Raw genomic sequence first — 144,179 nt, forward strand, 5'->3', positions numbered from 1 at the left:
TGGCTCTGAGACTGAAGCCTAATGTGAAGAGCTAGATAGGGTGGGGTGGGTGGGGGCAAAGGCTAATAAACCTTTTTAAGGAGCTTGGGTTTTTCCCTAAGAACAAATATCAGTCAATCAAAGATTTTAAGTGTGTATATAGGAGGAGTGATGGGGGTGTCCAAATGAGATTGATAGCTTAGAAAGATTGTTCCAGGTGGAATTTAGAGAAGGGCTGGAGGAGAGCCAGCGTGGGGACTTGTGCAGTCTGGCATTGGGCGTATTAGGTGAGTGGAGAGGGAGACGGGGAATGAGATGTTGATTGGAGAAGACTCTGTGGAAAGTGCCAGAGAGAAGGACATAGTGTAAGATGATTCCTAGCTCTCTGGCTTGAGCAAACAGGAAGGGCCATTTGATGAGACAAGGAATACTGCAAAAGAAATAGATTCTCCAAATGGCCAGGAAGGGTAAATATCTTCACTTTGGACACATTGAATCAGAGGCGTCTAAGATGTGCTAGTAGATATCCCTCATAGGCAGCTAAATAGATGAGCCTGGAATTCTGAAGAGACATCTAGTCCAGAGGTACAAGGTAGGAATGATAAGTCTGGTGAGAGTAAATCGATATCTTGGGAGTGGTCGATATCTCATAGAATGTGGGGTGAGAAGAGAAGAATGGCTAAGAAGGAGCCCCGTGGAACCCATCATTTAAGAAATTGTTAGAGACGGCAGAAGCCAGGAATTGAGCCTGGCCAGGGATTCAGTAAGAAAACCAGAGGGCTGGTGCTGCAGCCAGTGAGAAACGCCTCTCCTTTCTATTGCAAGTGCAATAGAATCAAATATAGCTGATGAAGGACTGTGGTTTCTTTTGAATTTAGTAGTATGTGGCTTGTCAAGGTGTATCCTAGTAGAGTGACAGAAGTCACAAGAGAGTGAGTTCACAAGAGAGTGGGAGGTGAGGAAGTTGGAAGTAGGGAGTACATAAAATTAAAATGCTTGCTGTTAAATGGAATTTTGGGGGTAAGGTAGGGAATGGAGGGAAAAGTATGGTTAAGTGATGTTTGTATGCATTTATTTATTTATCTACTTATTTGCATAGGGAGTGGTTTGGAATGCATATATGCTCATAGAAATTATCCTATAAAGGAAAAAAATAAAAGGCTGAAGGATCGAGAGAAGGGATAGTCAGCAATTCAGTCCCTAAAAAGGCAGCTAGAGATGGTGATGATGATGATGATGATGCAGCTAGAGATGGTGATGATGATGACGATGATGATGATGATGATGATATTAATGAATTATTATGTCCTTCTTTGTGCTGGTACCATTTGAAGAGCATTATCTCATATCATTATTACACAGCCTCTCTGAGAGGGGAGCTATTACTGTTATCCTATTTTTTTTTAAATGTAGAAATAGTGACAGCTGGGTACTAAGAAGAACCAACACTAGACAGAGTGGGGAACTAGGATTTGCACCCCAACTGTCTAGCATGAGCCTTGCACTATTATCCATGGTAACTTATTGTGGGATCCACAGCCTAGCTGGAGACTGGAATCAGAGGTATTCCCTTTTGATACTGTAACTGTTAGAAGGTAGACAGGACAGGTATGGATACAGGTAAGTGATGGCTTGATTAATTTTATTAACTTCCTAGGAATGCCATAATACATTGTGGCTCAAAAATAACAGAAATGTATTTTCTCAGAGAATTTGAGTCCAGAAGTCCAAAATCAAAATCAAGGTGTAGGCAGGGTCTCACTCTCCCTGAATAGGTTCTTTGGTTTGGGGCTATAAACCTTCAGTCTTTGTGCACATGTCTGTTCTCTGTTTCTCAAGTCTCCTTCTGCCTTTCTTGTATAAGGACACCTGACATTCAATTTCAGGGCCACCTTAAATCCGTAGGCCCATCTTTAGATCCTTGAAAAAATTACATTTGAAAAGATACTTTTTCCAGCTCTTAAGGATTAGAACTTTGTTGGGGCCCATTATTCAACCCACTATAGTTAGGAGACGGAGGAAGTTTCTGTCTAGTGGAGTCTATATATTTTTTTTGAAAGAAGAATTTGAGTGATTTTCTGAGAGTGAGCCCAGATGTAGAGGGATCAAATGTATGAAGAAAATGAAGAAATCTTGAAGTAATCACTGTTGAAATTCGGAGCGTCAGCTGACTAGGAAACATAGTTTGTGGATTAATGTGGAGAACCTAAATGAAGACTGTAATCATGAGTTTATAGTTGTGTGATTTTCTGTACAGCGATCAGCAGCTTGGGTACAAACACAGAGAAAGCTGAAGGTTGAAGGTCGTGGAGCCCAGGAGTTTCAGGACATTGGCAACTGATTTTCCTATGGAAGGCCATAGAAGTGAAGCTCAGTGACCATGAAAGTCAAGTCAGGAGGACTAATGCATAGCCAAATAGAGTCAAAACAGTGGGAGTCAAAACTTAGTGAGCTCTAAGTTACAGAATATTTGATTACATTATTTTAAACAAAAAAAAAATCTGGATTCATGGTTGCAGTAGAGGCAAAGGTAAGTTTAATGGAGTTGAAAAAGTTGAAGAAAAGAGAAAGCAGGATTATGGACAGGCCACCCATGTAGATGCAGAGTCATACAGAAAAATGGCCGGGTCTCGAGCTGGAGAAAGCTGCTAATGGTGTGCAGTCATGTGCGCATATGTATGGAGAGAGAGAGAGAGAGAGAGAGAGAGAGAGAGAGAGAGAAAGAGAGAGACACAGACACTTATATGATTTATTATAAGGAATTGGCTCATGTGATTATGGAAGCTAAGAAATCCAGACCCAAGAAAGCCAGTGGTATAGTTCTGGTCTGAGCCTAACACCTTGAGAACTAGAAGAGCTGATGGTATAAGTTCTAGACCAAATATGAATCTGAAGATGAGAGCAGACCACTGTCCCAGCTTGAAAGGTGGTCAGGCAGAGAGAAAGAATTCTTTCTTATTTAGCTCTTTTTCCATTCAGGTTTCCAACACAGTGAGGAAGGCAATGTGCTTTACTGAATCTACTGATTGGAATGTTTTTTTTCTCTTCCAGAAGTATCCTCATGGACACACCCAGAAGTGATATATAGCCTAATATCTGGGCACCTTGTTCTTGAGACAAGTTGAAACCAAAAGTTAACCATCACTTGCATTTCCATTACACATATGGTCCTGACATATTAATATCATCTCTGTAAAATGAAAGGGTGAACCATATTATTTCTGAAAGTCTTCCTGATTTTCACTATTTATTTACTTATTGCTTGTAATACCTAGGATTGAACCCAGGGGTGCTTAACCAATGAGCCACATCCCCAGCCATTTTTATTTTTTATTTTGAGACAGGATCTCACTAGGTTGCTTAGGGTGTCACTAAGTTGCTGAGGATGGCCTTGAACTTGTGATCCTCCTGCCTTAGCCTTCTGAGTTGCTGGGATTATAGACACCATGTCCAGCACCAGTAGAGCAACTTTTAACAGCAGATGGGAAGAATGCTACTTTTGCTCGAAATAGACATGTTGTAAAGGTGGGTTGCATATGTTTTGTAAAGTAGGTGTGCTTCAGATAAATAGGCAGTACTTGTTGGAGGTAGATGGTGGGGATGAGGTGACGTTTGGCGTGTCTCTCTAGCTTTGGGTTAAGAATGAAGAGTGTGAGTAAATCAGTGAGTGGAGTCTTGATTTAAACACTTCTGGTTGGAAGAGTCAGTAGAGGGCAGTTGATGGGATGAAGGTCTTTTCAGATTTGCACATTACAACTTCTTGGATTTGCACACTATGTTTTTACTCTGTTTGGAGTGCTCCTCTTCTATTTCCTCATTAGTGACTTCAAACATCCTCTGGGTAGCCTTTCTTGACTTAATCCACCCACCCCATCTAGATCAGGAATCCACCAATCCACCCCTCAGATCCTCTACCGTGTCACGAATGCTCCATGCTGCGTTTACTTGACTTTTATTTCTGTCTCATCAACATTGTGGTTGGCTCAGAAGAAGCAACAAAATCATTTAGAAGAAAATCATCATTTTATTGTGAGTTCATGATACATTTGTTATCATCTTGCTCTTATTACCATATCTAGCAGTTGTTTTATTTCAGGCAGTATCCCAAGAAATGGAGACCTCATGATACAAAGTCTGGACACTCTTGAGGCATGTATTCTGGTGGGAGAGACGGGATGAAAAGGAAAGCAACGGAATAAATAAACGAATAAATGAAGTGGTAGCAAGTGGTTTGTTATGGAGGGAACAGAGGCAATTGCAATGGAGACAGCTTTGTTGGGATAGACAGGAAGTTGCTTTTGGCTGTTGATATGGGAGGGAAACAAGGAGGTGAATGCTATAGTAGAGGCAACAGCAGCACTAAGAGCCTGAGTTAAAGTGGGTGGAGCAGGAGAGCTGGGGATGATGGGAACAGAGGAGACAGAGAGGCAGGAGTGAGATATGCAAAGGCAATTGCCCTACAGTTAGGACCCTGGAAGAGAAGACCTGGGAAAACAGTATGGAGGCATTGCAGGAATACCATGAGTGAGGGAAATACTACTGTCTTGGGAAATCTAATAGCAGTAAGGAAAGAAGAATGTGCATTAGAGATAAATTTTAAAGATACAAACTGATCAGATTCACTGATGATTTGGATATGGGTAATGAAGAGAAAAAAAGAAACATGAATGTTTCACTGCATTCCCAGTAACTGATTTGGAGAAGTTTGGAAGAGGGAGGGAAAAATCAGGCTTGAGAAAAAGTTCAGAGTTCCATTTGTATTTGGGATGTGTGTAAGTGATTCAAGAGAAGTTTCCAGATGGACATTTGGATATGCATTTCAGATTTAGCTCAGAGGCTTCAGATATAAACAAAAGAGATCTCCAAAGATTATGCATAAATCTCTGGGATTGATGGATCATTTAGGAAAAGAATGTAGAGAGGAGGGCTCAGAGCCACCTCTTTGGGTCTCCGATATTTGGCCTCTAGGTAAAGGAAGAGAAGCAATTAATGAGAACTGAAGAGAATCATCCAGTAGAAAGGAGCTTTGGGAAGAAAAAAGGTTTCAAATAAGAGAAAGTTATAAGAAAGGCTTAGAAAGATGAAGATAGAGAATTTTACATGGCATGGAAGACAGTAGGTGCTTTGGCAAGCAATTTCAGGGAGTGGTGGGGTCTGCAGTCAGATGACGGTATGATAAAGGTGAGAGAACCGGAAGTGGACACAGAGTGTGTGAAGGACCCTTCCAAGAAGTGTGCTGATAAGTGAGAATGCAGAAATGGACCTGTGGTTTTGCAGATCTGTGAGTCAGCGGAGGATTGTTGCTGTTGTTATATTCTTCGTGGCAATAGCAGATTATGCTGTGGCGCGTGAAGATAATTCAGGAAAGGCATGATGTAAGAGCTGCCATCCTCTAGAACTTAAGAAAAGGGAAAGTCCAGAATAAGAGGCGGAGGATGAGCTTTGGGTGGGAAAGTTTCCCTTTCCTTTTTGTCACAGAAGGAGAAAGCAAAAGTTGAGTGAGTACAAGTAGGTTAGTTTGCAGGTCAGAAGCTGTGGGGCTTTATATCAAGGCCTTCTATATTCTCACTGAAACCCAAGGAGGAATCATTAGTTCGGGGGGGTGAACCAGCTATGGGATCCACTCTTCTTCTGATGAGAAGGAAACCAGTTTTTCTGATTACCAAGGTCGTCAATACCTACGTTTTTGCTAGTGCTCCTTGAATTTTTTTACTCCTATTTGGCATGCATGGATTTCTATTCTGTGCTTTTTCCTTTCTGAAAAGGAAAGGAAAGTAGTTTGTTGTGGTAGTCAATAGTTTTTTGATGAGGTTCAAAATGCTTCATCGTTTTTGTGGCAGTAAATATCTCAAATCATGCTTTTAGGACAAGAGCAGGTCAGAAGAGTTGAGGCTGTCAGGTGGGAAAGGTTGATGGTTCTAGTTTATAGAGGGGCCTTCAAAAGGCTGTTGAGGAGATGGATAGAGGAGAAGCAGAGCATTTTTTAAAAGCAGTATGTAGATGACTAATGGGAAAGTTTAAGTTCTGTCATGGCTTTCGATATAAAACACTCATTTCCATGTTCCAAAAACCTTAAATAAAATTTATGTTACTAGTTGTCTTGGTCTATTTGGGCTGCCGTAAACAAAATACTGTAGGCTGAGTGGCTTATGAAGAACAGAAACCTCCTGGTCCTAGAGGTTAGGACGTCCAAGGTCAAGGCAGATTCCGTGTTTAGTGTGTTCTCACTTCCTGGCTCATAGATGGTACGTTCTTGCTCTATCTTCAGGTAGCAGAAGTGGGAACAACTCTTAACTCTCTCTTTTATAGGAGCCCTGGTCCCATTAGGGATCCCAATTGGGAATGAGTCATGAGTTACTGTTCTGCTCAGCTTTATGAGGGGTACACTTTGTTGTTTTCCAAAATGATTCTGTATATTTTTATTACTGCAAATACCAGAGATTTTGCCTTCCCCAAAGCTCCTGTCTCCAAACACCACCACTCTGGGGGTTAGGGTTTCCGCATTTGAATTCAGGAGGGCATCAACATTCAGACCACAGCATTAGTTGAGGCCAACCCTGGTGATGCTACTTGACTCAGGGGAAGTCAGAGCAGATACTAACCAAGGGGCCCCATACACATTCGCTTTACATTTTTTTTTTCAATTGTGAAATAAATTATAAAGACCCAGGGGTTTATGCAATGCATATGAACAGTTTAAAAAATATAATTACAACCACAAAAATGAGCACTCTGGGTCCTACAACCAGCTTAAAATGAGAACATTTTCCATTCCTTTGAAGACTCTTGAGTGAAGCTCCTCAATGGCACATGCTTCTCAGTCCCCAGGGTTAACCAGTAGCTTTCTTCATGAGTTTTATCTTACACACACACACACACACACACACACACACACACACACACATATATATCTCCCAAATAATATGACACTTCATTTTGCTTTTTATTTTATCTTTTGTGGTACTGGGGATAGAACTCAGGGGTGCTCTACCACTGAAATACACCCCCATCCCCTTTTTTGGTTTATTTTGAGATAGGGTCTCACGAAGTTATCCAGGCTGGCCTATGAAACTTGTGATCCTCCTGCCTCAACTTCTCAAATAGCTGGGATTACAGGCATGCACCACCATGCCCAGCTAATTTTGCTTGTTTTTTTAACTTTAAATAAAGGAAGATATAGTCTTGCATGAGTTGTTTCTGCTCCCTTCACCATTACATTTTTAAGACTTACGTGTGTTCTTAGGTGCACCCCGGTTTATGTTCATTGATGTATAGTGATCCAAGGTAGGAGATTACCACAATTTATTAATGCATTCTGCCTTTGATCAACCAGTGGTTTGTTTTCAGGAATTTTTTTTTTCTATTATGAACAATGCTGCTGGAATACATTCGTATCTCCTAGAGCAAATAATTTCAGGTTATATACCTGGGAATAGGATTGCTGAGTCATAGATTATATTTCTGTTCTGCTTCACCAGGTATGTTTTATTGCTTTCCAAAGTGATTCTGCCAATTTTGGGTTTTATTTTCATTACTGATAATGCCAGAGACTTCACAGACGGGAGCTGTTCCCCAGCAGCTCCTGCAGAGAGAGACAGTGAAATTTTAGAAGTGCATTTTCCTTTTTGTGTTTTGTTTTGGTTTTCCTTCTTCCCTGACTCTCATTTTCAGATAGGAAATATTTCTTGTCACATGAATGTGTTCAGAAAGCTTCAAGGAAACTGATAATGTCAAAAGAATAGAAAATTCAAAGTTAGAGGCAGAAAAGAAGGGTTTATTCCCTGGCACCCATTATTTTTTTTTTATTGTGAGGGTCTGGAATACCCATCAAGGAATGGAGGGGAAGGGGTTCACTTGCAAAATTCTTAGCCTCAGAGTTGAAATGCTTTTTTGTGGTCAGGGATTCCCATAGTCACAGTGGGACTGACTGTGAGAACTGCATGTTTTCTACTCTTTTGTTCAAAAGGATGCGGAAAGAAGGATGTAATTCTGCCTGAAAATCTGGTGTCTTGACAATCAGGTTGGTCTTGCCTTTCTGTTTGCCAAAACAAGGGATCTGGAACCTCTACTCCTTTCTGTCTCTCCTCTTTCCCTCTAGAGGGTCAGCCATGGTCCATTTCCATTAGAGAATGAGTCTCTAATGCGCTCACAAGACCCCTGGAAAAGTAGATCTTGTTCCAACATTAGAAACAAACCAACTGAGGTTCAGAGAGGTTCAGAGCAACACAGCTTCTGGGTTACAGATTTGAGACCAAAGCCTTGTCTGTCTGATTCCATCTTTGTCTCCCCTGTGGATCGCTCCCTGACCCCTCCGTTCTTTGTATTGTGGTATATAACCATGTGATCTTGAACAAGGGTTTTATTCTGTCTGAGCTTTTGGAAGATAACAATTTCCATATTTTTTCCCCACTTTTCCTTTTTATTCTCTCTCTCTTTTTTTTTTTACTGGTGCATTATAGTGACACATCATCATGGAATTCATTATGCCATATTAATACATGTACATAACAGTTTGATCCATCTCATTCCCCATTACCTTCCAGTTCACATAGTTTTAGTAAATATTTATTAAACAATAAAAATCACTGTATGGATTTCTTAAGTCCTAGTAGGAACAACACTGTGAGCCTACAGAGGTCTTTCCCCTTGATGCTCTTATTGTTTTGCTATTTGTCTCCTCAATCTATCTCTTAGCCCCTGGTTAAGTCTGACTGTTATTGTTCTGTACCCAGTATGTGTCTGCAATTAGGTGGGTCTTGGCCATAAAACTTGCTCCAGTATATTGTTTATCTGTTACTTTGCTTTCACCTGTTTGGCTGGCAGACGGCATATTTCCTCTCATAATGGTCAGAATTTTTAGTGGAGGCTTTCGCCGTGCACGCTGTTACCGCATGCTATGGCTCTGATATTTGTCCCCGAGATGCAGTCAGGCTTGGCGGCACAACCAGCATGCCAATACCCTGTTTCCCCCAGGGAGGCTGCTATCACTGCCTCCCAGGCTGTTTACCTCTCCAGTCACACTTCACTCTGCTAACAGGGGATTCAGAAGCAGAGGGAAGGTGTTGTTCCGATGTGGGAAAACAGTGAAACCAGTGTCTAACTTGGGGTGGCTTGGGAGGATCCATCGCCACCACCAAAGATGCATCCAGAAGATCAATTTTTCAGACCTTTGTCCTGCATGACTTCTTGTTATTTCACATGCCGTGGGTACCTTACCTGATTCCATTTTCCCCTGCACTGAGGAGACAGGTGTGCTGACTCTCAGTAGAGCACTGATACCCAGAGAATGGAAAGGCCATGGTCTGAGGAATTCTTTGTGGACCCCAATACTTTACTCTCAAATAGCAACTAGAACAAAAGGAAATGCCTAACTTTTTGGTGGTGTCATGCCAGATGAAGAAACATGTTAGGGCCTTGGGCTCCAGTTTTTTCTTCTTCTTCTTTTTTTTTTTGTTTAATTGGTTGCACTCCTGTTAGTAAACTGGACAGAAATTTTCAAGAATAATAAAGATTACTGAGGATGGCCATAAGAGACCAGAGGTAAGGGTCACAGTCTAGAAGAGGGCTGGCAGACTTTTTCCATAAAGGTCCTACAAGATTGCTGGGCCCTCTGTCTCTGCAGACTATTATTCTTTGTTTGATTTGCAATCCTTTAAAAATGCAAAAAAAAAAAAAACCATTCTCAGCTCAGATCCTTGCAGAACTAGGCCACAGGCTAGATTTGGCTTATAGTTTCCAGTTCCATAATCTCATCCTTGATTTTACAGCAACAAAATATCATAGGAAAAAAAAAAAAACCCTTAATATGGTAAGTTTTGAGAGGAAGCAATGAGCAAGCATGAATAATTAGGAAAGAATTTCTGGAGGACAAAATGAGCTAAGAAAAGGAGAGGAAGGACAGAGACTATGAGATAGTTGTTGGGAGAAACTGGGGACAGGAAAAAGAGGCAGATATGATATGGGCCGAGAGCTGCACAGTATCTTGAACAAAGAGAAATCTGGGAAAATGAAGCAAACAAGTTAGCTTTCCTCCTAAGCAGAGCTAGTGATAAGTCCTCCCCAGCCCTGCCGTGGAGCAGAGCAGATTCATATGGGATTTGAGAGGCAATTTATTCCAGTCTTTGGACTCATAAGGACAGTCCCCTTTAAGCCCACATGGCAGGTGGTAGACCTTCCCTTGCCTTGTTTCACCTTTCAGTGCTGTGGCTTAGGGCTTGTTCCATCTGTTTCCATCATTGAAAATAAAAGGGAGGGCAAGGGCCAAAGCTACCTGGTTGCAGGTTGGCAATTGTGGGTGGCAAGGACAGTAGCCACAGCTGTGGGACACTTCCTGTGAGCTGGGAAGTATATGCAATAAGATGAGCCGTGCAACTTCAATTAACATGCCATCTTTTCTCCCACAGATAACCGACCTTCACAAAACAGGCAAGACGAAAATCTGAACATGGACTGGGAGGTACTAGACCTCAAAAGGAAAAGAAGGAAAAGAATCTCAAACATGAAACCAGGTTAGAGAACAGATAAATAGGCTGCTTTTTAACTGGAAGATATTTGGAAAACAGAGACTTCTAAATTTCTTCACCCCGCAAGTCCCAAGTTCTCAATTCTGTGACTATTTCAAGGAAATTATCACAGGTGCATTAAAATAATTGGGAATTAGAATCTCGAGTTCACTGTAAAATTTATAATCATTACTATTATCCTAAATATGATGGCTAACATGATTCTATAATTTATTATCATTAATATTATCATACATAGTTTCACTAATCTTTCATCTATTTTCTCAAAGGAGAAGAACTCTAAAATTGTAAATATTTATTTCAAAGTTATCATAAGTGGTATGTTTGTTGCTCAATTTAAGTTTCTTTTCTTTTTTTTTTTTTTTTTTGGTACTGGGGATTGAACTCAAGGGCATTGGAGCACTGAGCCACACCTCCAGTCCTATTTTTTTTTTTTTTTTCATTTAGAGACAAGGTCTCACTGAGTTGCTTAGCACCTCGCTTTTGCTGAGGCTGGTTTTGAACTTGTGATCCTCCTGCCTCAACCTCCTGAGCCCCTGGGGCACCATCATGCCTGGCTCAATTTAAGTTTTTTAGGTGTTCCATAAACGTGGCAATGTAACATATGGGTTAAAAAATACTAGATATCCCAAGAAGGGCCCCATTCCCCTCCGAATTAGGAGAGAGCACTAGATTAGGAGTCAGTGTATCTTGGCTGTGTTCTCTAGTCTCTTCCTTACTAGCCTTGGGCTTTTGGGAAAGTAATTTAGCTCCTCAAGTCTCAGTTTCCTCATGAGGAAAACAGATGGTCCACTATCCCTGTTTCGTAATGGTGTTTTTATCTGTAAGTGACTATTAAGGGGCTTTGTAAACTATAAATCACTGTGATAATGACAGAGGCTTTATTTGTGTTAGCATTTCCTTGGTGGGTCTACCTCACCTGTTCATGGCAGGTAGCTAGCTCTTTGCTGTGATCTGAGGAGTGCCCGAAGGATCAGCCGCCTGTCAGATTTCTTCTAAGTTGGACTGTGATTAAATGACTAACCCATTGGTGTGGGGTCCAGAGTTTTAAAGGTCCTCAGGTAATTAAATAAGGAACACAAACATGCAGATGTTATTGAAGACACGGCTCAACTCAGCTGTGGACATCCTAACTCTTTACCAGCTGGATTCCTAGGAATGTCCTGAGCAAATGGGTCAAAATTGCCACCAAATACAGGGCTTGAGGAGCCTGGGGTGACCATGAGAACATGTGAGGGGAGCAAGCCATAAGAAAGAGTCATTCTGTGAATGACTTCACCGTTTTGACTTAGGCTGGTCTGTTCTGAACGGATCCAAGGAATGGCAGCCTGTGCATCTTGACCTCTGAATTCCTTCCCAATGCCATTTTTTTCCCCCTAAAGCAAGTGGCTCTCAGGATAGTATCCTGACTAATTTTCTTAGAGTTCTTGTGCATAGACAGCTAACTTTATACAACAAGTCGTGTTTCCCTTTGAAGAAACAACAACCACTTGTTCCGGCCTCCCCAGTTTGTAGTTGGGACCTGACACCTGGCAGAGTGGATGTGACGGGTCTCTTAAGGGCCCCAGTGGTTACAAAGCAAAATGTACAATGTGCTTTCTCCACTTTGTTTTTCTTTTGTTGACTGTCTGGATATTGATGCCAAGGCTAATGCTGGCAATCGAATCTTGAAGACAGAACGGCCATCTGAGTGGAAGGAAATTGCATTTGAGTCACTGCTTGGAGTGAAGCCACCAGACCAGGAATGGTTACATCTGACTGGTATGTGAACAAAATTTTATTTTTTGTTTTAGTGCTTCGCCACTGGGATTTTTGAGTTTTCTGGAACAGCAGTGAGTGTCACTTGGGTTAATACAGTGACTGATGTTTGCAGATTTTCTTCTGGCTGTTTTCTGTTCCCTACTAACTCGGGTCTGCTTAGCCTTTTTTCTTGAGGTGTCACCCTCATCCTTTATCCTCTCTCCCCACGTTCTTTTTATTCTCTTTCAGATCGCATCTTCAAATGAATAATAAAAATCAACAAAAAGCAAAGAAAATAGAGGGATGATGACAATTTTATTATCATTTTTTTCCTTCTTCATTTGACTGCATGGTAGTAGCTCAAGAGCCTGGCAGAAGTCCAGGACAGATGTTTGAAGGTCCTTGGCTGAAACTTGTGTGCTGGATATAAAAAAGGTTTAAACACTAAAGACAGTAAGTTTTAATGGCATGAGTTTTAAATTGAGAGCCAAGAGGAGAGGTTTCTCAATACTTCACTTCCATGAAATTAGTTTCGTTTTCATTTGTTACTCTCCAGTTGGCAGAATGCCCTTGAAATGTGGACTCTGTTAACAGAGCACCCTGCAGTCATTACCTGGTTGAAGAAAATTGGCAGAGGGAGCTGAGAGAGTTGTTTCTACCTCAGTCCAAGCTGTGGGGCTGGAACCCAGATTGAGATGCGGGGATAGGAGGGAAAATAGAGCCCTAGAGTTGAAGGAGAGGTAAAGTAAGTTAAATTTCCAAAATAAGTAAGCAAGCAAAAACCTAGAAAACAGCAATAAAAGTAGTAGGTGCTTACAAAAGTATACTGAATGGATATCTGAGATCTCATAATTTTCCCATTTCTAGAGATTGTGTGCACAGGTACACTGACAAGATGCTCCATTGAGCTTGTACAGTGGCCACCGTGTGTTATTGGAGAAGTGGTATTGGGAAAGACTATGGCTTCTTAACGACAAAATTGCTCCACACTCATTTAGGTTAAGTGACCCAACTGGCTTGAGGACTCCCTCAGTAGTTTCTAGAGGCAATATAAAACCTCAGTTGTCTTGCATAATCCTTTATCTTTCCACAGACAGAGTCCTGGCTCCATGATGTAATGGATTCTAATTGAGAATCTTGGATTTGAGTCCTGACTTTGCAACTTACTATCTCTAAAGATTTTGGGTAAGTAAAAAAACCAAAACAAAACAAAACAAAAACCCTTTTTCCTGCCTCAGTTTTCCCATTTGTAAAGTGAAAACAGGCAGAGGATCTACCACATAAAATTTCCAGAGGGATTTCAGGACTAGCCAGAGGGATTACAATAGTACCTACTGGAAATGTCACCTGTCCTTGCTGGTTTTTCTTTTATGGGGTACATACATTTCCTTTTGTTTGAGCTTTTGCTTAAATGGAAATGTCCTCTGACATTTAAATGTGGCACCACCCTTTAGTGGCGTATCATCTTTTCTTTCTTTTTTTTTTTTTAACTTTTGGTACCAGAATTGAACCCAGGGGTGCTCTATCACTGAGTCACATCCACAGCATCCCCCCACCCTGCTTTTTAAAATTTGAAATAGGGTCTCACTAAGTTGCCCAGGCTGGCCTTGAATTTGGGATTCTCCTGCCTCAGTCACCTGAGTTACTGGAATTATAGACATGCACCATTGCACCCAGCTTGGCAGATTTTCTGACCCATGTCTTCCTTGCTTAGGGATGCAAAGTGACAAGAGAATAATGTCGGATGCTGTTGGTCACTGTGGCAAGGGAAAGGAAGGTGCTAGAAAACACACCACAAGTCTGCTCAAGTTTCACAGGCCCAAGCAAGTTACGTCACCATTGCCAAATTTAGGAAATAGCTTTCTCTTCTGCTCTTGCCCAAGGGTAAAGTACACTTTCTCCCTTTACTGATTTTGTGATTCGCTTTGTCCAATGCAGTGTGGGTGGAAGTGTCAGCATGCTGGTCCCCAGAAGAGGTTTTAACAGACATCTTATACCTTCAGTCTCTCTTTGCACTCTTCTGCTCTCCAGTAAGAAAAGAGCAGACTCCTGGGAGCCATTGCTTCTTTTTTCAGAGTTGTGGTTTGAGAGACATGCAATGTCTGATGCAGAGCCACAGCTAAGCCATCAAAGTCACAGACCTGTGAGCAAGAAATGTTTGTTTTTATGAGACACTAAGATTTTGGATTGTTTGTCACTGAAGCAAAAGCTGACTAATTCACTCATCATATACTTAGAAAGAAATAAAACAAGTCAGAACAGGATATGGGTGAATAGTCCAAATGACTACCACATTGCTTTATTTTCCTGTTTCAAAATTTTAATCAACACATAATGTCTATGTCTATCTATGGAATATAGTATAAAAATTTGATACAAGTATATGTTGTGTGTAATGATCATATCAGGTTAATTAGCATTTCCATCTCCTCAAACATTTATCATTTCTACAGTGTCTTTTTTTTTTTTTTTGTGGTGCTGGGGATTGAACCCAGAGGCACTTTACCACTGAGCTATATCCCCAGCCTCTTTAATTTTTTTTATTTTGAGATAGGGTCTCAAAAAGTGGCCCAGGCTGGCCTCGAACTTGCCATCCTCCTGTGACATCCTCCTGCCTCAGTCTCCCGAGTCACTGGAATTATAAGAGTGCACCATCATGCCTGGATGCACAATGTCATTTAAAGAAAGAACTGTTGTACTGAAAAGATTGCCAACTAAATAAATGTGGAAGGGATAGTACCAGTAGAAACTGCCGTTTTGTCATCCTGAAATAATTGATTACAGGCAGAATCATCAATGAATTTTGGAATCATTAGATGAAAGGTTGTTATGAATTATAATGTTTGGAGGAGGCCTAACACCCTACAGATTATTGGCTCTTTTACAAGAGTGAATTTTCCTTTGATATAGAGAACTGTCATCAAGCCATGCCAAAGTGACAGTGGATGGCTTGATTTGTCTGCTTGCTGATCTAATGCCATATAAAGCAACAGCACTGCCTTGGGTCTCCCTTACCTAAAATGTTACATCTTTGTTTAATCAAGACCTTAGTTTTGCTGGGCGTGGTGGTGCATGCCTGTAATCTCATTCACTTAGGAGGCTGAGGCGGGAGGATCCCAAGTTCAAGGCCAGCCTGGGCAACTCAGTAAGACTCTGTCTCAAAATGAAAAACAAAAAAGTCTGGGGATGCATCTTAATGGTAGGGCACATCTGGATTCAATTCCCCATACCACACACACACAAAAGATCTTAATTCAGATTCCCAATTACAGTAGACACAGGTACATGTTAAATAATACCATGAGAAACAGTAAGTCAGGAATATGGTTGTTTTTCATAAGGCTGCTATTCAAGACTCTATATTATGCCCAAGTAATTGTGATCCAAGAGCAATATTTGGTTTGTTCCATTGTATTAAAAATTAACAAAAGATGCAAACAATTAAATGCAGTGCGTGATTCTTGATTGGATTCTAGTTTGAAAGAGCCAATCAGGAAAGGATTTGTTGCTTGATTTGGGATGTGTAGCCTGGACATTGGATGATATCAATGTATATTTGATATTTCTGGGTTTGATAAAGATATCAAAGCTAAAATGATTGTTCCTAGTCTAGGAAATGCTTGCTCACATATTTTGTGTTAAATATGATATGTAACCCAGTTTCAAATGGTTCAGAAATAAATTTATACAGAGATACAAACACATACACATCATATTTGCAATTAAAGCAAAAATGTTCACCTTTTTTAATCTAAGGGAAGGATATATGTGTTCATGATTTCTTGAAATTTAAGTCTGAAATTTTTTATAATAAGAAAGTTTGAAACAAAAATGAAGGAAGACATTGAATGAGGTGGGGGGATGGTACACATATAATATTCCAACCTGTGCTGAAAATGTCGTTCTAGCAAGGATGAACATGACCTCAATTTGTTTTCCTTCTTCTGAGCTGTTTTATTTCAGGGGTCTGAGTCTGAATTGTTGCTCTTGACCATCCTTCATAATTTTTCCCTTATACAAAGAACAATCCTTTGATTTAGGGAAAGAGATCATTAATCACACTTTATTTTACCGGGTCCACCTGCAAAATCTGCATCCGACCAGATAGTTTAATGGTTCTCAGTTTTAGAAACAGATGTTATCTATATGCAAAGTGTGTTTTTGAACTTGACCTGTTATATTTCCTATATTTCTACCTCTTCTGCCTTAGTGGGTGTTTCTTCTCTTCGCTAAGAAGGGTTGACTGAAGGTGACTTTTCTTAGAGCTCATCTTTTCTGGATGCCTCCCAGATCTTTATCTGATCTTCTCTTACCTTTACCCTTTCTGTAATTTCCAGTGACTCTTCAACCTGATACACATACTTTCTCTAATGTGTCTATGCACACATAAACATGCATTTATGTCACCTTCACTTAAAAAGTAACTTCTTTATCTGACACCCACTCAACCTTCCAAGATGTGTTGGCTTACCTGTGTTCTTCCCTTGACAGCTAAATTTCTCTTAACTACAGTCTATGCAAATTATTGCCATTTTTCTGGCCACTTGCTCATTATTCTAATTTATTCCTGAAATGACTGTCACGAAAGTCCCCCAAAAAGTAACTTTAAAGTCAAATCCAATTTCTATTTTTTTTTAAATTCATCTATCTCTTTCTCTTTCTGCATTTTTAAAAGAACTTTCCATACTTCTTCCTTTTTAAATTTTCTCCCTGCAGCATCCAGGGAACTTTTTACAGTTTCATAAAGTGTACTTAATACCTTTGAGTCTGTTTTTGTTGTTATTATTTTTTGTGTGTGTGTGTGTTTTGCTACTGAGATTGAACCCAGAGATCTCAACCACTGAGCCATGTCCCCAACCCTTTTTTACATTTTATGTTGAGACAGAGTCTCATTGAGTTGCTTAGGGCCTTGCTGAGTTGCTGAGGCTGGCTTTGAACTTGAGATCCGAGGTCCTATTGCCTCAGCTTCCCCGGCCACTGGGATTACAAGTGTTTGCCACTGCACTTGGCTAATACCTTTCAGTCTGGAAGACTTGAGGTTTTTAGGCCTTCTCTAAGCAGAACTGGTCACTTTATTGGTTTTATTGAACCCTTTCCTACCAAACCCAAGGCCATTGTGGTTCTATTAACCCAGGCTTCTACCTTCTCCCAGGCTCAATTTCCCTCCTCCATTTTAAACCCTTTATGCTCATGTATTTTTCCATTCTAGTGGCTGATACTTGGACTTAGCATAGTCTCTCATACTGACCATCTGTTTGGGATGTTTTCTTAGCTTTAACTCGAATTCCCATTATGCAGTTGTTATTCCCCCTTACCCATAAAGATATTTTCCAAGACCCCTGATTGTATGCCTGAAATTTCAAATAATACTGAACCCTCAATAAACTACACTTTTTTTGTTTTCCTATATTTGCACAGCTACGATAAAGTTTAATTTATGAATTAGGCATGGTAATAGATTAACCATAATAACTGTTCTGCTTTGGATATGAGGTGTCCCCCAAAAGCTCCTATGTTGATGCAGGAATATTCAGAGGTGAAAGGATTGGACTGGGAAAGCTATGACCTGATCAGTCCATCCGACTTTGAATGAACTGGGTGGTAACTGTAGGCAGGTGGAGTGTTCCTGGGGAAGGTGGGTCACTGGGGATGTGCCCTGGAAGGGTGCATCTTCCCTCTGGTTGCTTTTCACTTCTCTTTCTCTCTGCCTCCTGGATGCCATGAGATGAGCACTTCCCTCTGCCATCCCCTTCTTCATGAAGTTCTGCCTCACCTGGGGCCCAGAGCAATGAACTCAGCCACCCATGAACTCAGACCTCTGAAACGGTGAGCCCTAAGTCAATTTTTTTCTCCTTTCAGTTGTTCTTATCAGGCATTTTGGTCACAGTGCTGCAAAGCTAACAAAGACAATAGCTAGTCATAAAATAAAATAGTCATAACAATACATTGAAATCAGGGTTATGGGAATATGTTCTCTTTCTCAGGATTTCTACTTGTACTGTACTTGCCCATCTTCTGGGGGTAGATACAAGTTAATGGTTGACTGAAGGTGCCTGAAACCAGGAGAGCAAGGCTTCAAATAAGGGGACCACTGCATTCTCTTTTTTTCCACTACTCTGAAACTCCTTTGAAACATGGAATTATTGTTTTAGTCAGTTCTTTTTTTTTTAATTACTGGAACCAAAGACCTGACAAGAACCAAACAGAGGAACAAAAGTTTATTTAGCTCATGGTTTCAGAGGTTCAGTTCATAGTCAGATGGCTCCATAGCTCTGGACCCGAGGTGAGGCACAGCGTCATGGTGGAAGGGCATGGAGGAGGAAAGCAGCTCAGGACATAGTAATCAGCAGAGGCACAACATACAAACCCCAAAGGTGAGCCCCCAGGGACCCACATCCTCCAGCCACACTCTACGTGCCCAGTTGATCCACATCATTGGATTAAACCACTGATTAGGTTGAAACTCTCATAATCTAATCACATCACCTCTGAACATTTTGCATTGTCTCACACATGAGTATTTTTTGGGGACACCTCATATCTAAAACATAACAGATACAAAATTTAAAAAAAAGAGCTTTTGGCTTTCACTTCCCTATACCCTCTTTGGCCAAGATCTCGAGTTATTAGAAAAATTGTTCAGGCTTATGTGAAAAAGGAAACAGAAAGCAATGAACTTCGTTGGGGTGGAGTCTTTAAATCCCGTAACAACTGGGCCCTTTCCCAGTGTTTGGCGCTCAGTTGAATAAGTGCTGTCGAGCTTCCAAGCAAAAGTAGCCAATGGCACTTCTTCCTTGTAATTTATCAAAACCTCTCCTCAGGTCCCGCCATTAATGAGTGAGTGATGAGCTCTATCCGAGGTATGGTTCTACTGGGTAAGATGCCTACTCATCTCTGAAACTCTGACTTAAGGACCCAGCTGCTGTGCAAAGAGATTGCAGAGAGGTAAGGCCCGAGGGAAGTTTTCTAGAAAAAGCTCTGGGTAGCTCTAGTTGCTAATCAGAAGTAGTAGGTATGGATTTCCGTGGTGGAAAGACTATTGACTATATCCCAGAAAAGAGAAAGCTGTAGCCAGTCTGATTCTAAACTTCAGTTGATTGAAGGAACAGAAGTCATCTTTTATTTTACTGCAACTGAGATCTTAACAAAAGAAAATGCATTTGGCTGCGGTAGGAATGAAAATACATTGTTCAGGGGGTTGACCCAGACCGAGTCTAAAAGGAATTCTGATGTTCTGGGTGTGTTGGTCTGCAGGTGTCTTATTGATAGGACTTTATATTTAGAAGAGGGCTTTTGACTTCTGGCTGAAGGAGAGAGAAACTTAGGAGCTGGAGAGCTGTTCCTAGATGAAAGATAAGAATAATGGCATGACAAAACATCTATGATATAACATTAGGTTAAAAACATCAGAGTACAAAACTCTATTGTACAGTATTCTTGTAGTTTAAAAAAAACCTAGTAGGTAAAATTTCATTCCAAAACTTAGATATGACTTTTGCATTTTTTTCTATTACATATTTTAATTTATATTTCCTTCAATTGATTATGTCAGAAAATATATTTCAGTTCATTCAACATTGGACTCCACTATTCCTGTAGCCATAGCTAAATTTCCTAAGGTTAAGAGAACAAATTAGATTCTTAGCTGAATGTTCCATGAAGTTTGTTGAGATATCTTTTCTATACCTATTGAATATATTAAAAATATTTTTTAAGTATTCCGTTTGTCAGAGTCGATAATTGTGTTGTTCAACTTCACTATGTTTTTTTCTACATTTTTTTTAGCTGCTTGAATCATAAGTTATTGAAATAAGTGTTCTATAGTCTCTTCACTATCATAGCAGATTTGTCAATTTGTTCATGGAGGTCCATCTATTTTTATTTATTTCTGTTGATTCTATTTAATGAGGTGCATACATGTTTAGAATTGTTATTTTGCTTTGGTGACTTTAACATTTAATCATTGTATAGCAACTCTGTCCTTAATGATGCTATTTGTCTTAAAGTCTTCTCTGACTAATATTAATATAGCTGTGCTAGCTGTTTGCAGTTATCATCTGACTGATATAATATATCTTCACATTTTTTTTTCCTTTTCAGCTCATCAGTATTTTTATGCTTTAGGTCTATCTTTCATAAATAGCACAAAAACTGCAATGTGTTTTAATGCAGTCTGTCTGTTTTAACTTGTGAGTTTAGTTTACATGTACTGGGATAATTGATACATTTGGATTATGTGTTACTATCTTATTTATTTTCATATTATATTTATTTTTCTATGTTTGCTTTCCTCTTTTGAAAATATATTGGTAGTAATCTTTTTAAATGATTTTTATTGGTGCATTATAATTATATATAATAGTAGGATTCATTGTGACATATTCATACTTGCATTAACATACTATACATGTATAATTTATATATATGTAAATACACACACATATAGAGATATATCTTATGTCATGAATTTTGTGGGGACATGTTATTTTCTTAAAGCCAGAAAATTGCTTCCAGGTGTAGCACTTTTTAAGTAAATTTTTAGGAGCAAGTTTTCCATTTCCAAATGAGGAACACGCATTATATATATATTTTTTTCCATTTCAGAGATAGAGATAGGGTTTATGTAGAAGTAGGATCATGGTCTTAGTCTGAGCAAAGTTGATCAAGGTAATAGATTACTCTTAATCAAGTAGCTTCTCACAGTCTGGCAATAGGTTGACTAGTGCTCTAAGATATTCTTTACATATAACAAAACTAACCACTTCAGACTGAACAATTCTGTGGTAGTTAGAACATTCACAGTGTTGTAGAAGGACCACCTGTATCTAGCTCCCAAACACAGCAAGGTCTCTTTTGCTTTATTCTGTAATGCATCTTATTAGGCCCTGTGCCAGGTTGTTTTGGCCTCTTCAAAAAAGGAGAATTCTCTACCTAGCCAGCATATTCCAGAGAGATCTGGGCTGTCCTTGGCCTCATTTCCTGCCTACTTTTCTATTAGAATGATCATCAGTCCAACCTGACATTGAAGAGCAGAGTAACATGCCCAGTTGTACCTGATCTCACTGTGGTGACTGTTGTGAGCTTGTGTTTAAGGAGTGTGACTTTGTTGCTAACTGGGCTGAGCCTTGTCCTGCTGCTTATTGTAGATGCTAACTACCAGATTACAAGAGAACCATCCCCAGTGAGAGTTGCTGTCAAAATTCTACCTGCCTCTCTCACTGCCGGAACACTTTATGGTGAGGACCTCTGGTTCCCTAGGTGGGAAACTGAGTGTGACCCCAAGGGTCCGTCACCCTCCCAACCCCCAACTCTTCTCAATGCTTTCTAGATGCTATAATTTCTGAACCTGTGTGAAAAGAAAGAGCAATGTGAACAGATGTTGCTTTCTCCAGGGAAAAAGCAATATTTATCTGTTGAAGGGCTTTACCAGAGTATTCTGCTTGGTACAGGCTCCATTTCTTTAATCTGGAGGGGCAGGAATTGGGGGAGAGACATGGTGTCCTTTTAACTTTTTGATTTTACGTGAACAGGTTTGAGGCAGCAAAGTTGATCAAGGTAACAGATTACTCTTAATCAAGCAGCTTCTCACGGTCTGGCAGTAGGTTGACTATTGCTCTAAGATATACTTTACATTTATCTTTGCCATCCTAGATAATTCGCTTCAAAGTTGGAAACAGCTGCATCTGAAGTTAGTAGCTGGGCTACATTAAAAACTAAGGAAATATGCATAGTTTTAAAAATGGCACTTTTGAGTACAACAGAGTTGGTAAATAGTAAGGGCACAGTGAGAAGGACTAATCGAACAAAGAATTTAAACCTTTTGTGCACAAATAGTGCTTCTAATATAAACATAAGCATATGGCTATACACCCAAGTTTGGTGGCAGCTCAGATTCTTGATCTCACAGTAAGATGCCATAGAATAGCTCCTGAGATAGAGATAGGGTTTGTGTAAAAGTAGGTTCATGGTCTTAGTCTGAGCCACCTGCTCAGAGATCAGAGAAGAGGCTGAAGGGAGGGTCCCAGGCTCTATGTTGACCTTTGTCCTAGAAGCTGGTCAGTGTCAGTTAGGTTCCATGGCTTAGCAAAGTTACCTGCCCTCTTGGACAAGTGCCTGAAGCACTCTCCTCTTCATACTCCTACATAACAATTTTCCCCACCCCATGGACAATTTAGAGTAGTAGATCTCAGTGCATTTCTTGAGTCTTTGGAGATCTGTTTGAAGCAAGTTGGTAAAACATTAAGGAAACTATCAGTTCAAATGACCTAAATTCAATTCCAGACTCCATCATTTTGTCTTAGTTATTTTCCCTGTCTTTCTTTTCTCATTGATATTATCACCACTTAACCTCTCTTTTTATTTGTTTTTCCCACTAGATTCTAAGTCCCATTCAAGCATGGCGTTTATTTGCCCTTTCTGAACTGTATCTCAGTGCTTCGTAAGGAATCTAGCAAGTTGTCTTTATTATTTATTGAATTAGGACTCTTTACTTTTAATTTTTCTATCATAAATAGAAAAAAGAAAAAAATAGAATATATTAGATATAAATATTAAATAGAAAAAATAATATAATATTAAATATATTTGATATAATATTAAATAGAAAAAAATTAACATTTCACATTTTCTTTATACTTAACTGTAATGTGAACATCTTCTCTGTTTCACAAGCTATATCCCTTGAGTGCAATTATTATGTCAAAATTATAACTATTCATTACGACTTGACATGACATATGAATTGCTTTCCAGGATGTCCTGCAAGTTATCAGAATCCCCAGCGATCCATTTGTTGTTTTTAACTTGGCTAAAACAATGACTAACATAATTTAATTAATTTCAATGTCTTTGGTAATGTTTCCTGATGGCATTATCTGTGCCTCATCTAATGTACTCTTATTCTGTCATGGAGGAGGAGCAGTGTTGCTTTGATTTCTCTGCACTTGCTTACTTTTAGAAGCATTAGGTAGTATGGATTTTTTTTTTTTTTTAAAGAGAGACAGAGAGAGAGAGAGAGAGAGAGAGAGAGAGAGAGAATTTTTAAAAAAATATTTATTCTTCAGTTTTCGGTGGACACAACATCTTCATTCTATTTTCTATGTGGTGCTGAGGATTGAACCCAGTGCCCCGCGCATGCCAGGCGAGTGCGTCACCGCTTGAGCCACATCCCCAGCCTAAAAGCAGCCAAATATCTTTCATGCCTAAAAGATATTTGGCTGCTAAAGAAAAGTACTTTGTGGGAATCTGGTTAAAGGGACAACCATCAAACAAAGTGGGTACTTACTTATGCATGACACTTTGTTGCTTTTCTGCATTGTCTTTCATGTATCTCATCTTTCTTCTGAAGTCAAGGGAGGAGATGGCTCAATCCTCAGGAGGAAGAACTTTTGTTGGTATTTCTTTTCACCATAAAAAGCATAACTTTCTGCAGCTTCCTAACCGATTCCAGAGGATGTAACACTCTACAGAAAGAAAAGGTATAAGGAGCTTCCTAGAGATGGGAGGAACCTGATTGACAACTAGAGTTCAAAGGCAAAGCTGTTCTTCCTGCTAGTGTGGGCGAGTGTGTCAGGGAGGAGAGGCGGGTTGGGGAGAACCAAGGATGAAGGGGGCCCGTGGCAGTTATGACTTGTATTCACTGGACAGTAACAGACTTGAGTGAACAGGAAGCAACAGCAAAAGCATTGGCTTAAACAGTCATTCGATCTAATGTTTCATTTTTTCTTACATGTAAAACACCCAGGCTTAGTACAATAGCTTTGCAAATTTTTTCAGATCTGGAATAGATACATCTATCTACTCAGTAATACTTGGTGTGTGCTTTACAGCCCAGGACCGTAAATGGCTCTCTCAATGCCATTCTCACCTTCTCTTCAAGGCAGTAGAAGTAGATATGCAAAAATGTAGATGAAGGATGACTTTTGTGCCTCCACCCCACCTTTCACAAAGTTTCCTGTAAGACCCACCCTGCCAACTTGCTTGGTTAGTACTGTGTTACGTGGTATTTACTATTTATCAGAAAGCATGGGGAATATAGGAACTGCTTTGTTTTATCTTTCTCTCTTTGTGTTTGCTTGTAAACTGGGAACATTGAGACCATATGGGAGGTTTTAGAAAAAGAAAGTGAAGATTAATAGGAGTTGTATTTGGTGACACTGAGGTGCCACGGAATCCAGATCAGAAGTTTGTCAGCCATGTGGTCCTCATGGACCACACTGGGTAAGTGTAAGGGAGAGGTAAGGAAAGGGTCAGAATGAACATTAAAATGCAAGGGAGTTGGGAGTGATGAGACATTCTGGGAATAAACAGTAATGGTGAATACACAGAATTGTGAATATATCATGCTTAGTGCTGCCAATGGCTAAAATAATATTATGTGGTATATAAATTTTATGTGATATCTATTTTACCTCAATTAAAGATCCATGGTCACTCTCCCTATTCCTCTTCTGAAGAACTGAAGGATAATCTCTTTTTGGATGTTGCTACTGGTTCATCCCTCCTTGATTTCACGAGCCAGCAAGTTGACCAAATGTGTCATATGTGGTCGGTTCCACCCATATGTTGAGTAAACCTGCCATCTGTTTGGAAGGAAAAGTAGAGGCTTTTGGAATCCAGATTGGAGGAACTATCAAGTATTTAATAACTTTAAAAAAAAAAAATCTAAACTCTACCCACTTTCACCCACACAGCACACTGCTTTCTTGCATATAACCCTTTCTTAAGGATTTTTCTGTCTGACCACTTGACAGTTTCTGAATGCAGATTGACTAGGTGTGACTTCTCGTTTGCTTCAGAGTTAAAGCCGGAAGCCAGAGAAGGTCTTACTCTTACTCTTCTGCAACCACAGCAGGTTCTCTATGGTTCCTTGATGTCTTGGGTGTGCCGCTGCTTGGAGTTTTCATGTAAGTTGTTTTGTATTTCTGTAATGCTCTTTCCAGATACCTACCTAATCAGATCCTTGACATCTTTGCTTAAACGTTACCTTCTCAATGAAGCACAGTCTGACTACCTAATTTAAGTCAAGTCATCCACTTCCCCCTACATCCTAATCTCCCTTGTTTCAGTAATCTCCTTGGCCATATATATTTGTTGAATGAATGAGTGTAAGAACTAGTGAAAATTTTCATGATATTTGACCCACTTCCTCAAAGACTTTCCAAGTGCCTGGCTAGGTATAAAGAGCTGAAATGTTAATAGCCTATAGTAATTTTACTAGTTTATCCTTCAAGTGAGTGGATATCTTTTGCATTTTTATTTTCTAAAGGAGTATCTGAAATGTTATAGCATAGGATTTCAATATTTTATTATAAGACCATGTATTAGATTTTCAGTGCTGTAGTCAAAATACCCGAAAAGAGCAGCTTTAGAGAAGGAAACGTTTATTGCAGCTCATGGTTTCGGAGGTTCAGTCCATGGTTAGTGATGCCATTGCTCTGGGTCTCAGATGAGGCAGAGCATCACAGTGAAAGGGCATAGTGGGGGAAAGCCGGGAACAGAGAGCGCGTTCCCAAGGAGCCAGGGTAGAATATGAACCTCAAGATTACACCCCCAGGGACTTCCTCCAGCCATTCATTCCTCACCTGCCCTAGTTACCACCCAATTCGTTTATTCAAATTAATTATCCATTAAATGGATCCGTCTACCAATGAGGTTCCAGTTCTCAAAATCTAATCATTGCACCTCCTGCATTAACACAAGAGCTTTTGGGGGATATCTCATATCCAAACAATAGCAGAACAATTTGGAGGAAATTTAGATTGATATAAAGATGGAATAATTTGACTTAAATTATAAAATCCCACAGAAACAACAGCATGTTTTATCTGGGAGGAAAGCTATTCCTACAGTGCTTCTAAAAGTAGAAGGCATTGACATTGGCAGAGTGCTATGTAGTTTGCAGAGCTCTCTCTGTCCTACTACCTTATTTAATCCTCCTGATAGCACCTTCTGTTATTCCTATTTAATTGGTGGAGTGACAGAGCCCAGCCCCAAGATACTGATGACCTTCAGTGGCAGAACAACTTCACACTTCTGGCTCAGTGCCGCATCTTTATTAATGCTCCTTTCTAAATTAAATTGGGGGTACTTCTTCATTAGCAGTACCTTTGGACTCTTGTAAGAAGTATGGACATGACAGAGAGCTTTTTTGACCCACAGAATGTGAGAAGATGTCATTGGAGTCCTAATATACGAGGGCCACCCTGGGAGCAAGGTTTAGGTATTTTTCATTCAGATCCAAGAGGATGTTTGGTACGAACCTTCCATAAAAAAGAGAAGGGGTTTTGTTTTTGGTACTGGGGTTTGAGCCCAGAGGTGCTTGACCACTGAGCTACATCCCCAGCCCTGCCCCTCGGCCCTATATTTTATTTAGAGAGAGGTCTCACTAAGTTGCTGAGTCTGGCTTTGAACTCATGATTCTCCTGCCTCAGCCTCCATAACTGCTGGGATTATAGGCCTAAGCCACCACACCCAGACTCAAAAGTTCTTTCTTTCTGACATATCATTTTCTCATCTAGCATCTTGCTGTCCCCTCACCATGACAACTATAAACAGAATAATATAATAGTAGCATATAATGAGTGCACTAGGTTCTATGGATTATTCTTTAATTATATGCATTACTCATAATTCACTTATACCTCACATTAATTCTATGGAGTAGATACTATTGGACATTTTTTAAAAAAATAACAGGCCAAGAAAATATATTTCAGCTTATTTCATAGCTAGAAATTGGTTGAGATTGTGAACCCATGTAGTCCATGCTCTGGAAAAGTACTATTCAACAGAAATATATTGTGAGCACACATGCAATTGTGAATTTTCTAGTCGATACATTAAAAAAGTAAAAACAAACAAAGTCAATTTAAAATGTTGGATTACACTCTGTACCTAAAATGTTATCACTTCAACATGCAATCACCACAAATTTATTAATAATGCATTTTACATTTTTTTTGTGCTAAATCTTCAAAACATGTTGTATATTTTAGTCTCAATTCTGATGATGAAATTTAATCAGAAATACTTAATCTGTGTTTACATTTCACAAAATTTACAGCTAAAGATGTAGGTTTATATATTCATCATTTCAATCATATTAATTTTCCGGTAAATGAACTATGTGTTTTAATTTTGAATTAAATACAATGTCATATTCAACCCTTCAGCTGCACATTCAGTTCTACATGAGAGCCATGACTGGCTATGGCCACAGTCGTGGGCAGTGTGGCCGTGGAGTCCCTGTGGAGTCCATGCCTGTAAGGTGCTGTATTGCTCCAGTTGTTCTTGTCACTGTGGCTCTGCCTTGGTTGCCCTATGCTGGAATAGTCTCTTTCTATCTTCTCCTCATGGGCTTTTCAGATCACCTGACAGGCAGACAATAATATTGGCACTTCATCCTCCCAACGCAGCATTAACATTTAAATACCGGGACCCACATGTATACTAACCCCTGCTTGGAGAAAGGTGAAAATCTCTGCAAAACAAAACAGGTAGGGTTTCCCCTTAGCTCTGTTTAAAAAAAAAAAAAAAAAATTCAAGATGAGAAAAGAGCTATATGTTTCCAATCCTTGGGGGGAAATAGTAGCCAGAACAGATTTTATGCCAGCCCTCATTGCTTAATGAGGTTCCAAAATAGCTTCTGCAATTATTTTTGAAATCCTCTCACATCCTCCTTTTGTTGGTGTGGGCGAATCTGGGAGAGAGAATGATTTGTAAGAAATTGAAAGGAGAAAACTACACCTACAATTTCTTTTAATGCTTCAAATCTGTTCTGTAGAGAGGCTATTGAAGAGCAAATGAGAAGAGAGGCGAGATCTGTGAGGCAGCTGAAGAGGGGAAGGTTCTGGAGAGAGTTGTTCTTCTCTTGCAGAAGAGCTGCCAGAGCTGTAGAAAGCTCTCTGCCCAGAGGGTCAAGGAGCACGTTCTAGCCAGGGAATCTGGGACTTCCTGCTAATCCAAGCAGACACCAGACAGGTGTGGTTGTGGTCCCACACTCAGTTCAAGCAGGTGACCTGAAAAAAAAGAAAGAAGCTGCCTCTAGAATCAGGCACCGAGTGGCATGATGGGTCTGTAGTCTCTATGAGGAAAAACAACAGTCAGGCAGGTCTGTGACAACCTGTGGGGAGTGTTCCAAATTGTGCATCATGGTGTGAGTCAGAGTCTTGCTCCTGGGGATTTTTAATCTACCTTGCCTTTTACTACTAGAACATTTTGTCCACCTGGTGCTATAGCTACTTTCAGGATTTTTTTTTTTTTAATGTGAACAATAAAATTTGAACATTTTGCTCTGACTGTATCCTACCTGCTTCTCCATCTCTCCCTCCAGTTCTGTTCCCCAGTTGTCTCTGCCCTTTTTCTCCTGCCTCATTGAGATCTGCAGTTTGACTTTTCCATTTTCTTGGTGTACCTTAGCCCAACCTGCCTTCACTGCTTTACTGTTGCACTTGGATTCCATGGTCCAGAACTTCAACGACCCTTCCCTGCATCTTGAATTCCGCAGTTCAGCCATCCTTCTGTTGCAGGACTTTGACTCTCTGCCTGTTTTGAACCTTCTCCAGGGTTACTGAGCACTGATGGGGAAAATCACAAATCCATGAAGCTCCTGTCGTTATATATTTATGATTCCCGAACTCAGCTGAGTTCTGACTTGTAAGCCAGCTGAAGCAGTCTCTCTCTCTGTCACCTATTCTTTTCCTCCGTAGCACTCACCTTAACCACAAATCATCTTGAGACAGCATGCTTATTGTCCTCCTCTGTTGAGGCTTTATGAAGAAGAGCCTGTGGGAGTCTCTTGCTTATATCATTCTTCTGTATTTCCTGGACGTGGTACATGGCAGGTGGTACCTTGTAAGTGCTCAGAAGATGTTTAATAGACAAACAAGTCTCAGGTTAGACGACTGATACTGAGTCAGGGCTCACTGCCTGACTCACATGAAAGCCAATACTATGACACTGGGTTTTTGCCAAAATAAAGAGATTTATTAAAGGTTTACCTCTAGTTAGAATGGCAAACATCAAGAATACATATAATAAATGTTGGTGAGGATGTTGGGGGAAAAGAACATTTAAGCAGTGTTTGAGGAATTGTAAATTAGTATAACCACTGTGGAGATCAGTATGGAAGTTCTTTTAAAGACTAGGAATGGAACCAATATATGACCCAATTATACTGTTATGGGCCGGCTATACGGGCAATGACCAAACAGACTCCATTTTACCCTGAGACTCCATATCATGTAAGAAATGCTTCTCCTGTGGGAAAGCCCCACCTCTGTACGCATTAATAGTTACCTAGCACAACATACTTGGCAACACAAATGAGCGATTCTTATATAATGTGAAATTGTTCTCTTTGGTTTCCATTTTTCTTGGGCAATGTACCTTGTCAGAGACTGATTGTGTAGACATTAGTAACCATTCTCTAACGTGTACTGAACTAGGGTCATTTTGACCCACTTTCCTTCTGCTTGCTTGCTGCTGTGCCAACCTGGAAAATCCCGTGGGAAATACCAAGGTGCCTACTGCATTGTCTTGCTAACTGCCCAATTTAGCTTCTGTACCGGCTTGCTTGCAGCTGTGTCAGACCAGATACGGTTTTTGCCTTTAAATATCCTAAAATGCTCAGGCTGAGGCTGTTCCTTGCAGAGACAGTTATGGGTCCTGTGGGGGCCAGTCTCCAGCCAGCCACGTAAATAAAGACTCTTCAATTTGGATGAACTGGGATTTGATGTATTTTCTGAGCGACCTGCCCCACAACAATACCATTCCTCAGTATTTATCTAAAAGAACTAAAGTCATCATACCATAGTGATATATGCATAGCAATGTTTATAGCAGCACAATTCCAGTAACCAAGTTATGGAAACGGCTCAGGTGCCTGGCACAGACGAATGGATAAAGAAATTGTGGTATTTATATACAATGGAGTTTCATTCAGCCATGGAAAAGAATGAAATCATGTTGTTTGCTGTTTAATGGATGGAATGGGGAAACATCATGTTAAGTGAAATAAGCCAGATTCAGAAAGTCAAGGATTGTATGTTTTCTCTCAGATGTGGAAGCAAGAGATAAAAAGGGAAAAATATGACATTTCATAAAAATAAAATAGAGGAGAAGAAGAGAATGAGGGGAGGGAGGAGGAGAAAGGGAAGGTACTAGGGAATGAAATAAACTAAATTATGTGATTTGCTTATATGAATATATCACAATGAATCACACTTTTTTGTATAATTGTTAGGCAGTGATTATGAAAAGGTCTACTCACAAGGAGATAGGAGACATGCTCCAATCTGTCTTCCCACTTGACTAATGGCAAAGGAATTTAAGCTCCCAGGGTAAGAGTAAATAGAAGGCTCATTGAATGTAACCGGGAGTCTGGGTATAATAGTCCACACCCGGTGTGCCTGTGCAGGCAGAACTTGTGAGTGATTCTGGTTTGTCTTGCAACTCCTGACAGCAACCCTCACCTCTAATCTTATTCCTCGAGGTCCTGTTCTCATCCCCCAGGTTCTCCACCTCAGGAACTTTTGGTTCCACCAGGCACTCAAGGTCATTTTAGATCAGGGCCTAGAGTTCTATGCCTACATTCTGAAAACGGCTTGCGCAACTTTTGCAACAGGGAAGTTGCTGTTTTATGTCTTGGTTTCAATATCACTAAGAAATTTTCCCCGATCCCCCTCTCCCTCTTGAGTCTGCATTAGAGGTTTTTTCTCTTAGCCTCCTGTGTTTCTGCATCAAATCATATTCACACTGCTGTGGTTGGGATGAGCGTTATCCCAGAAATGCATGTATGAAGGGCTTGGTCACCAGCCTGTGGCACTGTTGCAAAGTGGAGGAACCTTTAAGGGCTGGGGCCGTGGAAGTAGAAGGAAGTTGGGTCACTAGGGGGTGTGCCCTTGTAGGTGATATTGCTACCACTGCTTCTTCCTCCCTCTTTTACTCCTAGCCGCCATGAAGCCAACAGGCTCACCCTACCACATGTTCCTGCTATGATATAATTTGCTGCCACAGGCCCAAATCAGTGGACTGAAACCTGCAAAACCGTGAGCCAAAATAAAACTTTCCATCTTATAATGTGATCATCTCAGACATTTTGTTACAGTAATAGAAAGCTAATGTGCATGCCATGCTCTCGTTGCCTGTTTATTTACTTTGGTCTTCCTCTAGATCAGCAATAACCGAGAGAAATTTCTACACAGTTAGAGCTATCCCTTCTCTGTACCGTCCAGTAAAGGAGTAACTAGGAACTTATAGCTGTCAATCACTGGAAATGTGGATTGTAGAAATGAGGAAAATTTTTCATTTTCATTTAATTTTAATGAGTTTGACATTCAAATAGTCACATGAGGTCAGTAGTTACTGTATTGAAAAGCACACGATTCTCACAATTTTTAAGTTCTATGATAGAAGGGACTGTGTCTGTACAGTTTAACATGTTATTCCTCAAGGCCAGGACTATGCCTGGCATTTGATAGACATTCAATATGAAGAAGGGTGGGCATATAATTGGTAGATTGTATGCCTCTTAGAGGTTGATCTTTTCTGTGTTAAGATGAAGGTTCAATGTGAGAGAATTCTGCTTCAGAAGGACTTGGATACCTGTGCTGATGAGTTTAAGAGATTTAAATTATTATTTTGGAGGGTGTGAAAGGTCTTAACTATGAGCTAGCAATAGATGATCGGCTTAAGGTAGCTGAAATTGCTTATTCTGCTTCAAGTATGAACTATACCATAGAGATTTTTTTAAAAAAAAAGTATTTTCATAAATTGTCTGAAAAATCTACAAAATGAGAAAAATGATGATGATCCCTGCTGAGAATAAAACACTACTTCAGAATGGAGTGGATATTTCTATTTCTCCTTTGTTGTAGCGCCTGCAATCCTTGAGTGAGAAAGTTGATTTGCCAAAACAATGCCATATGCATGTTTGACTATGTCACAATGAATCCCATTTTTATGTTAGTTTATAATGCATCAATTAAAAAATAAGTAGAAGGGAAACCAGTAGATGAAAGAGGTTAGGGGGAGGGAGAAGGGTAAAAAAAAAGTGTTGAAACTCAGGAATGAATGGATATAATGGATTATCTCCTTTGATATAAGGAGAGTAACTAAGAACAGAGTAGGGGCGAAGAGCAGGAGAAGAAGATTAACATTAAACAGGGATGAGAGGTGGGAGGGAAAGGGAGAGAGAAGGGAAATTGCATGGAAATGGAAGGAGACCCTCAGGGTTATACAAAATTACATACAAGAGGAAGTGAGGGGAAAGGGAAAAATAATACAAGGGGGAGAAATGAATGACAGTAGAGGGGGTAGAGAGAGAAGAGGGGAGGGAGGGGAGGGGAGGGGGGATAGTAGAGGATAGGAAAGGCAGCAGAATACAACAGACACTAGTATGGCAATATGTAAATCAATGGATGTGTAACTGATGTGATTCTGCAATCTGTATACGGGGTAAAAATGGGAGTTCATAACCCACTTGAATCAAAGTGTGAAATATGATATATCAAGAACTATGTAATGTTTTGAACAACCAACAATAAAAATTAAAAAAAAAATGAATGGAGCACTTATGGGCTCTTATGAGCATATCTCTACAAACCCCACCATTATCTTTAATTATAATGCACTAATAAAAAACATAAGAATAAAAAAAAGAAAGTTGGTTTGCCAATTTAGTAATGTGAGCTAACTTACACTTGTAGTTTATGCCAAACAACAAGCATTATCTAAGTGTTCTATACACATTAACTTATGTGGTTCTTCTCAACAACTTTGTGATTTGGATACTAATATCTCCATCTGAAAGATAAAGAAACTTAAATACAGAAGGAAAGTGCCTTGCCACAGTTACTTAGCTAAGTGGAGAAATGAGGATTTGAACCCAAGCATTCTGGTTCCAAGTTCATGTTTATTTGTATTGTCTCTTGTGTGAACTATTTCTATATGCCCATCAAAACTCTAAACTGGTTTGCTGTGGTTGTCCAGTTGTATGTCTATTTGTGGTGGGTGTTTTCTGAAGATGATGGTTTTGAGATGCAGACCAGGAGGTCAGGTGATTGGAATGAATAAGGAGTGGAATGAAGTAGCTATGGCCCAGTGGAAAAGAATTCTCTGTGGAATTAGAAGCCTTTACTTTCTGACTTAATGAAATTTGAGGAGATATCACTTGCCTAATTTGGTTATTAAAATGACATAAAGTATGTATGCAAAAGGACTTTATAAAATATAAAGGGCTTCATTCTAAGTGAGGGTGGGTGTCTGCCTTACACTGTAGTATATTGGAACAGTGGCCATTAAAGACTGTCACACCTTAGAGGCTTCCCATTGATAGTATAGTGGTTTGCCTGAGATTGAGGAAGAATTTCTGACTTTTCTGTCTCCTGAAGTTTTAGGGATTCATCTTGTAGGATGAAAAGAGAAGCCTAAAGACTTCCTACTTCTCCTATCTCCATCTTCTTTCTGACACTCCAAGATTTTCTGCGCCTCTGAGTTGTTTCAGTCTGAGGGCTGAGGGTTACCCAGATCAGAAGCAGGTGATAGATTTAAGGTTGAAATTTTTCTTTTTTTTTTTGGTCACTGAAGGGCCAAATCAGTCTCTGCCTAGCTTACCTGTCCCAATGCCCTAGAAATGAACATTTCCTCCAAGCCTCAACTACTTCTGCTTGAATGACTACTAACACTGTGCATAGTCCCAGCTCCTCGGTTGGCTTCAGTTCTGACTCTGTGTGGACAAGCCATGGTGTGTCCGAGATCAGTACTCTCTGCTCTTGTTGTGATCATACCATGTGGAAGAGCTAACGGGCCAGAGGATTACAAAATATTTAGAGGCAGTCTTGTAAAGGAATGAATTTAAAATGTGTCCTAAAGCTGGAAAAAGGAGGCTGTGGGAAAATAGCCTCAAAATCCATAGAAACTTTTGAAGTGGAAATAACTAACCATTCACGTATGAAATCTTAGATTATTATTTCCCTGGCAAAAGTGGCATGGCTGGCATTCCTTAAACTTGCCAGTGTGCAAGGTGATATTCACATGTTATCCTGTTTCTCCTCACAGCATTCCTGCAAGGTAGGCAATCTGTCTTTATTTTACAGACAAGAGTCAGAGTGGCCAAGTCATGTGCCCAAGGCCAAGTAGCTAGTGAATGTAAGAACCAAGAATTAAAGATGTATAGAAATTTTAAAGTTCCTGCTCTTGCTACTATACCAAGTTGCCCTCTTGAAGCACACATGAGAAGTCTTGGGCAATCAATTAAGGAGAATCTTTTGAGCGTGTGGTAACAACGTGGATGGATCAGAGTTAGGTAAATGGTTTCTAGCAAAGTTTATGTTGTTTCAGGAACCAATAACCTTCCTTTTGGTAATGGAGCCTTCCTAGAGCCCAGACCTATTCTACTGAAACACTTTACAATTGAAATAAACCAAATTATGTTATTGGGCTTGGAGTAACTGGGAGAGTTTATAAAAATGCACACGTGTGATGTGATGTCTCCTATTTTATTGTGATTTAATACATGAGATGCTGATCCAATTCCATACTCTGTAATTTCTTTTCAGTTTGTTTTCCTCTTCTCGCCATCATAGAACTGACATAAAAATGAACATCTATAGTCACCTGCATGAGCACTGAATGGCGGCCCAGCTGCTTTCTTTTCCCACGTTCTTCCTGGGGAATTCTTGATAGGATGCAATGCACAGTATGCCAATTAAGTCATTAAAACTTCAAATGCTACTGTCCATAGCAGATTTCCTGGCATCCATTATGATATTTTAAGGGTAAGTTTTTCCACTTCCAGGCAAGCTTGGTGCCTTAAAGATCTCAAGTTATACAAGCTTTCTCTATTTATCACAGTAATCGAGGTACCTTTCAAAATAGGCTACGAAGGACAGAGGCAAAAAAAGTAGTGCAGACTATGGTAGTGAGTATCCTAGAGCACCAGCCAGAGAACAAGAGGTATCAGAGGAATGTCACACATAAGCAGAGGCCCTGGAGACTGGGATGGCAGACACTGGAGGAAGGTCCTGAGTGCTCCCACACAGTTTCCGTCTCCTGAGACCTCCATACCACCGAGAAGTCACAGCTTTTCATAAAGTGCCTCAAAACAGAGCTCATGCAACCAAATCAGTAATTGATTGGAGTTGACACTTTTAACAATACTATTCTCTACTTGGGCTCTATTTTTTTCCTGACTTGGGGAACCAACTGAATTATTTTATAAATCTGTTAGGATACAGAGAAAAAAAGAGGGGGTGGATTTAAAAGTTTTCTTCCTTTTTATTTAGGTTGACTAAATAAATTATGGAAGCTGATAGAACATGCATTATAAAAATAACCACTCTTCCCATAATTATATGTATATATCTTTTATATATATATAGTGCTTTATTATATATTCATATATTTATTTAAATATTTATTTTTTAGTTGTAGTTGGACACAATACCTTTATTTTTATTTATTTTTATGTGGTGCTGAGGATCGAACCCAGGGCCTCAAAAGTGCCAGGTGAGTGCTCTACAGCTGAGACACAACCCCAGCCCATATATATTTATTTTTTATTGGTACAATATAATTTACATGATGGTGGTATTCATTATGATGTGTTTGTACATGCACATAACATAATTTTATCAGTCTTATTCCTGAGAAACTTTCTCTTTTCTGCTCCCTCCCCTGATCCATTTGCTTTATTAATTTCCTTTCTATTATTATCATCATCATTTTTGTTATTATTTAAATTAGTGCACTATAATGATTTATATAAACAGAAATCATTGTAGTATATTTGTACATGGACATAGCATAATTTGATAGCTTTCATTCCCTGGCACTTCTCCACAATTATATTAACTCAAACAGCAGTAAAAATCATCTGAAAAGATTTTTACACTTTGGATGGTGGGATGATTAGTGTTGTTGTCTTTTTTTTTTTACTTTGACTACATTTTCTGATTTTTTTCACTAATGATTTCCATTGCTTTTATAACAACAATGACAAAAATAAATGACATTAATAAAAGAAATACCAGAATAATTTTTGAGACTTCATTTTTTTACCTTTTATGCTAGCATAAGTAACCCAGAACAAGAATAACTCACTGCAGGGCTGGAGCTATAACTCAGTGGCAGAGTATTTGCCTAGCACACCTAAGGCACTGGGTTGGATCCTTAGCACTGGATTAAAAATAAATAAAATAAAAGCATACTGTCCATATACTACTACAAAATTTGTTTTAAAAAGAATAACTAGCTTCAAATATATTAAGAGATGCAGAGAATAATGTAAAAATATTCCTCAGTCTTGGAAAATCGATTTTAAAACTGGAAACCTTCAAGACAGTGGCAAAAGTGCTGAACGGTGTGCCAAATTACCAATATTTAAAAAAATCCTCCTTCACAGAGAACATTTGACTTCCTAAATTTGTTGAAAACCACACGGCTACACAAAATAATACCACCGATGAGTACCTTTGTAAGATGTGGAGCTGTGGCAGCCTGTCAAGCAGATATGTACTGCCCACCTATTTTATGAAATAGAATCGTGCCAGTACTTTAGAAGCTTGGAGAGCCCGCCCACCTCATTTTCTTTCCACCCCGCTCAAGGGCCTACTCAATTTTCTGGGCTATCACTCTGCTATTAAGTTTTGTGTCAATAAACCACATGTTATTTAATTTCTTACACATTTTATACTTTAGAGAATTGAATCAGATCCTGTATGTTCTTCTGTAAGTGGCTGAGATTCATGGGTATTTTTATGTCTAGTTCATTTTTCGCAGTTGTATTACATACCGCTACATGAACAAACCATTAATTATTTGCCCATTTTACAGTTTGTCTCTCTTGGCTTTAACAATCAATGCTGTTAAAAATTTCCCCAGGGGATTCCCAGCTCTGGGGTCCCTTCTTCTCTTCAGAGAAGTCTATCTGTATCTCTGTCTCTTTTACAATAAACCTACTTCCTGCTTGCTTAAAAAAAAAAAAAAAGAAAAATTTTCCCCAGGAATGAAAGTGCTATGTATCTTCAAAATCAACAGAGAATGCCACATTTTTATTTCAAACCAGTTGCATCTCTCTGTACTACTAGCAGTGAGTAAGATTTAGTGGAACTTGTAGTAAATAGTAATCCAATTTCCTCACAGAATTCAGTGTGTTCTACATCACTCCATCACCCTTAGGAAATTCAGATGCCATTTAACATGATATAAAGGGGAGGAGGAATTAAGGGAGCATGCTAGACCTAGTAAAATTGTATATACCATTACTAATATTTTCTTCCTCTAGTAGGTATCATGAAATTTTGTGTGCATCTCCGTGTGTTAATCTCCCTTTACTATTTATTCATGCAGAAGCTAATTGGCATGTGGTTAAGATTTCAGGCTCTTGAGTCAAATTATCAGAGTTCAGTTCCCCACTCCTGTTTTTATATCTTAGTAACCTATTCCCTTTGCACCTGGGTTTCTCTGTCTGAACATGGGTACACAATTTTTATAGGATTTCTGTTGGGTCTGGAGAACACTGGGGATTTGGGGATTTGTCTTCTTACCCGCAGGTTCCTGACACAGGGCTGCCTGTGTGTCTCTAACCTCTTCACTCACTATGTTCTCTCCTTTCCAAAGATATTCACTCCAGCCTGCTTCAGTCTGATGATGTGAGGCTGGGCAGAGGTGGGGAGACAGTCTCTATTCTGTGTAATTGTGGCTGAGTTGTGGGGGTTGAGTGCCTCAATTACTATCTGCTATTGGAAACTCTTGATGCTCTATAGTCATGAAGTTTAGGTCATCTTGTACATAGTATGTGGTCACTTAACTGTTTTCAGATAATGCAATAATTTTTTGTGACATTTTTGATGGTTGGTCTCATAGTTTTGCATGCTCAAATAATATCTGTATATTTTACCATTAAAATTGTGTTAGTAAATCTAATCATTTTTTTAAACATTTTTTTTTGAGAGAGAGAGAATTTTAATATTTATTTTTTTAGTTTTCGGCGGACACAACATCTTTGTTTGTATGTGGTGCTGAGGATCTAACCTGGGCTGCACGCATGCCAGGCGAGCGCGCTACCGCTTGAACCACATCCCCAGCCCTAATCATATGTTTTAATCTGATGTTTAAATAGTCATATCTCTGTTTCTTCCCCCTTTTTATATGCTCTTTTTAGATGTACATGACTGTAGAGTGTATTTTGACATATTATACATACATGGAGTATAACTTCACATTCTTGTGGTTGTACAAGATGTGGAGTTACACTAGCTGTGTTTTGTCAATATTGTGTCTGATTCATTCTACTGTCTTTCTTATTCCCATTCCCTCTCCCTTCCCTTCATTCCCTTCATTGTCTAATCCAATGAACTTCTACATTCCATCCCCCCTTATTGTGGTTTATCATCTGCATATCAGAGAGAGCATTTGGCCTTTGGATTTTAGGGATTGGCTTATTTCACTTAGCATGTTAACCTCTAGTTCCATCCAATTACCAGCAAATTCCATAATTTCATTTTTCTTTATGGTTGAGTAATCATATATCTCTATTTTATGGCAAATACAAAAAAGTAGAATTTCTAGATTATAATAATTCACTTTCTTTTTCCAATAATTTTTAATTCATTGTAAGATTATTGATCTAGCAGGGCATGGTGGTGCACGCCGGTAATTCCACCTACTTGGGTGGCTAAGGCAGGAGTATTGCAAGTTTATTTAAGCTGGACAATTTAGCGATACCTGGTCTCAAAATTTTTTTAAAAAGCAGGAAGATGGGATGGAGCTCAGTGGTAGAACACCCCCAGGTTCAATTCCCAGTACCCCACACCAAAAACACTGACTAATCTAAGCATTTATTCTAATCATTTCCTTTCTTAATTAGAATACTAGAAATATGGCTGTCTGAGGGGATGTGTGTCCTTATATCAGCATTGTGTATTGGCTTCCTGTGGCCCTGATACATCACATAAGCCCAGGGGTGACATTCATCCTCTATTCTATGGGCCCTTGAAGCCTGCTTCATGCCAGAACATTTTTCTACATGATATCAGTTTCAATGTCCATGTCCTAAAGTGAGCCTTTTCAATGGAGAGGGGACAAAGGGACCTCCTTTGCTTTGACAATTACCGTCATTTTGATGAACACATGTGCAGGTACCCATGTGCAGGTACACACGTACTCCCTCTTCTTTCTCCATTCCTCTCACCATTTTAGCACTTCCTTTACACTTCACCCACCTGAGTTCCTCTCCCAATAAAAGGGCAGCCAGAGAGGCAGACCCTGAGCTGATTGCCTTGGTCCATTGTAGTTGAGATGTCTCTCAATACAGAGATGACGAGTGCCTTTGTAATGATTGTAGTATAGAAGTATATAATTTTATTCATCATCATTAGTTACATGCTTTCTGTCCTTAAGAATTATAGGACAGGGTCTGTTCAGGTCTTTTGCCCACTCCTTGATTGGGTTCTTTGGTTCTTTGGTGTAAAGCTTTTTGAGTTCTTTGTATATCCTGGAAATTAACACCTTCTCTTGAGGAGCCGATGGTAAAGATTTTCTCCCATTCTGTAGGCTCTCTCTTCGTACTCTTGATTGTTTCTTTTTCTGTGAAGAAGCTTTTTAGTTTGATGCCATCACGTTTATTGATTTTTTTTTTTTGTTTTATTTCTTGTGCTTTAGGAGTCTTATTCAGGAAGTCAGTTCTTTGTCAATATGTTGAAGTGCTGTACCTACCTTTTCTTGTCGGTTTCCTAAATCTTTAATCCACTTAGAGTTGATTTTTGTGCAGGGTGAGAGAGGGGTTAACTTTCATTCAACTACATATGGACTTTGTTGAAGAAGCTATCTTTTCTCCAGTGTGTGTTTTCAGTGCCTTTGTCTAGTGTGAGATAACTGTGTTCATATGAGTTTGTCTCTGTGTCTTCTATTCTGTTCCATTTGTCTTCTTGCCTGTTTTGGTGGCAGTACCACACTGTTTTGTTACTATAACTCTGTAGTATAACTTAACATCTGCTATTGTGATGCCTTCTGTTTCCTGTTTCTTGCTAAGGACTGTTTTAGGTATTTGGGGCCTCTTATTTTTCCAAATTAATTCCATGACTGTTTTTTCTATTTCTGTGAAGTACATCATGGGAAGTTTGATGGGAACTGCGTTGAATCTGAAATTGTTTTTGGTAGTATGTCAATTTTGAAAATATTACTTCTGCCTATCTAAGAACATGGGAGGTCTTTCCATATTCTAAGGTCTTTTTCAATTTCTTTCCTTCGTGTTCTGTGGTTTTCACTGTAGAGATCCTTTGCCTCTGATGTTAAATTGATTCCTAAGAAATAGGAATGATCAACAAATATATGAAAAAATGTGCAACATCTCTAGCAATTAGGGTAATGCAAATTGAAACTGCACCGAGATTCCATCTTACTTGAGTCAGAATGGAAATTATTAAGAATATAAATAACAAAAAATCTTGGTGAGGATGTGAGGAATAGGGAATGTTCATACATTGTTGGCGGGACTACAAATTGGTGCAACCCCTCTGGAAAGCAGTATGGAGATTCCTCAGAAAACTTGGAATGGAACCACCATTTGACCCAGCTATCTCACTCCTTGGTATATAACCCCCAAATTTAAAAGCACCATGCTACAGTACCTCACTCTTTTGTTACTGTAACTCTGTAGCATAGAGATATACACTTAACACAGCGCATCAGTGTTTATAGCAGCAAAATTCACAATAGCTAAGCTATGGAACCAACCTAGGTGCCCATCAACAGATGAATGGATAAAGAAATTTTTATATGTATATACAATATAATATTACTCAGCCACAAAGAAGAATGACTATATAACATTTGCTAGTAAATGAACGGATTTGGAAACATGAGATAAACCAATCCTAAAAAACAAAAGTTAGAATATCTTGGCTGATATGTGAAATCTAAACCACAATAAAGGAGAGTGTAAGAGGAAGAAGAGAAGTTCATTAGATTAAATAAAGGGGAACAAAAGGAAGGGAGAGGGGATAGGAATAGGAAAGACAGTAGAATAAATCTAACATAATTTTCATAAGTGAATCCCCACGGTAACCATCCACAAAAATGGGGTCCTAATTAGAATGATATATATTTCATGCTTGGGTAATTTTATCATATTGTGTAATTTTATCATATAACTTAGAAGAGCCCATTAATATAAACAAACAGAAAGGCAGAGCCCACCACAGCATCCCGTGACAAAGGGCCCTTGTGCACTGACCACTCAGTTTTCAGTGGTCCTAAAGCCACACATACTATGAAGGTATTAACAGACTGAAGGAAAGCCTTTTGTCCTCTGTCCCTGTGACATCAAGAACAGCTGAATATAGAGAATCTGACCTTTATCTCACCAGTCTGTTTTCTGTTTATTTAATTAACCTTGTTAAGTAATTTTTTCTTTTAAAACTCTACTGGTGTATATTAATCATGTAGAATAATGGGTTTCACTGTGGCATATTTGTACCTGCACATAACATAATTTCATCAATCTCACTACCCAGTACCTCCCTTTAATTAACTTTTAAAGTTACTTTTATTATGCTTACATCCATACAAACCAAGTTTTGTGAATCTCATGTGGAGACTGAGCTTTCTCGTTTAAGGATTCTGACTTATAGCCTGTACCTTTGTTCCAATGTTTCCATTCCAAGAAGAGACTGAAAGGGAAGGAAGGTCAATAGGAATTTACTTGGGAAAAGGGATCCCAGAGGAAGTATTGGTGCTGAAGGCAAGGAAGTGGTTTTAGTCAGTCTCTGAGACTGAGGTACTTCATGCTCATGTGGTGAAACAGAGTGAGTTTTCTCAGTGAAAGTTTTGAGCATCGCTTTAAGAGAGGCTCACTGCAAAGAGAAACCAAAAAGTTATGTCCTAATGGTTTCCTAGAGTTGAATCTTGACTTTCATAACGTTTGATGCTGGCTCTCACAGACAGATCTGTCTCTAGTCACCATAACTAGGTGAGCAGTTCAAGATAAAGCAAAACACAAAAGTAACCTTCAAATGTGACATTGTAGCAAAGATAGCAAAAGTTTTCACTAGGAAGATTCCAAGTGAAGTTTGGACTCTGTCTGAAGTGATCATACAGAGGAACTGATCAAGCCTCTATACTTAGAGATTAAAAACAAACTTGAAACTGAAGGGCAAGGCATTTAAGTAACACGATGACAATCAGCAATGACAAAATTATGAAATTGTGAAGAAAATATAAACTCCTGGTGGCATATGAGAAGGACTGATTCATAGATTTATTAATCATATATTTTTACCTTCTGGTGTGTGTCTGAACTTTATATTCGTGTACCTTCTGGTGTATATCTTTTTTTTAATTCCAAAAAATTTGTTATATATGACAGCAGAATGCATCACAATTCATATACACATATAAAGCACATTTTTTTTCGTATCTCTGGTTGTATACAAAATGTATTCACACCATTTGTGTCTTCATACATGTACTTAGGGTGATGATGTCCACCTCATTCCACCATTTTTTTTACCCCTTTCTCCTTCCCTTCTCATTCCTCTCCTCTGCCCTATCTAGAATTCCTCTAATCTTCCCATGCTCCGCCTCCCAACACCACTATGAATCAGCCTCTTAATATCAGAGAAAACATTTGGCATTTGTTTTTTTCTGATTGGCTAACTTCACTTAGCATCATATTCTCCAACTCCATCCATTTACCTGCAAATGCCATGATTTTATTCTCTTTTATTGCTGAGTAATATTCCATTGTGTATATATACCACATTTTCTTTACCCACTCATCTACTGAAAAGCATCTAGGTTGGTTCCACAGTTTAGCTACTGTGAATTTTGATGCAATAAACATTGATGTGGCTGTGTCCCTGTAGTATGCTATTTTTAAGTCCTTTGGGTATTTCCTGAAATCAATTGAAGAATATTGGTATTAGTTCTTCTTTAAAGGTCTTGTAGAACTTGTATCCATCTGGTCCTGGGCTTTTCTTGGTTGGTAGGCTTCTGATGGTGTCTTCTATTTTATCTCTTGAAATTGATCTGTTTAAATTGTGTATATCATCCTGATTCTATTCAGGCAAATCATATGACTCTAGAAATTTGTCATTGCCTTTGATATTTTCTATTTTATTGGGGCACAAGTTTTCAAAATAATTTCTAGTTATCTTCTGTATTTCTGTAGTATCTGTTGTGATATTTCCTTTTTCATCACATATGTTACCAATTTGAGTTTTTTCTCTCCTTTTCTTCAATAGCATGGCTAAGGGTCTGTCAATTTTTCAGAGAACCAAGGTTTTGTTTTGTCAATTTTTTCACTTGTTTCTTTTGTTTCAATTTTATTAATTTCAGCTCTGATTTTAATTATTTCCTGTCTTCTGCTGCTTTGGGTGTTGATTTGTTCTTCTTTTACTAGGGCTTTGAGATGTAATGTTAAGTCATTTATTTGTTGACTTTTTCTTCTTTTAAGGAATGAATTTCATGCAATGAACTTTCTTCTTAGTACTGCCTTCCTAGTGTTGCAGAGATTTTGGTACATTGTATCTGTTCTCATTCATCTCTAAGGATATTTTAATCTCCTCCTTGAAGTCTTTTGAAATCCATTGTTCATTCAGTAGCATATTATTTAGTCTCCAGGGCTTGGAGTATCTTTTATTTTTTATTTTATCTTTGATTTCTAATTTCATTCCATTATGATCTGATAGAATGCAAGGTAATATCTCTATTTTTTTTTATATTTGCTGAGAGTTTCTTTGCTGCATAGTATATTGTCTATTTTAGAGAAGGATCCATGTGCTGCTGAGAAGAAAGTGTATTTGTTCATTGAAGGATAAATTATTCTATATATGTCAGTTAAGTCTAAGTTATTGATTGTATTATTGAGTTCTTGATTGTATAATTGAGTTCTATAGTTTCTTTGTTCAGCTTTTGTTTGGAAGATCTCTCCAGTGGTGAAAGAGGTGTATTAAAGTCACCCAGAATTATTGTGTTGTGGTCTATTTGACTCTTGAACTTGAGAAAAGTTTGTTTGATGAATGTAGACAGTCTATTGTTTGGGGCATATAAATTTATTATTGTTATGTCTTGTTGATGAATGGTTCCCTTAAGCAGTATGAAATATCCTTCTTTATCCCTTTTGATTAACTTTGGCTTGAAGTCTACTTTACTTGATATGAGGATAAAAACCCCTGCTTGCTTCCACATCCATGTGAGTGCTATGATTTTTCCCAACCTTTCACCTTCAGTCTGTGGATGTCTTTTCCTATGAGTCTTTTTGAGGAAGCATATTGTTGGATCTTCTTCTTCTTCTTTTTTAATCCAATCTGCCAGTCTAAGTCTTTTGATTGGTGAGTTTAGGCTATTAACATTCAGGGTTATCAATGAGACATACTTTGTATTCCCAGCCATTTTGTTTATTTTTGGTATTTAACTTGACTTGATTTCTCCTTTGATTAGTTTTCCCTTTAGTGAAATACCTCCCTTTGCTGATTTTCATTGTTGTTTTTCAATTTCTCTTCATGGAATATTTTGCTGAGGATGTTCTGTAGTGCAGGCTTTCAAGTTGTAAATTCTTTTAACTTTTGTTTATCATGGAAGGTTTTTATTTCATCATCAAATCTAAAGCTTAATTTTGCTGGATATATGGTTGGCATCCATTTTCTTTCAGAGCTTGGTATATATTGTTCCAGGATCTTCTAGTTTTAAGGGTCTGGATTGAAAAATCTACATAATCTAATTAGTTTTCTCCTTTATGTAATCTGATTCCTTTCTCTCGTGGCTATCAATATTCTCTCCTTATTCTTTATGATGGGCATTTTCATTATAATGTGCCTTGGTGTGGATCTGTTGTGATTTTGTACATTTGGCATCCTGTAAGTATCTTGAATTTGGTTTTTCAATTTGTTCTTCATGTTTGGAAAATTTCTGATATTATTTCATTGAATAGACTGTTCATTCCTTTGGTTTGGAACTCTATGCCTTACTCTGTCCCAAAATAACCCTTAAATTTGGTCTTTTATGCTATAATATATTTTTTGAATGTTCAGCTCATGGTTTCTTACCATTTTCACTGTGTGGTCTACATCTTTTTCAAGATTATATATTTTATCTTCATTGTCTGAGGTCCTGTCTTCCAATGGTCTAATCTGTTGGTGATGCTTTCAATTGAACTTTAAATTTGGTTTATTGTTTCTTTCATTTCAAGGATTTCTGTTTTTTTATTTTTTTAAAGAACCTCCATCTCCGTATTGAAGTAATCTTTTGCTTCCTGTATTTGTTTATGTAGCTCTTTGTCAAAATGGTCTTTTGCTGCCTGTATTTGCTCCTTTAATTCACAGAACATTTTAATTATGGACATCCTGAACTCCTTCTCTGTCATTTCTTCTGCTGTGCTGGCCATGGATTCTAATAATGTGGTATCTTGATTTGTTTGGGGCACTTTCTTCCCTTGTCTTTTCATGTTGCTTGTGTGTCTTCTCTTCTAGCTCTGGGGATCCAAGGCATTACCTTTTGTTTTAGCCCCTGTAGAGTTCCAATACCTTTGAGGTGAAGGAGAATGTTAGCAGATCCCAGTATAAACAATATACACCCTAAAAACCAATGTTTGTTATTAAGACTTTTCCAGTTTGATCACAATGTACAGAAATGGTGAACTGAATTATTATCTACAATATACTCAGTAGGTTTGTAAAAGAGTTTACAGTTTCTGATGGTGGACAAAGAACCAGGCATCAGGAGTAGGATGATACGGTGATGAGGTAGGAGGTGAGGATATGGTGTTAGTATATCTTAGGAAATGTGAAAGAGAAATCTAAAGAGGAAGATTAGCAGGAGAAGAGGAGGAAGTAATTTGGGGTAGACAAGTAAGTGGGAAGACAGTAGAGTACATAAAACAAACACACATATATATTAAGAAAAGTAAAAAAGGTTAAAATAGTAGAAATTGGTGGAAAAAAAGAGAAAAGGAAAACAAATAAACAACCAAAAGAATATATAACACAACCATAATATACTATTCAGACATCCCAGTCCTCAAAATCCTAATTCATGCAAAGTACTTAGTTTCATGTACATTGGGGATATGAGGGTGAGAGGATAGAAAGGGAGAAAAAAAAATGAAACCTTGAAGGAAGAAACAGGGATAGTTTCAGTTGGAGATCAGTATCTTTCCTGCTTCCCTTCTCATCCACTAGGTGGGGTTGTCTGTTGTTAGGTGGTATCTCCACCTTCAGGATGGTGAAGGTAACCAGGGTGTCACTGTGCTGGGTTAGTGTCTACTGGGGAGAGGGGGGAGTTAGAAACTGGGTACCTGGCCAGCCAGAGTCCCAAATTTTGAGTTGTCCCCATTGAAGTTGGTGATAAAGGTGGCCCAAGATGGAAGTTCTTGCTTTCAGTGATGGGGTGTTGGTTTGGGTAATTGGGAGCCAGGCGATAGCATTGGATGATGAATTCAGAGTCGAGCTCTGTGTCTTCAGTATATGGCTTTCAGATGACTTCAGAGCCTGTGTGAAGGCCACTGCGTATAGGGAACTGTTTCCCTTCTTGCAGAGTCCCAAGGTGGCAGCGATCGGGGGAGCCCCATGTTGGTGGATTGGGATCCACATGGGAGTGGCAGCCAGAGTTTTTGTATGTGGGAAGCTACCCGGTGTCCTGCATTGGAGCAGTGTCTCTGATTTCTGCTAGAGTGGGTGGCCGAAAGTTCTGCATGGGTGCTGATGGTCCCACTGGGGTACCTGGTAGTCCTGTGTGGGCGAGTAGTTGGGAGACCTACTCTTGACTCTGGAGTCTGGAGCGTGATTCCTGCATGGAAGCAGGAATGTCGCTTGCAGAGAAGCAGTATTCTCACTACTTGAGTCCCAGGCATAGAGCTACACAGAATGCTGCCTCCCTCTGGCCCGCCATCTTGGATCTCCTTCTGGTGTATATCTTTATACTGCATTTTTGCACTTTAGTTAAATGACAGTATTTATGAATATGGTTGAATATTATCTTAGGTGGAGTTCCCAAGAAACAGAACTGAGATTTGCCTGCAGGTTTCTTGGAGGGTGCACTCAGGAACCGTCCAATAGAGAGAGGGGAAACTGGGCTGGGCAGAAGGAGAAGTTAAACTACATTGCACTTATAATGGGGGATATAGCCAATCCCCCAGGTACTAGAGAGCTTGGATGCCTCCAATTCTCCCTTATTAAGGCAAGAAGGCTGTGACCTTGAATGTCACCAAAGGGCAATCCTTGAATTCAGGCTGCCTCCAGGGAGGGGTGTAACAATATGCCAGGAGCTTCTTCAGCATAGGGCATCTCTGGGAGACAAACTCTGCTCTCTTGGCTGCCTGTACTCCTGCACACTGGAGGAAGCCATGCTTTGGTTGTGAGCTCAGGGATCTGGATGGTGACAGTCCAGCTACTGTAAGTAAATAGTTTAGTGTAAGTAAAAGCCAATGGAGTTGGTAGGGCACAGATGAAAGACCAGTGAGTTATGGAAAACCTAGAAGGATAAATTCATCATAGGAAATCATAGGTATATATATATATTTTTTTTTATTTTCATGCTTCGGGGGCTCAGGGATCATGTCCTTGAGTGGCCTGGTATATTTTTGTTTGGACTGGTATATAATTTAAAGAACTAAGCAGAGTGATCTTGTGTTTTATTTTCATTCTGCTAGCCTGAGAATAAATTGATGAAATTTGGAGAAGTACTTGTAAAGGAAGAATCCAATAGTGAGGCCCAGCAGGGAAGACTGGATGTGGTGGGGTTGTACAAACCATCCAACAGAGGGGCCTCTTTGAGCAAGGCCTATAATGTGTATCCATCCATCTCTTGTGCCTCTATGGGCTGATCCACTGAGTTTTCATCCTTTTGGTTACAGAGTTGTGCTTTTTCATTTGGCCACTAGGGGGCAATGTTTAAGAGTGTGCTCTGACTTCAGAAGGCTAAGGTGCAAACACTATTTCTTCCACTTGTTAGTTGTATGATCTTGGGCCTTTCACATAACATAGGTAAGCCTCTATTTGATTGTCTATATAATGAAGATAGTAACTGTGCTTACTATGGAAGTTTGCTAGGAATATTAAATTGAAATAATGCTTCTTTAACCCCTAAGTCAGTGGCTCAAAGGAAGGAAGATGCATGTAGTCAGGTGCATGATGGACTAAGATGAAATGTGAGACTAGAGATGTATGTACCAAATGTATGAAAGTTGTTTTAAGCCATCAATATTTAGGGAAAAAAGCTGTCATTTATAGTTGGAAACCACAGTTTCATTGATATTGAACCCTGGAACAGGAGCATCTTTCACCATTGTGGAAGTGCATAATTTGATATTTAATTGGGAAAACTGAAGCTATAGGTCATGACCTTGATGTCGTGAACCAACAAATGTCAAGCCCAACTGACTGATGAGGCTTCTAGTATCTGGAACTCCTTCATCCTATGGCTCTGAGGCATGCTTATTGATAAAGCATCAGGGTTAGTATTCAGGAAGATGATGGATCCAGGTGTCAGCGACACAGCTTTTATGTTTCACATATGAACACACCTTCCATTCGCCAGAGCCAGCTTATCACCCCTGGACCTCACTTAACCTGAGAACATCAGAATAATCCTGTGCCTCTTTATTCTTCTTCTCCCTCTTTCTGCTCATCTGATTTCCAAGTTGGGATGGCTATCCTGACTTATCACCAGTTGCTTTAATTCTTTTCATCATTTTATAATTTCCTCTTATCTACTTTGGTAAATAAGAAAAAAAAAGAGAGGTAAGAGTAAACTAGAAATTTTCTAATTATACAGAAAACATTTGGGGTCAAAAGACCTCTTTGACACTCCCTGCAAAAAACCTACCCCACTGTGCTACTTCTCACCATTAAATTAAAAATTAGACTTGCCAGAATGGAAGAAAAGCCTAGAGTTGCCTTTTATTAACATGCAAATAGCATGATAGATTATTATCATTAAAAGTTCATTAATAAATGATTAATATAAATGTTGAGATATAAATTAAAAAAGAAAACCTGTTCTTGTCATCAGATACCCTTTTGCAGGTCAACATAAGGAGGGTTCCTTCAGCCAGGCTTCCCATTGATATTTGAAGGTTAACTGAGTCTTGGGTGTGATGGATCATTTTAATTTTACTATAAACTCGCCTGCCTGCCATCATCTCTGCCATCACCCCTGAATCAGGCTTGTCACTTGTATTATCAATATGAGTGACATTGAGCAGACATGGTCAAGCAAGAGGGAAGAATTGCAGGCTATGAAGCCAGGTCATTTTTAGAGCTGTGGTTCTATTAACAGTACAAGGGAAGTCTAGTTGAGAAGGTGCTTCGAATCCTCTGACAATCGGTGATTTAGGATGTGTTGACTGAACTCTTCATTATACATCTGGATAGAAATGCAGAGCACGTAGTTTTGAATGCACATCTTGAGTTTTAGGGTTTGGGTTGAGATTGAGTCTTGGTGATTTGAGTTTGGAACACATATTTAACAAACATGCATTTAGGTCTTATATATTTCAGTTTCTGATGATTATTTTCTTTCATTCATAAACATGAGACAGTTTCTGCCCCTGTGATGTTTGCATTTAAAAAAAGGGGGGGGGCAGAGATGACACTAAACCATGTCGTGAAGCGACATGATAATGATGATAGTAATAATAATGGGCCATTGGTGCTGAGTGCTTTCCATCTTTCAATTACTTTGTTTAGTGTTTTAAGTGCAAAAAACCTTTTCGTTTTCATAACACCCCCATGGATTAGGTGCTATCAGGGTCTATTAGGAACTCTCAAGGAATAGATACTTCAGCAGATTAAGGGACTTGCATAAAGCCACACAAATCGACGGAGCAGGTATTTCAGCTTCTATGGTATGGAGTCAGATCTGTGCACTTCCTTGCTTTATGTTGCCGAGACAGGCAGCTCTTCGTATCCTGGGAATAAACAGTAGGAACACTAAACCCAGGATCATGCAGAGAGGGTTTAAAACGACTTTGAAGAAAGTGAAATGTAAAGGGAGACCTGGATGTGAATAGTAATGACCCAAAGGAAGGGGGAAGATGAAATGAATGGCAAGATCTTTGGGGGGCAGGTGTAGCTTGGAGTGTGGGAAAGGCCTGAGCATAGAGGGCAGATGAGATCACAGCAGGAGACCAGAGACCAACACACAGCCCGGGCGGGTCACCCACCCACGTTCCAGAGGTGGGAAGAGGAGGCTCTGACGATGTAGGCAATGACATGACTCAGAAGCTGGGGAGACGTGAAGATGCGCCCCCAGGCCTGCACTTTGAACTCCGCCTTGGTGCCTTTACATCGACTTCTTGTTTCAGAACATCATGGCCCCATATGAGCAGAGCAAACCAGACGAAAAAGTCTCGGAATGAGGGGTAAAATCTGGAGGACGTGAATAATGAATGATCTGCAGCATGATTCCTGGATCTGAGATAGAACTGACAAAACCTCTGAACTTTATCTCCTCCCCCCCAGCTTTACTGAGAAATAACTGAGGAAGAAAAACTGTGTATATTTACAGGGTATATGATGCTTTCATATAGTACCTCTTATAAATGATGGCTGGAATCAAGCTGATTTACTTATATGGCTCACATAGTTTTCCTTTTGCTGTGTGCACGGTGAGAACACTGGGGATCTGTTCTCTGAGCAGCTTTGGCGTCTACACTACATTATTGATCCCCATCCTCTTTGAAGTACACGTCTGCCTTGCCTTCCAACATGCCACCAGCTCTTGCCTCTTTCCTCTAGTGCTCTGACCTTGCTCTCTAAGTCTCCCTTTTCCTCTTTCTCCTCTCCCCCACTCCTGACGGTCTGAACTCTGCATGGCTCCTCGGCCGCCTTCTTACCACTCCACCTGCCCCCTCCGACTGTCTCATCCTATTCACAGCATCAGTTGCCATCTGTATTCTGACGCCGAACACGTTATTGTCTGGAGCTCTGACCTTTCATCTAAGCTCCAGGCTCATATATTCAATTAAACATCTCCATTTACATATCTCATGAGTCCCTCAAACTCAGCACTTCCCACACTCACTCACAATCTTCTCACCTACTCTGACCTCCTCCTACTCCTCCTCCTCCAGTGTCCCCAGTCTCTGTAATGATACCATCAGTCCCCTACTTTCCTGGCCCAGAAATCTAAGAGTAGTTGAATCCTCATCTGTTTTGATTGGGTTTTTAGTGCACATATGTCAGATTTGAGGCTTTCCAGCATCTTTTAAATAATTTGCATGCAATGATCTTTACCTCCCAAACTAGAAGTATAATCTCAGTTTCTCTTGCAGGATGGATGGATGCAGGTGATTTGGTTTTACCCTGTCTGATGCTCCAAGTAAGGCTTCAATTGGAAGTCCTTAGCATGATATCCAGGCACCCGTGGAACTTCCATCTTGCCGATAGAGCTGGCTTTAGAAGAGTTTGTGCTCTTGGCAATAGTGGCAATGGAAAAGTAAGAGTCCTGACACAGTTGGCATTAGTGCTGCAGATACAGTGATTGCATTGCAATCAGGTCTTGTCATCCTGTGTTTGGTGGCCCAAGCAGTGAACTTAAATCATTCAGAAGAGTTTTGCTGTGTGGTGCGTGATATGTGTTAGTGGGTAGGGGAGGAGGTGTGGGGCACATGGTGGTATAAATGTGTGTGGGAGGAGGTGGAGGGCACATGGTGTATGTGGTGAGGGAAGAGGTATGGGGAGCATAGTGGTGTAAGTGTGTGAGGGAGGAGGTGTGAAGAACATGGTGTATGTGGGTGAGGAAGGAGGTATGGGGTACCTGGTGTATGTGGTGTGGGAGGTCGTGGAGGGCACATGGTGGTGTATGTAGTGTGGGAGGAGGTGTGGGGCACATTGTGGTGTTATGTAGTGAGCAAGCAGGTATGGGGCACATGATGGTATATGTGATCTGGAGGAAATGGGAACATGGTGGTATATGTGGTGAGGGAATAGGTGTGTGGAGCATAGTGGTGTAAGTGTGTGAGAGAGGAGGTGTGAAGAACATGGTATAACTGGGTGAGGGAGGAGGCGTGGGGAACATGGTGTATGTAGGTGAGGAAGGAGGTGTGGGGCACCTGGTGTATGTAGTAGGGGAGGAGGTGTGGGGCACATGGTGGTGTTATGTGGTGAGCAAGCAGGTATGGGGCACATGGTAGTGTATGTGGTCAGGAGGAAATGGGAACATGGTGGTGTATGTGGTGTGGGAGGAGGTGTGGGGCACATGGTGGTGTATGTGGTAGGGGAGGAGATGTGAGGAACATGGTGTAAGTGGTGTAGGAGGAGATGTGGGGAACGTGGTGTGTGTGGTCAGGAGGGAGTGGGAACATAGTGGTGTGTGTGGGAGGGGAGGAGGTGTGGGGAACGTGGTATGTGTGGGAGGGGAGGAGGTGTGGGGAACATGGTGTGTGTGGGAGGGGAGGAGGTGTGGGGAACGTGGTGTGTGTGGTAGAGGAGGAGGTGTGGAACACATGGTTTTGTATGTGGTGGGCAAGGAGGTGTGGGGATCACAGTGATAGACTTCTATGAGTTTGGGCTGGTCTTTTGTTTTATTTAGCCTTTCCAGTGATCTCTGAGTTCTTATTTTTAATAAAGTCTCTTTCTCCTTAAATTAGGAGGAGTATATTTTGTTATTTGCAGTAAGAATCTTCACCAATTCCAGAGATTTCAGATAATTGATTTCTGGTAGAAAGTCTGTGTTTTGAGCTGTGCACCTGTGCAGGGAAGGAAGTGGTGAGCAAGAACTAGAAATGGGAGGGGCTGGAGGAGTTCAGGGACTGTTCTTCTAGACTTTGATTATTTGATGTATTTGTACTCCTAAAAAAACAGTTTCTGTATAGTGAACCTATAAATATTCTAAGAAGGCAGGGCAGAGCAATGGAAAAATAAATGTATATCTTAACCGAAAACAGTAGGGTTAAAATTCTAATTAGACCATAAGTCATGGAAAAAGTGCCTTGAGATTTCTAAGTCCCAGCACATACATTATGTATTTGTTTACTTATTTATGCAGTACTGGGGTGCTGCTGTATCATTGAACTACATCCCCATCCCTTTTAATTTTTTATTTTATGACAGGGTCTTGCTCAGTTGCTTAGGTTGGTCTCAAATTTGTGACCCTTCTGCTTCAGCCTCCCACATTGCTGGGAACACAGGCATGTGCCACCATGTCTGGCAAGAACCCTCACTTATGAGGCACGAGTAATATATTGCATAGAGTAGCTGTGAGGTTACATGAAATAACCTGTGGAAGGGACCTAGCCCTTAGTGGCTGAGTGATAAAGGTCAGTTCTTTGTGCTACAGGCAATCGGGGACTGTAGAAAACGGTCCAAGTGTTGAATACACGGGTGTGATCTGTGAGATATGACTTCTCCATTACATTGGCCTAATAATCCACATTTTATATTCTCGCTTAATAAAAATCTAATTCTAAAAGGACCAGTCCAAGTACTTTTTGTTCCCTAATGGATCCTTCTCAATTTCATTTGGCTGGAAGTATTTAATTCCACCTCTGAAATATTATTTTGTATGTCACATTTGGAATTGATGGCACAGTACATAGATCCCTAGGATGAAAGAGTAGAAAGGTATTTCAGTGAGCATCAAGCAGAGCCTCTGAAGTTTTAAGTCTAATCTTTATCTTTGGCAAGTTGATACATTACTATAGATTAAAATTCAGACAGTATTAAGAAGGACAATAAAGAGTAGCTCTCTGCCCCACTCCCAAATCTCACTCACCAGCAGTACCTACTTTTAAAAGTCTTTTCTAATATTATGATCTAGTCCTTTGCTTTTCAATTTTAGTTATTATCTATTGATTTTCCTCAATAGAAGATCAACAATTTTTTTGGTTGTAGATGGGCACAATACCTTTATTTTGTTTATTTACTTTTTTATGTGGTGCTGAGGATCGACCCCAGTGCCTCACACGTTAGGTGAGCATGCTCTACCACTGAGCCACAACCCCAGCCCCTGAACTTGTGTTTTCTTACACCTATAATTTCTTATGTTGCAAGACATTTGCGTCTCCTAAGTATATGTGATTCTCCCTTCCTGTTTCTCCAGTATATTCATTTCAAAATCTCTGGTTAAATCAATATCTGGTGTTTTACATTTCTATAACCACACAAATATAACTCACAGTTACGCCCTGTACGATGTTTACATTTTCTCACACACATACAGCACACATTTTTTCCCCCTTTGGAAATATTCTTTCTTGAGATTTATGTCCTCCTATTTAAATTTGGACAGATTGCTCACTATTCTTGTACAAGTCAAAGTTCAGGGGCTTCTCAGCACTCTCATTGTGAGGTATTATGGACAAATGTTTGTGTTTTCCTAAAGCTCACGTTGAAATTCTAAACACCTGTGTGATGGTATCAGGAAGTGAGGCCTCTGGGACCTAGGTAGATTACATCCTAATAAATAGGACTCCAGAACACCCACTTCATGTGACAATGCAGCCGGAACAGGACCATCTATGAACCAGGATTCAAGTTTGCACCAGATACTGAATCTACTCACACCTTGGTTTTAGACTTCTCCGCCTCTAGAACTGTGAGACATAAATGTCTGTGTTTGAAGACCCCTGGTATTTTTGTTATGGAGGCTCAAATGGACTAAGACATGGAGATATCTGAAAAATTTTGTTGCTTCCTTACATTTACAGGTAATTAATTGCCAGCTAGGTATCCAACACCAGCCTGAATTTTGTTTTCCCTCAAATACTAAAATAATTGTTCCACTTTCACTTCTTCCAGTGCTGTCTGTGTCAAGAAGGCTAATGCCATCTGTAATCCTAATCTTTAAATGGGATGTCTTCTTCCTAAGGAATATTTTAGGATCTTCAGTCTCTTTGGTATTTTGTAATTTAAAGGATTTGCCTGGAACAGAAGAAAGATCTAAAATCAATCATCCCTAGAATGATTCTATCTGTGATTCTAAAAGAAGAACAAATTAAATTCGTAGTAAGTAGAAAGAAAGAAATAGTGCAAACCACAGCTGAGATCAATGACATTGAAAACAGAGAATCAGTAGAGTAAGTCAATTGAAACCAAAAGCTAATTCTTTGAAAAGATCAACAAAATTGATAAACCAACCCAGACTAGCTAAAAAGAAAAGACAGAAAACAGATAACTAATATCTGAGACATAAAAGAAGAGATATCACTACAGATTCCATAGACACTGAAAGGCTAATATGATCACAAATCCATGTCCTCAAATTTGATAACCTAGATGAAATGGACCAGTTCCTTCCAAAACACAGCCTGCCAAAACTCACAAAAGAAGAAATAAAGAATCCTACTAGATCTTTATTTATTGAAGAATTTGAATCAGTAATTAATAACCTTTTATAACGTAAAGCACCAGGTTCACACAGGTTCACTGGTGGCTCTGCCAAACACTGATGCAAGAAATTATACAAAGTTTCTATAGTCTCTTTCAGAAGTTAGAAGCAAAGAGAATACTAAGTTATCTTATGAAGGTAGAATTATCTCATATCCCTACCAAACAAAGACTTTATATGGAAAGAAAATCACAGGCCACTGTCTCTCGTGAATATACATGCAAAATTCCTCAGCAAAATATTAGCCAGTTGAATCTAGCAACATATAAAAACAATTATAAATCACGACCAAGTGAGAATTGCCCTTATATGCAAGGCTGTTCAACATTAGAAAATCAGTTAATGTAATCTCTTATATCAACAGGTTAAAGAAGAAAGATCCAGAATTCATCTATGAAAGGGAGGGGGCATATGAATAAAGGGATTAGCAAGGATGGTGGAATGTGATGGACATCATTATCCAAAGTACATGTATGAAGTCACGAATTGGGTGTCAACATACTTTATGTACAGAGATATGAAAAATTGTGGTATATATGTGTAATAAGAACAGTAATGCAAAAACAAAAACAAAGTACATGTATAAAGACATGAATTGATGTGAACATACTTTACATACAAAGATATGAAAAATTGTGCTCTATATGTGTAATAAGAATTGTAATGCATTCTGCTGTCGTATTTAAAAAATAAAATCAATTATAAAAAAGAAGAAAGATCACATGATCATGTTAATAAATGCAGAAAAACATTTGACAAAGGCCAATACCCAATCATGAGAATGTGGCAAATTAGGGATAGGGGAGTCTTCTCAACTTGATCAAAATTGTCTACAAAAAATCCTACAGCTAACATCATAATGGTGAAAAACTCAAAGCTTTCCTGCTGATATCAAGAACAAGGCAAGACCTCTCTTACTACTTCTTTTGAACATATATTGGAAGTCCTAGCTAAGGAAAGGAAGGAAATTATGCAAGAAAATGGAATAAAAGGAGTATAGATTAGATAGGAAGAAATAAACTGCCTTTGCACATGATATGGTCATCTTGGAAGAAAATCTGAAATAACTAAAGAACTGGAACCAGTAAGTGATTATAACAGTAAGTACACAAGATTAATATACAAAAAGATATAGGATTCATATACAAAAATCAATTGCTTTTCTATACATAAGCAATAAATGGAATTTAAAATTGAAAAAAAGACAGTATCATTTGAATTAGCACCATCAAAAATGAAGTACTTAGGTATAAATCTATCCATGTCATATATATATCTATATCTATATATATATAGATATATCTATATATATCTATCTCTCTCTCTCTCTCTCTCTCTCTCTCTCTCTCTATATATATATATATATATATATATATATATATATATATAGTATTTTGTAATTTAAAGGATTTGCCTGGAACAGAAGAAAGATCTAAAATCAATCATCCCTAGAATGATTCTATCTATGATTCTAAAAGACCCAAGTTAAATTTGTAGTAAGTAGAAGGAAAAAAATAGTGCACATCACACACAAACACACACACACACACACTGTGTGTGTATGTATATAGATGAGTAAAACAGCAGAACTCTGAAAAAATGAAAATAAATCGAAGAAGAACTAACTAGAGGGAGATATATTCCATGTTAATGGTGAGAAAGATTCGATATTTTCAAGATGTTGCATCTTCCGACTTCATATATACATGCAATGCAATCAAAATCCCCGAGAGTTACTTTGTGAATATTCACAAATGGACTTTAAATTTTATACAGAGAAGCAAGAGAGCTAGAAGAACCAACACTACTGGAGAAAAATGACCAGTTGTAGGAGCTGATGCTCCCCAACTTAAAGCTACAGTAGTCAAGATAGTGTGATGGTGGCAAAAGAATAGATGAAGAAATCAGTTAGACCCACATCAAACCAAATTAATCGATCTTTAACAAAGGAACAAAAGTAATACAATGGATGAAATCTACTCTTTTCAGCAAGTGATACTGGACACTGGGTATCCACATGCATTAAATAATAATAATTTAAATAGACTTTCTATCCTCCACTAAAAAATAATGCAAAATAGATTATAATCTAAGCATAAAGTATAAAACTCTTAGATGATAACATAGAAGAAAAATGAGATGACATTCAGTATGACTAGCTCTATCTATCTATCTATCTATCTATCTATCTATCTATCTATCTATCTATCACTCATCTCTCTATTTTCCAGTACTGGGATTAAACCCAGGGGCACTTTTACCACTGAACTACATTCCCAGCCCTTTTTATTTTTCACTTTTGAGGCAGGGTCTTGCTAAGTTGTCCATATTGGCCTCAAACTGTGATCCTCCTGCCTCAGCCTCTATGGGGGCTGGGATTTTTAGATATATTTTTATACACAGCCTCCTGAGTGGCTGCATTTTTAGTGGCAATGACTCTTTAGATATACTGCATGGACTTGAGCCATGAAAGGAAAAACTGATAAGCTGGACTTCATGAAAATTAAAAACTTCTGCTCTGCAAATAACTATCAAGAAAATGAGAAGCTACAGACTGAAAGAAAATATCTGAAAGAACCACATATGATAAGTACCCTGAATATGCAGAAAACTCTTAAAATTCAACAAAAAGAAAAGTAAGACCACTATTAAGGAAGAGGCCAAACACTTTAAGAGACTCTTCACCAAAGAAGGTAGACAAATGACAAATATATATGTGGGGAAAAAAATGGTCCACATCAACATTATCAGGACCTGCAAATTAAAGCCACAATGAGATGCCAGTGCATATCCATCTGCCCAAGTTTGGAACACTGACAACACCAAATGAACTGCAAGGATATGGAACAACAGGAACTCTATTTTGCTGCTAGTGGAAATGCAATATGGTAGACACTTTGGAAGACCATCCTGTGGTTTCTTATAGAATTAAACATACTTTTACTTTATGATATTGGAATAACACTCCTTGGTATTTACACAAAGGAACTGAAAACTTAGGTTTATATAAAAATCAGCACAAGGCTATTTATGGCAGCTTTATTCATAATAGTCAAACTTGGAAGACTTTATCCTTCAGTAAGAGAATGGATAAACAAACTGTAGTGCATCCAAATGATAGAATATTATTCAGCACTCAAAACGAATGAGACATTAAAGCATAAACAGACATGGAGAAAACTTAAATGCATATTACTAAGTGAAAAAGCCAGCCTAAAAAGCCTGCTTGATGTGTGATGCCAACTCCAGTACATTCCGGAAAAGGCGAAATGATGGAGATAGAAAAAAGATCAGTGGTTGCCAGAGGTCGGTGGGTGGTGGGGGCAAGCATGAGTAGGCAGAGCACTGTTTATGTTTTGCTGAGGTGGAAGCTTAAGTGTAATTCATTTTTTTTCAGACCTATAGAATGCACAACACCAAGTGAACCCTAAGGTGAACTGTGGACTTTGGGCAGTACTGATGTACTCATGGAGGTTCATCAGTGGTAAAAACAGTGTAGGTTCATCAGTGGTGGCCAATGTGACAGGGATGTTGAGGTTACAGGAGGCTCTGCATGTGTGGGGAAGGGGGACCATGGGAAATCTGGACTTTGGGCTCAGTTTTTCTGTGAACCTAGAGTTGATTTTAAAAATAAAGGTCTGGGGCTGGGGCTATAGCTCAGTTGGTAGAGTGCTTGCCTTGCATGCACAAGGCCCTGGGTTCAATCCCCAGCACCCCAATAAATAAATAAATTCTGTTAAAAACTTAAGGAATAAAGTTATGTGCTTTTCCTTGTGCTATGCCATTGTTTATTAAATGAGATATTATTTCCTAGATAACTTTCTTTTCTCCATTCTCTCGGTTTACCCTTCCCCGAGCACTTGTTAGCTAGTTATCATTCATTCTAGCATAAGCCTTTATTGTCTGCCTTTTCTTTTCTTTTTTCCCATTCCAATTGTCTTCCAGTTTTCACTTTTATGGAGATCTTCAACTTTATCTACTACCACTCTATTAACTATGATTTTTTTTCTGCTATCACATTCATAAAGTAAATCTCTAAAAATCTCTTTTATTACTGTTTCATTTTCACATTTATCAGCCTACTTTTTTGGTTCATTGATGCAATGCCTTTTCTTATTTCTGTGATGACTGTGTTGTATTCGACCCTGCACTTTGTGCCTATTTCTTTTAAGTTCTTTCTCCCTCAGCCACCTTTTAAATAAGAGGCTTTTCTGAATGTGATTGTCTGTTTGCTCATATTTAACACACACACACACACACACACACACAAATTGGAGTTCTTGGTGTGTGAATCAGATTTATTTATCAATTAGTTTTATTATAGCATTAGCAGGACAGTGTTTGACTGTTTGTCTTGAGGACCCAAAATGTCAGTAACCATGGTGTTTCTCTCTCTTGGGCCAGTCATGGTGGGTGGTGGGGTGGGGCGTTTGAGGCTTCTGGTTACTCCCACCTGCCTGTTAGCATTCTGGGAGTCAGTGAGAAGAGGGCTTGGGGATCCCATTTTTTTTCCTGTATAGACTTTTACTTGAGCATGTTGCCTGTGCTCCACACTTCTGTGCCTTGTGTCCCCCACTGGGTATCTCTGATTACAAAACTGGAGGACAAAGACTTATCTTGCTGCCCAGGATGCCACAGTGCACCTGATCCTCACAAAGACCTTTAATAACCGTGCTTTCTTACACTTATTTAGCCCACTTTTATGGAAACTACTGTGTCTCTTTGGGGTTGTGTGGTATGAGCACAATTTTTGTTGGGTTCTCCCAATGGGGGGCCTTTTCTTGTTCACTAAGTTGGTCATGCTGAATCCATCCATTTTCCATCTTCTAGAAATGCATGGATCGCTCTCCTCACTGCTGTCCTTGTTGGTACGTTGTAGTTTTATGAGATCCACGCATTCGTTCAACACATATTGTTTAGGGACCTTCTCTGTGCCTGGCATTGTGTCAGGTGAAGTGGGTGCAGGGAGAAATTCCTGCCCTCAGGGGGCTTACATTTTTGGAGCAGGGAGTCAGAGGATAGATAAGTCAAATAGACAGTGTGTCAGATAATGGTCAATGCCACATGTCGGGGAAAGTCATGTAGGGAGGGGGCAGACAACATGCTGGTCACAGTGACCTCAGTGATAAGGGGCTTCTTCTGGCAGAAGCTTGGTGATGAGGCTTGCAGCAAGAGATGAAAGAGGCCCTGCAGCTCTTGACTGATCACTGGTGTGGTTAGATGCTCTTCCTGAGCTCTCAAGAGCATCTGCAGCATGGTTTAGTAGAACTGCTTTCATAATGTGTCATTGTCATTATTAAATTATGTGTCTCTTCCCCTGACTTGACACAGCCACTCAGCAGCTGGAACCCTGTCTTCCTTTTATATCCCAGAACCTAATACATCGTAGGAAGTGTTCAGAATGTCATTGTTGATTCAATGAATAAGAGATGAGATCCTCATTCAACAGTCAAGCCCCAGTGTTCCGGCAGAGCTGACTCACACGGGACCCTTTCTTAGACATCTGTCACTCCAGCGCTTTCCTCCAAGCCACAAAAGCCTCTCATTCCAGCCGGGCTCCTCCACCTCTCCCATACTCTTCCTCATCTGTCCTTTTAAAAACAGTTTTAAAAAGATACCCACCCACCTTCTTTTCTCAGTCTCCAATACAAGTCTTCACCTCCCAGCTTGGGTAAAACTGTTGTGATAAAATATTACTGTATTTCTATCACTTTAGTAATTTTGAACGATCGTTCTTTGCACAGCTGTCGTAAGTTCTTGACTTACTTGTATGGGATCACCCTATTCTGACAGTCGCCCTTTAATGGGCTCATTTTACACTTGAGGATGTGGGCACTTTGGAAGGTTGTGATATGCTGGCTATCACACAGTTACCCAATGACAGCGCCAGGATCTGTTTCTGGCTATACAGCTGTCAGCTGTAGCAGCAAGTCAACACAGTGGGGAATCCTTGAGGCATTCAGAATCACTGACATGGGGAAGGTAGGCGTTGTTCCTTCCAAGCAGATGTCAAGTGCAGGAAATGCGGGGTGGGCTTCCTTTGTTTTATAAGGTACGTCTCAAGAGCGATCATTTTTAAGGTTTCATTTGCGTAAGCAATTTCCCTTTTGTTTGACACCCCCATCTTTCCTCCTCTCCTAGATCATTCTCATCAACGTGAAGCAGTCTGTGATTCCTCCCATGTTAGAAAAACAAGGAAACAGACCAAAAAAAAAAAAAAAAAAAAAATCCAACAACCTTCTCCATCTTATGCCTCCCTCCATTACATTTCTCTAGCTCTTTTACAGCAAAAGAGTAGGGTTTTACTTTCTTTCTTCCTTTTCTCTCCATCTACTTGAATTGAACTTTTTTTCCCTTATCATTTGCCATCAAATCTAGCATTGATGCTGGTCACCATGGCACACTCTTGGAAGCTAAGGAAGGAGGATTGCAAATTCAAAGTCAACCTCGGCAACTTACCGAGGTCTTAAGCAACTTAATAGGATCCTGTCCCCTCCCCCCACAAAAAAGAAAAGAAAAGATAGAAAGAAAAAGAAAGAAAAGAAAAAAAAGGCTAGGGATATGGCTCAGTGGTTAAGCGCCCCTGGGTTCAGTCCCTGGTACCAATAAAAACAAAACAAAATGAAACAAATAAAACAACAACAAAAAACTAGTAATGTCACTGTCATTGGTGACCCCCACATTGCTAATTCTATGTCCTTTCTGCAGTCTTTATCTTACCTAGCATCTCAGAAACATTCAATATATTTGATCTCTTTCTCCTCCTTAACACCACTTTTCCTTGTTTTCTATGTTTTTCACTAACCACTTTCTAAGGCTGGCCAACCTTCTTCCCCATGGGATAGATATTGGAATGCCCAGAAGGTTAGCTTGGGCTTCTTGTTTCTCTCTGCATTTCCTACTTTGGTGGAAGTCACTGATCCTTATGGCTTAACTACTACTACTTTTATGTAAATGACTCTCAAATTTCCATCTCTGGACTAGCACTCTCTCCTGAACTATATCTGAGTACCCGAAGTCCCCTGGAAACCCTAAGTGGTGTCTCCAACTTCACATGTCCAAATTCAAATTTCTTTTGTTTCTTCTAACATATCCCAAATCTTCCCTTAGACATCCTTCCACTTCTCAGTATCAGTAGCAGCAACTTGATATTACTCAGTCCAAGAATCAAAGTGTTTTTCTTACCTCTTTTTTATTTTCAGGACTCCACATCTGATCTATCAGTTAATCCTATTGGCTATAACATATATGAAAAAAAAAAAAAAAAAAAAATATATATATATATATATATATATATATATATATATATATATATATATATATATATATATATTATTACAGGTGTATTATCACTCTCCTTACAGGTGCCTCCTAACTGGCCCTCTCACCTCCACCATGTTGCCATTTAGGCACAAAGAATGATGTATAAAAAATGAAGCATATCTTGCACTTCTCAGCTCAGAATCCTCTTGTTTCAATCAAGTTAGAGCAGATTGCGTTGCAGATGATTTACGGACACAAGGTCTGTCCTTCCTCTCCGACTTCATCTCCATCTACTCTTCCTTTCTGACCATCCTCTCCAGCCACGTTGATACCTCCAACTTCCTTGAATGTGGGGGCTCCCCCATGTTTTAGGACCCTTGCACTTTGGGTCTTCTCTTCCTGGAAACCTCTTGGTTCCAACAGGTGCTTACCCACCTCCTCACAAACCTCTGTTTAAACTTTATGTTTTCATTTTCTGGTCTCTATCTTCTCTGATCACTCTAGTTTTTACTTCTTTTCAATTTGTATTTTCATTAATGCACATGAATTATACAGAGTAATGGGCTTCGTTGTGGCATTTCTGAACGTACATATAACACGCCCCGTTGCCCTCCTCTATCCTCCCCTCTCCTGATTTTCTTCCTCTTTTCTAATAGGCTTTCTTTTACTTTCACGTTGCTTTTTTTTTCCCTCCATAGCTTGTACACAAGAGAAAAACATGTGATAACTTGTCTTTCTGAGTTTGCCTTATTGTGTTTAACATGATGATCTCCAGTTCCATCCATTTTCCTGCAGATGACACAATATCACTCTTTTTGACTGAATAATGCTCCACTGGGTATATATACTCATGTTCTTTGTTCTTAGAGCCTCGGCTGATTCCATAACATGTCTATGGTGAGTTGTGCTGTCATAAGCATGGGTATGCAGATACGCTGACTCGGTATGCTGACTAATTCCTTTGGGTGTATATAGAGGAATGGGTAGTGGAATCATATGGTAGTTCCATTCTTAGTTTTTTGAGGATCCTCTGCACTAATTTCCACCATGGTTGTCCTAATTCATATCTCTGCCAACAGTGTATGAGAGTTCCTTTCTCCCTCATCTTCTCCAGTATTTATTGATTTTTTTTTTTTTTTTTGTATTCTTAATGACAGTCTTACTGACTAGGACCAGATGGAATCTCAATGCAGTTTAATTTGCATTTCCCTAATGGTAAAGATGTTGAATTTTTTTTTCATAAATTTAGTGGTCATTTGTATTTATTTTTGAAGTACTTTATCAGTACCTTTGCCCATTTATTGGTTAAGTTATTTGCTTGAATGTTTTGAGTACTTTATATATTTTCAATATGAGTCCTGTCAGAAGAATAGTTGGAAAATATTTTCTTCTATTCCGTTGGCTCTCTCTTCACTCTTTTGGTTTTTTGGTGTGCAAAACTTTTTCATTTGATGCAATTAAATTTGTTGATTCTTGCTATTATAACCTGAATCTATTTGGGAAGTCCTATTTGGGAAGTTTTTGCCTGTGTCTGTATCTTGAAATACTTCCCGAAGTCCTCTTCTATCGGTTTCAAAGTTTCAGGTCTTACATTTAGGCCTTTGATCCATTTTCAGTTGAGTTTTGTACAGAGTGAGAGATGGGGACCTAATTTCAATCTTATACATATGGATATCTAGTTTTTCCAGTACCATTTGCTAACATATGTTTTTGGTAACTTGTCAAGAATCACATGGCCATGACTATGTGGGTTTATTTCTATATCTTCTATTCTATTCTATTGGTCTGTGTTGTTTTTTTTTTTAATACAATTACTATGCTGGCTTTGTTACTGTGGCTCTGTGGTATGTTTTGAAAATCACTGTGATGATATTTCTAGCATTCTCTTTTTGTTCATGATTCCTTTGGCTAATCGAGGCCTTTTTTTTTGCTCCCATATAAATTTCTGATTCTGTGAAGAATGTCATTGGCTGAGCACTGTGATGCTCACCTGTATCCTCACAGCTCAGGAGGCTGAGGTAGAAGAATCTTGAGTTCAGAGCCAGTCTCAGCAAAAGCGAGGTGCTAAGCAACTCAGTGAGACCCTGTCTCTAAATAAAATACAAAATAAGGCTGGGGATGTAGCTCAGTGGTAGAGTGGCCCTGAGTTCCCCTGAGTTCAATCCCCGGTACCATCTTCACCCCCAAAATGTCATTACTAGTTTGGTAGATATTGCCTTGAATCTGTAGATTGCTTTGAGTGGTGTGGCCATTAACAGTGTTAATTATTTCAATCTATGGACATGGAAACTCTTTCAATTTTCTAGTGTCTTCAATTTCTTTTTTTTCAATATTTTATAATTTTCATTGTAGAGGTCTTTCACCTCCTGAGTTAAGTTTATTTCTAGGTATATTTTTTGATGCTGTTGTGAATGAGATTGCTTTTTTGATTTCTTTCGTAGTGAGTACGTTACTGGTGTATAGAAAAGCAGCTAAGTTTTGTTATTCTGGTTATGTATGTTTTCTTTTTATTGGTTCTTTTGGTTACCCATAATATTAAGATTTATTTTGACAAAATTATAAAAGCATGGGATATAACTTATTCTAATTCGGTGCCTGGTACTTCCCCTCTTCCCTTCCTTCTCTACTGATCTTTCTGATGTTTACTTATAGATTTGTTTAAATTAGTGTATTGCTTCTGATTTTTGAACATTGAGTTTTGTATGCTTTTTTCTTACCAAACTTGTTTATTAGTTTTCAGAGTATTTGGGTGGAGTGTTCAGAGTCTTCTAAGCATGGAATCCTCTCATCAGTCAACAAAGATAATGACTTTCGCTTTCCCTTTCCTATTTGTATCATTTTTCTTTCTTTCTATTACCTAATTACTGTGGCTAGAATTCCTAACGAATTAGAGTGGTAAGAGTGGATACTCTTTTCTTGTTCCTGATCTTAGAGGAGATGCTTTCACTATGATGTTGATTATGGTTTTGTCATAGGTAGCCTTTGTTATGTTGAGAAATGATTCTTCTATACCTAATTTATTCAGGGTTTTTATCATGAAGGGATGGTGGATTTTATCAAAGACTTTCTGTATCTTTCAAGATGGTAATGTGGTTTTTATCCTTCGTTGGGTTTACGTGATATATTTTATTTATGATTTGCACATGTTGAGCAAGCCTCACATCCTTAGAATGAAACCACCTTGATATGGTGAATAATTATCTTCATATACTGTTGAATTATATTTGCAAGTATTTTATGGAGACTATTTGCAAATATTGGAATATTGTCTAATTTTTTTTTTCTGTTGTTGTGTTCTTCTCAGGTTTTGATTGCAGGGTAATACAAGATTCATAGACTGAGTTTGGAAGAGTTTCTTCCCTTTCCATTTTGTGGAATAGTTTGAGAAACATTGGTGTTAGCTCTCTTTTAAAAGTCTCCTGAAATTCAGCAGAGAATCCACCAGTCTTGGCTTTTCTTTGTTGGGAGGCTTTTTATTACTGTTTCAGTCTCATTACATGTTATTGCTTTATTTATGTTTTGATATTCTATTGGTTTAATTTTGGTAGATAATATGAGCCTAGAAATTTATCAATATCTTCTACATTTTCCAATTTATTGGCATGCAGTTTTTTTTTAATATTCCCTGTTGATTCTTTGAATTTCAAGGGTATCTATTGTAATGTATTCTTTTGCACATCTAATTTTATTTATTTCGTCATCTCTTTCTTTAGTTTGGCTAGTTTAGCTAAGCATTTGTCAATTTTGTTTAATCTTTTCAAAGAAAAAAAAATCTCTGTTTCTTCAATCCTCAGTAGCATTTTTTAAGTCTCCAATGCATTTATTTCTGTTCTCATCTTTATGATTTATTTCCTTCTACTGATTTGGGGTTTGGCTGGTTCTTGTTTTCTTTAGACTGTGAGGTGGATCATTTGTTATTTATTTGAGATTTCTCTCTCTCTCTGATGTAAACACTCATTGTTATAAATTTACCTCAGTACTGCTTTTGCTGTAGCTCACAGGATCTAGTATTTTTTTTTCCATTTTTCTTTGTTTTTAGGAATTTTAAAATCCCTCACTCCTGAATTTTTCAATGACCCACTGTTTATTCAAAAAGTGTATGATTTGATCTCCCTGTGCTTATATAATTTACATAATTCCTGCAGTTTCTTTTGCTATTAATTTCCAATTTCATTCTATTGTGGTGAGATAATATACAATAAATTATTTTGTGATTTCCTCTCTGATATATTTTGGAAAAAGTTCCCTGTGCTGGGGAAAATAATAGGTATTCCAGAGTCACTGAATAAAATAACCTATAGATATCTGTTACCTCTGTTTAATATATAGTGTAAACTTACTCTGATATTTCTTTGTTGATTTTTTTTTTTTTTTTTGGTGTGGATAATCTAATGAGAGCAGGGTGTTGAAGTCACACTCTTATTGTATTGGAGTCTGTCTCTCCTTTTATGTCCAGTGGTGTTTGTTTTATAAAATTGAGTGTTCCAATGTTCAGTGCTTTTGTATTTGTAATCATTATAATTTCTCGAAGCATTAGTCACTCATAATAAATAGTTATCATCTTTGTCTATTATAATTAATTTGTCCTAAAGTCTAATTTTGAATATATGCATAACTAATCCTGCTTGCATTTGGATTCCATTGGTTGGAATATAATTATTCATCATTGCACTTTCAGTCTATGTGTTTTTGCAGGTGAGGTGAGTTTCCTGTTGGCAGATAGTGTTGGGTATTATTTTGAAATGCATTCATGCCTGAGTTATTTTATTTATATAATTATCTCCAGTTCCATCCATGTGTTACAAGTGGCAGGTTGTCATTTATTTTATAGTAGAATAATATCCCATTGTGTATATGGGATATTATTCTATAATATTTTCTTTATCTGTTTATCAGTTGTTATACTTAGGTTGTTCCCATTTATTGGATATTGTGAATAGAGCTGCAGTTAACATAATAATGCAGATGTTGACATGCAGACCTCATTTCCTCTGAACATACATACCCAACACTGGGATCACTGAATCACTTTAACTTTTGAGGTACCTCCATACTGTTTTCCATAATGGCAATACTAATTTATGGTCCCACCAACAGTGTGCAAGAGTTCCCTTCTTTGCATGTCTATGCTAGCACTTTTTTACCTTCAGTGTTTTTTAAAATAGTTATTATTATTGGAGTGAGGGGATAGTTTACTGTGGCTTTGATTTGCATTTCCCTGATGATTGGTAATGTTGAACATTTTTTTCCATATACCTGTTGGCTATTTGTATGTTTTTTTAAATGTCTATTTTGGTCTTTCATCTGTCGGCACATCATGATTTATTTTTGCTATTGATTTCTTTTTACATATTCTGGATATTAACTCCTTTTCAGATGTGTAGTTTGCAAATATTTCCTCCCATTCTGCAGGTTGTCTCTTTACTCTGTTGTCTCCTTAGATGAGCAGAAGCTGTATCAGTTTTGTGTAATCCCATTTATAATTCTCACCTCTTTCCTGTCTGTTGGGCCATTCTAATGTCCTAAAGTGTATCCCCTATGTTTTTCTTCTACTAGTTTCATAGTTTTAAGTCCTACATTTAAGTCTATAGTCTATTTGCAGGTGATTTTTTTTTTACATATAGTGAGAAATACAGGTCTAGTTTATTTTTCTGCAGGTCGATATCCAGTTTTCCCAGCATACTATATTGAAGACTGCCCTTTGTCCACGGCACGTTCTTAATACCATTGTAGAAAATCAATTGGTATACACGCATGGGTTCACTTCTAGGCTCTGTGTTTTGCTCCACTGCTCTATGTCAGTTTTTATGCCAATACTTGGCTATTTTGACTATTGCAACTTTGTACTATGCATTGAAATTCAAATCATTTGGTGCCCTGCTTTGTTCTGTTTGTTTAATGCTGCTTTGTCTATTCAGAGTTTTTTTTGTGTGTGTGTTTCCACATGAATTTTAGGATTTTTTCCCCTAATTCCATGAAGAATGTCTTAGTAAGGAATTGCACCAAATCAGTAGATCACTTTGGGTGGTATATTCTTTACAACATCAATTCTTCCAATCCTTAATTATGGAGTGTCTTTTTACTGTGTGTGTGTGTGTGTGTGTGTCCTCTTCGATTTCTTTTATCTTTTTTTTTTTTCTGATTTTCATTGTAAAGAGCTTCCATTTCTTCGGTTATTCTTTTTTTCTAACTATTGTAAATAGAATTGTTTCCTCAATGTCTATTCCAGATGACCTGCCATAGCATACAATAATGCTAGTGTTGTTTGCATTTTGATTTTGTATCCTGCAGCTTTACTGAACTCATTTATTAGTTCCAAAAGTCTTCTGGTGGAGTCTTCAGGATTTTTATAAAAAGATCATGTCCTCTTCCAACAGTGATAGTTTGACTTTCTCTTTTCCAATTTGGACGCAGTTTATTTATTTGTTTTTCTTGCCTGATTGTTCTGACTAGACTTCTAGAACTAGGTTGAGTAGAAGTGGTGAATTAGGGCATCCTTGTCTTGTTCCATATCTTAGAAAGATAATGTTCCTCATTGAGCTGTTTATTGCAAAAGGTCTTTTTTATATTGATTACATTCCTTCTATTCTTAATTTGTCCAGAAATTTTATCATGACGTGTTAATTGAATTTCATCAAATACCTTTTCTACATTTATTGAGATCATTGTTTTGTCATATATGGGGTCTGAAATGTTGTATTATATTTTTGACTTTTATATATTGAACCATTCTTGCATCTTTGGGATGAATCCCACCTGATCATGGTGAATTATCTTTTTAATGTTATGTTGGACACAGTTTGTTAGTATTTTGCTGAAGATTTTTATTTATCGTGGATATTGGCTCATAAATTTATTTCTCTCTCTCTCTCCATTTCTCTCTCTCTCTCTCTCTCTTTCTCTCTCTCTCTCTCTCTCTCTTTCATTATGCCCTTGTCTGCTTTGGGTATAAGGATAATGCTGGCATCAAGAATGAGTTTGGAAGAATTCTCCCCTCTTCAGTTTTTTAGAAGAATTGGTATAAATAAAGACTTCGGTTCCTGGTCTTTTGTTGATAAAAAACTTTTTATTCCTGATACAGTCTCATTCATTGTTGGTCTGTGCAGGTTTTCTGCTTCTGCATGATTCATTCTTGGTAAGGTTTATTTTTCCAGGAATTTATCTATTTCTTATAGGTCATCAAATTTGTAGTCATATAGTTTTTTGCAGTTATCTCTAATGATGTTTTATATTTATGTGGTATCAGTTATAATGCCTCCTTTTTTCATCTGATTTTATTATTTGAGTTTTATCTTTCTTTTTTCCTAGTCTAGATAAGAGTCTGTCTATTTTGTTTATCCCTCTGAAGAAACAGCTCTTTATTTCTTTGCTTTGTAAAATCTCTATTTCATTAATTTTGGCTCTCAGCTTTATTACTTCTTTTATTCTACCAATTTAATTTTTTTAAAGATAATTCCTTGCAGGTACAGTATGTTTACTGGAGATCTTACTGCTTTTTTGAAGTGAGTGTTGATTGCGGTGACCTTCCCTCTTAGTACTTCTTTTGCTGTCTCTCACAGGTTTGACATACTGTGTTTCCATTTTTATCTGTTTAAAGAAATCTTTTAACTTTTTTTTTCCATTTCTTCCTCAATCCATTGGTTGTACAAGAGTGAGTCGTTTAATTTACATGCATTTTTGTGGTTTCCAAAGGTTCTCTTGTTACTGATTTCTGGTTTTATTACACCGTGGTCAGAAAAATAATTATATAATTTTAAATTTCTCAAATTTTGAGACTTGTTTTTTGGCCTATTATGTGGCCTGTCTTAGAGAATGTTTCACGTGCTCCGAAGAAGAATATGTGTCCAAAAGTTGTTGGATGGAATGCTTCCTTAGGTCCGTATGGTCTAGAATACAATTTAACCTTTTGGTTTCTTTGTTGATTTTTCTGTCTGGATGATCTCTCCATTGCTGAATGTAGGTGGTTAAAGTCCTTTACTATGTTTGTATTGGAGTCTGTCTATTAATATTTGCTTATATGTGTGAATGTTCTGACATTGAGTGCTTATATATTTAGAATTGTTCTTTCCTTTTACTGAATTTACCCTTTTATCACTAGATAATGGTCCATCTTGTCTCTTGGATTTAAAGTCTTACTTTATCTGATATAACTGTGACTACTCCTATTTTCTTCTGGGTTTTATTTCCATTCAACATTTATTCCATTCCTTTACTTTCAGTCTATGCATGTCCTCAGAAGTTTCTTTCTTTCTTTTTTAAAAATTTATTCATTTATTAATTCCAATCAGTTATACAGTGGAAAGAAAGAGACAGTGGAAAGCTCTTTGACTCATTGTACACAGTTGGAGCAGAATTTTTCACTTCTCTGGTTGTGCATGAACTAGAGTCACACCATTCGTGCAGTCATACATGTAATGACGTCCGTCTCATTCCACCATCTTTCCTACCCCTTTGCCCCCTCCAAAGTTCCTCCACTTGTCCCATGCCCCGCCCCTCCCGCCATTATGGTCAGCATCCACACGTCAGAGAAAATATTCAGCCTTTGTATTTTTGGAATTGGCTTACTTTACTTAGCACAATATTCTCCAACTCCACCCATTTATCTTCAAATGCCATGATTTTATTCTCTTTTAATGCTGAGTAATATTCCATTGAGTATATATGCCACAGTTTTTTTTTATCCATTCATCTATTGAAGGGAATCTAGGGTGCTTCTACAGTCTAGCAATTGTGAATTGTGCTGCTGTAAACACTGAAGTGGTTGTGTTATTGTAGTGTGCTGTAGTGTGCTGTTTTTAAGTCTTTAGAGTATAGACTGAGAAGTGGGACAGTGGGGTCAAATGGTGTTTTCATCCCAAGTTTCCTAAGGCATCTCCATACTGCTTTCCAGATTGGTTGCAGCAGTTTGCAGTCTCACCAGCAATGTGAGGGTGCCTTTTCCCCTACATCCTCGCCAACACTTATTGTTGTTTGTATTCTTGATAGCTGCCATTCTGACTGGGGTGAGATGAAATCTTAGAGTGATTCTGATTTGCATTTCTCTAGTTACTAGAGATGTTGAACATTTTTTCATTGTTGATTGATTGTATATCATCCTCTGAGAAGTGACTGTTCAGCTCCTTAGCCCATTTATTGATTGGGTTGTTAGTTTTATTGATGTTAAGTTTTTTGAGTTCTTTATATATCGTGGAGATGAGTGCTCTGACGTGCATGTGGCAAAAATTTGCTCCCAAAATGTGGGCTCTCTCTTCACCTCATTGTTTCTTTCTTTTGCTGAGAAGAAGCTTTTTTGTTTGAATCCATCCCATTTATTGATTCTTGATTTTATTTCTTGTGCCTTTAGGAGTCTTGTTAAGAAAGTTGGGGCCTAATCTGATGTGATGAAGATTAGGGCCTACTTTTTCTTCTATTAGGCACAGAACCTCTGGTCTAATTCCTAGGTCCTTGATCCACTTTGAGTAGAGTTTTGTGCATGGTGAGAGATAGGGGTTTAATTTCATTTTGCTGCATATGAATTTCCAGTTTTTCTAGCACCATTTGTTGAAGAGGCTATCTTTTCTCCAATGTATATTTTTGGCACCTTTGTCTAGTGTGAGATAACTGTATTTATGTGGGTTTGTCTCTGTGTCTTCTCTTCTGTACCATTGTTCTACATGTCTATTTTGGTGCCAATACCATGCTGTTTTTGTTACTATAGCTTTGTAGTATACCTTAAGGTCTGGAATAGTGATGCCTTCACTCTTCTTGTTAAAGATTGCTTTGGCTACTCTGGGTCTCTTATTTTTCCAAATAAATTTCATAATTTCTTTTTCTATTTCAGTAAGGAATGATGTTGGGGTTTTAATGGAAATCACATTGAATCTGTATAGCGCTTTGGGTGGCAAGGTCATTTTGACAATATTAATTCTGCCTATCCAAGAGCATGGGAGATCTTTCCATCTTCTAAGCTCTTCTGTAATTTATTTCTTTAGTGTTCTGTAGTTTTCATTGTAGAGGTCTTTCACCTTTCTTGTTAGATTGATGCCAAGTATTTTATTTATTTATTTATTTATTTATTTATTTATTTATTTATTTTTGAGACTTGTGAATGGGATAATTTTCCTAATTTCTCTTTCATGGGATTCATCACTGATATATAGAAATGCATTTAACTTATGTGTATTGGTTTTATATCCTGCTACTTTGCTGAATTCATTTATTAGTTCTAGAAGTTTTCCTGTGGAATTTTTTTGAATCCTCTAATATAGAATCATGTAGTTGGTAAATAATGATAGTTTTAGTTCTTCTTTTCCTATTTCTATCCCTTTAATTTCTTTCATCTGTCTAATTGCTCTGGCTAGCATTTCAAGGACTATATGAATAGAAGTGGAGTGGTGAGAGAGGGCATCCCTGTTTTGTTCCCAATTTTAGAGGGAATGCTCCCAATTTTTCTCCATTTAGGATGATGTTGGCCTTAGGTTTAGCATAGATAGTTTTTATAATGTCAAGGTATGTTCTTACTATCCCTAGTTTTTCTAGTGTTTTGAACATGAAAAGAGTGCTGTATTTTGTTAAATGCTTTCTCTGCATCAATTGATTATAATCATTATACATATGATTCTTTAAGTCTATTGATGTGATGGATTACATTTATTGATTTATGTATATTGAACCAAACTTGCATCTAAAATAAAATCACTTGATTATGGTGTACTGCCTTTTAAATATCTTTTTATATGCAATTTGCCAAAATTTTATTGAGAATTTTCGCATCTATGTTCATCAGGTATATTGGTTTGAAAGTTTTTTTCTTTGATGTGTCTTCTTCTGGTTTTGGTATCAGGTTGTTACTAGCCTCATAAAATGAGTTTGGAAATGTTTCCTCCTTTTCTACTTCATGGAATACTTTGAGGAATATTGGTATTAATTCTTTATAGGTCTTGTAGAACTCCATTGAGTATCCATCTGGTCCTGGACTTTTCTTGGTTGGCAGGCTTCTGAAGGTGTTTTCTGTTTCCCTGCTTGAAATTGATCTGTTCAAGGTGTGTATATCCTTCTGGTTCAGTTTGGGTAGTTCATATGCCTCTAGAAATTTGTTGGTGTTTTCGAGGTTTTCATGTGCTACTGAGAAAAAAGTGTATTCATTTGTTGATGGATGGAATATTCTATATCTGTCTGTTAAGTCTAAATTATTGATTGTTTTATTGAGTTCTGTAATTTCTTTGTTTAGTTTTTGTTTGGGAGATCTTTCCAGTGGTGAGAGAGGTATATTAAAGTCACCCAGTATTATTATGGGATGGTCTGTTTGATCTTGTAGTTGAGAAGGGTTTGTTTGATATACATAGATGCTCCATTGTTTGGGGCATCGGTATTTATGATTGTTATGTCTTGTTGATATATTTTCCCTTAAGTAGAATGCAATGACCTTATTCATCCCTTTTCACTAACTTTGGTTTGAAGTCCACTTTAACTGATAGAGGATGGAAACCCTTGCTTGTTTGTGTGGTCCATGTGAGTGAAGGTTTCACCTTCACTCTGTGGATGCCTTTTCCTGTGAGATGAGGCTCTTGAAGGCAGCATATTGATGGTCACTTTTTTTAATCCAATCTGCCAGTCTATGTCTTTTGATTGATGAGTTTAGGCCATTGACATTCAGAGTTATTATTGAGACATGGTTTGTATTCCTGCTCATTTTTGTTTATTTTTGGTTTTTAACTTGACTTGGTTTTTCCTTTGATTGGCCATTCCTTTAGTGTAATTCTTCCCTATTCAGATTTTCATTGTTGTTTTTCATTCCTCCTCGTGGTATATTTTGCCAAGAATGGTCTGCAGTGCAGGCTTTCTAGTTGTGAATTCTGTTAAATTTTGTTTATCATGGAAGGTTTTTATTTCATCATCAACTCTGAAACTTAATTTTGCTGGATATAAGATTGTTGGTTGGCATCCATTATCTTTCAGAGCTTGGTATATGTGTTACAGGGTCTCCTAATTTTGAGTGTCTGGGTTGAAAAATCTGCTGAGATCCAAATTGATCTTCCTTATATATTATCTGATTCCTGTCTCTTGAAGCCTTTAAAATTCTATCCTTATTCTGTATGCTAGGCATTTTCATTATGATGTGCCTTGGTGTAGATCTGTTGTAATTTTGTACATTTGGTGTCCTATAAGCCTCTTGAATTTAATTTTCCAATTCATTTTCATGTTTGGGAAATTTTCTGATATTATCTCATTGAAGAGATTGTGCATTTCTTTGGTTTGAATCTCTGTGCCTTCCTCTTTCCAAATAAATCTTATATTTGGTCTTTTGATGTTATCCTGTAATTTTTGGATGTTCAGTTCATGGTTTCTTACCATCTTCACTGTGTGGCCAACTTTATTTTCAAGATTGTGTATTTTGTCTTCATTGTGTATGGTTCTGTCTTCCAAGTGATCTAGCCTATTGGTGATGCTTTCTATTGAGTTTTTTATTTGGTTTATTGTTTCCTTCATTTCAAGGATTTCTGGTTGTTTTTTTTTTCTTTTCAGAATCCCTATCTCTTTCTTGAAGTGATCTTTTGCTACCTGTATTTGCTTTCTTATCTGTTTGTTGGTGTGATCAATGGTTGAATGAATTTGCTCCCTTATCTCTTTGTTGGAGAGATCAATTTTTGCCTGTATTTTCTCATTTAGGCCATTCTTTAATTTGCAGGTCATTTTAATTATGTATATTCTGAACTCCTCTGACATTTCACCTACTGCCCTCCAATGGATTCTATTGTCGTAGTGTCTCAGTCTGTTTGGGGGCTCTTTCCTTCCTTGTTTTTTCATGTTATGTATGTGTCTTCCCCTCTTGCAGTGCAGATCTGAGGTATTGCAGCTTCTACCCTATAATCTTGTAGTGTCCCTTCAGGTTACCAATACCTCACCTTCAAGGGGGATATCAATGTTTACAGCACCTAATGCAACCAATAAGTAGCCATAAATCAATTAGCTTCTATTTTGACATTTACAGTTTTGTGGCTATAAACAGAAATGGTGAGTTCAGTTATCTTCTACCCTATAGCCAGTAGGTTTGCATAAGGGTTTACAGTTTTTAATGGTGGGCAGGGGGCCAGGGTAGGCTGTGATGTTTATGAGGTAGGATGTGGGAACATAGAGGTATTAGATCATAGGATCAGTGAAAGGGTAATCAAAAGAATTTGGCTATTAGCAGAAGAAAAAAGAGAGAGAGGCTACCCCATGCAAGGCTCCCTCTTGCCTCTATAACAGGAGGTGTCTGTTAGAACAACTGGTAAACATACCTCTGGTGCAACTGGGCCCACAGGGACCTTGGTGATGGCTTTTCCAGGCTCTGATTGTTGTCCCTAGATGGAAGCAGTCATGTCCCTTGTTGGTGGCAGCAGCAGCATCAAGCCAGGCCCCACTCTGTGTCCCAAGGTGGAAACTGCCCCAGCTAAAGATGGTGGAGGCAGCAGCTGGGTATCCTCAGATGGCAGTGGAGGTGTCCCAAGTTGGAGGCAACCACTTTCAGAGATGGGGCTGGAAGAATGGGCTGTAGATGGCATTGGGTGGCCTGTTCAGCGATGCTGCAGTGTGGTGTGTGGTGCTGCAAGGGGCAGCTGCCTCCTGGCCCTGTCTGATGTCCCACAGTGGAGATTACCATGTGGGGAGGGCCATGGCAGGGGTTGCGATGTCCCAAAATGGAGGCGGCTTAGGTGGAGCCAGACATTGGTGAGTAGGGAACCACAGCGTCTGTTCCTCTCGGGCAGCAGGTGGTGTGATATTCCTCTTGGGTGGTGTGATATTCCTCTTGGGTGGTGGGCAGCACTCATGTGGGTCAGGCCTCTCCTCCGAGGTTTCTTGTGAGCAAGATATGGTTAGGTCTTCATTTTTTATCCATTCATTCATTTCATATCTTCTAATTGAAGAATTTAATTCATTTAAGGAAATTATTGGCAGATAAGTTCTTAATGTATGCATTTTCTACCTTGTTTTCCGGGGATTTTTTTTTTTTTTTTTAGCCCCTTTTATTTCTTTCTCATTCTCTTATGGTCTCATTTTTTGGTTTACTCTACTAGTGTGTTTTGATTACTTGTGTATTATTTTGTGTTTATTATAGATCTTTGCTGTGTGGTTTTCATGAGAGTTACAAAAACATCTTTTGATTAGGACAAACTTTTAAAATGATAGCAGTATTACATGATCATAAAGATAAGAAAAATTTAAGAGAGAAAATATACTAATTAAAAAGTCAGCAAAGACATTCCATTTCTCCACACATTTTTGATATTTTGGTATTTTTTATCTATTTTCCTTATCTCTTAAAAATAATGCAGTTGTTATTTTTAATTTTCTTTTTGTTCTTCAGACTACATATGAATGGCTTATACACCATGTTTGTAATATTAGAACATCGTATAATTACTCTTACCAGTGAGTTTTATACCTTGCTAAGGAGAGTGATGGCCAGCATCTCTTTGGGGGGGGGGGGTTCTTCTTGCCCAAGAGGATGTAAGCCACCCTAAAACTTAAAGTCTTAAATAATTAATAAATAACAAAACACAAATATTCAGAAATATATTTACAAAAGCAAAACCCCTGATAGATCTAGTCCACATGGGTGCTAGAACTAGACAAAGACAAGATGGCTCTGGTGATTTATTTAAGGGGATACATCAAAAGCAGGGAAAAGGTTTCAAGGGCAGAGTCTTGCTTCATGATGTCTTGCAGTCAGCAGGTTGATTGACATCTTGGCAGGTCACACCCATCTCAGGTGCTTTGTGGGCCATGGCAGAGTGGGACAGAAATTCACACTGTTCCTGGGCAATTGACCAGAGAAAATATCCACTGGTCATCCCTAGACACCAGATGTTTCTATCCACTAGGCTTCCATGTGTGTTGACCCATGTGCAACATGACCCATGGACAGCTCCAGACACCTTGCTCCATTTTCTTCTTATTCATGAGTCTCTCTCTCTCTCTCTCTCTCTCTCTCTCTCTCTCTCTCTCTCTCTAATTGAAGAGCCCCCTTTATCTTTTCTTATAGGGGAAGTCTGGTGAAAATCTATTTTCTCAGTTTTTGTTAGGGAGTACCTTTGTTTCTTCTTAATTTCTAAAGGATGTCTTGGCTGGGTGCAGTATTATCCGTTGATAATTTGTCCTTCTGTACTGTGAAAGTCTCTTGCCACTCTCCTGGTCTATAAGGTCTCTGTTTACAGGTAAATTAGGGAGACTCTTATTTTTATGTGTTTCTTTTCTCTTGCTGCCCTGGCTCCTTTGCCTTTAGACTTTGTTAGCTTGATTACTGTATGTGTTGCTATGGACTTGGTTGAGTTAAATTTGACAGGCCATCTTTGATCTTCTGGTTCCTAGGTATTTGTTTTCTTCTCTTGCCTCCTATGATTTCTTTGAATCTTTCCTACTTCAGTGGCATTCTCAAGTTCCCTTTGAAGCCCAATAACCCAAATATTAACTTTCTTAAAGTCTCTATAAGCTTTCTTCATTTCTCCTCATTCTTTTTTCCTTGTCTTCCAACTCTGTATTTTCAAATAGCTTGTCTTTGAGCTTACTGTTTCTTTCTTGTGTTTGGTCTATTCAGTTACTGATGCCTTCTGTTGTGTTTTTTTATTGTGTTTAGAGTATTTTTCAGCTCAAGGATTTGTTTGGTTTTTAAAATTACTTCCATCTTTCTGTTAAGTTTCTATGTAATATTATCAAATTATTTCTCTGAGCTCTCTTGAAGCTGATTGAGTTTCCTTAAAATAGCTGTTTTAAATTTTCCATACTAAAGTTTGCCCATACTGGTACTGGTTACATTCTGGTCAGTGTATTCCAGTTTATTTTGAATATTGAGTGAGGTCATAGTTTACTGAAAAGGTTTCTGATGGTTGTTGGTATGTGATGTTGTCTAAACATTGAAAGAATAGGTGTTCTGGTCTTCCCAACCTGGCTTTGTTTGTGCCTGTCTTTATAGAAATTCTAATTGCTTGTTTTCTTTGAGCCTATAGTCCCTTCCACTATTTTAACACTTTATTGCATCGAGGCTTGCCAGGAATCAGCTATTAATGTGCTATATAACTGTTTCAGTACTAGACAGTGATCTAATTCCATGTTTATTCCAAATCAACAGTTACTGTATTGACCAGCATGAAGTAGAGCAGTAGCTAAAAAGGGCAGACTATCCCCACGAGTCTCTCTGGGGCTGAGATAGGCCCAGACATCTCATTCACAATCACCAGCCTGTGGTCAGGTACTTCACAGCCCTGGGAAAAAGCACCATGGAAGGGCCAGCCCCAGGCTGCTATGCCATGCCTCTGGCCACCAGTGCCCCTGAACTGTGTCCTACCCTGAGATCACAGCCCACAGAGACCATGCAGCGCTGGGAAGGAAGAAGACCCATACTGATATAGGTTTCCTTGTGTTCTTGGGGCCCAAGACTGCCACAGCCAGCCACAGGGGATGCTAAGTGGAATATAGTTGTGAGAGACACTATTTCTGCCCTCTAACAGGGCTGTTCCAGAGGTGCCATTTGCAGGTGCTGATCTGGGCTTGGCAGCCATTAGGACCTGCCGGTTTCTCGAGCCCATCACTGAGTTCCAAGGCAAATTTGGAACTTGTTACCTGGTCCTAACCTCACTGAATGGTGTCGTAGTCTGTCACCCCCTGAGCAACGTTTCCTCAGTTTCCCAAAGGAGGACAGGTGAAAAAATTAGAAATAAAAACAAACAAACCCACAAATACAGGAAAGTGGGACCCTGTGGGAAAGCCAAGCCCTGATGAGGCTTGACTGACCCCATTGCGGGCTCAGTACGTTTATTATATAGGTTTTTTTAAATTTTTTATTTGTTTTAATTAATTACACATGACAGTACCATGACCTTGACATATACATTTGAATCAGATGGGATATAATTTCTCGTTTTTCTGAGTGTACAGGTTGCAGAATCACATGGGTCATGCAGTCACGTAGATACACACAACAGTGGATTTACTGTGAGAAAGCGTCTTCAAGATAAACAAAGTCATGAGCAGGAACAGCTCAGTTAAGAGCTTATCAGAATCAAAATGCATTCTGCTGTCATATATACCTCATTTTAAAAAATGGGTCACATCAGGACCTCACAGCCACAGGGACTTACGTAGTCTCAGGAGGACAAGGGTGGACCTAGGCCCACACTGAGGCTGGTAATGATGTAGGCCAAACTTGTGTTTCTTCACCAGCGTGGAGGTTGCTGTCTGATGTCTGGCAGGTCTAGAGGCTCTGTCTGTGAGCTCTAGGAGAGGTAGACACACTTTTGGTTTCTGCCTAAGGCCAGATATCAGCCCAACAGGCTGGGCTCCGAGCTCAAAGGCAAAGTCTTAGGCTAAATTTCATGCCCTGATGCCCAGTGGGTAGAGCATTGCTCCTGGTTTCTTGGCCCTAAGTTGGGGGAGGTCTGGTGGAGGTTCTCAGTGGCCTGACTACACAGATTTTAAGAGTTCAGCCTGGAGGCAGGAATTCTGGGGCTCTGGAGCACCGGGCTCACCGTGGCAGGCCTGGCACTGGGGTTCAAGTTGAAGTCCTGGTCTTCCTTACAAGGCAGAGGCATTCTCTCCATATTACTTGGAGCTGGGGAAGAAGTGATGTGGGTGACTCTTTTCTTCCTGTGCCCTTCAATGTGTCTTTTCTTCCTGTTGTACTAAAACCAGGCACTCGGGTGTCTCACCTGGCTTCTTTAGCTAATGAGAAGTCAGTTTGGTGTGTGAATAGCTGTTCAAATTGGTGTTTCTGTGGGGAGAGGACCATGGGAGGGTCTTGGCCACCATCTTGTGAAAAGGGATAAGTGGTTTAGGCCAAGAAAATGATTGCCAGTTATTATGATATTATTATTGGAATTATAAGAGGGTTAGATATTTATGATGCTCTCCAAATCACAGCCAATAACATCAGCTTATTTTTTTTTTAAGCGTTATTGCACATTCTCTGAACGATAAAAAAGCACTTGGCAAAAGAAGGAACAAACGGTCTGGATTCAAAAATTTGAGTTCATCTCATCTTATTGCCATTCACTAGCTGTGGGGCCTCAGGTAAGGCATTCCATCTTGAAAAGCTAATTTAGCCTGTAATAATTGAGAGATTATAATAAATGAAAATGTATTTTTCAGCCATATCATGCTGGGTACTTATACCTAGGGGTAGAAATTATCCCATTTTAGAGATAAATGGGCACTCCCTAAATATTTTCTTTCCTCTGTACCATCCACATTCCACGTGGAAGCACTTGGTAAATTGCAGAACACTATCCAGTGATCAGTTATTATGCATGAAGCAGTATCATGCTTCTTAAATCACAGTGTGTGGACTTTGGGGGCCACAAAGTCACCAAATTGATCTGAATGCATTTGATATCTGTATAAATTTTACATAATAACAAATATCTTATTTTTTTTTTTTATGTTTTGTGGTGCTAGAGGTCAAACCCAGGGCCGTGTGCACGCTAGGCAAGCACTCGACCTGGGAGCCATATCCGTATTCCAACAAGTACTTCAAAACGTTTTTTAAAAAAGTGGACAGATATTATGAAGTAAAATGCTAATTTTACATTCATTAGTTAAAAATAAAACTTCAGAGAAATAGCTGTCTTAATTTTCTCATTAAAATGTGATTATGTTATTTTATAAGAGGGTTCTAGCAAGATTAATGTCATCTAGACAAGTAAGGAGCATGCTGAGTTGACTATCACATTATGAATATTTAACCAAAGTTATCTTCCTTACTGCTTTTGTCAGTAAGGAAGGACTGGGACATTTGAGAAGATTGATTTCTCAGGTATTTCAGAGGCATTCTTTATTTTGAAATGGTGCTGATAATAGTTTTGGTTTTCAACTCTACATATTTTGGTTATTAACTCTACATGTGCAAGAATAGTTTTCTCCAGTCCTTACCTACTGGAAAATTAATAAGGCCATTTTAACCATAATAACTTTATTAACATTGTCTCTATGGATGGAGTCTTCAGGCTTCTGAAATTCATGATCCATTATTTTCTACTAATAAACATGCTATCTTTCATTCTTAGGCTTATTTCTTGAACCTCATATGTTGCTTCTCTGGAAGTTACTAATTGCTAGTAATGTCAAACATCTTTTTTTTTGAAAGTTTATTAGAAATTTGAGCAAATTGCTTATTCATATATTTTGCCCATTTTTCAGATAGACCATTTATATTTTTCTTATTGGTTTGTGATTCTCCATATATTTAGAAAGCAAATCTTCTGTTAGTTACACACATTGAAGATAGTATCTTCCCAGTTTATTTTCACTTTATTTACTCTGTGTGTGTGTTTTTCCTACAAAGAGGTTTAGAATGTGCACACACTCAAATTTGACTTTAGGCTTTTCTTATCTTGCTCTTTTTGAGCCTTATTTAAGAAATGCCTTTACCTCAATGTGATGAGAAGTCTTGTGTTTTCTTCAACAGCATCACGAAATATATATTGTGTGTATGATGTGAGATAATGATTCAATATTGTAATTCCTCATATATAAGTGTCTGAACACTTTTTGTGTTCAGACATCCTTTCCTTGTTATGTATAATGTCACTTTGATCGGATACCATGCTTTTATTTCTGTTTCCATACTCTATTATTAGTTAATTTTTCTCTGTGACACTATCATATCATTAAATAATAATATATTACATACATAATAAACTCATTATATATATTTTTGTGAAGGATTGGTAAGCTAGGAAGAATAGTGCTTTCAAATAAACATTTTAAACTTATTTTGTATAATTTTGTCTTTATCCTTTGATGTAGATTTTAGGATCATCTTGTTAAGTTCTCAAGGAAAAGCCCTTTGAGATTTTGCTTGGAGTTTATAGACTAATTTGGCAAAACCACCATCTTCATTTTATTGAATTCTTCCATTCAAAATATCTTACATATCCGTAATTAATTATGTACTTTAAGTCTATCACTAAAGTTATAATGCTCTTTAAAGCATTATATATTTTTATTACATATTCTAAGTACTTTGTAGGTTTGTTATTATTAGAAATTATACTATTTTATTCTATGTTTTTCCCTTTGGATTATTACTGAAATAAAGAAATGAGGCTTTTGTATATGTTAACCTTATATTTAGAATCATTGCTAATTCTTATTTCTAATACTTTTTGTATTATTTTTGATAACATACATAGACAATCATATTACTACAATATTTTATTGGCATAAAACCCAATAAGTCAATGGAATGGAGGAAAGAATTTAAAAAATGGACCAAATCATATTTGAACAAAGGATTTTTGACAAAGGCACAAAGGTCAATGAGTGGAGAAAGAATATAATTATGGCAAAACTAATAACCATGTGAAAAACATGAACTTTGAATCAGACCTTGTACCATATACAAAATGATTCAAAAGAGGTTGTAGATATAAGTGCCCAAAGGCCAAACTATAAAATTTCTAGAGGAAAATATAGGACAAAGTCTTCTGATCTTGTTTGGAAAAGACTTCCTGGACGTGACACTAAAAGCGTGATCCATGAAAGAACAAATTAATAAATTGGATTTCAGCTACTGTATGCATACATCAAGATTTTCACATTGTATGCTTGAAATAAATTCACTGTGTTGTGTGTCAGTATATTCAAAATTCCCTTTACAGAGTGAATCCTGTTCTCTAAGAATTACAGATTCATTGTACCACCTCTGAAGATGTCCTTTCTCAATAGTAGTGGGCATCTTGCTTATAATAAGCTATGATTTTTATTTCACCCAAATCTCCTTTACTGTACTGTAGACATTTTACTCTCCCTTTAAAAAGATGGTAACTCCGAGTAAGGTCAAGCACACCTGTGATCCCAGTGATTGGGGAGGATGAGGCAGAGGGATTGCAAGTTTGAGGCCAATCTCAGCAAGTTAGTGAGACCCTGTCTCAAAATAAGACATAAAAAGGGCTGGGGATGCAGCTCAGTGGTAGAAATCTGGGAGTCCAATTCCTAATACCACCAATAAATAAATAAATAGAAAAAAGAAAGAGGTGGGGGGACGGGTAGGAGGAGATATTAACCATTCACCTTGCTTATTTTGAATGTAAACCAACTTTGGGTGGTGTAACTTTATGTGTTTGGGGTTTCTTATAGGCTGACCCCAAAGTTGGGAGATGGAGAGCAAATACAGAGAAATGCTGTTACTGAGGGGCCTGGATAACATCACTGATGAGGAACTGGATAGGTTCAAGTTCTTTATTCCAGATGAATTCACGATTGCCAAGAGCAAACTGCAGACTGCAAACAGGACAGAGTTAGCCAACTTGCTGATTCAAAATGCCGGTGTGGTGCCTGCGGTGACTAAGACCATACGTATCTTCCAGAAGCTGAATTATATGCACGTGGCAAAAAATCTTCAGGACGAGAAGGCAAAAGGTACACGGAATTCTTCACCTTTTCTGGCATCAGAGGGAGAAGACGCCGGGGCACATTGGGATTTGTTTGCTTGCTCAGATGTCCATTTGACCCCTTTTACTGATAATTGCTAGAAGTCTTTTTTTAGAAATTCCATAAATGCAGCCCAGCATGACTTTGCCACCTCTGGTTCCAGCCCTCGGGACGGCCACTCACCGTTTTCTCATCTTCCCTTTACCCATCTTTGCCTTGCAGTGACCAAGCACACAGGATGAATGGCCGTTAGTGCTTTAGACTCTATCACGTGGTCTCACACTTTACTGGAGCACACTACAGCCCTGGAAAGCCATAAACTGGGGTATCAGGCACCTCTGCCTCTCCTCACACATGCTGCTTCTACATTGGGCCAGCCTGCCAGGGTCCCAGACTGCCTGTCTTTCTTCAAGAAAGACCCTGTCCTTCTAGTCCAGGGATTCTGTCTCCTCTTCATCTCCAATGACAAGATACATTTCCCAAATGATTTATATTATTCAGTGAACTATTGATCAGTCTCTAAGAAATATCTCCTTGTCGTTTAAGCTCCTGATTGTTACATAAGAACAACTGATGCATCCTGGCTTTATTGACAAAATGACTTAAGAAAAAAAAAAAAGGTCAACCAAAGACGATCTCATCCAAAGACTCTCCAAAATGAAAGACAACAAAAGTAGTAGTTTTAAGATTCTAATATAGTATTTGTTTGTGTGTACAGTATGAATAACATACTTCTCATATGTGATTTCTATAAAGGCTAAATGAGGCCCATTTAAGTGATTATATAAATGTACAGATATGAATTTTTATCTAAGGCACTTTAGAGAAAGGATTGGTTGTGCGGCCATGCCTTCTATTTTCCTTGGATTGCTGAAATTTGGAGGTGTATTTCTTAGATATGGCCACTAGGTGGCAGTAATGGCACACAGTTGCTCCATGAAACCAATTGCCCTGCTTCTTGAATGTGAACAAACATAGACTATTAGTATGTTTTCATCTCCTCCATCTCACCCCAATGAAAAATTTATTCCTCTTGCCTGGCATGGTGGCACATACCTGCAATACACCTTACTTGTGAGGTTGAAGGAGAAGGATTGCAATTTTGAGGTCGCCCTGGGCAACTTAGTTACACCCTCAGCAACTTTGAGTCTGTCAAAATAATAATAAAAGGACAGAACCCTCCCCTCCTGCGAACCCTCATTCTTCCCTTTGGCTCAGGGAACTCCAAATTTCTCTAACCACAATCTTTACTCCTTACTCCAGTTTGCTTTTCTAATGATCCTGAAAATTTGATTACCTCAATTAGCTAAAAATGATCCAAAGTGGTCCCAGGCTAGAAATCTAGGAATGACTGGCAGCTTCGTAAGCTGTGTGAGAAATCAATGAAGTTCCTTTGTAAGTCAAAATTCTATCCATAGTTGTCTTTAGGCCTACTTTAAATGTGCCGGGTTTATTTGTGCCCCATGTTACCTCTCCTATGTTTGGGGATCAGTTTTGTGTTTTTCTTTGTAAATTTCATCCTCTGTCAAGTGTTTTTTGTTTGTTGAATGTACACCAAGGGTCTGCATGCTTCTGCATGCTTCTACTGCTTGGAAGGTATGGGATATTTGAAAGATTATTAGTATTATTATTTTTGTTGTTATTGTGTGTTGGGGGGTAATGGGCATTGAACCCAGGAACACTCTACCAGTCCTTTTTAATTTTGAAACAAGATCTCACTAAGTTGCTGGGGCTGACCTCAACTTGTGATCCTCCTGCCTCAGCCTTCTGAGTAGCTGGGATTACAGGCATGCACCACTGCACCTGGCTTGCTGAAGGAATCTTTAATGACTCAGAGTCAATAGTTAGTAGATAGAGAGGCTTTTGGGGGAAGAAAGATGAAGACTAAGAGGTTACTTAAGCATGATAAAAGGAAGCTTAGAGAGTACATGATCAAAGTCTGTAAAAGTCATGTCAGATTAAATTAGAGGTTGAAAATGGCAAATCAAATAGTTGGAAATGTGAACCTGACGATTAAAGAATGTAAGAGATGTGTAGTGGGCAGATGCGTTTTTTTCACAAAAATTTTTTGGTCCCTATGTATGAGATGAAAGATGGCTGATGTGATGGGGCAGGAGGACATGAGTCCCTCGACCTTCCTGACCCTTTTCTCTCCTATACTGCCTGCTTTGAAAGGGGGACTTTCATCTACACACCTCTCTGAAACCAGTTTCATGGAACTCACTTACCGTGGGAAGGTCAGTTCAACTTCTGGGGCAGAGGTCCCCCTGTGATCTCCCTGTCAGAGGGTCCAGTCCTTCCTGCTGTTTGAAATGTAGTGACAGAGAACTTACTGCAGCAGAAGACAGCTCATCCTGCTGTGAGCCCTGATGACTATTCTTTCTCTTAAAATCAAAGCGACCTTTTGACTTCAGCCTTGAACTGCTCAAGTTCCGTCAGGAACAACATCCAGTGATTTATCATGCCCTCTTCTTCCTGAGGGTGCCTTAAATAATTGAATGGAACCATCTTGATATATATACATATAGTCATTTTAAAACCAGAGCCCAAAGTTACCTGAGTAAAATATAATCTGACCCTAGACCTGGGGTACCCAAGCCAGACCCTAAGGCTGCATGATGGTGACACTGTGAGGAGCTGCCATGCCATCCACCTGTCTATCCATTCACCCTGCACCAAGAATCCTTCTAGATCTGGTGATAAAGCAGAGAGATAACAAGTAAATGCTGTTGTTTATTCAGGAGCATGTTGTAGAATTTCCACATATTTCTGAATATCCTAAAATTTTTTGTGTGTTTTTGATTTTTGGTTTCTTGGTGGTCGGTTCTGCTGTTTTGCTGCTTGGAATCTGTATTTAGGCAGAGCCGCAGGCTGGGTCCTGAGGCTGAGAAAGTGGGAAAAGTTGTTGGGATTGCTTGGGGTTACTCCGACTGGGAAGGCCGTAAGCCATGCTCTAAAGATATATGAGGTCTCAGACTTGCTTCCTTGCCTGGGTCCAGGCAAGGTTCAAATTGTGCTCCAAAGCTGGGTGGCACCACTTCTTAACCACTAGGACTGGAGAGGCCAGATGTTCTCCTCTGCAGATGTGCAGGGACACAGGCGGGGTAGTGGGTGGGGTCAGTTGCTCAACCGCTTGTGTTTGGCAAGGCCAGATGCTCCCCTGCAGAGGTTTCTGTGGAATTCGGCTTGCGTCTTCGCCTGGGGAAGCATTATGCTGAGGTCTGAGGTTGGGCAGCTTCCCTCCACAGGTGTGCATGCATGTGCACTTACCTGTATTGTGGGGAAGACCATGGCTGGGTGGGAAAGCTGGTGAGATAACTGAAAACCATCCGGGCAGCTGGGCACCAGGGCACACACTGATACACACTGATAAGCCCCGCCACTCAGGAGGGGAGGAAGGATAATCGCAAGTTCCAGGCCACCCTGGGCAACTTTTTGAGACCCCCATCTCAAAGTTAAAAAAAAAATAAAAAGGACTGGGGATGTAGTTCAGAGAGAGAGAGAGAGAGCACCCCTGGGTTCAACCCTCAGTACCCCAAACAAGAAACAAAAAAACAAAACAAAACTCCAACAGACCTATTGATCATGTTTCCTGCAGAACAATGCTGTTGGGACCTCTCTCTGGTTTGGAGCCTCCATTGGCCAGAACGTAGGGCCACCAAGATCCGTGTGCTGATCCCTGTGATACCCACCCCCTTCTTTCTTTCTAAGTGGGCCCCCCGGTTGGTCTATCACTGCCAGTGCCTCCAGTGTTCCTCAAGACCTAAGTGAGCCTCCTGCAGAACTTCCCAGGATGCTGGGGACCAAATGCTCACCACACCTCTTTTCTCATTGTAGCACCACAGGGGTCCAGAGGAATTCTGAGTGGTGCTGGGCTGCCTCGGGAGAGGGGTGTCATGGGAACAGTGAGACCATTCCTCTTTCCTTCCGGTGGAACTTTTCTCAGTTCTGTGGTCCCAGAAGGAGTCTTGGCTGCACTCCCAGGTGGTTGCAAAAGTCTCCTTGGGTGTGACGGCTATGAGGCAGACTTCTTTGAGGCCAGCCGGATCTGGGAAGCTCTTGTTCACCCCTCCTGCTAGGGTCATTCTTCTTATTTTGTTCTTGAGAGATAATGCTGTTTAAATTTCTCAGCCAACTTTGTGCCTCTTCTGTTTAATATGTCCTTTTTTTTTTACATTTTTTTTAACAGTTGATGATAAGTATATGGGAAATAAAAAGACCAAAGAAGCAACTCTGACAAAAAGGAAAAGTCTAACTGAAGTGGGTTCTGTGGCCTCTGCAGTCAGCGGCAATGATGCCGGCCAGCACCGGTTGGCACCAGCAGTCTCTCCTCATGTGAAGGTAGGATGGAGTGAGCAGAGTGGCCTTCATCCTTTTGAGAGTACCCTGTAGTCATTGTCCCTGTCCTTCCCTACACGAGGATCTCTGTTCTTTATCTCACAGCTTGCAATTAAGGAAAGACAGTCTATCACATGAAAATTGTTCCTAGGTTACAAAAAGAAAATTGCACTCAAAAATACTTATGGAGTTTCTAATCTCTAACATGCTCTGGACATTTTAACCCCTTGTTAGACTGGATCCCATCAGAAGAAAACTCAGACAGACAGTCATTTTCAGGGAGTATATTTTAGAGTGCTTTCAGTATTCATGCCCATGAGGAAATAAAAGAAATAGAGTGGGGACAATGTCAAGTTCAGTACCTTCATGACAAATGTCTCAGTCCATCCCACAGAGCACTTAGGAGCTGAGGATGCCCACAGACAGTTAGGAACAGTTACTATACACCGGTGAATGCCAGATAAAATTAAAAAAATAAAATTCAATTTCTGGCATATTTAAGACAAAGAAAGTGCTCAAAGGAAAACAAAAACAAAACCCAAAAATCTACCAAACGTGCAGTTTTGTCTCCTGTGAAGTAGGAATCAAGTAATTTTACAGATGTGTGAGCTATAGAAATTGATGGAATGTTATTCCATTCTCTTTGCCCAGAGCAGCCACTTCCTCTGGGTTTGGCCTAGAAACTTCTGAAGTTGTCAGGGAAATGATATGAAGATATAAGTAGTGCATTTCAGAAGTTGGTCATTAAAATTATTTAGTCTGGAAGACCTAACTAAAGGTACCCAAAGACAAGAAATTCCGTATTTGACCTCAGGGAAGCTGAGGTTTTCCTGCACTGGTCCAAACTGAGTCTGTGGGTACTGTCCCTCAGGTCCCCTTATGGACCCATGTGCCAGGTCCCACCAGAGATCCAATTTAGACACATTTGCACTTGGTCTTACATGGGTCTTCCCCACCCCCCTACATTTTCCTTTGGCTTTGGAGAGCATATTGCTTTTTAAAAGTAACATTTGCTTCTAAAACAGACACAAAGAATCTCATATCTCTGTTAATTTCAAAAAACACAAACCATAGACATGACAATAAAATTACTTAAGATCATGTCACCTAGAAAACAACATATGTGATATTGGTAAATATTTCTGTGGAGTGTGAGTATTATTTAATTGTTGATTTTGCCAATAAGAAAAACATTGTACATTCTGTTTTGGACTTCATCCTTTGTTAAATCAATTATAACCATCTACCATATTATTCTTCTAAAGCATTTTTAATGTTTGCATAGTAATCTATGATATGATTATACATACTTATTTAATCAAATTCCTTGTTTTGGGCATTTATATTTTTTTAAATGCAATGTGATAGTTTATAAACAGCAAGATCCTATTATCCAAAGATCACATTCTTTTCAGTATTACTACTTTTCTGAAATGCTTAAGATTTTACTGTAGTACAAATAAATAACACTGTTCAGTCTTTGCCGTTTAATAACAGGGATATGTTCTGAGAGACATATCTGTCATTAGTTGAATTTATTATTGTATGAACATCATGAAGTGTACTTACACAAAAATAGATGGTGTGTGCCAATCAGTCTTCTTTTATTTTGGCATTTAAATGATTTCAATTTTTTATAATTAAAAATAACACAATAACATTTTTAATGTAAACTGTAGTGTACCATTCATTATTTCTAGGGGTTAATTCATAAAGTTAGATTTGATTCTCCTTTTTAATTAGCCTGTAATTTATTTGTAAGATCTCTGTTCTAGGTCTCTCTCTTTATTCACATTTAATTTAATGTGTACTTTTATTATTACTATCCCTAGGAATTTGGGGAGACTTGTCAGATCACTGAGCTCCCTCACCTTCATACCAGAGTAAAATGAATATTCAGGACAATATTGGATAGAGCACAAGGGCACCTTATGCCCTAATGCAATCAACAGAAGAAGACAAGGACAGATTTACCCCCTTTGCCTTGGCAATGCTGCATAAATCTGATGCACTCTACACACCCTTTAGATGAGAAAGCTGAGGATTCAGATTCAGGGAATCTATCTCCAAAGCTTGTTCCGCTGGCCCATTTGAACACAGGACTTGAAATCGTTCTTTTGCATTCTCTTTCTTATCCAGATAATTCTGACTTCAAATCTCTTCCTAACCCCTTTCTATCTCTTCCTGTGGTTGCCCCTCTCTTGGGCTGGCTTCCTAAGGTTTAACACCAAGTGCCCCTTTACTCATGGCTCACATCTTTCTTCCATGGTCTTCAGCCTAAGCAGAAGCAGGTGACGGCCCAGCAGGAATCTGTTCGAGAAGAAGGGTTGCAGAAAGACCGCATAATAGTCATGGTGCTGAAAGCAATGAAGCCCTTCGAGTTTGAGACCCAAGATGGAAGAAAGCAAGAGATGTTTCATGCTACTGTGGCCACAGAGAAGGAATTCTTTCTTGTAAAAGTTTTTAATATGCAGCTAAAAGATAAATTTGCCCCAAAGAGAACAATTATCATATCAAAATATTGTTGGCACAGTGGTTTTCTGGAGGTGAATAGTGCCTCACTGATAGTTGATGCTAAGTCTGATCAAGAGATTAATGTACCACCGCATATTATCAGGAAAGCTGGGGAAACACCAAAGATAAATAAGCTTCAGACTCAGCCCCTTGGGACAATAGTGAACGGGCTGTTTGTAATACAGAAGGTAAGTTCCTATATATAGTTTTACATATTAATTAGTAAGAATAAGGTGTTCTTTAATCTGACCTTTAAATGGACTTTAGAAATTATTCAATTCCATTTTTTTCTCTATTAGTAAAAATCTAAACAAATAAACCCAAAGTTCTAGAGAGTTGCAGAGTTAATGTGCCAAAACTCATAGGCAACCCCCTCCCCCAAATATTTTCATTCTCAAGAGGTTTTCAATAATCCTGTTTCAACTTCTTTTCATCCTTATTGCCTCTGGAGAAGGGCTACAATAGTTTTTACCCTTTGGGATATTTTCATGCTTTGTATTACCATTGGTATTTTAATTAATAGTAATATTAATGCAATAAACTGGATTCACTGATCTGGAAGATCCATAAGTTAGGGCAGGATTAAAGAATTCTGACTAAATGAAGAAAATAGAAAGAAGAGTGTGCAGAGCAGTATTAGAAGTGAGAAATCATAAAGGATTGTGTGCTGAGCCTCCGGGAAGTCGCCTTGTGTGGCCACTTTTTCTGGAAGGACCTGAAGAAACAAACACAGGAGAGAAGCGATAGCCCCTCATCCAGGGACCATAGCACAACCTCGGCTGTCCTGGGTGAGCTGCAGACGAGCTGATAGGAGGAATCTGTCCTGGAAAATTCAAGCCCAAAATGACCTCAGATAGGAAAGCACTTTCTTTCTCTCAATTTTGGGCTTTTAATCTGGCCAGCCATTCACTACTATATACCCATTTAGCCCATAAGATTATACCTAAATATTATCAGTCTCTTGGGTGACTGGTCAACATCCTATTTCCTTTTCATCTGGACTTGATTGTGGATGATTTCTGGCCCTTGGTTTCTTACTCTTAATTAGACTCTTTTTCTAGGTCCTGCCTCATTGACTCGTGCCTTTCCTGGATTTGCTATCATAAATGAGTCCCCTGCAATATCAGGATCTTCCTTTCCCCTTACTGTCCTGGCTACTGGCCTTGGAGAAGCCCTAACTTTCCACTCATTAGTTTTTCCTCTGGGAGTCATCCTTGCCCGCCCCCCCCCCAATGAAGAGGGCTTTGGACTAGAAAAACGGGTTCAGGGGCAACATGCTCCATTGAGTCATGGCTGCCTCCCATGTCTGAACTTGTTACATCAGTTAGATGTAAACCAACTGAAAGTGAAGCTGAAATTTTCCCGTACATTTCTTTCTGCCAGATGCTTCTGGCATGTCTGGTATCTGATTAATATGGCATCCCTTAATCAGCTTATCATACTGGGTCCTGGTTTTCTTTTTACAGAAAACAGAAAAAAAGGATCATGTACTGTTTGACGTCAGTGACAACACAGGGAGCATGGAAGTATTGGTGTTCAAAAAACAGAACCAAGTAAACTGTGAGGAAGGAGATAAGCTTAGACTTACCTTCTTCGAACTGTCAAAAAGTGGAGAAAAGTTACAGCTGAAATCTGGAGTTCACAGCTTCATTACGGTAGGAACAACTTTAAGGAAAGTCAGCTGAATGGGTGGTATTGAACAGGAAGGTCATGATACGTAGCATGTCTGCATCTCACAGAACGGAGGAACCTCCCTCCCAGAAAATGCACATTTCAGACACAATTAAAAAGTCCTGGGCTTCGCAAGGAAGAGACACCCTAGTTCTCACAGAGGTCCACACAGAGTTCCTTGATAACACCATGCAGACAGCTTGCCCAGAGTTGTACAGATCATCCTGGCAAATGCAGATAGAAGGAGTCACAGACCGTAAACACCTTGAAGACAGATTTCTGAGTCAGTCCAACCATCCCTGCATCTACCAGAGGTTGGACTGACTCCACTTTGCTCCCTTCTCTGTGGCTCGGCTAACTGCTGTCTGTCTTTGTAAGAATTGGGCTGCAGCCTTGACAAAACTGCACGCATGCCCTTGTTGAGTAGAATTGTGTGTTTCAGAGCAGATGCACATCAGGAGAGCAGTCCAGGAACGAATAATGTATTAGGAGGGAGGGAGGGAGATCGTACAAGAAAGGTCCATGTCAGGAGGACATAGTCACTGGGAACAGAAGAGGGGTAACTGATCAGCTGCATATCAATCTATTTAATGTTTTTCCATCCAGGTTGTTAAGGCCAAAAAATAAAGAAATAAATAAACAAAAAGGATCAATTGAACTCAGTTTGTCTAAGCGACATTTAATTGAAGAATCCCTGATATATACTCTTCGACCAGATTGTGAGCTACCTGGGGGCACCAGTTCACAGGCTCCTTCCCACATCAAATTAGTGAAGATGTGATGACCGCTGGATAAACAACTCCAAAATATCAACATATCATCATCATAAAAGTTATTTTCTCATTAATTAGAGTCCTGGTTTGGTTTGGGGAAGGGATGGGATTCTGCCATGTATATATATGTATACTCAAGGATATTGCTGTTGTTCAATAAATATCTGCTGAATGAATAAAATTATTAATAAGAATTTTTCACTATATGTAATTGTGTCTGTCAATATGAGTTAAGTATATATAAACTAAATACGTAAATTATCAAATTCAAAAGAACAAATATGAAAGGCTCATAAACATGAAGATTGTCAACTTTACTAATGATTTGAGAAATACAATTTCATAATTACTAAAAAGGACTCTGCTTCCACTGAATATGTAGACATTTGGAGAAGGCATTATTCCCACTTTTACAACAACAAAGATAAGTCCAGATATTCTGAAACATCACAAGGTTCTCTGAATCCACAAGAAAGTTGAGGTTGCAGAGCAAGCATCTAATTTTTAAAAATCTAAAGAAAGATACTACCAAGGAGAGAGCAGATAGAAGCATTCTTGCAACCTCGGGCAGAGAGTGGACTCAAGATACCCTATCAAATAGAAGAATTTGGCTAAAATCTGTAATAAATTGAGGTTGATCAAGGTTGATGTTGGACTGGCATTAGAGTATGGAACTCCTGGGAACTGCAATCTTGAGAATTTGTACTCACTTGCAGGAACTTCATGTATCTCACAGGATGGTCATGAGAAAGATTAGGGACAGCCCTGGAGGAGGGAAAGATAAGCCATTGAGGGAAAGACATGAAGCCTTGACTAGCTCCCTCCATACAGAACAAAATACCTCTTGGGGAAGAAAAGCAAACTCTGCCATCTTTAGAGCACAGAAGTCTTTTTGAAATGGAAGAAGTTGTTCTTTTGGAGGAAAGGAAGAAATACATTCTAGGTCCAGAGTATTCAAGGTCCAACATCTGGAGAACATTTAGAATTAGAGAAAAAAATCCTACCCCTAAGATTCAAAGACACAGTGCCTGCCAAAGACAGGCTGAACAGGCAATAGACTGCTCACCATCATAGTGAATATGCGTGCAATTTATCACCAGGTAAAATCATCAGATCACAGGTAACTAGAGCTAACTGCTAGGGGAGTGACTAAGGGCATGTAAAGAGAAATTTCCTTAGGTTTGGTTGTAAAGGAAGACATGAAGCTGATACTGATAGAGGTATTGAGACACTGACATGGCATAGCTCTAGAAGAATTTTCCTCATGTGGGGTGTAACCAACAACAATTGCAAACATGGCCTCTCTCTCAATTAGTATTACTAAACATCCATGGTAAAGTCATCGCAAAAGAAATTCCAGATACAAGAGAGATGTACTGAAACTATCAAAGTATTTAAAAATCGATGGAGAGACGACATCATCCAAAGGACGATATCAGAAGCAAAATGAAAACTATGAGAAAGAATGGGGTAGTGAGGAAGAGCATGAGAAGAAGACTACCACTAAATAAGGAGGGAATGGGAGGGAGAAGGGGAATTTCACGGAAGATGGAAGGAGACCCTCATCATTATACAAAATACATGTATGATGATATGAGGGGAAAAAAAGAAATGTATCACATTAGATTGGGTAGAGAAAGGTGATGGGAGGGGAGGAGAGGAGAAGGGAGGATAGGAAGGGCAGCAGAATAAAACAGACACTAGTATTGCTGTATGTATTTACGTGTCTGTATAACCAATGTGATTCTGCAACCTGTACACTTGGGAAAATGAGAAATTATACCCCATATGATTCAAATGTATGATATGTCAAGATCCAAAAAAAAAAAAAGCAGCTACAGAGATGCAGAATGCCCTCAGCAGGATCATCAGTGGACTATATGTGGCCAAGGAGTAAACTGATGAACCAAATATAGATCAATAAAAATTACTCAAATTAGAATACAAAAATAAAAAGGCGAAAATTAAAAAACAAATTATGACAACCAAATGGCATAGGATAACATCTCACAGGTTAAGATACCTGAATTTGGAGTCCCAGAAAGAAAACAGAAAGAAAATGAGGCATAAGCAATATTTGAAATGAGATGAAAGTTGAATATCATTCAAAACTATATAATAGACACCAAAATTGGCACAGACCCAAGAATCTTAGAGAACATCAAGCAGAATAAGTAATAATAATAATGGCATAAAATAGCAGTAAACCATTATATAGTTATAGATATCATGCATATATCATATTTGAACTCATAAAAGGCAGATACAGTAAAAATCTGTTCTTTTTTTTTTTTTTTTGTACCAGGGATTGAACCCAGGGGTGCTTAACCACTGAGCCATATCCCTATCCCTTTTTATTTTTTGAGACAGGGTCTTTCTAAGTTGCTTAGGGCCTCCGTAAGTTTCTGAGACTGGCCTCAAACTTGGGATCCTCATGCCTCATGCTCCTGAGCCCCTGGGATTACAGGCATGTGCCACTGCATCCAGCTAAAGCAAAAACCTTAAAGGGAGTCAGTAAAAATGTCACATATAAACACAAACAAATGTAGAAATTATAGCAGACTTATTATCTGCAAATAGGTAAGCCAAAAAATTATGGATCAACATCTTTAAAGTTCAGTCAAACAAGAATTATAATTCCCGTAAAGTATTAAAACATGCAAATAGAAGAGATTTTTCAGACAAATATATCACTTATTTATAGTGAAAATAAAAAAAAATGTGAGGAGTTTTAGGAAAATGAGTGTAATATAGAAAATTGGATCTACATAATGGAAATTCACTGACAAAATACACTGGCATAACTGTAATGAATATAAGAATTCACTTATTGTTATTTTTAAGTGCCCTAAAAGAAGATTGATGTTCAAAAAGCAGGGCTTGACCTTTTATGTCTATTAGGCTGTGCAGGACACATGGCCTTTGCTACAGCTGCTTAGGTCTGCACAGACTACAAAGCCATAGGTAATATTTAAATAAATGAGCATATCTGTTTTCCAATAAAACTTTATTTATAGACTCTGATGTTTGAAATTTATATAATTTTCTATGTCACGCAGTATTATCCTTTTGATCTTTTACAAACATTTAAAATTAAAAAATAAACTAGCTTTTAGGCTGTTCAAAAACAGGCAATGAGCCAGACCTGGACAATGAGTCATAGTTTGCTAATTCCTGGTCTCAAACAAAGATACTAGCAATGTACAGTGTATTTATAGAATATCTAAAAGTACAATAAATGGCAAGAATAGCACAAAATGGGAGTGGGAAGAATTAGCAGCATACTATTACAAGGCCCTTATACAATGTGAACAACATAATATTATTTGACATTGGATTTATAATTAAAGATGTATATTGAGAATCTTAAGACAATGTCTAAAAGTATTGAAAGAGATATTTAAATAATAAAATGACTATAATGTTGGAGGAATGACAGGCATATAGAACAATGAAAGATGAAGTAGACCTTCACTCCTACAATCCGTTGAATTTCCTACAAAAGTACAAAAACATAGCCATGGAGAGAGGATATTTTTTCCCAAAATAGTACTGTAACAATTTGATATCCCTGTTAAAAATTATCTTATCAATACCTCACTTTCAATATAAAATTAACTAAAAATAGATCATTAGCTTAAAAGGTAAAAACCTAAAACTAAAATTTTCAGAACACAAGACAAAACTCTGACATTGATTTAAACAAACTTTTTAATATTTGACACCAAAAGCACAATACACAAGGACTATTTTTAACAATGTGAACTTTATCAAAATGAAGAATTAATCTTCAAAAAATATCATTAAACACATTGGAAGGCAAACCATAGATTAGGGTTGAATATTTGTTAGTCATGTAGTTCCTCAAAACTTTGCATGTAGAATCTATAAAGACCTCTCAAAAAATTCAATATGACGAAAAACCAGCTACATTTTTTAATGGGCAAGACATGATACGTGAATGGCAGACACATAAAAAGATGCTCAATCTAATTCATCTTTAGAGAGATACAAATTAAAAGTAAGAGATTAAAGTGAGATGCCACTGTACACTTATTAGAATGATTAAAATTTAAATTGATCTCAGCAACTGCTGACAAGGATATGGCAGATCTGGAATTGTCCTAAAATCTGGTGGGGTTGACAAGTGGTACAACCACTTTACAAAAGAGTTTTTAAGAGGCTAATGGACATCTACAATGCTAAGCTCTGAGGGGGGATGAAATGGATCTGAAACTCTCACATATTGTTGGAGGAAATAGAAAATGTTATAGTCACTTTAGAGAATAGTTTGACAATTCCTTACAAACTTAAACGTGCACTTAAAATAGGACACAGCAATTTCACTGTAAGTTTTTTCCGTACATGAAATGATAATGTATGTTCAGACAAAAATCTGCATGTGAATATTTATGGAAGTTTAATGTGTAATTATGCAAAAAAAAATTTAGAGACCATTGACCCTCACCTGAGAAATGGATAAATGAACTTGTATCAATTCACACTATTTAACTGTATTCAGCAATAAAAAGGAATAAATCAATGTCAAACACAACTCCATGGGATAAATATTAAATGTATTTTAGTAAGTGAAAGAAGCCAGATTCAAAATTTTATGTTCTTTTGGATTCCATTTTAAGATATTCTGGAAAAGTTATAAATGTAAGTAAACTCTAAGTCAGAAGTTGCCTGGAGTTTGAACTTGGAGGAAAAGTTAAAGTAGATCTTAGCTTTTGTTGGAATGGACTATTCTGTATCTTGGTGGTTTATGATTATATGCATTTAGAAAATCTCACAGGAATTTCCATTAATTATAGTTAGTGTTACTGTGTACATTTTATATAATAATTAACAGGAAATACACATCAAGTTGGAAGATAGAATGGTGGACTTTTAAATATTCATTTGGTTGTTTCTATAAATATTTCTCTGAAATAAGTTCCCATTGCTTAATAATAAATAAGATGAAACTAAAAGACTCACAAAGACTAGATCAGGATGTTTAAAACAATGACTAATCCTAATCCATAAGGTTAATGATTCCTAGGTTTGTGAATGTGTCAATGATTTGTAATTACTAAAAACAATGTCTTCAGAAGTATTAATTGATACATTTTATACATTTGCATTTATTCTACTATTATTTGATTTAGAAATTCTACTTATAGATCTAATCTGTTGGTTAATGGGCATTAAATAATTGTGTGTGTGTGTATGTGGGTGTGGGTGTGTATATATGTGTGTGTGTGTGTGTGTGTGTGTGTTTTGGATGGAATCCAGGGACTAACCTGCGGTAGGAAAGCACTGTACCACTGAGCCTTCAGCCCCTGAAATTGTACAAAATACCTGGAGGGATCAACAACAGTTCAATAAATTATGATAAATTTGTTATTAAAAATAGTTTAGAAGTATGATTTAGATTGACATGTTTTGATACAAAAAGATTTCTAAGACAATTACTAAATAAATGCAAGTTACAAACTAATTACAATGGCTTTCTTAATTGTTTGATAGATGGTAGCTAATTGCAAGTACTTTATCTAGAATGTCTTCACTTAATATCCAGGCCAGCCATAACTATTATGTTAATTCTGTCATTAGCCCTATTTTAACAGTGGAGAAAACGGAGGCAGGCAGTTGGGTGTGTCTTTTCCAATCATTGTCATACTGGGATACTCCAGAGATCTTCACAATGACATTTCTCTGTTTCTTGGATACCTTAAAACCACCCAATCTGTCAGATGTCTATGGTTGCAGATTAGCATCTCTGTGAGCTGTCCTGACCTCTTTGGCCCACATGCACTAGCAGCAGCTCTGGATTTTGGCTTTTTCTTAAGTTTATTTTAATTCCAAGAAGGAGCTCTGATATGTGGTATGACACAAGGATGTAAGCTAGAGTGGGATTGTGGAATTAGAGGATGAAGCTATTTAAGTGAAAACAAAACAAAGAAGCAAACTCTTGTGTAGAATGTGATTTTTTTTTTTTATTATCTCTGTTGGAGACCCAGTTCTTACAAGTTCAAAGGGGAATCAGCATGACGGAAAGCAGGGCAGGGACACTGGGGTACTGTAACTCAGTCTTTACTCTTAATTGCCACCATCTACAGATTCAAGAATAGCAAATTGTAGAAAGTTTTCATAGAGTATCAGAGTATCAGGACAACTCAGAATACAAATATCAGTTGGGTATGAAGCAATCTTTTTCCTTATTGTCCATAAGTCAAGTTTGAATTTTGAGGAAGTTTTAGCAGGTGACATCCCAGGATGATCTCTGTCCTTAATTAGCGCCGAAGTAAGTGATTTGACACTTCATTAAATCTCTTTGAACTTCAGTTTCTAACTGTTGATGAGGAATACCTACCCATACCATGTAATACATTACCATGTAAGCACATCTGCAGTGATAGAACTGTATATAAGTATATAACATTATGTGTGTGTGTGTGTGTGTGTGTGTGTTATTAGAGTGGTTATAGGCAAGAAAATGTCTAATTAGCATCCGAGTCAACTATAAGAAAAGAAGTAATCAAAACAAAGGCAGTCTATGGCAAAGCAATATAAAATTATTCCTTGGGCCTTGGGCCCCAGAACCTCATGGTAGAACTTTAAACACACTTTAAAGCCTCTTTTCCTTAGACAAATAGGGCATCCATAGTCTCGGACACGTATTGTGGTAAATGTCCCCAGGCTCTCCAAATTTCCAACTCAGCTCCAGATTCTTCCCCATCACACCTCCCCCACACTGGAACTGCTCCCTGGGTTCTTAATGTATCTCTCTACTTTCCCATCCAAGTGTCCTTAGGAGAGTGAGTGCGCCTGTCTGTTGCTTGTCTGCCACACACTACACAGAGTAAAATGGAGAAAACTATCCATCCACCTTTTAGGGCTTATAGGAAGCTTAAAGGACACAAAACAATCACAAAATACCTGGTACCAATATGTGATCGATAAAAATACAAGAGTAAAATTTCTTTGCAGATATCTGCTTCCTGCTATTCTACTCTAAAGAAAATCAGTTCTCTTCAGTGATTGCCTACTGCAGAAGTGCCTGGGACAGCTTCCTGATGGTTTCACACACAGGGAATGTAAGAAGGAGGAATTGTGGGGGGATAGCCACGGAGGCCTATTGGTACTTGGGTAGATGAATGGAAATACATATTTCAGATACAGGGAATACATCAGGGAGGGGCAGAAATTCTTTTAACATTCTAGTATGTTCATGCTAATCAACATAATTGCATAGTCCCCAGTTGTGGCCTCTCTAGGAAACAGATTTTCAAAGATATCTCCTCTTCTGTGCTAAAGCAAACCCTCCCAGTATAAAGGGGTTTGCAATTATAGCCCAGGGTGAATTTCATTGCCAAACATTCTTTTTTTCTTTTTGAGGAGGTCATAGCCTATTCAATGGTGACTAAGACCTAGCATTGATTGAGAAAAAAATTATTAATTATAGAAGTTATAATTATAGTTACAATTATAGAAGTTATAGATGGCAAAATATAGAATTTAGAACACACAAAAAAGTAGAAAGTAGAAAGACTTTTAATTAATTTCTTAAATTCCTATTTCCTAAAATTAAGTGCTATTTTTGTTTTTATTCACTTATTACTCATTTATTTTTGTGGTGCGGGGGATTGAACCCAGGGCCTCATGTTTGCTAGGAAACCACTGTACCACTAAACTATATCCTGAGCACAAAAGCTGGGTTTCATATGTATGATATTGTAATATGTATCTTTTTTCTGTACTTGGATCTCATCTCCATGAGCACTGTTATCAATGGTATCCTGGCTTTTAGGAGGATTCTTGTGAAGTGTCCATATTTGAATTACAATTGAGTTGTCCTCTGTTGAATCTCCTGGCCTTGATTACCTTGAAGAAGAAAGCCAGAAGTTGAGATGCAGCTGGCCACACATTTCTCTCTTCACCCACAGGGTCTCCTCCCCACGAACCTCATCTCTTTTCTCACTCCTACTTATCTCCTATAACCATTCCTGTGGTTGGAGTCACCTTTTCCCACTTGCTTAGGACTAGAAAATCAGCTAGTCACTTTATCCACATGAACACAGGTGGTATCAGGAAACAGCAGAAGAGAGAAGAGCTGGTGGACCCCATGGCAAAGTTGAGTGGAGGTTTTCATTGGGCAGAAGGGAGGGAGGAAGTTATAAAAGGCTTTCCTAGTGCACCTGGTGGGAGGAATATTTGACTGATGGTCCTGAGGATCAGAGAGATCTCAGCAGATATGCTTGAACAGGTCATGTGTACATTTCGGTGGCTTGAACAGGTCAGCCTTTTTATTTTATTTCTTTGCTGTCCAGCATCAGCCTTTTGCAGTGTTCTATGACTTGCACATGAACGTGTGCATCAGTGTGACAAAGAGCACAGACACTGTCATCTACCATTTCTCTAAAGGGAAGTACTTGTGTTCTGATTTGCTCAGGGCAGCAATGGTAATCTAGATCTCTCAGGAGTTTTGTTGATGACCTGTTATTTTAGAAAATATTTCCCCACTTTATAGATGGTGACAGAGAAGTGCCTCGTGTTTTAAATCTTTAGTCAATTTAGTCACAGAGCCAGAATTTAAAACGTATCTTGTCTTAATTGAACTCAAATTTCGTATTAAATTATTTCTTGCTTTGATCAATTCAATATATCTTGATTATTTAGCTTAGGATGTAATAAATTTTGAAAGTCTCTCTGAATTTACTTTCTTCACTCTGATTAGAAATATCCTTCTTTTTTTAAAAAATGGTGAAAAAAAGTTTATATGCACTAATGGGCAGAACTTCGTTTTCTTTCCATCTGCTGAAATCTGTGTTAAATCCACCTATTTTGTTTTCCTAGAGTATAGTATAAAGAAACTAGTTGCCATAAATATTGATGTGACTGGGTCACTATAGTATGCTGAGTTTACATCCCTTTGGGTATATGCTGAGGACTGGGATAACTGGGTCAAACAGTGGTTCCACTCCAAATAGAAATGGGAAAGTCAGTAGAATGAAACGGACATAGCTTTCCTATATTCATATATGAACACACGACCAGTGTAACTCTTATCATGTAGAAAATGAGAAGTTATACTCCATGTGCATATGATATGTCAAAATACATTCACATAATTTAAAAAAATAAAATAAAAAAATTTTTAAATAGTTTCCATTTGGAAGAATGACATTCCCATAGAACACCCACCTTGATATAGCTGTGCCTTACAGATCTAAGCTGCCACTTATCTTCATTGAAAGCCAATTCAAAACAGAAGAGATTAATTTTATCTCCTTCCTCACAGTTGACATAGGTCATCCATCCATACACCACCACTTCCATGTTCCCTGTATCATCTCGTATTCCATAATAAGTGCAATCTTCCCTCATATCTTTCTGAAAAAGATAATTAACACTCAGTTTTCTGAGAAATGTATCAGGAACTCTTAGATCTATGAAAAATAAAGGGTATAAATGAAAATATTCATCTGTGACAAAGTAAATAGATCTGAACCACAGGTCCAGATATTTTCCAGCAAACTTCTCTAAGCTTTCCTTATTTAGTGTCTTCATGTGTTAGATTTTTCTAGGAGACTTTATTACCTTCCTAATTTTTACATATCTGCATTAATTGAAGAGTTAACAACAGTTAATTGGCAGAGTTGGGATTTCCTAATGAGCTCAATAGAGAGAAATCTGATTACCTTTGTAAGTTTCTTTGATACCTCCACAAGAAAAGAGAAGGAAAAAAAGCCACTTAGGGCTCACCAGGAGCCTGAGAGACTATGAGAAGTCCTCATTAAGTATATTAGGTTATTTCAATATACATTTCTTTTTCTGTCTTCTCCGTTGATTTGCTCTGTGCTGAATTTTAAGTCCAGAGGATCTAATCCCACTGTCTTTGGCTTGTATTTTATTCTATTAATGAATTCTACAGCCACTTTTACATGTACAATTCTTTAAAAAGAGTGTACAGAAAACAGCACAGGAAAAAGAAAAAGCCACACTCATCTGGGTGTGTTGCAGGCCTATGATCCCAGATGCTCTGGAGGCTGAGGTCAGAGGATCAGAAGTTCAAGGCCAGCCTTGTCAACTTGGTGAGACCCTGGATAGATGGATGGATGGATGGATGGATGGATGGATGGATAGATAGATAGATAGGACTATGAAGGTATCTCAGTGGTGGAGTAACCCTGGTTTCACTCCCCACCATCAAAAAGAAAAAATAAAAAAGACCATCCTCAAAGACATACATAGCAGATTGACGCACTTCCAACATTAGCAGTTAACTCAGCCAAGGGTACTATTTACATGGTGTGTTGGGACTGTCTAGGAAGACTGAGGAGTCTAAAAATTCACCAAGCTTCTTCGCATTTCATTGTCCCTTGTAAATGGAGAAATTAAATTGCATGTTTCTTGTCTGCAGCTTCTGTTTCTCTTATGATTTAATGCAGACGAAATGTGTCACAATTTCTTAATAAAAAGTATTGAAGAGTAATGAATGGGAAAGAGTGAGCGCATACAGTCCAGCTGATCAGATCACTGTTAGATGTCACCACATCCTGGGGCAGAGCCATCTATTTAGGTTCCTTATTTTGGTCACCACAACCAGATCTAGATTTGGGAGGCCAACTCTTCATTTACAATTAAGTTGTCATTGATACAGATGGGGAAAACGCAAGCAAAATCCTAAGGATACAAGTGTTGAGAGGAACTGTATATTGCTGTAGACCAGGGTGGCTACGAAAGTATCAGAATAGCTGTTAAAATGCCAAAGATTCTTGGTGAATCTCTTTCTGAACTTTCCTGGTAATATCCTGAAAAGATAAAAGGTCTGAGATTGACTATGCCATACTCTAAAGTGGGAAGTGAGTCAGTCAGGCCTTGATTTCCTGTACTCAGTCAATTGACCCATCTCCAGTTAGCAAGTTAAGGCTTTTAAAAATCTAGGTTTACTGAAGAAATTTTATGGAATAATACTATGGCTTACCTTATACACTGTGTACACCCCATTCACATATTTTACTGTACATTGTGAGCAAAGATACTCAATTTTAGGAGTTGCATTAGCATTTTTAATCAGTCTACTCGAGATCTCCATCTTTCTGTCTGCGCTCACGTGAGACACACTTGAAGCACTGTATATCTCCAGGAACCCGTTGCGGCCAATATAATCGGATATGGCAATAACTGTCTTTGGGATGAATTTTTCCTTCAAGTGGAAGTCGAAAACTTTCACTCGGAAGAATTCGCTCTCAGTGGCCACTGTAGCATGAAACATCTTCTTCCCGCCTTCTTTGAACTCATAAATAAATGGTTCTGTTACTTTCAACACCACTACTTCTTTGGGGCCCTTCTGGTGACCACGTTCTTCGGAAGCTTCCGTAGGTATAGTTGTCAATCCTGGATTCTACTTGGAAAGTACACAGCAGAAACACAGCACAGTTATGACAGGGAATCCAGAGTCACTGTCTAGTGAGATCCCTCTCAGGTTCAGGGTCGATTCTCAAGGAATGTAAAGAAGATTCCCGATGTTATCCTCAAGGAAACATTAATTGGGCAGAGTTGAGGAAAATTTAGACAATAATGGCAGACGCAGTGTAATTTATGTAGTGAAAAAAAAAAGAAAAGTTTTAGGTAGTAATTTCAACTGATACTAATCTTAATAGGACTTTTTAAAGACTCAAATCACAAAGCCTTTTTAAAGAAATCAGTGATGTATTGCAAAAGGGTTCATAAGGCAGACACTGGAAGAACCACCAGGACTTTCCTAGTCTGAACAGGTCCAGGCTGAATGCTACCAGGCATTGAGGGGAATCATGGCATTGGAAATTAGTCATGAAGGAACTCATCCCTGATCACATTTCTCCACAGTGCCCTGCACTCTTTCTGAATTTCAGCAGAGCACTTTGAATTACAGGGAGTCTACTGATCTGGAAGAAGAAGTATGGAGGAGACCATGGGAGTTCTAGGAATCAGAAGATGGATATTCTCCACAGATCAGCAGTGCTCACTGAGATCTGACCTAGAAAGTTCTACAGAATATGACCTGCGAGGGATGGGGTTTCACTCTGCTTTCTCATCAATATGGTTAAATACTTTCCTACATCAGGAAATTCATTCCCAGCACCTCATGATGGTGACAAAAACATCTGACAGAAAGTGTACAGAGCTTGAGAAATAAATTATATCATTCTCTGCAGGTGATAAAAGAAGGACTGAGGGACACATGTTCTTCCATTTATTGCAGGTATAGGGAATACCAAAAGTAACATAGAGCCAGATAATGTGAAATTATTTTTATAATGCATAGAATAATCATGTAAGTTTTTATATACAATAAAGTTATTTAAGTTTGTATTGGCTGATTGAAGCCAAGCACTTCAAAATATGCTAAAAGAATTTTTAAAGTCTGGGTTATATAAGAATACATACAATGTGGCCCAACTTGGGAGAAAATGATATTTCTTATATATACATAACAAAAGATAGAGAAGACGATACACTTAAGCTTGGCATGCGATAGAGAAAAAATTCCAGACAGTTAAATTTTAATTATATTTGTCCATACATCTATTTTTTTTTTCATAAATTTTCTAAGATGATGTCATTGGTGTCAACAAAAAATAATGAAAGAAAAGCAATAGCAATAGATTCCTGTTGGCTCTGTATTTCTACACACTATTTTACCCAAAGATACCATTTACATGTTGCAGTGAGGAAAAATGAAAAATGCAAACCAAAACACAAAAATAAAATGAAGTAAACTAATGTCTTGTTTTACTGGTTATGGAACAGGGAAGATTTAGGTACTCACTAGTAGTCATAGATCATCCTGATGGAGTGGGGCATTATATGAATTAGAATTCAAAGTTAGGATAGGATCTCAAAAAAATACCCAATAAAAATAACAACTGAACTAAATAAGTGTGTTAGAAGTTTCTGTTCTTCCAAGTTTCTGCTAATCCCTGTCCTTATATTTGCAGGAACAGGAAATTTTACTGTGAGGAAGCAACTGCTGAATGGGGTTTGAGTCATCAGAGGAATCTAGAGACTGGTAGACAGTATGGTTGGACCCACCTGCAGAGTTTGGATTCTGGTGGATGGTTCTGTTAGAGTCACCTGAAGAGTCTGGAAACTGCAGGATGGTGTTCTGGGAGCCATCTTAAAAGTGTGGAACGTACTCACAGTTGTTTGTGTGGCAAATGATGACAGTTCTGGAAGTTGATGCTGTCCCTGAGATTCCTGTACCTTCATGTTATCATGTGTTTGGGTGTTTGTGTTGTCCATTTCCTGAAGGAAAATAAATTTCTTTACTTTTTTTCTGTTTAATGTTTTTTTTTAATCAGATGAAATGCATCTTTTATTCTCATTTTTTTTCTATTTTATATAGAACCTATACCATGCATATTTTCTCCTGGGTCACAGGAGGAATAATAGCACACATTCAGGCACCTCCAACACGGTGCCTCCTCCTACCACAAGCCTCCTTTTAAACGTAAAAATCTCAAAGGATTGGCATTTCACTGGTCTAGGATGTAATACTGGTTCTACAGATCCTATATAACTGGTCTAAATCATTCAGTTAGATACAACTCTTAGAGTTTTTGTTTTTGTTGTTGTTGTTATTGTTGTTGTTATTGAAGGGGTGCAAACAGGCTAATGGGCCTTTGTTAACTAAGTCTTTCAGTTACATGCACCAGTCCCTGTCCTGTGCTCTTTGGCATCTAGGAAATGAAAGTCTCCATCCTTTCAGGTATCTGATCATAACTGCAACAGGTCAGGTCCCTCAAATTCACAGTTCCTCAGGAAGGATCCTGCTACCTCTATAATGTGGATCAGGAAGCCAGAATCTTTCTGGGTTCCTAGTTGCATTCACAGCAATTCAACATACTACGCAAAGCATTTTCTTTAGCTACATGGTTAGACAATTTCAAGTAACAATGGGAAATCTTTCTAAAATCTTATGTTATTGCAACCTTCAATTACACTAATGGAAGTCCATTAAACATTATCATAATTAGGTCAGCACAACACAGTACTGACCAGTTTTGACACCATTCAGTAATCTGACTTTAAAAAAAAAATTGTAATTGTAGATGGACAGAGTGCCTTTATTTTATTTGTTAATTTTTATGTGGTGCTGAGGATCTAACCCCATGCTCACTCATGCTACGCTTTTCCACTGAGACAGCCCCACCACTTGTTGATGGGTGCGAGAGAACTGCTTAGAGGGCCCTCAACTGGAGTACCCCTCCTTAGAACAGCTTCTGAGCACCCAGACACTTGTGCAACAGTAACAAACCCAAAGACAACAAGGTACATTCAAAAGTGCTCAAAAATAAATTGGAGACATTTTAACATCTGCTTACCCTGCATTCCATCTATGATCATTCAACATTCAAGTTTTAAAGTTCAAAGATGGCCGCGTTTAAATCCTGGCACTAATATGGACTCCTGTGTGACCTGTGTGATTTTATGCATCTCCATTTTCTCATGTGTGCAATGAGACTAACAAGACCATTTTCATATGGTGTTATAAAGAATAAATGAGATAATGTACATAAACCTGGGTTCTACATCTGTTGCCAAATGACTTAAAACAACTTGACCAAGCACAGTTTTAGGGTATGTTTGGGTAAACAACCCTCCTGGACTATAAAGCAGGAAATTTCAGAGCAATGTCAGCTGTGGTTATAAATTTGGTTTATTAACTAAAACTTTCCATTAAGGGAATGCACAAATTTGTTCCTGACTCCAGTTTTGCAGACTCCTGAAAACAAAACAAACAGCCCACCCACCTGTTTTTTTTTTTTTTATTTCTATGACTTTTTCAGGAGAGATTTGGGGAAACATGGGTTCTTGGAACTAATAGCAATAATAGCAACAGAGGTTGGGCATGGTGGTGCACGCCTGTAATACCAGCAACTTGGGAGGCTGAGAAAGGAGGATCACAAGCTCAAAGATAGCCTCAGCAACCTAACGAGGCCTGAAGCAACTTAGCAAGACCCTGTCTCAAATGGAAAATAAAGAGATCTGGGGATGTGGTTAAGTGACCCTGAGTTCAATTCCTCATAACAATGAATGAATGAATGAATACAATGAAAAAATACAGCAGAAAACTAGGTCAAAATTGAAAGTCTCTTTCTAGAGGGACTCTGTCTTCAATATCAGAGTGTGGCTTGTTGGTAAGGCTGTGACCTAAGACAAAATGCAGCTTGGTCTTGAGTTAGAAACTATAGTAGGAAAGCGTGACTCAACTTGTGCTCTTACGTGCCCGCCTTGAAGATCTGAAGCAATTTTTTCTTGCTCATTCACCAAAGATACAGACTTCTCAATGTTGGGTCGCTGGTAACCACAGGAATCACATCAAGGCAGGAACAAAGGACAAAACAAAAAGCAGACTATGATGGAGTGGATGAGATAGGTGTTTGTCTTTTCTCCCCTCTGGCCCAGCTAACTATAATGTGAGTTTATGATCTAGTAGATGATAAACTCCCCATACCCATCTCTCCTGAACCAACACATGAGCTGTGGAGATCAGGAATTGTTTCATCAACATATGCCTTGTAAATAGCACGGGGATCTTAATATATGCACTTGATAAATTAATTTGTGATTTAATTGTAGGAAGAAATGGGGTACAGTAAGGGATTAGGAGAAGCTCTTTCATGATTATAATAACCCCAGAAATATGGTGTGGGGAGAGAAAAGTATTAGGAACAGGAAGAGGTACCTTGATTGGAGGACTGCTGGATGATGTTGGTGGAGGCCCATGAAGAGTCTGGGGACAGACCGCAGTTTGTTCTTCGCTGGTGGCTAAAGGTTCCATAAACCGACCCTGTTCTGGGGGAAGCTGTGTTCTCTCAGGGTCTTCAGAGTTCTTGATTTCGTTTTCCTAAAAGATTTTTTTTCCCTTTTAGTCTTGGTAAAGATAATTTTTTTTCTTTTTTGGTGCTGTGAATTCAACCAGGACCTTAAACATGTTAATTAGATGCTCTACCACTGAACCAAAGTCCCAGCCTTTGGTAACGCAATTTAATGTTAGTCGAAGCACAACATTTTCAGAGAAGAAAGTCCTTTTGTATAAAAAGATCCTAATTATTACTTATATTCTTGGGAACTCCAGGGAGTTATAGTCTATTCTCTGAAAAGATGGCCAGAAGGTAAGCACTGGGCATACATGACTGCTTCAGAGAAAGAGAAGAAAAAAATTTCTTCATATCACCCCGTACTCACCTCTGGTGATGGAAGAGCAGGAGACTTGGATTTGGAAAAGCTAAATTTGGACTCAGTGTCTCTCAATAGGCTTTAGCAAGCCATTGTCCCAAACTGATTGCTATTTTAGTGCATAGCTTATAAAAGTGTGATGATTTTCTGTTTCTGCCCTAGGGGGTCATATTACCTAAGTTCAAGTGCACAGCAGTACTGAAAGAAAACAGGAGACCAACAGGTATGAGTTTGCAGGCTCAGAAGCTCGTTTTTCACTACGTTCTTGATCTATACAGAGACTGGAGGGTAGATTAAAAGGCAAAAAGTGGAAGATCAGGAGTGGACGCTTTTTCAGTGGGGGCTCAGCAGTCCTACCTTCAACGAAGGTATCTCCTCCTCTGACTCTGGTTCCGAATCTGTATTTGTTGTGGACCTGGACTGGGCAGTAGGAGATTCATCCTGCTCCACTTTTTTCCCTGTAGATTTTTTTTTCCCTGTGGATTTTCTTCCCCTTTTGGATTTGCTTTTAACTGATGAAGTAAAAGACAGCACAATAAATGCTGAATGTTTTCTCTGATATAAGCGGGGTGGGGGGAGGGTGACTCATAGTGGGTAGGGAGGGAGAGCATGAAAGGATTAGATAAATTCTAGATAGGGAAGAGGGGTGGGGGGTGGAGAGAGGGAGAAGGGGATTAGCAAGGATGGTGGAATGTGATGGTCATCATTATACAAAGTACATGTATGAAGACTTGAAAATACCTTATATACAGAGATATGAAAAGTTGTGGTATATATATGTATTAAGAATTGTAATGCAAAAAATACATGTATAATGGCATAAATTGGTGTGAACATACTTTATATAGAGAGAGACAAAAAATTTGTGCTCTATATGTGTACTAAGTATTGTGATGCATTCCACTATTGTCGTGTATTTTTTAAAAATAATAAAATCAATAAAAAAGAAAGAAAGCACAATAAACCGGGGCTCCTGGGTGAAGACAGTGGACTCAGTCTCAGTCTGTTTCCTCTCTGCTCCTGCTTTTGTGTCTGACTGGGGGCGTCCACCTCTAGCCCATCAGCTCAGCCTGGCAGAAGCCACCCAGGCCCAGCCTGTCCCTCCGCGGTTTCCTTACCCTTCCTGTGTGCAGTGAGCACAGCCTTCCTATCCCGGGGACTCCCAGGGACCTCTGTCAATCCCTTTCCTAACCCTCTTATTGTATATTTGCCTTATAAGTTTCTACACTTTACATGATGTTAAGGAGAGGTCATCTTTGTAGAAGATTCCTCCAAATTGGAGAGAATAGAGGAAGAAATTATCATCTGCTTTGTCACACGATAAAGAAGTGATATTGGACTTTGAGTTCTTGCAAGTGGTTTTTAAACCCTTTATAAGAGGGAAGTTCTTCACATCACAGAGAGGCACGTTTTTATTAAACACTCTTTTATTTTTGTTGCCAGAGAAGATATTAATGATGAAGCAAGTATTCTAATAGAGCAGTAATAATAATTGCTTTAAATATTTTTGTGTTCGTGTGTATGGTGCTGGGGATTGAACCCAGGGCTTTGTGCATGCAAGACAAGCACTCTACCAACTAAGTTATATCGCCAGCTGTGATTTAAATATTTTTGAAATGCACTTTTTTTTTTCTAATTTTACTGTTCATTTTCTTATCTAAAGTATTTGAAGCCCTAGTCTCTCAATGGCTTTTCCTGATTTTTTCCTTCATTTCTACCCTCAAAAGACATACTCCACTAACCAAGATACACTTGGTTGTAAAGGAGTTCTCTAAGTTGTCAAATGGTTGGCATCTCAAGAACCATGATTGCTATGGTAACTGAGGTTTTGACTTGGGATGTATCAACTGTGAGCAAGTCAGGGCTCTAGTCAATGTTGGGGAAGATGGGGGCAGAAAGGATGGGAGTCAGGGGTGCCTCCTGGTTACCTTTCAACCTCCGAGTTTTAAGAGTTTCCGCGAGGTCTGCAAGTGCTGGAATGTCTTTGCAGAGTGTTATCAGTTTTCCCAGCCCAGCATCCCTTTGGAACTTCTCTTCCATCAAGTCAGCAATCCTAATTCTGTCATAATCATCTTGCATATTTTTAGTCAGTTTTAAGTCTTTGGCCAATAAGGACTTAATCAATCTAAATTCATAATCCTTAATGGCCTCTAGCCCCACCAGCAGGACAATTTTCTTGTATTCGTTCACCATCTCTCAAGTTACAGATGAGCCTACAAGACAGAAACAGCATAGAGTCTGACCCGTGCATACGGACACTTTAAAAAATGGCTTATGTGTATGTGAGTGACTGCCCCCTGTCCAAGTGCCGTCCAGAGGTGTGTGTGCGATGATGAAGAGGGCTTGGTTACCAGAGGTGCTGCTGTGGAGATGGGGGGAGGAATGCTGCAGTACACGTTTCTAAGAAATTCTTCCCTCTGAGTGATGAGAGCTGAGTGGATTCAATGGTGGGTGGTGAAGGGGTCTGGAAACAGGCTGGGGGGGTGCAGTGTCAGAGCCCCTGGCTCCCCGTGCCATTCTTCCTTGGACCTGGGCCCATCCCTGGGTGTATCTTGTTCCTGACTCTCTGCTCACCTGTTATGAATGAAGTGGCTGCTGGGCCAATGGCCGTGGCCTCCCCCCGCCCCCAGGAGTGACTGTCTGCTGCTGCTGCACCCCACTTCCAGGCTCAGGCACTGAGCCTGTCCACTTGGCTCTTCCCTACCCAGCTCTCATTAGTACTTCGTCTGTCCTCGTGTTGGAGCATGCATTCTGTGTCCTTTGTCACAATATGTATTGGTAGAATTATTTATTGGGTCATAGTATTTATTGGTAGAATTATTTCAACAGTTTCTTGATTTATATACTTTCAGGTCTAATTTTCTCCATTAGTTTTTATCATAATGTCTATTTTCTCTCTAAAACTCACAGTGTATTACAGCTTAAATTTATTAATAGTTTCTTAATTTTCTTAAAAAAAAATATCCCTGACTCCCTAAGTATAGTCTGAAAGGCCTTGATTTATCTTCATCTATTCATCTCTGTTTTTTCTTTGTATACCTTTCTATCATATGCTTTTGAAATACACAACACACCTTGTCTTTTCACGCTTTAAGACTTTGCTAGTTCCCATTTCATGGCCTGAAAAGCCACTTCTGTATTTCTTTCTCTGATTATCTTCCACTACAACCTTGAAGACTGAAATGAGGTTTTGTCTTCCGGAAGCCCCAGAGTTCCCACATGGATAAGAGTCACACCCCTGAACTTTGGTAGCCTCTTATTCTCTTCCCTAGTGACACTGGGTACATGGTATAGATTCCAATTTTCTGCTTACCTTACAAGTCTTTTTAGTTTAGGATTCTGTTTTTTTGTATATACCTCTAATTGACTGGAATGTTCAAATATCTGGAGCGATAATTGCTTCCTCCTGAGGGAACAGGAATATCGTCAAGATTGAAAAGGCACATAGAATAAAGAGAAGATTCACACAATGAATATTATAGTGAAATGAAGAATATTAAAACAAAAAAAATGAGTACTCTGTGAGTCTCTAGAAACAAAGAATGAAACTTACAAAGAGTCAAGCATCAGATGGAAACTGATTTTCAACAGCACAGCTGCCTACAGTAAGATAATGGAATAATGTTTCTATAATACTAGTTCAAAATCCCCGTATCTATCGCACAACTCCAAAAGTTTTATTAAGAAATAGTTCAGGAGCTGGGTGGGGTGCACTCATGTAATCCCAGCAGCTAGGGAGGCAGCAGGATCTTGAGTCAAAGCCAGCTCAGCCAAAAGGAGGCGCTAAGCAACTCAGTGAGACCTGGTCTCTAAATCAAATACATAAAAGGGCTGGGCAGGTAGCTCGGTGGTTCAGTGTCCCTGAGTTCAATCTCTGGTACCAAAAACAAAAACAAAACCAAAACAAACAAACAAACAAAAAAGCACACTAACTACTTCAGGCCAAAATATTTGGAGAATGAAATCAAACTTGATTAAGTAGACTATGTCTTAAAAATAAAAACATGGTAGGAGAGAAGAGAAATAGGAAGTGCATCCGTATGGTGAATGAAAGGGGGAAACAGAAGGTAACAGTTTCTGATGTATTTGTCTTTTAAAGCCTAAGAAAGTGCAATAAGTTAAAAAAAATAGAGAGAGAATAAAGAAGGGTCATAGATTAGAGTGAAGATAGCAAAAAACAAGACAAAATACTTATATCCATCATGGACATACAGGATTTAATTAGTTAAGGGAAAATTTTTGTTAAAAATAATTGAAGACATCTATTTACCTGTTTTAGAGTGGAGTTAAAGAAAACTAAATCCTACTTTTGAAGATATTAAGATTATGTATTTGAATAACTGTGTTTGTGAATCTGAATATTTTTACAATGCCTTTGCAATTGTTCTCATGTTTTCTAAAATTGGGATAATGTTATGCAACACAGCGTCATTCCAGATGTGTTTTATAATTAACATTACTTTATGCTTTTTTTCATGTCTCATTCTTGTCTTTTCCTGAGGCCCCTCACTACAGTCACCAAGTTTTTTATACTCTCTCCAACCAAGAAAACCAAAGTCCTCTTCTGCAATATGAACTCCTGCCAATTCCTCCTCAGCATTTACTTTACAATCTGCAATGGTCAATATGCACTTCCCTTTATTCAGGCCTCAGTGTTGGAGAATAAAGAGGTCTGTTATCTTTCAAAGTGAACCATGAGAATCAATCACTGCAGTTGTCCCTGTTCTCAGCATAACTGGTGCCAGCCCTACTCCCCTCACCCCACCACCCTGAAGAGCCCAGACTGATTTCCCCTGGTGATCTTGTGATTTGGGGCTAAGTGTTCAGATCTTCTCCACAGAAAGCACTGACAGGACTCACCTTCCTGGAAACTTCTTCAACAGTGGTCCAGGTCTTCAGAGCTTCAGTAATGCAGGAAGCAGGGCTTTTTTGTTTGCATTAGGAAAATAAATCAGCAAGGCTCTCAGAGAATGAACAGCAGGATATTGTGTTCTGAAATGCTGAAAATAAATAAATAAATAAAATTATTTCCAGCATTTCCAAAGATAACAGAGGAATAGCACACTGGTGAAAGTTACTAACTTGAGCAATGTTGGGTGTCTCATACTGCTCAGAGCCCACAGAGGAGAGGAAACAGAGAGGACTCCTCCTATCAATGCTTCTAGCTTTCGGTTTCTTGAGTCAGAAAAAACGGAAGAGCTTCCTGTAAACACAGTGTTGACCACGACAGGTTAGCGCTCAGCAGTACTTACATGTTTTTCTCAATAGATGAAACTTTCCAAGAACTTCCATATCCAACATTTAGGAACCTCTATTCCTTTGAATGAAGTCAAATTTCAAAGGGAAAATGTGCGCCTTCTAGCCACTTACAATGCACACTTCCCTAGTCTTTCACACAATGAGAAGAAAAGGGAAAAGGGCACCATTAATCTCATCTTCACCGCATTACACAGTAGGGAGTGTGTGAATAGATGAAAGAATTAAGTTTCCAGTTCAGCCCAGATACTGCTCTCTGACCCTCACTATTATGGACAAGGCAGATTTCCCTACTATCCGTCTGCTTTATATTGCTATAAGAGAATACCACATACTGGGTAATTTGTAAAGAACAGAAGTTTGTTGCTCATAGTTCTAGAGGCTGGGGAGTCAAAGATCAAGGCTGTGGCAATTGGGATGAACATTTTGCTGCATGCTCATATGACAGAAGGACAAAAAGAGCAAATTTATTCTCACAAACCCTTTTTATGGTGACAGTAGTTAATTCATTTATGAGGGTAGAGACCTCATGACCTAAACATGTCCAATCAGATACCACCTTCCAGCAAGATTGCATTGGGCGGGGGGTTCAGGTTTAACAGGAGTTTTGGAGAGGACAAGGACACTTAACTGTAGAATTTACCCGTCACTGCTTTTCTATCTCAATCCTCTATGTGTTCATTGAGAATCTTAATTATTTTTATAAATCCTTTATTCTTCTTTATTCCAGTACTACTTTTTTTTTCCTCTCCAGATTTTCACTAATATTATTTCTCCCTTGAATTCACAATGAGCTTTCTTACTTTTGCAAATATGAACTTCCTACCTGAAACATTTTGGTTTGGGAATTCTAACTTCAAATGAGAACAACCTATAAGTTATTCAGGTTTATTTAACAAAGGAAGGAAAAGGAACTGGAAGTTAGATTTCACAATATTATTTTGCTCAATTTTGGGGTATTGTAAATATTGAGTAGAGAAAAATAATTTACACCAATGAAGAAGCAATGTTCGAATTTTCTTTTCTTTTTGGTTTTAGATGTGGGGCTTTAGAATCTGGTCCAAGGGAAGAAACTCACATGCACTGAAATAAAGGTTACCATCTTCTCAGTTGTTTAAAATACCAGCTCATGGGTGTTAAAAGGGGAAAATTGGAATATGGAAGTATTAAGTGGTGAGAAGTTACTGAAGCAAACCCTTACTACTTTGTCCTTTCTTGTTTCCTAGCAAATGACAAACGGCTAACTGTTCCCTACACTAATGTAGAGGTCTTTTTACTCAGGTATTCTGGTTTTGGGATAATCAATCAGCAAAGCAGAGACAAAAATACTTAGCATAGATCTATTCTTCCAGGTCTTTGTAGTATGGCAAATTATTGCTTCTTAACTCTTCTGGCATGAAGTTAAGTGTTGTGTGATTTTTGTAATTGCAGAGTATTATGACACATCTAGATTAAAAATATACCCATATCCTAAGTTAATATTTTATTAACCAGTTAAATGGTGTTGAAAATTTAATAGCAGAAGCATAAAAATAAACTACACCTATCAGTTTGCTCTAGAAGTCTACACAAACTGACTTAATTCCCCGCCACCCACTTCCCTACAGTGTACTGTTTTACTTTCTTAAAGTCTTTAGCTGGTTCAATGAAACTGTAGGAGACTCGACTATTTCCTCTGGTGACAGAAGTTTCTAAGTTCCCTATCTTGATTATATTTGATGTTACATATTTGGCATGCTATTTTGGATTTTGAAAAGCATTCTCAACCTTTTTTTTTTTCTTTTGAAATCATCCTACAAGTATGACAGTGATTTAACTACAGTTTATTTGTTCTCTTCTGTTTTGTTCTGTTTTTGTCTGTTTGCTTATCTATGCTATTTTTGGCTTGGAAAACCCCTTTAGAAAATGTTCAGTGATCACATTTACTCTATGAGTGCTCAAGTAACTAGCCCTTGACGAATCAAACTAAATACATCAATAGAACCTAGTAGGTGGCAACGCCCAGGACTGAATTTTGAGACAGGGAAGCCTAGACAGTTGACTCAACAAACATTGTCTAAACAAATGCTTGTTGAATATCTTCTGTGTGCCAAATATTATTTTGGGAGGTAACATTCAGCAATGAACAGCAAAGTCCTTAGACTCAAGTCACTTCTACTACAGCAGAGACTGTAAGCTAAAAAACTAAGCCAATAGCAACAGCACAAATACCGTGCAGTGTCAAGTAAATAGGTTCCATGGAGAGATGATAATGGTGTGAGGTAATAGAAAATAGTGGTGTTACTGCTCTTTTGTAGTATATACCTAGGGAAGGCTGACCTTAGGAAGGGACAATGAACAGAAACCTAGATTGAGGGGATGAGCTGCTCAGATATTCAGAAGTTATTTGACAAAAGACATAATCGCTAATACTCGAATTATGACAAGGGTAGACATTTGGGGGTTGACGTCTTCTAAATCACAGCCAATAACAACCTTTTGTCTTGCTTTTGTTTTAAAACGGTCTCATTTCACGCTGTACTATAAGAAGGTGGTTGGCAAAAGAAAGAGCAGAGCTTTGGAGCCAGAAGCCTTGGGTTCGGCCCTTCTCATTTGCCTTTTAATAGCTGTGTGGCATCACAGGACTCATTGCAGTTAAGGTACAATGTGATAATTGGGAGATTATGATAAAGAGCCACCATCATGTGTCAGGCAAACCAATGCTGACTACTTGAAACCTAGGATTGTCATCCTCTTTAGAGATATGTAGGAGTTCCCTGCATGCTCCCGATACTTGTCTTCCAGGATTCATGTCAGGGTACTTTGTAACTTCTAAAACTCTACTCAGTGATCAGCTTTTATGCATGGTATAGTATAAAGGCTTCTCAAACTAGTGTGTATGCTCTTGAGGACACAAAGTCATTCAATAGATCAGGAATGTATTTCCTTTGGGTGTTTAAAACATTTTAAAGAGATAATTCAGAGAAACAGCTAAGTCTTAAATTTCTCATGCATAAAATATGATATTTTGTGACTGTTAATACATGATGAAATTATAGAAAGATTACAACTTCATGGTCAAGTAGGAAACATGCTGGGTTGCCTGTTCACCATTTGGTATATGCTTTTCTTTCACTGTCAAGCCTGGGAAATTCAGGTGACTTCAAGTATTTCAAGTGTGTTCCTTATTTTGAAAATGTTCCTGATAGTGGTTTCAATGTCCACATAAATAAAGTTTTTCCAGTCCTCACATGTCTATAGAAAAAAAATCATAACAAGTCTATATTAAATGTAATAATTCAGAATTTGTTTACATGGATCATACTCACTGGAGTAGTCAAGCTTTCCTAAAAGTCACCATCAATTATTTTCAGCTCATAAACCTCTTCTCTTGTTCTTGGCTTAGGTCCCCTATCACTTAGGTTGCTGCTCTGGAAGGCACTAATCGCTAGCAATGATGAACATCTACTCATATGTGTATTGGGCATTGGAATGAAGGGGTGATTCATATCTTTTTCACAATTTTTTCAAGTGGGCTGTTTAAATGGTAGAATATGTGGTTCTCCATATCTTCTGCATACCAACTCCCTATTAGTTATATTACATATTGCCGCGATCGGCACAGCCAAACTTGTAAGAAAGAGAAAGACTCACATACACATATGGTTTTGAAGATGAAGCTGGAGTTGAGGGGAAGGCTGCTCTCTGATGGAGAAGCAAGTCTAAAGAGTCACACCAGTGTATGCGTTCCTGGTCACTGGTGTGGTCGATGGTCACTCGCTACCTCGGTCGCAGTGGGTAGAGATGCGTTATCAAACCAACACATAGACACCGGGCACTGGTGAGAGCTGGCAGGTGACAACCTCAGTCGGCCTCCAGGCAAGCTCGTTTATTTTTGGAATGCACACAGCTGTTATAGGGTTCAGGTAGTGCATGCCCGCCAATCACACATAAGCACCTTAACATCTATAAGCCAATCATCTTATGCTTAATGTAACTGCACTATGAGGAAGCACTAAATATTGCTGTCGTGATGGAAGGCAGTCTGGAAGGGTCTTTGTCCCTTGCCGCAGTCTGGCTGGGCACAAAATCACGAGCCACTCACAGCCTTGTAGATTCAAACAGCAATTCTTTATTCCTAAACTCTCACCGGCACTCTACACGCACCTTCTGGGGAAAATCCACACCTCCACCGGGCTCTGCATCCCAAAATACTCTCTGAATCCCGTGAGAACTCAACGGGAACTCAAGGAGCGGAGCGGGCGCCTGAGGCAGCAGGATACGCCCTATTCCCAGCTTTATACACCCTAAACCTGGAACCACCCTAAACCCGGATCCGCCCTGGTCCTTGAGCAGGGTCACCTTTCTCAAACATTCATGCAATGTCACTGCAAATGACCTGGGTCCAAGGCAAGCCCATTTCCACAATGGAGAGTCCTCCCTCTAAACAACATTGGGTAGGCTGACAAGGAAATTGCCATGCGTCATTCCTACTTGGCTATGGTTCTCAGCATCTCCTCCCTTCTGATTAATTAAACAGCAAGCAATGTGGCTTAGGGACCGTGCCTGTTAGGTTGTTCAATTCAACATATGGTCCTTACCCGTCATCGGATGAACTGACCTCTAGGCGTCAGCCTCCTGTCTTAGGTTGGTACCACTGCAATTGGATCATACCCGTCACTGACTACCGGTCCAACATACAGCCATACTTGTGGATAGGCCTATGCACCAGTGGGGGGCATGAGGTTCTTTGCCTCACCTCTGTTGGCCCCCAAATTTGGCCTTTGCACCAGCGGGGGGGTGAGGTTCTTTGCCTCACCTCTGTTGGCCCCCAAATTTGGCCTTGGTGCCAGTGGGGGGTGAGGTTCTTTGCCTCACCTCTGTTGGCCCCCAAATTTTAGACCATCACTAGCAGAAGGGAGGAGGATACAGAAACGCCACGACACCAAGCCAATTGACAGCTCTTTTGGAAAAATTGCATCACTGGTGACACCATCAGCAAAGATATGTCAGCACTACCACAATTTGATGCACCAAACGATAGCTCACAATGTATACAAGTGATACATAGTCCAGGCAAGTTCTGCAAGCAGTTCAAAGTGGAGGAGTCTATCAATATGTCCATTTCCTCCCAAAGTAAATCGACTCCTTGATTGAGCATTACTTGTTGAGTTATATTCATTGATGCATCAGTTTATACAGTTTACTGTGATAGCTATCATAGAAGCTGTAGTTTGGTTTTATCTTTGTCTTCACCGGCACTGGGATGAAGATAGGAATTCTGGCAATGATGCTAAAGAGACATTATCCTGAACAGAATTATTAAATATAATGAAAAGGAAAGGTGAAAGTAAACAGATCTGTTAACCTCCTTTAAAAACAATCCTTAACAGCTGTTTACCTAATTTAAATTAAACCATTTAAATCACGTGAATAAAAAAAAAATTCGGATCCATTTTTTCATGAGTGCTCCTCATATATGAAATATGGACATACCCACATACAGACATACAACACAAAACAGAAGTGTGCACACATAACATACAACACATAAGACAATAGTAAAGGCCTTGTAGCTTTACCTAGGTGAAATCTCCATTGCAATGTTTAAAAACTCCACAGTCAAAAAATAAAACTGATCAGAAAAACATTAACCTAGGTTTGTATGAACTCAAAAAATAAAAAAGAACTTTATGATGTGGGAAAAGGCAATGATAAAATAGCTATTGAAAAAAGCATCCTGGTTAATCACTGTCGCAGATGTAAGAATAGCCAAGCTGGAGCTCTGGATATCAGCTGTTATGGATTTGAGTCAAATCATCTTCTTTTTGGTCTGTAGAAATTGCTTTGGTTAGTCTCTCTGGAATCCAAATCGGCTGCTGTTCTCCCTGTGGAAACACACAAACAGAACCCCGACTCCAGACAATCACTGGGTCAGGACCTTTCCATTGTCCTGTTAGAATATCTTTCCAAAGTACCTTAGGCTTATGTACATTTTTTGGATACATATGTCTTTCTGCAGCACTAAGCCCTGATGAATCCAAATTTAAAAAGTTTAGAGTAAAAAGGGATATTTTAAGTTTAACTTTGGGGGATATATACCCCTTTCCAATTCCCTCCTTTTGCTTTAATAAGTACGTTTTAATAGTTTGATGAGCTCTTTCAACTATGCTTTGTCCCTGTGGATTGTATGGGATTCCTGTTATATGAGTAATACCAAATGATGAGCAAAATTGTTTAAAAGAGGTAGAGGTATAGCCAGGACCATTATCTGTTTTTAACTGTTTTGGAACGCCCACAGTGGCAAAATTTTGTAAGCAATGAGCTATAACATCTTTAGTTTTTTCTCCGGCATGAAGGGAGCCCATCAAAAATCCGGAAGAAGTATCAACTGTAACATGCAAATATTTTAATTTTCCAAATTCTGGCAAGTGTGTGACTTCCATCTGCCAAATATGGTTAGGTACCAGTCCTCTAGGATTGACTCCAAGATTAACTTGTGGTAAAAAGGTCACACAATTTTGACATTGTTTTATTATATGTCTGGCTTGTTCCTTAGTTATTTTAAAATGCTTTTGTAAAGTATTAGCATTAACATGGAACCTTTTATGAAAATTTGTAGCTTCTTCTAGTGTAGAGAAAATATGTATGTCATGTGTAGTTTTATCTGCTAAATCATTGCCCAAACTAAGGGCTCCAGGCAATCCTGTATGTGCCCTGATATGTCCTATAAAGAATGGATCTTTTCTGTCCCAGATTAGACTTTGTATAGTGGAAAACAAAGAGAAAACAGTAGAGGAAGGAGAAATCCTACCAGCATCTTCAAGGGATACTATAGCATTAAATATATACTGACTATCAGAAAATAAATTAAATACAGAATCTTTAAACATCACTGTTAGAGTCTGTAAAAAAGTCAAAATAACACCTGGCATTTAGCCAGGGGAATGTTGGAGTTCGTAAACAAGTCTGGATGGTGCCTGGCAAAATGCCAGAGGGAGTGGTTTGAGAAGTAACAAAAGCGAGCCATTAAGTGTGGAGATTCCTTATTGGTTGACTGATGTATCTAGTTTATGCTAATTAGATAAGCTGTGTGGAATGTATAAATACTGCTCCTGTCCTGCAATAAACGGCTCTCACTCCTGCTGTATCAATCTACACAAGTTGTTCGTCACCCCCCTGATTATTCTGCTGCAGCCGGACTGCGGCAGATGGTGGCCCGTTACGGGGAGCCCCGGGACACTCGGGGGTAAGTGACGAAAAAAAAAAGCTGCCCGTCCATAGATAGGACGGGAGCAAATCTGCTCGTCCCTAGGCAGATAGGGCAAGAGGAAAAATGACCATTTCGAGAAAATGGAGAAGATTGATACAGTATGTTTATGTCTTGTTTTGTCTCAGTGTATTGTATTGTTTTTGTGCTGAAAATATGGAAGGGGTGAGAAGTAAATTACTAAGGGAAGGAGGCACCCCAGTGGAACCAAGAATAGTTAGGGCATGTGTTGACGGAAGCCCAGGAACTCTAGTCAGAAAGAAAAAGAAAGTTCAGAAGAAGAAGGATTATCAGGAAAAAAGTTGCAGCAAAAGGCTATTACTAAATACTTTTCGTTACCGGAGGGTGCGTGAAGCGGAGAGGCGGCTGCCAAGTGTGCAAGCCAGTCACAGCGCAGCAAGGATTTTCCAAGAGGTGGCGGCGACTGGCCCTTCCCCGCCTCCTGGCCAGGGAGCTGGCTCTTCCACTGCCGTGAGCCCAAATCTAGTCCTGACCTGGAGGCACAGTCTCGCAGGCTCTTGCTCCCTGTGCCCAGTAGCAGTTTGAGACCGGGACACTCCCCAGGGCCATCTGGGGCTGCCCAGGCACTACAGCCAGCAGAAGACGCTACTGGTGTCCCTGATGTTTGGTCATTTTCAATGCCAATAACTAAGCTACAATGGTTCTCCCACACCTGGAAGCTGATGAGTAATGAGCACTATTAATGTTTATTTCAAATGCAAAAAAACCTTGAGATAATGTACTAAATTGTTCAGAAGGTTGTTTTCTTAGCACCTGCTGGAATACTACAGGATTTTCTTTAGCCATCCGGGAGTTCCTGTCTTCGTTCCAGTGCCGGTAAAGACCAAGGTGGAAGAATTTCCAGTGTTGCTGAAAACCGGATGAAACTTCGGCTGAAAAACGGACGAGACTTCAGAGCTGTTGCTGTTTCTGCTGCTACAGCTTAAGCTAGCTGCCTGCAGAACTTACCTGGACTGTGATTTATGCTAGCTGCCTGCAGAACTTACCTGGACTGTGATTTACCTGGACTGTGAGTTAATCTATTGAGACACTGCTTTACCTGGACTGAGACAACAAACTGTAATCTACAACAAATTGTAACTCTTTGTATCTTTGCTAACAGTGTCATTGCTGGTATAATTTTTCCAAGGGCTTCTTGCATGGAGCCATCAATTGGCTTGGTATTGTGGCATTTTGTATCCTCCCTTTCTGTTTGTAGCAGGTTATTTGTGGTGTTTGTGTAAAAACCACTATGGTCATTATTTAAATTAAACAAAAGGGGGAAATGTTAGAGTCTGTAAACAAGTCAAAATAACACCTGGCATTTAGCCAGGGGAATGTTGGAGTTCGTAAACAAGTCTGGATGGTGCCTGGCAAAATGCCAGAGGGAGTGGTTTGAGAAGTAACAAAAGCGAGCCATTAAGTGTGGAGATTCCTTATTGGTTGACTGATGTATCTAGTTTATGCTAATTAGATAAGCTGTGTGGAATGTATAAATACTGCTCCTGTCCTGCAATAAATGGCTCCCACTCCTGCTGTATCAATCTACACAAGTTGTTCGTCACCCCCTGGTTATTTTGCTGCAGCCGGACTGCGGCACATCACAAAAGCTTGTAAAACTGCATTAAGCTCTACCTTTTGAGCTGAGAAATTGCCATGCGTCATTCCTACTTGGCTATGGCTCTCAGCAGTCCCTAAGGGAGGGGGACTTTATGAGTTGGGGGGTTTCATGCCCTGAAGCATATGACCCTCGGTTTCCTGATCTGGTAGTCTGGTAGCTTGGCAACGCTAACCACAAGTGCTGAGGATGTGGTTTCACAGATGGCTCACTTAGAGCAGAACACCCTGTCCTGCAGGTGTTCCTGTCAGGCCTGTACAAGCTTAGGTTTTCCTAGCACTCTGAGCTGCTCGTAGCTGCTACCTGTGAACCAAAAGTTATTTCAACCCACCAGCAATCTTTCTTTATATAAGTCTCATTATCAAGTTAAAGGCTATGCAAGCATTATTCTTTGTACTCAGAAAGTTACAGGGCTAGAAACATTTATGCAGCTTTTCTGCAGTTGCCAACTACAGTTGCAATGTGTGATGCTAGGAGCTCTACGTAGCTCTCAAGAAGGTCCATTGTTTAAAGTTACTGTTAAAGGGGCAGGTTCAGCAGTAGGGGAGCTGGTGACACATTGTGGTTCCTAGCAAGAGAGTTCCTCTAGTCCCTGGAGCTGTGTGCCCGACATCAAGATTGAAGCTGGTAAGTCTCTTCCACAGAGCCTCCTCATTCAGAGCATTACCACAGCAGCCAGGCATCCTGGACTCTTATATAGGAACATCCCCAGGCCCCCAGGCTTGCCACAGCCATGAGGACATCCAAGACCCCAAACCAGACACTGCTTTCCCATCCTCTGTCATACTCTCCATTCAGAACATCAAGGCATGGTGTAGAAAAGCTGTTCATCTCACGGCAGCAGGAAGCAGAGTGAGCAAGGTGCCAGGGACAAATTAGAGACCCCAAAGACTTGCCCCTGGTGATCTACTTCCTCCAGCCACACTCTAATTGTCTGTATACCTGCCACTCAGTGCAGCAGTGTTACTTTAAAATTATTAATCCCTCAAGTGACTTAACTGATTAGATTACAGTTCTCAGTCGGATGGATTCATCTCTGAATATTACTGTTGTCTCTCACAGAAATTTTGAGAGGCACCTTGTATCCCAATCACAATGCAACCCTTCATGGAGTCAGAGGCGTAGGTTCTCCTGAGTGAATTGTTAGGATTTGTTTAGTAATTGAGCTGCTGTTTTGATCCGTTTTACTGAAAATCCCTAATAAGTGACTTAAAAAAATTTTTTTTAGAAATTCTTCAGAACCATCCCAGCATTATTTTGCCACCTCTGAGCTGACACTCCTCATCTCCTCATCTTCCCTTTGCCCATCTTTACCCCTAGTCCACTTGCCATGACCACGCACACGGGACAGATGTCAATCTGAATGCTCAAGGCACCATCTACACAGTTTGAAATATTTTCACACTTTACTGAAGGCTTGAAGAAAACCAAAAGAAATTAGAATATGAAAAGTCATAAACTTGGGTATCAGGCACCTTTTGATCTCCTCACAGCTAACCGTTTCTCCCCTGGGCCAGCCTGCCATGGTCCTAGACTGCTGGCCCTACTTTATGGGCAGACGCTGTCCTTCTGGATTTTAGCTCAAGGATTCTTTCTAGTTTTCACTTTTTTCCCCTTATGTATGAAACATAAATTACCTACATCTGAAAGACTATTTTTATATAACTATTGTTTCCACTGGAAGTGTGTGCATCTTCCCCTAAAAACAACTCTTCCCCATTTTCTTTCAATCTCTGAATGATTAAAAGTGGCCAGAGAGGAGCATCTCACTCAAACACTCCTTAAAATGAGAGCCCCCTATACAGCAGAGTTTTACAAAATCTTTAAAGAGGAACTAATACCAATACTTTTCAAGCTATTTCAGGAAATAGAAAAAGAGGGAGAGCTTCCAAATTCATTCTACGAGGCCAACATCACCCTGATTCCTAAACCAGACAAAGACACTTCAAAGAAAGAAAACTACAGACCAATATCTCTAATGAACCTAGATGCAAAAATCCTCAATAAAATTCTGGCGAATAGGATACAAAAACATATCAAAAAAATTGTGCACCATGATCAAGTAGGATTCATCCCTGGGATGCAAGGCTGGTTCAATATACGGAAATCAATAAATGTTATTCACCACATCAATAGACTTAAAAATAAGAACCATATGATCATCACGATAGATGCGGAAAAAGCATTCGACAAAGTACAGCATCCCTTTATGTTCAAAACTCTAGAAAAACTAGGGATAACAGGAGCATACCTCAATATTGTAAAAGCAATCTATGCTAAGCCTCAAGCTAGCATCATTCTGAATGGAGAAACATTGAAGGCATTCCCTCTAAAATCTGGAACAAGACAGGGATGCCCTCTCTCACCACTTCTGTTCAACATAGTTCTCGAAACACTGGCCAGAGCAATTAGACAGACGAAAGAAATTAAAGGCATAAAAATAGGAAAAGAAGAACTTAAATTATCACTATTTGCAGATGACATGATTCTATGCCTAGCAGACCCAAAAGGGTCTACAAAGAAACTATTAGAGCTAATAAATGAATTCAGCAAAGTGGCAGGATATAAAATCAACACGCATAAATCAAAGGCATTCCTGTATATCAGCGACAAATCCTCTGAAATGGAAATGAGGACAACCACTCCATTCACAATATCCTCAAAAAAAAAAAAATACTTGGGAATCAACCTAACAAAAGAGGTGAAAGACTTATACAATGAAAACTACAGAACCCTAAAGAGAGAAATAGAAGAAGATCTTAGAAGATGGAAAAATATACCCTGTTCATGAATAGGCAGAACTAACATCAAAATGGCAATATTATCAAAAGTTCTCTATAGGTTTAATGCAATGCCAATCAAAATCCCAACGGCATTTCTTGTAGAAATAGAGAAAGCAATCATGAAATTCATATGGAAAAATAAACGACCCAGAATAGCAAAAACAATGCTAAGCAGGAAGTGTGAATCAGGCGGTATAGCGATACCAGACTTCAAACTATACTACAGAGCAATAGTAACAAAAACAGCATGGTACTGGTACCAAAACAGGCGGGTAGACCAATGGTACAGAATAGAGGACACAGAAACCAGTCCACAAAACTACAACTATCTTATATTTGATAAAGGGGCTAAAAGCATGCAATGGAGGAAGGATAGCATCTTCAACAAATGGTGCTGGGAAAACTGGAAATCCATATGCAACAAAATGAAACTGAATCCCTTTCTCTCGCCATGCACAAAAGTTAATTCAAAATGGATCAAGGAGCTTGATATCAAATCAGAGACACGCCGTCTGATAGAAGAAAAAGTTGGCTACGATCTACATACTGTGGGGTCGGGCTCCAAATTCCTCAATAGGACACCCATAGCACAAGAGTTAATAACTAGAATCAACAAATGGGACTTACTCAAACTAAAAAGTTTTTTCTCAGCAAAAGAAACAATAAGAGAGGTAAATAGGGAGCCTACACCCTGGGAACAAATCTTTACTCCTCAAACTTCAGATAGAGCCCTAATATCCAGAGTATACAAAGAACTCAAAAAATTAGACAATAAGATAACAAATAACCCAATCAACAAATGGGCCAAGGAACTGAACAGACACTTCTCAGAGGAGGACATACAATCAATCAACAAGTACATGAAAAAATGCTCACCATCTCTAGCAGTCAGAGAAATGCAAATCAAAACCACCCTAAGATACCATCTCACTCCAGTTAGATTGGCAGCCATTATGAAGTCAAACAACAACAGGTGCTGGCGAGGATGTGGGGAAAGGGGTACACTTGTACATTGCTGGTGGGACTGCAAATTGGTGCAGCCAATTTGGAAAGCAGTATGGAGATTTCTTGGAAAGCTGAGAATGGAACCACCATTTGACCCAGCTATTCTCCTTCTTGGTCTATTCCCTAAAGACCTAAAAAGAGCATGCTACAGGGACACTGCTACATCGATGTTCATAGCAGCACAATTCACAATAGCAAGACTGTGGAACCAACCTAGATGCCCTTCAATAGACGAATGGATAAAAAAAATGTGGCATTTATACACAATGGAGTATTACTCTGCATTAAAAAATGACAAAATCATGGATTTTGCAGGGAAATGGATGGCATTAAAGCAGATTATGCTAAGTGAAGCTAGCCAATCCCTAAAAAACAAATGCCAAATGTCTTCTTTGATATAAGGAGAGTAACTAAGAACAGAGTAGGGACGAAGAGTATGAGAAGAAGATTAACATTAAACAGGGATGAGAGGTGGGAGGGAAAGGGAGAGAGAAGGGAAATCGCATGGAAATGGAAGGAGACCCTCAGGGTTATACAAAATTACATACAAGAGGAAGTGAGGGGAAAGGGAAAAATAATACAAGGGGGAGAAATGAATGACAGTAGAGGGGGTAGAGAGAGAAGAGGGGAGGGGAGGGGAGGGGAGGGGAGGGGGATAGCAGAGGATAGGAAAGGCAGCAGAACACAACAGACACTAGTATGGCAATATGTAAATCAATGGATGTGTAACTGATGTGATTCTGCAATCTGTATACGGGGTAAAAATGGGAGTTCATAACCCACTTGAATCAAAGTGTGAAATGTGATATATCAAGAACTATGTAATGTTTTGGACAACCCACAATAAAAATAAAAAAAAAAGAATTAAAAACAGGCACTTCATTGCTAGTGAGGATGCTTTTTGGACTGAATTATGAAAATCATCACTAAGCCAGAATAAAGACTGCACTTCTGTAATTTGCATTACTAAAAAAAAATGAGAGCCCCCGAATATAACAACTTTAAGATTTTAAGTTCAACTGTAATTAATAGCAAAACACACAACCCCCCGCACCCCGCCCCCGCAGCTCTTTGTAATATTTGTGTGTATGTTTTTGTGTTTGTATATACAAGGGGGATCATGGTCTCTTTTACGATTTCCCTAAAGTTAAATGGTAAAGTTAGTTGATGATATAAATAATTAGTTCTCCTTAGATATTAACTATAAGGTAGTATCTAAAGCATTTTAGTAAAGAAACTGTGTCACATTTTTTTTTTGTTTCCTGGGCTAGCTGAAGTTAGAAGATGTAATTCTTAGAGGTGGCCACCAGATGACACTAAACATATGTTGCACCAAACTAACGTGGCTCTAAGTTCAATTACAGTTCTAAAATTCCATCACAGGTCACTCCTAGTCCTGCCTTGGGTGTAAAATGATTATTTGTGCCGGATGCTTCCCCTTATTATTATCATTCCCCTAAGTATTATAGGAAATTACTTTTTGTTTTATTTTGTGTCATCTTTCATTCCCTGTTGAGAGTTCTTTGTGTATAACTTTTATATGAGTGTACACATAGGATTAACTATTCTACTCACAACCTCACTTCATGGAAGGTGGCCAAACATCGCAGCTATTCACATGGTACATGGCATAACATGAGGTATTTACCCTCTTGATCACGAAGCCAACTGGGAACTATGGCTTGCTACCACTACCCAAAATCTCCAGAGAGTATCATACCACATATTTCTGGCCTGAGAAAAGATTAAAATTCAGAATTCAAAGTATAGTTTCTACTGAACATGTATCATTTTTTTTTCTCCATTGTGATGTACAAAAAATGCCAACTGAACCATTTATAAGTCAGGGACCATCTATTTTCTCAGAGAGACTTTCTCCATGCTTGTCACCCCGCTTTTCTGAGCTCTAAGTAGAATCTCCTTTAATGATCATATCTACCACTAATGTCCTCAAGACAGTCCAGGATTTTTTTTTATAGCATGTACCTCAAATTCTTCTGGCCTCTACCTATTATCCAATTCCAAACCCGTTTTTGCATTTTAGGTATTTTTTGCAACAGCATCCTACTGTGAACAGTTCTAATGTCTGCATTCCCTGTACAGAGCCTTCTTAGCCCAGTTTAACAAACTGAGTGGCTTAAACAACAGAGATGCACTGTTTCCCAGATCTGGAGCCTGCAAGTCCAAGTGGAGGTATTTTCAGGTTTGATCCTTCAGAGGTTCTGTTAGAAATATCTGTCCTGTGCTTACTTCCTTGGTTCTGGTTGTGGGCTAACTCTGTTTTATTTCCTTTGACTTATAGATGCATCACTCCAGTCCCTGCCTTTGTGATTACATGGTATTTTCCATGTGCATATGTTTTCTAAGGCACAGTCATATTGACTTATGGCTACTCTACTGACTTCAGATTATCTTGTTTTGCTTCAAAGGCTCTATTTCCAAGTAAGTTTGCATTCACAAACTTAAGACTTCAACACACGGGGAGTTGGGGTATAATTTAAGCCACTAGCACATTTAATGGGGAACAATTAGTCATGATCAAATGGTGGTAAGATAACTAGAAAGTAACATTGTGGCGAGCCATCCATGGACTGTGTGTGTGGACTATGTGCATAGAAGCGTATGAGGGAACAGGTCTGGACTGCACACTGATTGGGTTGTGCCAAGCAAGTGTTCCTCTTCTCTTGCTCTGCCTGTGATCCCACACAGCATCTGAGATGGGTGTGACTGGCCAAGATGTCAATCAATCTGCTGACCACAAGACATTAGGAAACAAGACTCTACCCTTGAAACCTTATCCCCTGCCTTGTTTGGTGAAGAACATTCTATCAAAACTCCTTTGTTAGTTCCCCCTATAAAAATAAAGAGATTCTGGGTATATGCTCCCTTTTCCAGTGCCCAGCATGAAAGCTGACCCTTCAGGTAGCAGATCCGTCCTGATCTGAAAAATGTATGTCTGTGTGTTGCATGCTTTCTTGCCGCTTTCTTAGTTTAATGTTGCAACCAGCTCTTTTGAACACAGCTCATCTCATCAGCGCGGGTTGCTGTCGAGATAACAGGATGCACATAAATGAAGTTGGTCCATTATCGCACACCATATGCAAAAATTAATCCAAAATGAATCAAAATCCTGAGTGTAAAAACTAAATTATTAACTCTCAGAAAAATAGGTATAAGTCCCCCAGGACCTTGGATTTTGCAATGATCAAAAGATTGAGCAAAAATTAAAAATATAGATGATTGGAATTTCATTGGTTAGGGCTAGAATTCTGCATTGACCTGTTGTTAAAACTGGCTTCAGCTAATTGTGCTAGCAAAGCACAATTCTTTGGGTCATGCTTTGGTAGATACCCCTCCTAGGTTACACAATGGGACTCACAAAAATTTGGACTCATTGATGGGTGTTTATTTCTTAAGCCTTTGTCATCAAACAAATACACATGGATTCCTGTCACCTGCTACTCAGGCTCCAGGAACCCAAACTCTATGATGGTTTAGGTGCTTAGATGACCACCACACTAGAAGGGTTATCTCAAACACACAGATGCAGAAGTTTGCTTTTGGAGGTCTTATGACAGTCAGCCACAATTCTCCAGAGTTCTCAATCATATTCAGGAATATTCAAGAAACCAATGAAGCTAGTCCCTATTAGTGGTTTGTCATACCTTTTACCAAGGGCAAGGGATTTTACCTAAAAATCATAATTTGGTACCTTTATTTTCACCATTAGCAATATTCATAATATTGGGTTAATTTTCACAGCATTTAGCAATTCTGGAATAGTTATCTAATTCATAAAATGCACTCTCGGATGGAGAGGAGAGTGAAAGGATTGAAGTACCTGCTTCTGGATAGAGGGTTTCTTATTAGAATATCCTCTGGCCACTCCAGGGCACCTCTTTCTTCACAAGAATGCTTTGCAGAACCTGGACTGTGCAAACAAACCCCAAACATGATGCTGTCGCTTCTGAAATTTTCATAATATTAACCTTTGCATGTTATAGGGTCTATTCTAAAGCCATATATGCTCATTAATCAATCAAGGTTTAGATGTCATAAGGCTAGATATGAATCTTTTCTCTACCAGTCATTATTTCTGAGAACATGGAGATTTTTAACCTCTTGTGTACATTGATTTTCTTTTGTGTGAAGTGGGGCAGGGAATAACAGCCTCATGACTGTGTTATGAAAAGTGAACGAGATAAACTACATAAAGAACACAGATTTTAGAACCAGAAAACAGTAACTACTCAAAAAGTATAAATGTAATTATTGAAATAAAATTGCCATTGATATTTAACCTTCTATGTTGGGTTTTGAATGTTTGCTCTGGTCTATAGATGTATCATGTAGTATGCCAACCCTTTAAGAGAAAGCTCAGATCAAGGAGGTATGAGAGATTCTTCACAAAAATACGCTTTCTAATCATGTCTGTGCCATGTAGCAGTTTAATATCACCCACTGGAGGTTCCATGAAGGAAATAATGGAGAAGTCATCAGTTCTGGAAATCTTGGGTCAACATGGATGTTGATGTCTAAATTTTTAAAGCCATCTGTACTTCTATTAAAGCAAGAATAAGTCAGGGGAAATCAAGTAGGAACTGGTGTGAAGGCCACATACACCTGTGGATTTTCCTGATTATATATTGCAGAATTTAGTGATGCTTAGATATATATGTTGCTAGCATTAAAGGGTAGTGAGGCTATTTATAATTAATTCTAGCATGGTGTTTAAAAATATGCTCTCATCTATTGAGGAACACTTAGGTTGATTCCATAGTCTAGCTATTGTGAATTGAGCTGCTATAAACATTGATGTGGCTGTGACACTATAGTATGCTGATTTTAAGTTGTTTGCGTATAAATCTAGGAGTGGGATAGCTGGGTCAAATGGTGGTGCCATTCCCAGTTTTCTGAGGAATCTCCATACTGCTTTCCATAGTGGTTGCACCAATTTGCAGTCCCACCAGCAACGTATGAGTGTACCTTTTTCTCCACATCCTCACCAGTATTTATTTTTGCCTTTATTCTTGATGATCGCCATTCTAACAGGAATGAGATGAAATCTTAGAGTGGTTTTGATTTGTATTTCTCTAATTGCTAAAGATGTTGAACACTTTTTCATATATTTGTTGATCAATTGTATTTCTTATTCTGTGAAGCGGCTATTCAGTTCCTTAGCCCATTATTGATTGGGCTATCTTTTTTTTTTTTTTTTGGTGTTAGTTTTTTGAGTTCTTTATGTATCCTAGAGATTAATGCTTTATTGCAGGTACATGTGGTAAACATTTTCTCCCAATCTGTAGGCTCTCTCCTCACATTATTGTTTTCTTTGCTGAGAAGGATGGATTTAATATAAACCCATCCCATTTATTGATGAATGGATAAAGAAAATGTGGTATATATACTCAATGGAATATTACTCAGCTTTAAAGAAGAGTGCAATTATGGCATTTGCCAGTAAATGGTTGGAGGTGGAGAATATCATGATAAATGAAATAAGCCAATCCCATGAAACCAAAGGCTGAATGTTTTCTCTACTATACAGATGCTATTTCACAATAAGGTAGGGACACTAGGGAAGAATAGAGTTATCTTAGATTAGGTAGAGGGAAGTGATGGGAGGGGAGGGGAGGGTATGTGGGGATAGAAAAAATAGTAGAATAAAACAGACATTATTACTGTATGTATATATGTGACTACATGACCATTATGATTCTGTAACATGTATACTCAGAAAAATGAGAAATTATATCTCATCTATGTATGATATATCAACGTGAATAAATGAATTCCACTGTCATGTATAAGTAATTAAAACAAAAAATTTTAAAAATAATGTAAATCCTACTACTTTGTTCTATCTAAAAAAAACATGATCTCAATACGAGAACATATAGAACATTAGCAAGGGTAAAATAACAGGACTATATGAGGAGGCAAATATAATGGGATTATGCAGTTGGTCATATAAGATGTCAGTTGACATGATGGCAGTGTGGAAATAGTTTTATAGAATTGAAATACTCCCTGTAACTGTTATTAGAGTAGACAGTATTGATTATTTAAATCTTATGATTATGGGTTCATGCCCTGACATCCAAAGAAATAGTAGGTCACCTAGTTCTTACCCTGACAACATTTTATAGCTAGAATCCACAGTGTGTTGGAAACGTTGCTTGTTATTATTGAAAAAGTTGTGGTGGGGCTTAAACAGATGATACCTCAACTATATGAATAAATATATAGATAATTTTCTTCTCATGTGAATGATCATTATGGCAAAACCCCTGATATCTAACAAATAAAATCAAATGCCAAGCTCACAAAATGAATCATTTCCTAATGAACTACCAGGGAGACATCTTGGCAGGATGCATGGAAATAGAACACTTAGTCCCATTTCCTGCCCTATGGAAAGACTTCCCCCAGGAAGCACTAGTCCAGGTATTCCTGGTTTCTTGTATTTGTTCACCAGGTGATGCATAAGAAGGCAAGTCAAGATTTAAAATGTGGGTGTTAGACTTACTGGCTTGCCTAGGGTTGGTGCTTAGTAGGCACAAACACACATTCACCTGGAAAGGCCAGGCTCATGGCCATGCATTGAACCTTCAGTAATACATCCAGAAAAGACTGTTGTGCATTTGTGCTTCCTTTAATGGGGAAGCACTGAAGAGCTGGTCTCATTCTCATTAATGACTTCATTTGAAGAGGTCATGCATAAATAAGCTAAAATCATATAAACAGGTCCAAAGATATAGAAATATTCCTGTTTTCTTCCTAGTCCTCTAGTTCTGTTCTCTAGAGGCAAAACTGGTTTTAGCTCCTTGTATGCTCATGCAGATATGTTTTATGTATAAAAAGCATATGTTAATTCAATTTGTTGAAAAGAAACAGTCGGATGGTTGGGCCATTTCTCTGATGGCCCCTGAGGCTCCCGTTCCTAGTACATGTGCCCTTTATAATCCTGTCTTGAGTATGGGAAGGACCAAAGCAAATGATGAGATATCACTACCATGATTAGGTTGGACTACCAGCACCTCTACCATAGCCACTGGCTCTGAAGATATAAGCTGCCATGTTGTCATAGAGCCCCATGCTGGACGTGAGGTTGGTCCATATGAGCTGAGAGAGACCCCTGGTTTACAGTCAGCAAGGAATGGACTTCTGCCAACAACCTGAATGAACTTGGAAGAGAAATCCAAACTTCAGATCAGTGTAGTCCAAGTGGATACCTTGATATCAGTCTGGTGAGTTACTAAGTGGACCCATGTCTAGATTTCTGACTTAAGGAAACTGAAATCATGCACTTCTGTTGTTTTAAACTGCTCTATTTGTGATATTTTATATTGCAATTGAAAACTAATACAAGTATAGTCATGTGCTTGCATAACAAAGGTTCAATGATGGACCACATATATGATGGTAGTCCCGTGAGACTATGTTGCCTAGTGACATTATGGCCATTTTAGTGTGTGTAAATATATCCTATGATGTTTTCATAATGATGAAATCACCAAATAACTAATTTCTCAGGGTATATATCCCCATTGCTAAGTGACACATGACTGTAGTATTAGAAAAGTAGTTATTTAGCTGTTTTGTTTATAATTTTTCCTCCATTTAAAACACTATTAAGTCTGGGAGTGGTGGTGCATGCCTGTAATCTCAGCGGCTAGGGAGGTGGAGGTAGGAGGATCACAGGTTCAAAGTCAACCTCAGCAACACAGAGGTGCTAAGCAACTCAGTAGGACTCTGTCTCTAAATAAAATACAAAATAGGGCTGGGGATGTGGCTCAGTGGTCGAGTGTTCCTGAGTTCAAACCCTAATACCAAAAAACAAAAAAAACAAACCCCAAAACCAAACAACTAGCCGCCGGGAGTGGTGGCACACATCTGTAATCTCAGCAGCTTGGGAGGCTGAGCCAAGAGCACTGCTCAACAATTCAAACCCAGCCTCAACAATTCAGTGAGGTACTAAGCAAATCAGTGAGACCCTGTCTCTAAGTAAAAAAAAAAAAAATGGGGGGGGGGCTGGGAATTTGGTTCAGTGGTTGAGTGTCCTTGAGTTTAATCCTGGGTACAAAAAAATACTATTAAGAAGTGTGTGGTCCTTTTGCCCAGTTATTAATTGGGTTATTTGGGGTTTTTTAAAATTTTGTTTTGTTTTTTTGGTGTTGAACTTTTTGTGTTCTTTGTATGTTCTACGTATTGATTCCCTGTCAGAGGAATGGCTGGTGGGGATTTTCTTCTTTTCTGTAGGCTCTTTCTTCATGCCATCTTTATGTACACGTATAAGGCACTAAATATAAAGAAACAAGTAGAAAGAACAAATTCGGGGGTTAGGAGAGAAAGTTGAACAAAATTGTGAGCATTTACCTTATGTAACTTGTATTGTGAAGAATGCCAACCTTTAAATACTATTTGCTGTTTAGATAATAAGTCATAAATGAAAATATACTTCCAAGAAGTTAAAGGACCAATGAGAATAAAAATAGCAAGAAAAATCTTGAATAGCATGAAGATGGACACTGGTGACCACCCCAAGCCACAAACACACAATATTTTCAGTTATAACTGTTGTACACTGGGCTACTTTGGGAGCCCAACTCATTATGCCTGTTCCCAAGAAGCAGTACTGTTACAAGGAGTGAGAAAAACATGTGCTGCTCAACTTCCTCAAGTTCCTTAATTTTGAGTAGTCCCAGGGTATTCTCATTCAAGAACAAGAACTTCAACATGAGTAGACAGCATTTAAAACTGTAGATCAGGCTTGCTGAATTACATTTTCTTTTCTCTCCAGGGTCCCAGGATCATAGAAGTTGCAGCAGAACATGGTATGAGAGAAAGTTGCTAATGCCTAGGAAGAGTTGTGAAAGGAAAAGTTGGACTCTAGGCTTTAAGTTGTAGAAAATGGAGCAAAAGAGGGATCGGAGGAAAGAATGTTAAGAGAAAATGCCCAAGAGCTTGTGATTACTAACTAGATCCCCAGAACTTTCTCTACAGACAACCTTAAAGATATTTATGCACTGGAACTTCATCCACAGTACTGTAGATTTGAGATCTGCATGGGAACTGCAGAAATCACTGCTTGTCTTAGAAGCGCAGGAAGACATATTAGTAATCCTCTCCAGAGACTGAACTGCAAGATGTTGTGCAAGGTTAAGAAAATGAAATCGTTTGAAAAAAGAAAAAGAAAACAGCACAAGTTTAGATCATTTGAATCTTTGATTAGTGTCAGCTGTTTCATGATGTCCTTAGACAGTTCTCTCCCTCATCTGCCCTCCTCCCAGTGAAAGAGAAGTTATGTGGCAATTTTGAGAATCCTCCCATTGAGTTTCAAAGCTTTCTATTTCATTAGGCAGGGAAACTAGAGTTTCTTCTCATAAATATCTTACTGATAATGAAGAATGGTGGTGGAGTTATCCTCTTGTTCTTTTTATTGTGTTGAAGAGTGATAGAAGTTCTATCATTAGCAGCTTCTTGTTTAGCAGATGGGTCCCTAGACACCAAAGCCCCCTATGAGAGTGTCAAATGGGAAAGGTGAGTCGCTCAATGACTTCCTCCTTTGCTCTTCCCAGAGTGTCAGTGGAGAGATGGGATATTGGTTGAAGCATCTATTATTACCAATTACTACCAATTCTTTACTGCACCTCCTGAATAGAAGGAGATCAGCTTTGCAGGTAATTTCCATAGTACGTGACACTTTAAAGTTATTGCTAGCTGACATAATAGGGTATGAACTCAAAATCATTTTGTGAATCCTTCTTGGAAAACCTGTAAATGAATTTTGCCCTAGTTGCTCTTACCTGTGACTCGGATCCATGATTTCAATAATTAATTTCCTTGCCTCTGTGAATTAAAGACAAGAACCACAAGTGAGTCATGGACTCAGCACTACAGGAGTGAGGCCTTTAAATTCTGGAAGAGCATTAAGGTTCCAAAGGCTCAAATACCTGATATATAATTTTTTGGGGGAGGGGACATTTTTTTAAACTGTCAAAGATATTGGCTCTTACTCTGGAAAACTGAACTTGAAATGTCCCCAAAGTGAGTCAATCCACAAATAGAAAATATAGGGCAAATCAGGGAGAACATTGCTAGTGTCTGACTTCCATGACTTCTGAATTTCATGGTAGTTTATTACAGATTTGCTTTTGCTGCTTCTGTGATGCATTGAGCTGATCTTACCAAGGTAGAGAGGCAGAAGATAGAGGTCAGAGAGCATCCTAGTCCAGAATTCACAAAAGACAAACATGATCATGACTCCTAAATCTTCTTTACTTTTTATACCAAAACAAAGTTTGTGGTGTGTGCCCTCTGATGTTTCTTCCAGCAGATAACACACAACTTAATAACCTAATTTTTAAAAAAGTCAGAAAAAATGCTTTCAAGTTCATACTCTACACTTAGGAGTTTACTAGATAAACCAATATGTATTTTTCCTAAGCCTTAGGCAGTGGCCAACAATAGAAAGCTCACTGTTGGTTCTGTGCCTGAATCTACTTGGATCAGCCTGGAACCTGAGTTCTTGGAGGCTGGCCTAATGCCAAGCTGGGCACGAAGCTTGAGACCACAGGGGCAAATGTGGGTCCTGGGTCCACAGGGGATAACCCTGAGTGTGGCTGTGTAGAAGTGGTACTAGAGGATCAGCATGCAAGGGCCAGCTTAGTGCCTGAGTCCACTGGGGTGGGTCTAGACCCTTCAGATGTCATGGGTGGGCATTGTGCAGGGTGGACATGAAGCATGTGTCAATCTGTGCTGTCTGAAATCCAGGTTTGGATGCAAATCTGGTGCCAGTAGTTAGGAGGCCTTACCTGGGTTTTGGGACCATGGGGCTGGCCTGGAATTCAGTCCATAGATGTGGTCCTCCTTGGGCCTATGGGAACCAATCCTGTGCTGGGTCTACTGGAATGGGTCCAGACCCTGTGTCTTCTGGAGTGGGTCTGAGTCCTGAGTGTGCTGGACCATGGGCTGCAGTGACCAGCCGCTATGCCTGGCTGCAGGCATGGTGCCTGAAGCTATGGGTACCAATCTGATGCTGGCTTGGGTCTGAAGCCTGTGTCCGTGGGGCCAACCTGGCTCTGGACTGGTCTGAAACTTGGTGAGGGCTTAAAGACTGGGGCTGATCTTTGTGGCTTGGCACTGAAAATGCCTAGAGTCTACATAAACAGAGGCCCTATTTGTGCCAGTCTTGATGACTATGGCTCAGGGGACAGCTTCATTTTGGGTTGGGTCAGAAGCTTGGTGCTGTGGGGACCCGGGTAGTGCCAGCGGCTGTCCAGGGCCTAGTGTTTTAACCCTGGGTACTGGTCTGAAGTCTGTGGCTATGGGCTCGTCGCCAGTATGGTTTGATTGGACAGGCCTGGCACTGAGGTCTGAAATTTTGGGGAGCCATTCATGAACTGTGTGTGAACTAAAGCAATGTTGAAGCCATTAGGCAGGAAAGCCTGGTATCAAGAATTCCCAGCAGTAACCCCGCTGGTTTGAGAATGTCTAGTCCATGTGGCATCCTGCCTAGCTCCATCTCAAGTTCAGCATAGCACCAGAGATGGAGATGGGTGACCCTCTGGAGCCACACAGCCTCTTGGAGATGGCTGTGGCTTGCCAAAATGCCAATCAACCTGTTCACTGCAAGACCTCTACCTCATCTAGAAGCAAGATGCCTCCCACCGAAACCTCATCCCTGCTTGATGAACTCCCCCTTAAATGAAGAATCAGGGCCCTTTGTTCAGTTATTCAGTTCCAGCTCCCATCAGGACTAGAAGACCCATCAGTCACTAGCTTTATATCTAATTTCTGGCTCTGTCTCTCTTTCTTACTAATTATTTCAGACTTTTTATTTCCCAGGCTGCTCACACTCCCTGAGCAGAAACCTACCCTGGTGGGGGGCTGGTCACCCCATTATATAAAATATAGTCCAGTGCTCCTGTTCTTCTCCTTCCCCTAAGTGAAGGCTATCTCTCTCTCTCCATACTATGGTGCCTGAGAACAGGGATGAATGATGCAGGGAAATCTAAAACAGCCAAACAGCCCTTCCTATTCATTTCAGTGAATCTTATTTCTGTGCTATCCCTGGAGGCTGTAATCTCTCACCTTACCACTTGGAACATATTTTGTGTGTAGACAATTATTCAAATTGATGTTTCAAAAAAACCTATTCTGCTGTCTATACTGAGTTTTGAATGCTGAACTTGTGTCTTTGCATCAATTTAATTTTCTTCATATAGCCGTGTGATCATTTCTTCCATAGGACTGGGTTTAATTTGTTAGTGTATTGTTAGGTATTTTGCATTAGTCTTCATGAGGAATGCTAGGCATTCCTTTTCTTCTAATATTTTATTTAAATTTGATATGAAGGTAATGCTATATATTATTTTATCTTTTATGCTTTAAACAGGGCATTTAGATTTTTTTGATAGAGTCACTAATGAAACCACCTAGATAAACAATTACCTTTGTGGAAATATTTTCCTTTATTGGATGAATTTTATTCAACAGGCACAGGACTATTTAGATATTTAAATTGTTCATGGGATCATTTTCGTAATTGTGTTTTGTAACTTGTAGTTTAGAAGAGGTTTTCTTATTTCATCTTAGTTTTCAAATTTATTGGTGTAGTTTCTCAAAATATTATTTCAAAATATTATTTGTTGTTTTAATATTTGTAGTGACATTTTGTTTTTCACAACTGAAATTATATCCATTAATCTTTGTCAAGGTTTATTAGTAATTTTTGTGGAAACTGTCTTTGTTAATTTGTTCTAATTTTGTCTGATTTGTGGTAATTCACTCACATCTGTTTATTTAATCCTTTTTTTCATTTAGTGTTTACTTTGCTTTCCTTTTTAATTTAACATTTTTTTTTAAAGTATTTTTTTGAGAGAGAGAGAGAGAGAGAATTTTTTTAATATTTATTTTTTAGTTTTCGGTGGACACAACATCTTTGTTTGTATGTGGTGCTGAGGATCGAACCCGGGCCGCACGCATGCCAGGCGAGCGCGCTACTGCTTGAGCCACATCTCCAGCCCCTAATTTAACATTTAAAGATGGAAATTTGTTAAGGAGTCTTGATGCCAGCATTTGGGGATGTCCCCTCTTTTCCTTTCTAATAGGATTTGCATGAACATTATTTTCCTCCACACACTGCTTTTCCTGGTATCCCACACCCTTAGATAAAGTTCTGTTATCTTCTGTTCAATATACTTTATAATTTCCCTAGAAATTTCTTATTTGGTCTATGAGTTATTTTATAATACACAATATAAATTTTTGGAATTTGGGGATTTCCTAAGCATTGTTATTGGTTATTAATTTAGTTCTGGTTGATCATAAAGCATACTGTGTGAGATTTCAACCTTGTGAAGTTTACTGAATCTTATGTTCCAACAGTATCCCATTCTGGCCACTCTAAATACTTACTCTATGTCTTTGTTTGCAGCAATTTGACTGGGATCCCAGTAGTTCATTATACTTTATTTATTTTTTGTATTTTGACTTTTTAGAGTTGGTTGATTCCCTTTCTTCTGTAAGTCAATGTTTTCAAGCATGAATAATATTTGCAGTATCTTTTAAGATGTCTTATTCTCTACCATTTTTATTCTTTTCTCTGGCTGGGATTCATATTACTCACACAAGAGTTCTTGCTATTATTGTTTAATTAATTGGTCCATTAGACCGGATCATTTACCTTTAGCTGTTTCTCTCTCTGCGTTTTGGAGTATACAGTATTACAATTTAAATTTTTCTTCTGTGAGCTTCAATTTGCTATCAAGCTAAGTGAAGTTGTAAATTTCCGTTGTTAAAATGTTCAGATCTTGAATTCCTATTTATGTGTTTATTTATTTATTTTATTGGTTCTTTTTAGTTACACATGACAGTAGAATCCATTTAGAATATATACACAATTAGAATCCATTGTGTATATATAATACAAGAATGGGATATATCTTGTTCTAATTCATTCTCCAGCATTTCATACTTCCACGCCCCTTGCCCCCATTGCCTGTTCCCTTCCCTCTATTGATCTTTCTGCTATTTACCCATAGTTATTTTCTCTCTTTCTCTCTCTCTCTCTTTTACATTTCCTATGGATGCACAAAATGGTGATATTTACTATAATATATTGATATTTGTACATGGAAAGTTATATCAGATTCATTCCCCTGTCTCTTTTTCCATCCCCCTCTTTCCCTATCGTCTCATCCACTGGACTTCTATTTTTTATTCCACCTTCCACCCTCTTATTGTAGACTAGCTTCTCCGTATCACAGAAAACATTCAACTCCTGTTTATTTGGGATTGGCTAATTTCACTTAGCACAATAGTCCTCAGATCCATCCATTTACTGGCAAATGTCATAAAGTCATTTTTCTTTATGGATGAGAAATACTCCCTTGTGTCTATATAATAAAATATCTTCATCCATTTATCTGTTGAAGGACACCTAGTTTGGCTCCATAGCTTAGTTATTGTGAATTGTGTTGCTATCAACTTTGATGTGGCTGTGTCGCTGTAGTATGCTGATTTTAGATCCTTTGGGTATAGACCAAAGGGTGGAATAGCTGGGTCAAATGATAGTTGCATTCCTGATTTTTTTTTTTTTTGAGGCAATTTTATACTGCTTTCCAGAGTGGCTGAACCAATTTGCAGTCCTACCAACAATGTGAATGTACCTTTTTCCCCACAACATAACCAACATTTATTCTTGATAATTGCCATTCTGGCTGGAGTGAGATGGAATCTCAGTGTGGTTTTATTTGCATTTCCCTAATTGTTAGAGGTGTTGAACATTTTTTCTTATATTTGTTGACATTCATACTTCCTCTTTTGAGAAGTGTCTGTTTCTTTGCTCATTTATTGATTGGGTTATTTGGGGGTTTTCTAGATATTACATTTTTTGAGATCTTTTTATATCCTGGAAATTAATGTCGTATCCCAGGAACAGTTGTCAAAGATTTTCTCCCGTTCTGTAGGCTTACTCTTTGTGCTGTTAGTTGTTTACTTTGCTGAGAAGAAGCTTTTTAATTTGTTTTCATCCCATTTGTGGATTTTTTATTTTGTTTCTTGCTCTTTGGGAGTCTTAAGGAAGTCAGTTCCTGAGCCAACATGTTGGAGTGTCATCCTACTATTTCTTCTCACAGGTGCGGGGTTTCTGTTCTAATTCCTAAGTTTTGAATCAACTTTAAGGTGAGTTTTGTGCAGGGTGATAGATATGGGTTCACTTTCATTCTACTCCACATGGATTTTCAGTTTTCCCAGCACTATTTATTACAGAGACTTTTTTTTTTCCAACATAGGGTTTTGGCACCTTGGTCTAATATGAGATAACTGTATTATATGGAATTGTCTCTGTGTCTTCCATTTTATTCCATCTATTTTCACACCTATTTTGAAGCTAGTACCATGCTGTTTTTGTTACCATAGCTTTGTAGTTTAATTTGAAGTCTGGTGTTGTGATGCTTCCTGCTTCACTTTTTTTTACTAAGGATTCTTGAATCTTCCTGGGCCTCATATTTTTTCAAATGAATTTCATGACATTATTTTCTATTTCTGTGAAGAATGTCATTGGACTTTTGATGAGAATTGCATTGAATCTACACGGCACTTTGGATAGTAGGGTCATGTTGACAATATTAATTCTGCCTACCCAAGAACATGGGAGGTCTTTCCATCTTCTAAGGTCTTCCCTGAATCTCTTCAGTGTTCTGTAGTTTTCATTGTAGTGGTCCTTCACCTCTTTTGATAGATTGATTCCCAAATATTTTATTTTTTTATTGGAGTATTGTGAATAGAATAGTTTTCCTGATTTTTCAGCAGATTCATTTTTGGAGTAGAGGAATGTGATTGATTTATGGGTATTGATCTTTGTATCCTGCTGCTTTGCTGAATTCATTTATAAGTTCTAGATGTTTTCTGGTGGAGGTTTTTGGGTCTTCTAAATATTATAGGATCAGGTTATCAGTAAATAGAGATAGTTCTAGCTCAGCTTTCTATTCATATCCCTTTAATTTCCTTCTCTTGCTCAATTGCTCAGGCTAGATTTTTCAGGACTATGTTAAATTGGAGTAACGACAGTGGGCATCCCTGTCTGGTTTCTGCATGTTTTTAGATGGAATGATTTATTTTTTCTCCTTACAGAATGATGTTGGGCTTGGATTTGTTGTACACAGCCTTTACAATGTTGAGGTATGTGACTAGAAAAACTAGGGATAGTTTTTCTAGTCTTTTAAACATGCATTGGTGCTGTATTTTTTCAAATGCCTTTTCTGCGTTTATTGAGAAAATCATGAGATTCTTGTCTTTAAGACTCTTTATGTTCTCTATTGATTTTCATGTGTTGAATGGACCTTGCATTCCTGGGATGAACACTCTTTGGTTATGAAGCATTACCTTTTTAATGTGTTATTTTATGTGTTTGCCAGTTATTTTATTAAGAATTATTGCCTGTGTGTTCATCAAGGGTATTTCTGAAGGTTTTTTTCCTTGATGTGTCTTTGTCTGGTTTTGGTATCAGGACAACACTCGCTTCATTGAATGATT

At 38.7% G+C, this 144,179-nt stretch overlaps 2 protein-coding genes, 2 long non-coding RNA genes and 1 other non-coding gene across 11 annotated transcripts; 3 read left to right on the plus strand and 2 right to left on the minus strand.

Annotated features, from left to right (window-relative positions):
• Positions 1 to 12,538: 12,538 nt before the first annotated feature.
• On the minus strand, positions 12,539 to 24,838 carry LOC114104574 (uncharacterized). The gene is made up of 4 exons (XR_003584860.3): positions 24,653 to 24,838; positions 23,527 to 23,704; positions 14,240 to 14,383; positions 12,539 to 12,965 (listed from the first exon to the last, which is right to left on the minus strand). It is a non-coding gene; the product is annotated as an uncharacterized lncRNA (long non-coding RNA).
• Positions 18,976 to 93,717, plus strand: Aim2 (absent in melanoma 2). Of its 5 annotated transcripts, XM_027950756.2 has the most exons (8): positions 31,195 to 31,291; positions 34,802 to 35,020; positions 80,736 to 80,855; positions 83,922 to 84,203; positions 88,405 to 88,556; positions 90,830 to 91,255; positions 92,534 to 92,722; positions 93,345 to 93,717. In XM_027950756.2, the coding sequence occupies exons 4-8, from the start codon at positions 83,942 to 83,944 to the stop codon at positions 93,363 to 93,365; spliced, it is 1,050 nt and encodes a 349-aa protein (XP_027806557.1). In that variant the 5' UTR covers positions 31,195 to 31,291; positions 34,802 to 35,020; positions 80,736 to 80,855; positions 83,922 to 83,941; the 3' UTR covers positions 93,366 to 93,717. The 5 variants fall into 5 exon arrangements, with proteins under 5 accessions (XP_027806558.1, XP_071474369.1, XP_027806557.1 ...); XM_027950757.3 differs by lacking the exons at positions 31,195 to 31,291; positions 34,802 to 35,020 and adding an exon at positions 18,976 to 19,187; XM_071618268.1 differs by lacking the exons at positions 31,195 to 31,291; positions 34,802 to 35,020 and adding an exon at positions 25,129 to 25,147.
• Positions 59,214 to 59,287, plus strand: Trnaa-ugc (transfer RNA alanine (anticodon UGC)). The gene has a single exon. It is a non-coding gene; the product is annotated as a tRNA-Ala (tRNA).
• A 5,753-nt stretch (positions 93,718 to 99,470) lies between the features above and the next one.
• On the minus strand, positions 99,471 to 114,897 carry LOC114084271 (interferon-activable protein 203-like). 3 transcript variants are annotated; one of them, XM_071618273.1, is made up of 11 exons: positions 114,809 to 114,897; positions 114,587 to 114,726; positions 113,040 to 113,132; positions 111,655 to 111,939; positions 110,084 to 110,238; positions 109,233 to 109,394; positions 108,770 to 108,844; positions 106,577 to 106,789; positions 104,487 to 104,906; positions 102,704 to 102,892; positions 99,471 to 101,383 (listed from the first exon to the last, which is right to left on the minus strand). In XM_071618273.1, the coding sequence occupies exons 4-11, from the start codon at positions 111,917 to 111,919 to the stop codon at positions 101,306 to 101,308; spliced, it is 1,557 nt and encodes a 518-aa protein (XP_071474374.1). In that variant the 5' UTR covers positions 111,920 to 111,939; positions 113,040 to 113,132; positions 114,587 to 114,726; positions 114,809 to 114,897; the 3' UTR covers positions 99,471 to 101,305. The 3 variants fall into 3 exon arrangements, with proteins under 3 accessions (XP_071474374.1, XP_071474373.1, XP_071474375.1); XM_071618272.1 differs by having other exon boundaries at positions 108,758 to 108,844; XM_071618274.1 differs by lacking the exon at positions 99,471 to 101,383 and having other exon boundaries at positions 102,800 to 102,888; positions 108,758 to 108,844.
• Positions 114,898 to 122,125: 7,228 nt separating this feature from the next.
• Positions 122,126 to 123,771, plus strand: LOC139707289 (uncharacterized). The gene is made up of 2 exons (XR_011708935.1): positions 122,126 to 122,210; positions 122,990 to 123,771. It is a non-coding gene; the product is annotated as an uncharacterized lncRNA (long non-coding RNA).
• Positions 123,772 to 144,179: the final 20,408 nt, after the last annotated feature.

This window comes from Marmota flaviventris, chromosome 10, assembly GCF_047511675.1.
Source record: "Marmota flaviventris isolate mMarFla1 chromosome 10, mMarFla1.hap1, whole genome shotgun sequence".
NCBI lineage: Eukaryota > Metazoa > Chordata > Mammalia > Rodentia > Sciuridae > Marmota > Marmota flaviventris.

Coding starts and splice junctions, on each gene's coding strand:
- LOC114084271 (XM_071618272.1), bottom strand. CDS start 111,919: ATGGTGAACGAATACAAGAAAATTGTCCTGCTGGTGGGGCTAGAGGCC. Junction 110,239..111,654: donor TAAAACTCGGAGGTTGAAAG/GTAACCAGGAGG, acceptor TTACTTCATCAG/TTAAAAGCAAATCCAAAAGG. Junction 108,845..109,232: donor CCAGCAGTCCTCCAATCAAG/GTACCTCTTCCT, acceptor TGTGGTTACCAG/CGACCCAACATTGAGAAGTC.
- Aim2 (XM_027950757.3), top strand. CDS start 83,942: ATGGAGAGCAAATACAGAGAAATGCTGTTACTGAGGGGCCTGGATAAC. Junction 88,557..90,829: donor CAGTCTCTCCTCATGTGAAG/GTAGGATGGAGT, acceptor CATGGTCTTCAG/CCTAAGCAGAAGCAGGTGAC. Junction 92,723..93,344: donor GAGTTCACAGCTTCATTACG/GTAGGAACAACT, acceptor TTTTCCATCCAG/GTTGTTAAGGCCAAAAAATA.